The sequence below is a fragment of the Pollachius pollachius genome (assembly GCF_949987615.1).
Source record: "Pollachius pollachius genome assembly, chromosome: 17".
NCBI lineage: Eukaryota > Metazoa > Chordata > Actinopteri > Gadiformes > Gadidae > Pollachius > Pollachius pollachius.
In genome coordinates, this window is record NC_136950.1 from 20,497,725 (window position 1) to 20,641,903 (window position 144,179).

General features: G+C 46.7%; 1 protein-coding gene across 1 annotated transcript; it reads left to right on the forward strand.

Moving 5' to 3' along the window:
• Positions 1 to 39,361: 39,361 nt before the first annotated feature.
• Positions 39,362 to 118,031, forward strand: LOC307088962 (cadherin-12-like; the record flags this gene model as incomplete). Its single annotated transcript, XM_079755042.1, has 11 exons — positions 39,362 to 39,691; positions 56,718 to 57,012; positions 60,747 to 60,866; positions 66,446 to 66,613; positions 69,297 to 69,484; positions 90,114 to 90,367; positions 97,415 to 97,551; positions 104,532 to 104,653; positions 108,554 to 108,674; positions 111,038 to 111,289; positions 117,481 to 118,031. The coding sequence occupies 11 exons, from the start codon at positions 39,362 to 39,364 to the stop codon at positions 118,029 to 118,031; spliced, it is 2,538 nt and encodes an 845-aa protein (XP_079611168.1).
• Between the last annotated feature and the right edge of the window lie 26,148 nt (positions 118,032 to 144,179).

Consider the following 144,179-nt stretch of genomic DNA (forward strand, 5'->3'; position numbering starts at 1 on the left):
GAGGAGGAGAAAAGAGGGGGAGGAGAGGAATGGATGAATTGACACGAGAGGAGAGAAGATAATAAGGAAATGAGGGAGAAGAAGAGGAGCAGAAGAGAGATTGAGCTGGCAAAGAAACGAAAGGAGGAGGACAGAAGATACGAATCAGAGGGGAGATAAGAAATAGAGTAAGGGAAGACGAGGAGAACAGAGGAGAGGAGGAGAAGAGAGAGCCGGAGGGAGGATGAGGAGGGATGAGGGCTAGCATCGCGCTATGCCACGCCAGCCATTATCGTAAGCACTGGCTTGGCGATCAGTCACCCGGATATGACGCCTATTGGCGCTTTTCGTAAATAGTGTCCATCAGGAGCCGGCGGGCTCAGATGGAATCAATACTGGAGATTATTTGGACTCCCCCTCGACGGTCTCTACCTTTCGGCTCTTCAATCTCTACCCCCCCCCCCCCCTCCCATGGACTCATTTTAACACCGTTCCGCTCTAAATGAGATGTGTGAGTATGTGTGTGGCTTTGTGGTTGGTGTGCGTGCGTGTGCACGTGTGCACGTATGTCTGTGTGTGTGTGTCTTTATCCTCCTGAGAAGTAATAAACTAACCGCTGGTCCTTCCGCCGTTTTAGAGGAATCTGACCACTAATCAACCATTCTGTGGACTTCAGTCGGGAGGAGTTGATGTGGACAGCCTGCAGGCCCCTCTCTCTCTCTCTCTCTCTCTCTCTCTCTCTCTCTCTCTCCACCTCCCCTCCTTCCCCCTCCCTCCCTCGCTCTCTCTCTCTCTCGCCCACCTTCCTCTCTCTCTCTCTCTCTCCCTCCCCTCCCTCCCCCCCTCTCTCTCTCTCTCTCTCTCTCCTCCCTCCCCCTCCCTCCCTCTCTCTATCTCTTTCTCTCGCCCACCTTCCTCTCTCTCTCTCTCTCTCTCTCCCCCTCCCCTCCCTCCCCCCCTCTCTCTCTCTCTCTCTCCTCCCTCCCCCTCCCTCCCTCTCTCTCTCTCTCTCGCCACCTTCCTCTCTCTCTCTCTCTCTCTCTCTCCTTGTCTATCCTCCCTCCCCCTCTCTCTCCGTCTCCCTCCTTCTCTTCCTCTCTCTGACAACAATCTCCCTGCTCTTTCTCCGTCTCTTCCCCTCCCTCCCACCTCTCCCTCTGTCACCCCCCTCCCCCCACCTCCTCTCAAACAATTGATCGCACTGCCTCATCAACCTGTGCTTTGTGTCTTCTGATGCCTGCTACCTTTTCCCTTTCCGGCCAAGAGTCTCTCGCTCACCACCACCATCACCCCCACCAGCCCCCACCACCACCACCACCACCCCCCGATCTCAGACGATCACCCGCCACCGGTCCTAAACAACTCAAATTAAAGTCGCTCCATGATGGATGGGCCGGTATCTCGGGGAGATATTGGATCCGCAACCAGCACCCAACGATGGCCGACTCCCCCCGCCTCCTCCTTCCTGCTCGCGACTTAACAATAATTTATGTCGATGTGTCTCTATTTATTTGTCAAGTTTTTCGGGTTGGGGTGGGTTTTGGGGAATGGGGGGGGGAGAGGATAGGGGAGAGGATGGGCGTTGACAGTTGAGCCGCTGAGAAGAAATAGTGTGTAGAGGACACACAATCAACATGCCCCCCCCCCCCCCAACCCTGGGGGCTGGAGATACACAGGGGGATAACCCTGAGACATTTGCATACAATGTGTTTGTGGTCTTCTTGTAATTTATCGTACCCTGAATAAATAATGACCCTCAGATCCGCCCGCCGGAGTTCAACGGGTTCATGCGGTCGTGGTTTCAACGTAACGGGCGGGGGAGAAAAGGGGGAGAGTACCTGCGGCAGACCGGCGGAGAGGTAAGCAGAGGGGGGAGGCAGGGAGACGTATGGAGCAAAAGGGGGAGGCAGGGATACCTATGGAGCATGGGGGAGGCAGGGAGACGTATGGAGCACGGTGGTGTGATGGTGGAGGAGGCACAAGCGCATTGTGTGTGAAATGATGTTATAATGCGCGAAACAGCGTGATGGCGCCTGGGTGCAGGGGGAGGGAGGGAGGGAGAGGGAGGGAGGAAGGGAGGGAGAGGGAGGGAGGAAGGGAGGGAGAGGGAGGGAGGAAGGGAGGGAGACGGGGGAAGTTGAGATGAAGGGGTAGAAGTAGAGGTAAGGACAGCTCTGTGCTCTCTCGCCGCTGAAATAATATCAAATGAAACCAGAGAGTTTGGGCGCAGGGCCGTGTAGGACTGGAGAGTATTGCTAATGCCCAGCGCCCTGAGCGGTGCAGGGGGTACGCTGGCCCCGGCTGTCAAACTCAGTCATAGATATGAGCTTGAACCGCCACAACAGGGCGGCACGACTTGTGCTCGTGGTGCTGCGTTTTGCAACCAAGGAATTAAACCTCATGCGGTTTGAGCATGGAGATGCCCCTTTATTACTCATACTGCTCGACCATACCCAATATAACGCCGGATTCAGTAATCTTGTCACCATTTGCTGTGCAATGAGTTCACATTTGCATGTTTCTTTTATGAATACCGAATTTATGTTAGTGCATGTTTAGTAAGGAGAGCGTTGTTATTAACGAAAAAATCAATTTGAGGGTCTCGTTTCTCACCCCTTTCCGGTTTGAATCCAGAGGAGATGAGCGGGGAGGGTTAGTCCGGGATGTTCGCTGGTTCGATCCCCAGTGTCCCTCGGCCCTGCCTGGGCTCCCATGAGCAAGATGCCCCGAACAACTACCAGCTTCTCAATGACCTACATAAACGTGTTCGCTTCAAGCCGCTCAGGATAGTGAGCTTCTGCTAAGTGGCAAATTAATAAAATAAAACGTTCACTAAAATTGAGTGAACGTCATAGTTGATTCATCCCCGCAGTGTTTCGTTTTCATATGGCCGGCCCAGTGCCCGCAACAGTGTGGTGCATTGAGATCCCGCTTCGGTACCTCAGAATACATTTAGGTCACTCCTTTGATAAATTCACCTTGGCTTTCTTCATTCCCCATGCCGGGCTGGAGTGATTGCGGTCATAAATATGCTGGTGAGCCACGAGCGAAGGAAAAGAAAAGCCCCACACGAGAAGTGTGTTTGACAGTCGGTCTGGACACTCGCGCTCTCTGTGTATCAAGTGACTGTATATCGTCTCTGGAGCCGGCCGGCACTGGAGAGCACTTCATCTTCATTTAAGTTTCAGTGAGAGGTAATCACGAAGGCACACTCGATGTGCCTTTCTGGCTTTTGCAATCGGCACCGGCCGTCTTCCCCTCTGGTTGGTTTTCATATATCCATCGCACAACGTCAAATATGCTTACTCATTACGGACATCGTAATAACAGCAAAACAAACACGCAAGAAAAAGTAATGCACAGTGCATTGGAGATCACTACTCGATGGGGGATCTTACGTTTATACCGCTGCCTGCAAGTACACTGCAGACCTTGGGTTACAAACCTTTTTACCTTCGGGCTGAAAGTCCGACACTAGACTATCCTTATTTCCTAACCTCAGCCCCCCCGTCTGGCTCCTCTTGGCAGCGCCCCCCCTCCTGGCACCGCAGGTGGAGAACTATTAGCCGGCTGGACGGGCCCTGGAGGAGCAGGCAAAGATTGTAATGATTTGTTCTTCCTGTGTGTAGGTGTGTAGGTGTGTAGGTGTGCGCGTGTGTGTGTGTGTGTGTGTGTGTGGGGGGGGGGGTTCTTGCATGTGTGTGTGTGCGTTGTTGCGTGTGTGTGTTGGTTCTTGGGTCTCTGTGTGTGTGCATGTGTGTTCTTGCGTGTGTGTTCTTGTGTGTGTGTGCATGGGTTATGCGTGTGTGTGTGTGTGTGTTCTTGCGCGTGTGTGTGTGTGTTCTTGCGCGTGTGTTCTTGTGTGTGTGTGCATGGGTTCTTGCGTGTGTGTGTGTTCTTGCGTGTGTTCTTGCGCGTGTGTACGTGCACTTGTGTTTGTGTGTGCTGCGGGCCCTGTCATTATTGGGTCTGTGCCAGTCCGCTGCACTGCTGAGAGGAAGGTGTGTGAGCCTGAAATAGATAGCACACTTCTCTTCTTTCTGGGGGAATTGATTGAATCTCTCGGGTGACCCCCAAAGACATTTACATAACCTTATTTTTTTTAAGGATGATAATGGCTTCGAGGGGATCGATATGATTCATACATATATTCATTACGTCGCGTGTTTACGCGCTATTACAAATGTTTTTTAATGGGTCGCACTCGAAGCCATTCGCTTTTTTCAGCGGACGGTTTCCATCAATCCTGGTTGGAGACCAATCAGACGAATACGGAGAGCAGCTCGCTCCTTCATCGGGATCAATCAGCTGTTGAAGCTCGTCGAATATGGATCGCTATGAAATACGATTTTGTAGAGTGTTATAAGAAGGCAACACACACAAAACAACAACTGCACCCACAACATGTCGAGTCAACCCCAAACTTCAACTAAACTTAAAACGGCCAAGAAATATTCCCACCGAAAAACACCTCAGAGGAAGAGAAAAATAAACAACACTGGAGGAGGGAACAATAAAAGGAATTCCTCTTCCAGGGGCCGACCTGGGGCTCGCTTGGGGCCCGGCCGGGGAGCCATAAACCCCCAAATAAAAAACAAGCAGGGCCATGATTAAAGTGAAGCTCCAACTCACACTCGTCGGTGTGTGTGCGAGCGCGGATCCGAAATAAACGAGGGCGCCGCGAATGGCACAGGGGGATCTGGAACCCGCCGTGCGGCTGCCGTCCATATTCATGTGCAGCAGTGGTTTTGGTTTTCCCAGGGTGGCCCCTCACCAAACATCAAGCGGACTCGTACAGGGGCCCCCCGCCGTGCACCATAACACGCGTGTCTTTTGCGGTGGGGAGCACGCGCCAACGGATACGCAGGGTCGGAGCCAGGACTGCCTTGCTCGGAGCCAGGACTGCCTTGAAGTGCAGGAGGGAGATACAGAGGTGAGGAGAATGAAGTGCAGAATGAGGAATTAAAAGATTTATACATGCATAGTAAAAAGTAGGACGGAAAGAAAGGAATGATACATTAGATATAAAGAGAGAAAGCGAGAGAGGATTGAAGAAATGATACATAGATATAAAGTGAAAAAGTAAGACGGAAGGAAAGAAGAGATATATATCGATATAGATATATATAAATTAAGACGGCAGGAATAAAAGACAGGTGTACAGATCAAAACAAAGGATAGAGAGAGCAATAAACCAGGAAACAAACCAGAACAGATAAACCTAAATAGAAAACGGATGACGGGGAAAAAAAAGACAAACAGAATTAATTGTCGATAAACCGAGAGACAGATGATGAAGGTGTGAAGGAGCGAGCACAGCTGCCTCTTCCTCCAGGAGCAGAAGTCCAACAGCAGGGCTCTTCAGGAGGAGGCAGACAACCACCGCTGTGTGCGTGTGAGGATAATTGCACATGTATGTCTGTGTGTGTGCATCAATTCATTCTGGATGGAGAACCAAGGCAGTCTTATTCAGAGAGAGAGAGAGAGAGAGAGACAGAGACACAAAGACAGAGAGAGAGACGGAGACAGAGATAGAGACAGAGAGAGTGAGAGAGTGAGAGAGAGAGAGAGAGAGATAGAGAGAGAGAGAGAGAGAGAGAGAGAGAGAGAGAGAGAGAGAGAGAATGAGAGAGAGCGAGACTAAACGAGTGAGAGAGAGACAGAGACACAAAGACAGAGATAGAGACAGAGAGAGCGAGAGAGAGACCCTGTGCTCCAAGCCGTTACAATGCCTAGGGCAGTTCCAAGGCATGGCCACCTGTGGGGCACCTGAAAGTACATCTGCTTGTTGCTTTACTCAAGGCAACTTTTAAATATCCACTTACTCTTCCGCATATAAGAACTTTATCATCCCGCAGGAACGTCGAAACTGTTCTTGTTTGTCCAAACACTCGAGACGGCAGAGCAACACAGTGAAAAAAACGTTATTTACAAGCGATTAGTAAAACGGAGCACATGAAAAGTATGCGTGATGTCAGCATCACAGGCCCGCCAGTTTAATCATTTTTATTTCACTTCACGCTGAGGTTTAAATCCACCCACCCACCCCATAAAATAATTAAACACACTCTCGCCTTCGCCGACTGTACCCTCTGTGGTTTTGACTCCGTTCAACCGGACTGAGCTATCGCCGCGTCAGCCAGTTACCACGTCGGGAGCCGTCGTTTCCGAGGGTGAAAAGTGGCGTAGATGACTACTGCGCCTGCGTCTTTGAGAAGCAGCTCGTTATAGATTTCCCCCCTGGCTCACCGGCTTCCAACGCAACTTTAATTCATGACTGGGCCGTATTACAGCAGAAGCACTCACAGTATCTAGTGGCTACACCGCACACTAATTGTGACACGCAAAGCGCTGTATTTCCCCGTGATGCGCGACGCACACACATCGTTCTGCTCCCCACAAACATGTCCACAGCCTCGGCGGCTGGTGCTAATGGGAAAAGGTTAAATGGGATAAATTGCAGTGCTAATGGCCACTACATATACGAACGCAGCTGGACGTAAACAAAGTCACTGTGCAATTATTCTCGACCTCCTACATATTACAACCTCCAAGGTGTTGCCTTTCATGAAAAACCGACAAGGCAGACTTGTCGCTATGTACAATGATAGTTTTCTAAGACATATTTTAAAGGACAATCCATCATTCCCTTGATTGGAATAATAGGGGAAAAGCCATTGCAAAGAAAATGAGTGCAATGTATGGCTCCCCTCACCCCCGCAATATATGACAGACGTCTCAACCTAGATTTATTAGCAAACCTTCTTATTTTTCCCTTAGTCTTCTTGGCGAAATCCGAGGCAATGAATTATGCCCTCTGCTATGTGTCACATGGAAACCAGAATTCTATTAATTCCGTGCTGAATCCCATCTTCATTTCATTAGCGGGGAAAATGGCCGACCGTAGATCACATCATTTCTCGCCGATCCACTTGCCTCCACAGACCACTGCAACGCCAAGTAGAAATTATCTCACCTTTCTTATTCATTTCGACAGTTGAGTAAGTGTTCCTAAACCACATATGCTATTTTAAATAGGAAAGCTGCCTGTGAGAAATGTTCCCCCCCAAACCGTCAGTTAGCCTGTGTTCCCGCTGCGGTTGCCATTATGCTACACAAATGTCAGGCGCTCTTTCTTACCCAAGACATATCTCACTCCGCAAGATTGCTTGCTGTGCTGCCATAGCTCTTGAGGCACATTTACGGTATACTAATAATAGTGTCGGGGCTAGGATGTTTGACTCCCAGCCGAGGTCTACTGGGTTCAATCCCCAATGTTGGCAACCTTAGCTGTTGCTTAGCAAAACGCAAAATAACAAAAAAGGACCACTACTTAGAGGATATGCTGTTTACTAAACAGATTTTAAAACTCTCTACTCTGCTATTATGGGTCTTTTAACAGAAAATGTATTGGTTTAATGGAAAATACGAAAAACAAAGCAACATAGCTACTAACAAGAAAATTAGCAACAAAGCAAGAGGCATCCGAACCAGCGACCGCTTCCGAAATTAACTTAAATCCACATTAGTCGCATAATTCAAAGCTGAGTGTGTACATGGTATAGATATTCATGCGGCTGCAGGAATTAGACTCAAAGTATTTACCCCAACGATTGTCTCGTCAGCTCCTTGGTCCCTTATCATGGTGGCGAGAAAATTACATCATAACTTATTAGGAGAAGCAGAACTCCTGACTTAGCAGTTGGCGCTTTCCTCATTGTGGGAGGAGGAGGAGGAGGAGGAGGAGGAGGAGGAGGAGGGCAAGCCGTCGCCTGGGAGCTAAAGTCGAAAATAGCGCTTTAACCGCTAGCGTGTCGCGTTATTATTGGGCCCGGCTTGTTAATTTTTACTATTATGCCGTTGAATCAGAACCACAGGAATCTGGCAAACAGTAATAATTCAGCAGCCCAAATATCGCACCAAGGTAGCAGTGGGTGAAATCATGGTTTATGGTGTATTATACAGAGAAAAGATAATGTTGCGGTATATTTCTGTCGCTCTCTCCATCTAGGCCTGTTTCTCTCTCTCTGTCTGTCTCTCTCTCCATCTAGGCCTGTCTCTCTCTCTCTCTCTCTCTCTCTCTCTCGGTCTGACTAAGTCTCCATCTAGGTATCTTGGTCTCTCTCTCTCTCTCTCCATCTAGGTCAGTCTCTAGCTATGACTGTCTCTCTTTCTCTCTCTCTTGCTAGCTATATCTCTCTCTATCTATGTCTGTCTCTTTCTGCATCTGTGTCTCTCTCGATCTCTCTCTCCATCTTGCTCTCTCTCTCTCAATCTATCCCCCCAATATATCTGTGCATCTGATCTTCAGCATTCTGAGCAATCAATACATAACTGCCATAATCATAATTACTGCTTGCATGGTTTTAAATTGCATGAACGCTGTCATTACGCCCACACTTTACGTGTTTGCCAATACCCAACATAAGTCCCGTTTAACGATGTTTGTCCCAAAAAAAAAACGTTTTCACGCTGATTCCAGCCGAGTTGATACAGAGTTTGGAAATGAATTCAATCCCACTTATCTCCTATTCCCGCCACGGAGGGACAGCGGGATCGCCGGCGAAACACGGGGAACATTGTCATCCCCTTTCTCCGTTTATGATTCACACAGTATTGCTGATTTATAATAAAATTATCCATTCACCCGCCCCCGCTATCCCCGACACCACCCCTCCCATCCCTAAATCACAGCGTCTCAAAAGGACATCTTCGCTCTGTTCAGTGTTTCGACCAAAACAGCTTACCATTTCAAATGGGGTCGGGCCCAAGCCGGCGTGCCTCACGCACACACACAAGCACACGCACACACACACACACACACACACACACACACACGCCGTGAACTCAGTGAAGTGATAAAGCGTTGCGCTTCTCCCATTAAATAGAATAAGAAATCATTTTGACAGACCCCACGATCCTGAAACCCCTGCAAGTCCCGTGGCCCGCGAGCCAGATCACCTCAAGGTCGGCCGCCGCCGCCATACCCTCCTCGGCGGGGGGAGACGGTGATGAATAGGAGGGGGGAGACCGGAGGGAGGAAGGGGGGAGAGGAACAGGGAGGGAGGCAGAGGTGGAGGTGGAGGTGGGAGGGTCAGGCAAGGAGGAGGGGAGGGTCGCAAAGAGGTGGTTTTGGGTGAATCGATTGGCGGATTGACGGAGGTGGAGGTGGGAGGGTGAGGCAGGAGGAGGGGAGGTAAAGGTGGAGGTGGAGGTGGGTTCAGGTGGATTGCTGAGGAGGGGTGACGGTGGTGGAGGCTGGAGGCAAGGAGGAGGGGAGGGCTGGGAAGGTTCGGTTTTGGGCAGATTGAGGTGGAGTAGTGATGGAGGTGGAGGTGGTAGGAGAGACGGAGGAGAGGGAAAGGGAAAGTTTCTATTTGGGTGAATCGATTGGAGTGGTGGTGGAGGGGTGAGGCGAGGAGGAAGGGAGGCTCTTGGAGAGGTGGTTTTGGGTGCATCGGTTGGAGGGGTGATGGAGGCGGAGGTTGGAAGACAAGATGGAGGAGAGGGTCGTGAAGGCATGGGTTTGGGCGGATCGGGGAGGAGAATCGACGGAGGTGGGAGGAGGAGGAGGAGGAGGAGGGATGAAGGGAGGGTCACAGTGGCGCGGTTGAGGTGGAGTGCGGTTGGAGGTGGAGCTGCACTTAGGTGGGGGTTCGTGCATTGTCTTTCAGCTGCTGTAAATAGATGCAGGGGGTGGGGGGGTGCTCCACACAGTTTCACACGGCTGTGAGGGAGATTAAGGAGACGTCAGCAGCAGCAGAAGCAGCAGCAACCGGGTGGCTTTTTAATTCTTCATCGCTTTCCGCTCAGAAGCGAGGCACATGAAACACTGGCTAATCCGTGCAGGGAATCTAATAACTGACATAACCTGTGTTCCATGGAAACAGAGTTAGAAAAACCAACACAAAAATAGCTTGCACGGCAGACTCACGCAAGCACAAACGCACACAAACACACACAAAGAAGAGCAAAGCAGCAATGTGAGGCATTCTGTACGATTCAAAGTTTTTTGTATTGGTTGTCTGGTGTTGTGTGTGTGTGTGTGTGTGTTTTTGTTTAAGTGTGTGTGTGTTCGTTTTTGCAGTCTGTGTGAAGATGTCATAGTCCTGACCTTTGTTTCCTTCGGTCAATAATTGATTCCAAAGAGTAAGCCATCTTGGCTGGAGGTTGTGTGTGGGCACCACCAACCTCGACAGCTCATTCTTCTCCAGTGGATGAGTTTGGAGAAAAAGAGAAAAAACACAACTTCAATCTAGATACTTTGATAAGATTACACTCCCATGGAGGTTTGGAGGAAACGCTGACAGAATGGCCAAGATGTTCATAAAGTAGTGGTAGTGGTAGAAACTACTATACTAAAATATACCATACGCAATATCTGTGTATATAAAATAGATTATGAGATTATACAGCAGACGATTTAATCGTCTCTTTAAAAAGATAAGTCTTTAAAAATTGTGTATTCGGGGAGTCGGCGCAATGATTGACGGCTAACTCAAACGTGTTTGATATTCCACTCAGTCCCCATCAATAATAAACACTGTTTGCCAATGTTTTTATTATTTATATTCGACAAACATGACTTTCATTTCATACCGGCCAAAATGGCGTCCAGAATAGACTCAACCGTAAAGTCTATTACGGTTGAGTACCCTGAGCGCTGCTGTGGTGAGACCGCAGCCCTGGTTTGTTTTGGGGGTATTACCTTCCTGTCTGCAGAAGACAGGACTCCTCATAGCATGACTCACACAGGCCTGCACCGCCCACATTACAGACGGGCCCCCGGGCTCTCACTGTATCTCACATATCTCTCCCTATTAAACCTGTCCTCGCACCATTCAGGGGGTCCCAAAACTTCGGACATCACCGGAGTGTGGAAAAGCCTCGGGATGTGTGTGTGTGTGTGTGTGTGTGTGTGTGTGTGTGTGTGTGTGTGTGTGTGTGTGTGTGTGTGTGTGACGGGGGGTTCACCAGCGATTGGTTACGGCCCAGATACTGGAGAGTTTTCCTAACAGGCGATGGCTCCTTCGACCTCATAGTGAAGTAGATAAACAAGAGAAAAGCTCATCTGGTCTCTTGTTTCTATCACAGCCCTACTGCTATCCCTTAGATTGGTCACAAAAGCTGCAGGACCCGCAAAGCTCTCATCTCCCGCCTGCCAGCAGATAAATCACCAGGGTTTTCTTTTGGAGAACCCTATAAAGCAAAGATTGCATCTTTTTTCTTCCTGTTCTTCAGCCGGTGACACTTAGAGATGGGGCGATACGTGGTTGTTTTCAGAATAATTTATGCAACAAAAAAAAGAGGCAATTGCACCTGATGTGCATCAGATGCATTCTATAGGGGGAAGAAAATATGGATGACTGAAAACGGTCTTCAAAAACAAGATAACGTTTGCCACAGTATGACGTGCCATGCGTTAACAAATCAATCAAGACGAATTCCTCACACTGTCTTTTGCCGTTTGTTGCCGTATGAGTGTTAGAAGCGTGACTACAATATGTCACACGGTAAGATAGCTCCTGGAAAGGCTTGTGTTTGTTGGTGTGGCCGTTTTTGTACTCGCGCATACACAAAGTGTACGGGTTTCCGTGTCGGTGTGTGTGTGCGTATGAACGCGTTAGTGTACATCTGTAAGTGCGTATGAATGCATCAGTAATTCTGCATGTGTGTGTATTTTTGTACGGTTTCACATGTGGATATAAAGCATTTGTTAGCCTCCATGTGCGAAGCCTATATGCAGATCCACGTCTGAAGGCATCTGTGTGCATGCCTGTGAGTGTGTTTGTCTGTGTGTGCATGGGTGGGGGAGCTTGTCATTGTTTGCTGCGGCTTTCAAGTTCAAACACGAGGCGCCTCGCGTGTCTCTCGCTGTAAAACCCCGCCGACGAGTGCCTCAGCGGCGTGACTGTGGGGAGATCATGGCTTCCCTCTAGTCCCCCCCTCGACCCAAAAAAGAAAAGACATGGTCTGATGGGAGCCCGAACCCCTGCTTTGGATGATGTGGGGCTCAGCGGAGGGCTAATGCATTCTGTCATATGCACTGATCACGCTGTGGTCATGATGTATTCATGAAGGCGCTGGCTATGAGCTCCCTGAGTTGGGGGACTTCTGCACGAAGAATTTGCTTCTCAGATGTTTCGGGGAGATCAAAATGGCCTGAGAAATACATATTGATGGTCACAATCAAAACACAAGACTCTTTTTTTCCAGGGCGGATTGTGATGGCGATACCCACAATGCATAGGGATCCCTTCCCACGCTGTGGAGGAATGATCAGTCGCTAGGGTTCATGGGTGATATTACCCATTAAGGGAGGTTAATAAAAACGGAATCGCGTTTTTTCACTGCGTGGCGTCGCAGGGCAACTCTTAAAGAAAGACCTTGACAAAGTGAAAGCTGATTGGTTTAAAAAAAGGGGGAGAGAACAGGATGATTAAGTGGGACACGTCACTCAATAGAGGAGACAGGGATCCAGTGTTATCTTTACGGGAACATGAATTACATAATTAATAACTTCTCTGGGGGGGAGAGTTATCATTTCAAGCTGCAAGCTACCCAGATTATAAAGGCCTTGTCTAAGGACAGCCGCTCATTAGTCCCTCAATCGATTGTCTTTCCAATGAAAGTGTGCCATGGAAAGTTTATCGCAAAGAGCAACGTTTTTATGGTACCCTTTCTTTAACTTCTTTGCATATATTGCGTTGACATAACGGCTATTCAGTTCTATTCTATTTCTCGTTTTAAGAAACACAATGACCACAAAAGACTAGACACACAATGCAACAAAAACACAAGGGGAGCTCAATCATACACTCAGACATACACAGCTCCCTTATTTCTTGTCTGAGACTACTTAATCACTTTGTACATTATCAACACAAACATTAACAGTCAGCCTCACATTTTAATTTTTAGTACGGACAACTTGAGAATCATGGCGCTAATGTGCTAGACATGCACCTACCGTCAGATTAAGATGTCAGTGAAGAGTGTGTGTGTGAGGGAAGTTCTGATTTAAAACACCTTAATGAAAGACCTTTGCTTCCAAGAGGATTCAACGGTGCACACCTGTGTTTGTGTGTGTTTTGGTTTGTGTGTGTCAGTGATTCTGTGTGTGTATTTGTTAACGCGTATGTGTCAGAGTGTATGTGTGTTTGCATACTAGTGTGTGCGTGTGTGTGTGTGTGTGTGTGTATGTGTGTGTGTGTCAGTGTGTGTGTGTATGTCTGTCTGTCTGTGTGTGTGAGTGTGTGTGTGGCAGAGTGTGAGTGTGGGGGTGTTTGTCAGTGATTCTGTATGTGGATGTGTCAGTGTGTACCTGTATGTGTGTGCGTGTCCTCCTGTGTCTGTGTGTGTGCGAGCTTGCGGGCGTCAATTAAAACCGGCCCAATTACAGGTGGCTCTGGGATGAATGTTGGGACGTAGGTGGACAGAAAGCGCCGCGCAGGCAGTTTCTAAGCCGCAAAAAGAAAAGAAATGACAAGAGCGAAGCGTCGAGTTGAGCCATGCGAGATGCGACGCGGCTCAACTGCAGTTTATCGCGATGATTGGAAGCCGCAGCTAATTGTCTCGTCGGTGGCCTGCTGCCAAGCGGCCGGTTGCCAGGTATAGAGACAGCCTCGATCACTGCCGCATGCAGCCTCGCATTTCCTTGAATTCAGGCTAGCGCGATCATTCTGCCCTGAGGATGGCCAACAATAAGGGGCCGCTAGACGAGTTGCTGTATCATGCTGTTGGTTTTTAGAGGGTTTGTGCGTGTGTGTATGTGTGTTTGTTTGTTTGAGAGACAGAGCGACCTAGAGCACTGAACCCACTGGACTTCACTTGCGTGATTATACAATGATTCATTTTTGTCCTTTCGTTCTGCCTCTATTTGAATCACTTGTTTCTTGTGCTGGCTTTATCTCCATCCTTTTTTCTCTCTCTGTCTCGCCCTTATCTGTCTGTAATTAATTCATTTATCTTTATAACTTTCTGTTTTAATTCTCTCTGGCATTCTGCCGACGCTATTGTTTTAGCCGGCAGACGTTGTGAGTTTAGATGGTGGTAAAGAATTTACAGCGGGTTGAAAAAGGTAAAGAGGTTAGAACATGAAAGCATCCGTAGATTTAGGAATCACAAGGAATCGACTATCGGACTCCAGCCGAGGAAACGTCATACTTGTTAGGGCCAATCAACACCCCACCTGGTGGCTCAGATGTATATAAGCCCTTTAAGGAGACATTCAGTCGAAAATAACTCCATTCAGAGGGGTTATGAACCCTGCATCATCCACCTCATTTAGCACTTTGACCTCGTTCCTCCATCCGCAAAATGCACTTTTAGGAAATTCCTCCACTAATCTTCTGCGTTCCTGCTCTAAGAGGGCTCTGGGAGGCTAAGTGCTCTTCACAATAGATAGCGCTATCTTGCTCCAACCCGTGAACCCTTGCTTTGTTCGGAATACATTTCACCGCACTGAGCCTCCTCCCAACAGCCTAAGCCGGCTGCGCGGAGCCGCGTGTAAGAAACACCATGATAACAAAGTTACCATAAGCGCGCGGGAATTGGCGGATTAAACAACGACTCATTTTAATGTACAAGTAAAAAAAGCTCCTTTTTGTATGTATTACCGGCGTCCACATTAACATTCCCCAGCTCAAATACAACGGAATAGCTTTTCAAAGTTTACCCAGCGCAGTCGTAGGGGCTGAATTATGTAGGGCATAAAGGGAGACGCATCGGAGCGAAAGTGAGAGAGGAACCCGCTGAAGAAAGTTATTCATAACCCCTTTTTACAGCCATTGTCAGCTTTGCACTTCCCATCTTTTCAATATTTCAATAAGGCTTGCGAAAAGGATAAAGTACAGATGCAAGGAGGTGTGTGGAAAAACCAGAGATTTGTGCGTTTTAGGGACTCTGCGTGCTGGTTGGGGGTATTGTTGCCAAGGCAGTCATGGATATATTGCACGGCAATCTGAAATTCAGTTAGTAAGCCGCTCTCGCAAACGCTCAAATGTTCCATTTTGAAGTTTATATATTGAAAAGCCGAATGGAGGAGGGAAAAGAAAGGTTGAAATCCTGGATGGTGTGCTTCCACGGAGGGATTAGGGAATAAGTTTGGGCACTTATTTGGTTTATAAAAGGACTGAAAATGAAGAAAAATAATAACATCATTTGAATTCACCTGATGCCAGCGATAGTTTTAATTCAACCTGAATTGACAAACTGATTTTTAGTACCTCTCTGCAGTTGGTATTGACTAGGTATCATCAAATAAGATACAGTTGAACACTAATGTACCTGAAATGTAATCCTATGAGCTCATTTTGAAGGGAAGACAACAAAAAAATTGCATACAAAAAATATGATTTCATCAAAACGTGTCTTTTTATTCCATTCATTCATTAATTTGATTATACTTCAATATCTCATACATATTGTACCACATTGTAATGCCCCCTGCCGTAATCGCCCATTGATCCAGTGAGGCAGAGCTATTAAAGAAAGGCCGAATTCTTAATCCAACATATTGCTTTCTCATTATTCCCCCTCCCTCCGGTCTGCCTGCCTGATAGCCCCTCGATTAGAGCAGTTATGTCACACGAGAGCTTGGAATAGCTGTTTAATATCACCTAGGGCAGGGGTTTACTCCAGTCTCAAGGCTAATATCTCTGAACTGTGTGGTGCTTTATTGCTACTTCGGATGTGCTCTGTTTTTCAAAAAAAAACATTCCTCGGAATTTCTTTATCGAGTTCCCCCGGGAGATATATAACTCGTGGGGTTGATTTACTGATTAAAGTAAGAAGTACGCTAATTCAAACTCCCAACATGCACTTACCTCGTTCAGGCTGTGTGATGCTGTTGTTACGGCAACTACCTTCGAATATCGGTAGTTGCAGTTTAAAAATTATAAACAATAATAAAAAATATTATAAATACCGGACTGAATATGTAGTCATTGGCTTACACAGTTGAAACCAGGAACAACAAGGAATTGAGTCGTATCAACCGCTATGTAAGGGATGGTGAATGTTTGAGAAACGCGTTGAGATTAAAAACCACTCAGGGTGAGATAGCCATCGAGACTGCCAAGGTGTCCCTGCACTGCAGAGTGGAAAAGAGCAAGCGCTTTATAGCTATTTTACCTTTTTCAGATACACGCCTTTGAGCATTAGACCTTGCCACTTAAAATGGCGAAAACTCGTTTCATTAGATTATCTGTGAATTGAGACAGGAGCTGTGTAGCCTCAGAGGGAGAGAGTCTACACATTAAAGAGTGGAGAGTGAGATAGAGAGAGAGAGAGAGAGAGAGAGAGAGAGAGAGAGAGAGAGAGAGAGAGAGAGAGAGAGAGAGAGAGAGAGCAGTGGTCGGCTAAACATATTAGGCGGTGAGGCAGGAAAATCTCTGAGGGACCGGTTATCATCAGACAATAAATAGAGACGACTGCAAAGGCCTCTGTGTTTACTAGACTGTAGAATCTGTATTCAATTTCAGACGAGCACCACGCTTGTGGAAATACCTTGCACACACACACACACCTTACCCCGACAAACAGTCACACACCTTACCCACACACACACACAGACACACACGCGTCAAAGAAAGGCTTTTAATATGCTGAATAAATGCCTGCAAAAAAAAACTAAAACAAAAACTAATTTAATTGAAAGCGCATCCCGCCCGCCCTGTCCTAATGCCCTGCGGCAGCTCTTCCTATTGTCTCCGTAATCACAGACCGGATGACAGCCGGCAAATAAAAATAGTGCCTGGAAAAGATGACAGCCACTGCATAGGATTACAGCTAACCCCCCTCCATGGGTCCTTGTCTCAGGGTAGAGGCGTGGAATGGGGTACTCCAAAAGGTGGGGCAGTACACAAAGCAGGGCATCCGTGCTGCCACGTGGGAGATCTCCTTGAGTGCGTGCGACGACGGCTTGTCTAACCCGTTGTGCACTGATTGCTCAACGCACCACAGGTGTGCAGCCTCGCCCAGCCTCAGAGTCCAATCAGTGGGACTCGGCCAGGTGAGGCTGCGTAGCCCGGCCGTCAGCCACACGCACTCCCACAGCCTCCTTGACTTTATGGTGGTTCTTCCTTCTCCTGCTTCTCGCCCTAGAGACAGTTACCCGGCGATCCCGGCTCACAGGAAGTGGCGTCGCGGTAGGTAGCGCGGGGCAACGGCACAACTCAAAAACCCTCCCCACCAGCCTGGTACCAACCCCCCACCCCCGCCCCCATTGGAAGGGCGAATGGTTATCGCAGGCTAGCAGCGTCGGGGAGCGAGCACTTACCCCCGAGTAATAGGATGCAGCTCCCGAGCGCCGGGTTGATTCGCTGCAAACGTCGATGGATTGGCGTTCCCATGGAGGAAGCGGGAGAGGGGGAGGGAGGGAGATCCGGCGAGCCATATCGCTTACATCACGGGAGGGGGGGGGGGGGGGGGAGGACAGAAGGCATGCGGCAGGTTAGAGAAGTCGTATTGAGCCATACTTTTTCTATTTCTCCCCCCCCCCCCCCCCCCCCGCAATAATAAATTAGTTTGGTAATTATGGCTTTCAATTCACCTGCCCGCCGCACAAAAGAAAGCAATTAGGTACGATGGGGGGGATGGTAGAAGATGGATTTAGGGAGGAGGGTGCTGCCAGGGAGATGAGGGCACCCTGTGACACCCGTGTGCTCCTGTGCCAAAGGAACTCTCTCTCTCTCTCTCTCTCTCTCTCTCTCTCTCTCTCTCTCTCTCTCTGGAAGGACTCCCACTCGAGTGCGCAGACACACTTATAGGAATACTCAAGCAAGCATGCAAGCACACACGTCTTCAAGTGCATCAACAAACACACACACACACGACTTAAGACACAACCACAGGCACACACACAAACATCCCCACGCACATGCAAAGGCAGACATACCTCAAGTGCATCAAGGAACACACACACACACACACACACGCAGCCAGCCGCGGTGTCTGTGTGTTTGTCGGCGGATGATCCCGGCCGCTCACGGCGAGAGCGTTGACACGTGGCGAATATGGGGACGCGCGCATTAGCATAAGCAGCGTGATGATGACGGTCGTACATCAGCCCCGCCCCCGCTCCTCGCCACCACCACACGGCCCCCACTTCCTGTGCCCAGCGCCTTCCACGGCCCCCGTAATGAGGGCGGGCGCGTCGACTGCGTGTGCCTAATAACCTAGAACATCACCACAACAATATTTGCTTTCGTCCCCCACTCCTCCTTGTCCTCACTCTGTCTTTCTCACGCACTCATTCTATCTATCTCTCTCTCTCTCTCTCCCCTTATCCCCCTCTCTCTTGCTTGCTTTCTCCCAGTCGCTCCACTATACACAAGGTCTTCTCTCTATCTCTCTCTTTCTCTCTCTTTTATGCTCTCTCTCTCTCTCTCTCTTATTGTCTCTCGCTTGTGCTCTCTCCACCTCACTGTTTCTTGATCTTTTTCTGTCTCATGCCCTGTCTGCCTCGTTCTCTCTTCAGTAGATCTGTGTGTGTGTGCTTCTCTCTCTCTCTCTCTCTCTCTGTTTTATACTGTACAGTTGAGTGTTAAAATGGACGCCATGTAGAGAGGGGCGGGAGGAGGGTTAATGAGAGACAAAAAGATGAGAGAGAGAGAGAGAGAGAGAGAGAGAGAGAGAGAGAGAGAGAGAGAGAGAGAGAGAGAGAGAGGAGGCTGGATAGAGAGAGGCTGTAATGGGTTAGACTTTCTCCGGTTGATCTGCCCTCTTTCCATGCTACCCCTCCCCCAACACACACACACACACAACTTAAGACACACACAGACGCACACACACACACACAAATAAGCACCCACACGTGTGTGCAGACAAAGTTGCACACAGATACACACACAAAATGAATGTGTAAATGCACACACACAAGCACCAAAATAATAGCACTCACACACAGGTTACACACACACACACACAGGACACGTTCAACATCACACATAAACATGCATGAATACACACATAAATACATGCACACACACACACACACACAGGACACGTTCAACATCAAACATAAATAGACATGCATGAAAACACACATAAATATATAAACACACACACACGCACACACACACACTACAGTCGGCACTCATTCATGCGCCAACCCCCTCCCCCCGTCTCCCCCATTGAGGAGTCGGACTGCGGCCTCGGAGGAACTCTGACTTGACGAAAACCTTCCCTCTGAATCCCTTCACCAGGCTGTTTCCTCACCCAGGGCCTGGAAAACTGGGACAGGAGCTCTGCTGGAGGGGAACGCCGTTTACACATGTTTGCGCTGCGGTGGGGTTCTCATATGGACACGAAAGCCACACGGCAGGGCAAACACGTGTCAACGCCACTCCGAGCTCGACTACGGGAGTACACATGTTTTTTTTCCCCAAGAAGTTGTGTTTTTTTCTTCTACACCTTTGCGACGCACGATGTACTTATGTCAGTGAAGACACATTTGTACAGGATTCCTTTCTGCGTTGGGTTTAATTCACGGTCCACGTTTTTTCTCTCTTGTACGTGTGTGGCCGCGTACAAAGCTGGGAATGCGTCGTTCATCCGCCAATCCGCCCGTCCACGTTCAAGTTCACCACACGCCCACTGGTGAGGTTAGCGATGTAAGCTAGCTATGTAAGCTAAGCTATGGTGTTGCTAGGTTATCGAGATTTTTTAAGGTGCCTTGCTCAGAGGACCTTACTTAACCAGAACCCAAGATAAATGTCTATCACCCGTGTCCAAAAGTTGTATTGACAGATTTACTTGACTGAGGGACCGGTTAAAAGCATTTTTAGTTATTGAATATTTCGTATTTTTTGGCCCAAAAAAATGCCATTTCTTGAATTAACTGTAAATACATTGTCTGGGGCAAGGAATATAAGCAAAATAAATGTTTTAGCCATAATATAACCTGGAATATCATATATTCCTTTATATATTATTTTCACACAGGATGTCTTCCTCTCGTCAGCCCATATTAGGAATACAACTCCCATCCGACCCTCAAGTGACCCTGGCAGGTGAGAAACAATAAATGGAAATTTAATACGTACATTACAAAAAAAGATAAAGTTAGCTTCAAATCAGAGGGAGAGAGTGAGAGCTCTGTCTCTCTTTCTCCCTCTGATGTGATGCTCACTCTATCAAGTAGCCTGGTAACACATAAAATGACACCAGGGAATGGATGGTCAATGCTAACGTGGCGTTCGCTCAACCAGGAGTCACTCCGGTTCCATTATAATTGTAGATAAGAGGTTCTACAGCAGGAAGAGAGATAAAGGCAGAAGAGAAATGAGCTGACCGGATCATTAATCAAACAACAGTGTTAATACACAGAGGGAACCCATTTGTTACTCTTTACTTTTTATGTACTTTGCTTTGTGTTGAGTAAATATTGCAAAACCCCTCCTCCCCATGTCCCCCTCATCAATACCAGAGGAGTCCAATGAGACAGTGTGAACAGAATCCTAATCGGAGACCTATTTTACGATTTCAGTGATTTTTGTAAAGCCGCTTATTTGCATGAGGTGGGAGGTTTGTTCTTTCATGCATTGCGATGACATTGAAGCGCTGTTTAAGATAAGTATTAACCTCAGGCCAAAGCGAAGGGATCTACGTGGAAGCCTAGCATAATCCCCGAGCCCTGTAAACACATACCATTAGTGTCCATTTAGGTATTGATATTGTGTTGGCAGCAGCCATTGTGCTAAGCTTCATAATTCACTGCATTGGCGGTCTGCACCAATGTGCTCTTGAATATACTGCACACACTTTGTTTCTGAACACTTAGACTGGAATAGCGATTTTGTGATAAAAAAACATGGTGGATTATTGTAATGTAGATGGATTATCTTTTAGGTGCGCAATTTTATTATTTATGATGAACGTACTTAAATCTGCATTTGAAATGACCCAATGAAAGTCAAGATCTGACGAGAGGATATGGTACGTTCCCAGCCAGTTGCATGGTTCTTTTTAAGTGGGTAGATCAGTTGGTATAATCCAGGGGGCAGACCTATCCATTATTTATCTGGGTTACACACTTTCACATGTAATGTCACTTTGGGTTAGATTTTGAAATGGCGATTCAACCTCCTATTTTACTGGTGGTAAAACGATCATATTTTCAGCCCAACGATTTGTTGAGGTGAAAATGTAATATTTTGTCGTCAATTATTGGCCCTTTGAAACACCTTGGCTTGTGTACACCATGCTGCTCCTTGTTTATATTGAGTCCTCAAAAAACAGTCATTTCTTTCAAGAAGGATCCTGCTACCGCAGGCATTTTATTGTGGTATTTGGAAACAGCCTAAAAGTTGGCGAGGACACACTAAGGAGTAACTTTGGATATTGCTGACTCCCAGCTGTGGGGTTCTGGGAACAATCCCTGATGACTGCTGTACCTCGCCCTGTAGGCCTACGTTTAATGACATGTCTCAAACATGTCTCTGGATAAAAGTGTCTGCTAAATAAATAAATAGTGAATCATATTGACAAAGAATGAAAATAGACCAAGATGGCTCTTTCTCCCCCCCCAAAAAAAAACATAATTTGATTTGCAATTCCCAGTGTCTGCATTAATTTAAAAAACGGTTATCGGGGCACACATCACGAAAACCAAAGCATTTGAAGTTCCTCGCCACTAAATCTCGCCACGGGTGTCCTCCATCTTGTCTGAGCGGCGCCTTGGGCCACAAATCAAAAACGATGAGCAGGCGAAAAAACAACAAAAAAAACAACATTGATAGCTCTCCGATGCATCCTTATCGGAGCGTCAGTCGTCAGAGCTGCTATTTAGCGTACTCCTGTCAGGGCCGTTCCCTTAGTGAGCATGATTTATCTGCCGCCCTGGTCCACTGCGTGTACGCGGTCATTAAGACAAGATCCAATGCCCTTATTTAATTTCTGGCCCCCTCTGACAGAATGACTGGGCAGGAGAGCGTTCCATTATACAATATCTGGGGTTTCGATCCAGACAGGAAGCAAAGGCTTTCCTTCCTCCTGTGTCCGTGTTAATTGTAAACAAACATCCAGCTGATACCGATCATTGGAGGTGATGCTTATCCTGATTCGGGGTCCAGGATAGTGGTTAGGGGTGTTTCACTCCCAGCTGAAAGGTTCTTGGTTCGAACCTCACTGACCGCCTTCTAACTCGTAGGTATCGCTGAGCAAGATCTCCCCCCTAACCCTTACCAGCTCATTATGAAATGACCTAGTTAGGTGTTCACTTTTACCCATTTAAGATTATAGTGTCTGCTAAATACACTATGAATTTCAACACAGTGATTTGTCGATTCTAATCCTCGGTTCTATTTTATTGAAATGCGCCGCATTGATGGAGGTATTCGATTTTTTGAAATCCTCTTTAATATGGTTTTCCTGACAATGGTATCAGAGACAGAGACTCATAACCATAATCACAGCTTATCCTTGTCAATTGTTTATGCGTGCATTCTTTGTAATTCATTTTGCTCAGAACATTGTTTTATTTACCTGTTGCTGGTTGGAGGCACAGCTCTCACTGCGGTGAGTAAACACTGCCACGTGGAGCTTTAGACGTCTAACAGTGATTGTTATGTTCATGATTATTATGATGACTGTCATAATTAGCATTATTGTAGCATCGTTATCAGAATTGCTATTATTATTATTGATGTTATAATTAATATAAGGGAGCATTAGAGGCAGTATTTGCGGTAGTAGTAGTAGTACCAGTGGTAGTATGGGGGGAGTAACTCACAAGTTGTAGGATTACTAGTAGTAATCCTAGTAGTTAGATTGGTAGTTGAAGTGTCGTAATAGCTGCAGAAGATAGATATTAGATACTTACTCATGATAGTATTACCATTGTACCGCCACAATAGCAGTAACATGAGTTATTATAACAGCTTTGATAGCCTTAGTAGAAGTACTATGAGTCGACTGGGTAGTGAAGTGATGTGGTGAAAATCTTCGACCTCTTTGTTCTCTGGAAATACAACCGATTTTCCGGGTGTGTTTGGATGGAAAGTTCTCTGTGCTAATTGTCGTCTCCTTATCTTCCTTTTGATCTTCCCCCCCATTTGAGTCCGACGGTGAATCCATTTGTGGCGTTAAATAATTAACCAGACCTTTCTCTGAGTTTGAAATGGCCTCATTATTTATTCCAACTGCTTATTGGACTCCTTCAGAAACCCTGTCAAGCATAATTATGGCCAGGGATAATTAAAATATTTGCATAGAGTAATATTTATCTCTGCAGAAAGGCAATGAGAAACGTGTTTTTGCTGATGTGTCGGCAGTTTCAGCATTTGTCAGCAATAACAGCGTGAAATATGATTAAATGATTACAGAATAATACAAAAAAGGGAAATATTTGAGTTAGAACACTAGCTGGATTGTGATGATGAGGGGCTTTCTTATCTTTGACTCTGACTTATTGATGCAGTGAAACATAAAGTCGAACTTCCTTAAAGTACCTCCGCTCGGTTTGAACGGAGGAAAGATATCATTGATAACAACAATTACATTTAATTCATATTTCCGTCAACCGCTGTGTGCGACCATGAATTATTGAAAGATACAAGACCGACACAACAGTAAACACCAATAAATATTTAATCTGCTTTTGAATAACAACAGGCAACAATGAAACACAGAGGAAAGTCAAACCGTGGCCCTAATCTTACCTGAATTAACAAGCACATTTTCTCAACACGTTTTTACAACAATGACTCACTTACTTGGGGGTACGTATGAACGCTCCAGAGGGCTAAGTCCTTAAGCTTGGGTTCGGAAAAATTTCACTCAGATACGGTTAACCTTGTGTGCACATTGAACGGCCTCATTAGCGACTTTGTGTTTTTCAAAAGGCTGCAACATATGACTTAACAATAACCACCTAATGTGTCGCTACTCAAAAACCGCTGCGAGCCACACGCGGTCAAAACACGCGCTCTCGTTTCAACAAAACACGGAGTCCCGCACACAGTGTAATCACGGTAAACGTGAACTTTTCTGGAACACACAGCCACATTTGTCTTTACATCTATTGTTGCGTTTCGCCACAACACAACCCCGCCAGCCCGCCCGCCATTAAGACGTCACTTAATGGGTGTTTCTCCTGCTGACAATCAAGAAACATGTGCAGGGGAATGACATCCTGTAAAAACGCTTCCAGAATACAATATTAAATCCAAAGGTCACAGCAGTCAGAGCACAATGGATCAAGGCAAGGAAGTCATGTTCAGCCGAACAAGATGCAAGATCATATTGCTCCTAGAAGTCAGTTTATCAAAGGCCCTTTAAAGAGAGGAGATGGGAGCCGACTGGAAGGATTCGATGGCATGAATACCATCTAATCCGACTGTAGGACTAATGATGGTAGCAGGTACTATGTGATAGTACAAGGAACTGGACCAGTAATCTGGGGCTAGTTGAGCAGTCTCCACTTTCTCTTGCTGGAAGAGGTACACTTAGAAATAAACATTTTATTCACAAAAAAAGTCCCTGTACTCCCTGGCAAACTTCTTACAATGTTGTTACAGAACTAATGTATTTTTATGGTTGGTGATTCAATTGAACGCATTGTGCAACAATTCCTAGTACATTTGAAGGGATTTTAAATATTTCTTATTTCTGTGATAAGACTGATGGAGATGTTCCCAAACTAGTTCTGAAAGTTATATTCAGTACATACAAGATTATAAAAGAATCAATACTTATAATCAATTCAATCCTTGAACGGAAAGAAATAAGCAGTTTGACCCAGCATATTGTTACTACTTTAGCAGTTAAAGGGCGTTTGTCTGTGAGCTTAGCAAAGAAAATGTAATGTTTATTTTATATAAGTACGGTTATGTATGGGAAATGGCTAAAGTTTTCAAGAAATGAAAGAGGTGCAAGGGTGAATTTTTCAAAATATGCACTTTCCAAGTAGGAATGTGACAATATCTGCAATAACACTGTCTAATCGTGCTCACAGTCACTGTTTCTATGGAAACATTTCAATTTGTTTTATGGAACTTTACCCATGAATACACACTCGTTCCTGATTGTTCAGGCATTGATCCTGTTATTCAACTCCAATGTATCAGCTGTGACCTGCAGTGTAAGTCTTTACAATAGGTCCCACGTAAAGAGTTCACCATCTTTTACATTTTGTTAAATGTGTGCATGTGTGTCGAGGTCAATGTCTGTATTCATACACGTCTGTTCTTCTGTGTGTGTGTGTGTGTGTGTATATATATATTTGTCTGTATGTGTGTGGGTCAATGTCTTTATTCATGCAAGTCTGTTCTTTGAGTGTTTGTGCATGTGTTTGTGTGCCTGTGTCCATTTGTGTGAGTGTGTGCGTGCACCTGCACCCTCACACCTTCGCGCCCGCCACCTGCCCCTCTCGACAGTAGCACCCGGCTGGCCGGCAGACAGGCGGGCAGTGACTTGACTCCCTGCTCCCTCCTCTGATGTATCTCCGCCTTCACAAGCCTTTATTAAATGGCGGGTGGTGCTGAGGGCGGCCCGGCCCTTAGCACCGCGCATCCCTGACCTCGCCAATAAAGACGGAAATTGAGTGGCAAAGGCAGAGCGGGACCGAGGCTGCAGCCACAGTGGGGGAGACTATCTCCCGCCGCCGCCGCCGCCACCACTGAGCATAGGTTTAACTTACAGCGCTGGCTGACAGCTACCGCCCTCCCTGAGTTTAGGAAGTATTTTATTGTTTATAGTACGCAAGGGCGAGGCGAAGATAGGAGTGAACACTACACCAGAGCACCGGGGGAAGGATGGCGAGAGATTGATGGCGAAGGAGAAGAGTGATGATGAAGCCTTTCCTCTTGCCGTCCCTCTCCCCCGCTACAGGAATCTATCGCTGGGGCCCTGTGTAACGGCAGCCTGGCAGGTGTGTGTGTGTGTTTGTTCTCACCTTCCCCCTCCCTCCACCCACCTCCTTACCGTCTGCTCTCTGGCGTGAAAGATAAACCTAAAGTAAACAAGCTCATAGCAGAGAGGAGAGCGAACAGCTTGTGAAGAAACAACGCCTTGCTCAAGAGCGCCGACCGCACAGGTAACCCGTGGCCGATGAACTCCCCCAAAGCGCTGCGTTCTAGCACCATCTACCAACGCAGAGCTACAAGAGTGTGTTGTTATGCTTGCATGCGATGCTGTTTGATGGACTCCATGGAACGGTTCTTGCGATTTATCAACACACAGATAGTGTTTACCTCCCCCCTCCACCCCCTCCCAGCCTTAACTTCGGGGGAAGTTTGACATTCAATTTGGTTGTCGGACACATCGCCTCCCTTAACCCTCTGAGCGAACCCGCACATGCACGCCACGGGGAAGTCTGAAGTTTGATTTACTGTACGGCTGAAAACAGTATCTGCTCCGCTAAAGAGCTCCCCAGCCCATCCGCACGCTCCTGGAAACCATTCCCTTCCTCGCTTTTTTTTCTCTCTTCCTTTGCTAGGTGAGAAATATTCCTCTTCCTTTTGTTATCATGCATCCCAGTGGAACGGTTCGATAACCCCTCGTCCCCCCCCCCCTCTGCCTTTAGGGGCATCTCCTCTTCTGCTCTGCAGCTCCCCCCTCTGAGGCCTCGTCACTACAGCTGGAACCCTTCCATACGCCCGGAGAGCACTTCTTATTACACGAGTCTCTTCAAACCTGACAATCTCTTCAGACTTTTCCCTTTTTTACGCCCCTTTTTCTCTGCACAATTAGTAGCATCCTTTTCACACCAAGTCGGCTGGATAAGCCGTCACAGTCGTTTCTCGATTCAATCCCCTCCGTTAAACTGGGGGAGAGGGGGCAGAGTGGAGCGGAGGAGTAGGAGGAAGAGGGTGGATGGGTAGGGTGCATGCGGGGGCCAAGGTGGGCGTATGTGGGGTGGGGATGGGGGGGGGGGGGGGGGGGGGTAGGGTGTGGGGTTGAGGGAGGAGGAGAAGGCGAATAGAGGAAGGTGCCGTAAGGTACATCTCAATTCTAGTGCATATCCTTCGCCAGAAGCATCATTGTGTTGGCGTGGAGAAAAGAAAAAAAAAGACGGTTAAAATTTGCATTTAGATTACTGTGGTAATAGAAAAACCACAGCAACGAATCCTGGGTCTGAAAGAGGAGAGTAATGTGCATGTGTTTTGAAGGAATTAAAGTTTAAACAATCTTGGAGGATATTTACGGGAAAATAAGGCCAAATGGGATCTTACTTATCGACCTATCAATACTATATTGGAGGATTGTCAACACAGGAAAGCCTGCAAATGATGAATGTATAAATAGTATATTTATAGATTGGACATGCCTACGATGGATGGAGTTCTGGTTGGCGTGCGGAACGCCGTTACCGGTGTGATTAACGCCTGTCTGAAGAGTACAACGTTGACCTGCACAAAAAAAATGCAGAACGTGCTCAATTCTCCAGGCCTTCCACATTAGAGAGGCGTTAAATATGTCTCCGGAACACGTTAAGCACACAAACACCTCTTAGCAACTATTTCTATTTAATTTGCTCTGTCATAAAGATCAATCCAGCGTCCTTCCTCCACTACACCCGACAGAGTTTGAGCAGGGAATCGTTTCCAGGTGGGAAATGTTGAAGTATCGAGCCAGTAGCGTAAAAGGATCATATTCTGAGTCCATACATTGAGAACAAAAGCAGCAGCTGTTCATCCAACTAAAGGCTATTATCCACAACAACACGAGTTGGACCGTGTTCATCTACACGGAAATCGCGCTCGTGAGTCACGTCCCTATTTAACCATCCCAATCGTGTCGGGGAATGAGGTAAAACACGACAGGCTCGGCTGACTACACCAACTCATACTAAGTGTCCAAAAACGTGGCGTTATTGATGCGTACAGAGGGCAAAAGGATCATACCGAGGGGATGATTATCTTCACCTGGCACCAGCTGTGTAGTGTGGTTCAGAGGCCTGCTCCACAACGCTTCTGTTGTTTAATGTGCGGACGAGAGTTGCTTTGTTTGTCCACAGTGTCCAGAGATATCGGGAGGGTATCCATTTTGTTTCCTTTTGTCACCTCTCTTCTCCGATCTCCCCAACGAGGTCCCCCTCACCACCTCAGACTCCTAGTTAAGGGCCATCGTCATCATCCACTCGAACACACGCTGTTGATTTATTTATTAATTTGCTGTTAACCGTTACCCTTTTGTTTAGCAGACGCCGCTATCCAAAGAGACTTAATTCCGAATCATCTCAAGAAGGAGCAGCCATCCTGCTTATGCACACATACTGGCAGATATCGAGGTTTGAAACCCTCATTATTCCGCTTGGAGTCAAACACCCTTTAACCACTAGACTTTCCTTATCCCTCCTACATTTCTTCAGGGGGTGCCACGGAAACGGAAGAAAATATAACGACTTGCGCTGGGCGTGCATTCATTTGAATCAGAGCGGTCTCCTCCAGTTAAACAGCCGGTCCACTTTTCTTGCTCCTAACCCCCCTCGGTCACTTCTCAGGCTCAACAAGGCGACCGCTGCGCGCTAGCTAACATTAGCCGTAGCAGGCTCCCCGGGAGACGGACCTGGGCCAAGCGGAGTCATTCGTTTCTCCCTGGGAAGTGGGCGAGAGACCTGTTGAACGCATAGAGAGAGAGAGAGAGAGAGAGAGAGAGAGAGAGAGAGAGAGAGAGAGATGGGGGGCAAGATAAGGAGAGAGACAGATGGGGGCAAGATAAGGAGAGAGAGAGATGGGGGGGCAAGATAAGGAGAGAGATAGATGGGGGCAAGAAAGGGAGAGAGAGAGAGAGGGTGAAGGCAGTAAAGGGGTAGTTGAGAGAGAGGAAGCAGGAGAGAGGAAGCAAGGGAGAGAGAACAGAGCACGAAAGGCAGAGATTGACGGAGAGAGTGACGAGGGACAGGAAGAGAGGAAGTTGGGAGAGAGAGAGAGCGATGGATAGACAGAGAGAACGAGACCGATGGAGAAAGAGAGACGTGATGTAGATGGCAATCACTGAGCTGTCAGTCGCCATCAGCATTCAGACGACTGAAGGGACAGGAAGATGTTGGCCCTGTCGAAACTTCCACAAATAACAAAACAGCATCGTCACAATATTCAGAAATATCCCTTTTGTGTGTGGGTGAGTGAGGAACTTCTCACAATGAACACTGGTGGATCGTAGTCAATAGGTTCTCGACAAGAACCTTGTCTATTCCAAGCGAGGCTGTACTTCTGTCTCCGTCTGAGATGGCGTTTTATTCCCCTGTTTCTACATGACAAGTGCTCTGTCTGAGTTTCTTTCTCTCGTTTGTTTTAGTTGATGTAGTGGGATCGGAATATTGCAATAAAAAGCTTTTTAACGTTGAGGAAAACCCCCAAATGTCTTATTTGTTGAGCTGTGTAAACATTACAAAGAAAATGAAAAACAAACAAAAAACACATTATTTTGTGTTATTATTCCAGCAACAGATTAAATTGCACATTACAATATGCGAGACGTCGCTCCCAGACCACAGCCCCAGCAGCTGTTGATTCTGACGGAACGACAACCTTTCAAAAACACAATTAAAAAGTAAACCTGGCATAGTTCTCTGCGGCCGCAAAGGACCCGGTCTCTCCGTCTATCCGTCTCTAGCGCTCTCTGTCTGTCTCTCACTCCTTCTCTCATTGTGCGTGTTATATAATTCATCGCCATCTGCCGAGGCGCTGAATGTAAATCAGAATGCACAGTGACTTGCTCACATTTGGCTGTGTCTAATTAGGTGAAATGGAAAGCGCGCGACTGGAACTGTCCGGGGCGATGGCGTCCGTAATAGTTGAGTGTCACCCGGTGCGTTATTAACTTAGCGGATAAGGGCACTTAGAGTCTGTCACAAGCTCCTGAGAATGATTAGCTAGTGACATGTGATTAACTCCATTAGGGTTTTGCTCTTAGCCTCCACTCTCTTGTCTCGTGGTGAACTTGTCCGGGAGGTGCTGGACTCTGATGTGGACGTGCTTCAGGGAATTGCACTGTGGGTTCTAGAGGTGAACTATCCCTAGCCTCTATTTGGTCACAAGGCAGCCATCAAAATTCCTAATCCATTTTTAGACACAGGTCTTAAAGACGTTGTTAGGGATAGAATATAATCAAACTTGCAATGATGGAGGGGGTGGACATTAGGGGATTGAACCCAGACCCTTCACCCTACCAGCAAAAAGACTATCCCAGCCCTCACTGCAGTATCCTGGACCTTTGTGAGCTGTCTTTGAAGCTCCATGCGTAATCCTGCTAGCCCTGTATCAAAGAGGCCCAGAACTTTCTCCTGAGCTCTTACCTTTAAGCCTTGCCCATCTTTCCTTTGCTCTGACTCCGGAAGGGTCTTGAGGTGTTCAGGCATTTTACTCTCAAATTAAAAAAGTACAGTTAAGTTGAATTCCACTGCTGTTCTATTATGTACTCTATGCTTAAGTTCAGAGGCTGTAATATGCAAGTATCTCTCTCCCTCTCAATTGAATACAGAAATCACAACAACCTTCGGACATTTGTGAGAACAGAGGAAGGGGAAGTCCACAGCGGGGTAAATTCAAGAGAGTTATTTTAACGGTAGGGCCAAAGGCCTTGTTTTTGTTTACGGTATCAGCTTGGAGAAGCACGGCCATCTTGGGTTAAATCCTTCCCCCTTGTTGCGCTCCCAATCTCACCTCAGGAGGAAAACAACATTAGTTTAACGAAGGGTTCAACGCTTTACGCGTCTCCTTGCGAAGCCCGCCCCCTCTCACCTGCTCTTAATGTCTGTCTCTCTGGCGTTCTGGTACCTCTCTCCGTCAATAGGAGAGCAGTCTCGATGACGCACACACCGCCAGCCAGGCTTAAGGAGAGGAGAGAGGAGCCGGCTGGTTATATTAGCACACAATGGAGGAACGGCGTGAGTCAGGGCGATCTGTCTGCACCTCGGTAGGAACAAGTGCGAGTTTCCATTCAGCGTTGGCTGTTGTATTGACAAGGCCGGCTGTGTCCGGACAGAATCCCCCCTACCCCTACCCCAAGCCCATCCATTCCCTCCTACCGCCCCCCCCCATCTTTACTTTGCTTTATTTCCACAGTACATCCGCTCGTCTCCGAACTCAGAGAACCACCACCTCGCCGTCTCCCCCGCACTCAAACGAGAGCTAGTCCCGACAGATTGTCAATCTGCAGTGATCCGATCAAACAGTCTTGCCTTTTTCTTTCTTTGTACTTTCTTTGTCTAGTTTTTCCCTGTGTGCTGTACACCAGCGTGAATCAGTCCCCCATCTCGGTGAAATCCATAATTCACGTCCTTGGCAGAAGTTTGTTTTGAGCCTGTCTTTATTGTTTTTTTCTAATCATCCCCCACCCCACCCCCTGACTTTTATCCAAAAATGATATAGCTGTTGCATCACAGATCTTAGCAGCGGTTGTAGACACTTTCCCACTAGGGGAAGGTTCATTCTGGTGCTGGTTGTACTTTGGACCCCGAGGGCTTGTCTGTCAGAGCAACACTTCCATTGGCGGGTGGGAAAAGTTCATCCTATCGCAGAAAGGCAACCTTCATTCAGTGGGACGTGTCTCTCATTCATTCGCTCCCATCATTATTTGATATTCCTAAGGGCGGATGGATAGAGCTAGCACGTGTTTGCTAAGGGTGTACGAAGAGGGTTGGGCTTTCATTAATCTGTTGCCCTTTTCCCTTGAATGTGAGATTGACAGCGCAGTGACTTCAGCTGGTGCAAGGCTGTTCAGACTAAATGCCAGCCAAGAAATACAGAACAGTGCTACTGACAGTGAGTGTGGGACTGCATGTTCCAAAACTAAAAACTGAATAAACATTTGCCCTCGCACAGATTGTTTCCAATTATACCTTTTCCCCGTTATAAGTGACATTGTACATTGGTGTTTTATTAGAAACCATTCCCTTGACTGAATTGGGGCTTGCAACATTGTGCAATCATTGGGTGAATCTAGCACAGGTGGGAGAAAATAAGTTTAATACGTTAGAAAAAAGGGAAAAGATGACAAACCCTTTTTATTTTGATATTCTTTTCGCCGTCCTGTACTCTCAGTGACACCCAAATTTCCTGTCTGGGATTAATAAAGTACATCTTATCTTATCCAAGTATAACATAACCTGAAGTTCAAAGACGGGATTCCCCGAGGTACGTTCAGATATCTTCAACCTCACTCTTCATTTAGTGCTTTCAAGGTCTTCTTCCTGAGCGGGTGCCAGAATCGTACCTGCTAACTCACCTTGCTAGCTCCCTGAGCGACGGAAGATAAGAGCCATCCCTTTCATATACCTAATTATCGGGGACAGGATGGTGTTGTGGTGGGGCTGTTCAACTCCTACACAAAAGGTTCCGAGTTCGATCTCCCCGTGTCTGCGGCCTAACATGTAGGCTCCCTTGAGCAAGATGCTTTAACCCTCGACCTTAACACCATGTATCTGGATTGACGTTTAAAACACTCTGGGTGAAGGCGACTGCAAAACGACTTGATAGTAATTATTTAAATCCAATGTCCCCTATATACACAACCTCGTCCTTTACACCCCATCTAAAAATAACCGCCTCCGTTATGACCCTAGTACAACCGCTCTCTCCCTCGGATGAAACGACCCCCAGAATGACCAGAATTGCCCCTATGTAGCGCTTGGTTGGGTATGAAGGGTAAAGACTGGGCAGCCCCAAAATAAATAACAAAATCATCGCCATTCGCGAACCTCCCTCATAACTCATCACGGCCAGAATGTCGACCGGCTTCTGCCTCCGGACACATGGCGCCTCCCGAAGCTGCCTCGGGGGGAGGGGGGGGGGGGGGGGGGGGGGGGGGGGATGAGGGGTGGATGGTGGGGTAAGGGGGACGGGGACGGTCAAAGCTGTGACTCATTACATCTGAGTAACTGTCTTGTCTTCCTCCGTGAGTGACTGCAGAATGGGATCTGGTCCGCTGCCGTCCGACGCTGGAATATTTGTATCTGTCAAAACGTCATATTTCCCAGAGAGGGTCTGTGTGCGTCGGGGCTGAGTGGCAGGATATTGGAACACATCGAATGTAGGGAGCGAACGAGCGGGGGGAAAAATAAAGCTGTCATTTGTTTTTGTTTTTTTCCCAGCAAATGGGATGAGTCTGAGGATTAAAAGTTTGTCCCGCTCTCTCTCTCTCTCTCTCTCTCTCTCTCTCCCTCTCCCTCTCCCTCTGTCTCTCTCTCTCTCTCTCTCTCTCTCTGTCTCTCTCTCTCTCTCTCTCCCTCTCTCTCTCTCTTTCTCTCTCCGTCAGGTCATACTCATCTCTCTCTCCCCGTCTCTCTCTCCCTCTCTCTCTCTCCCTCTCTCTCTCTCCCTCCCTCTCTCTCTCTCTCTCTCTCTCTCTCTCTCTTCCTCTCTCTCTCTCTCTCTCGTTGCGTCGTACTTGTCTCCCCCTCTCTACTGAGGTAGGGTACTTTGGTGAAGTACTTTGGTTGGCAGAGCAAACATCAGGATAGATAACGCCACGGCGAGGGGTGTCAAGCGTAGACGCAAAGTTGTGCGCTGAAACGTACTTTCTTTTTTGAGTGGGGCTGATAACACACGTGCATTAATGAGTCATCTCCGTGAAAGAACAGAGCCCCCTGAAATAAATGTTTTAGTCTTTGTTCGTTTAGCGCATGCTTTCATCCGAAGCGCTTTACAGTGATTTCAGAAACGTGGCATCACTTCATTAACATTTTTTTAAATGACAACAAATGTTTCATCAATGAGCAGGTGGTGGTTAGGGACTCCAGAAGGCCTGCCGGTACACTGCGGGGTTAAAACCCGAAACCCTTTGTTTGGGAATCAACGCCACTTACCGCTAGACCCGCTGCCCTATTGAGCCCCGTTTTAATGATCTAGAGACCTTGTTTCTGTTCAAGTCAGAAAACTGTGAGCCTAAACGTTTGAGTCGCCGTTGAAAAGAGCAACCAGATGTAGCATCTTCACCTAGCATCCCATCATACACAGCGTTCCATCTCATAAAAACCTTTGGATGAATCATTTTTTGGGTTCCTTGCTATAAAAAGAAGAGATGAGTCAACATTAGGGACCTGGGATTGTGCCTTTGTGACTAAGAAGGCGTAGAATAGCAATTGCTGTGTTGGAGGATTTGGAAATATGGTATGGGGAATATTTAGGAGAGAGAATCTCACAATCCTCAAGTCAATGTTTTAATCATCTTTTGAAGTACTGTGAATTGTTTATTGTCGCATGCAGCATGGTGCCGTCAATCATTCATCTAGTATATCATCTTAACATCTGTCGTTTAGATGTTGGTGCATTGCGTTAATTATGTTTTACTTTCTGAATAACATTCAAACCTCATTCAAATCTTTAACTTCAGTTTAGGTAGTTTGTTTTGTGGGTTGATTTTGTGTAACATTCTTATTTTCTTTTTACTGTTGAGTCTGTACCTCTTTCCTACCATCCTATAATCCCGCATGCCGCCTACTTCACTACCTTTCTACCAACCTGCATACCCATGTGCCCTCCTTTGCCTCCTTTCCTCCCTACTCTCTATAGCAGTACCTAGCCACCCACCTTCCTCCTGAAATACTCCTTCCTAACCAACTACTTGTACCCAGAGTGCATCTCCCCTGCTACAGTATTTACTCACTTACCTGCGACATATTTGAGTAAATACTTAATGTGTTAATACGGGAACAGGAACACTCTCTCTCTCTCTCTCTCTCTCTCTCTCTCTCTCTCTCTCTCTCTCTCTCTCTCTCTGTCTACCTCTCTGTCTACCTCTCTCTCTACTTCTCTCTCTCTGGTGGTTGTGGGTCATGTAAGGTTCTTCAACACCCTGGCAGAGCGCACAGTGCCGCAATACAGCCTTCACAACACATTTCTTTTAACTGAATCACTCGCTTTCCTGTGCCCTTCGGGAGGCCGCGCACACCAACGCACACACGACCAACACGCATATGCACACACACACGCACTCATACACCGTTCCCTCTTCTACTCGCCTCACGCACATATTTATTCTTTGCTGACGGCTATACCTTTCCTTCTTTTATTTGTGTTATCATTTTTTTTTCTTCATCGCCCACCACCTTTAGATGACTGTATCAGCCCAGCGAGGCGTTATTAGACAAGGGGTGGGATGAACCCACAGAACATCTGGTGTCATTATGGGATGTGTCTTCTACCGCAGGACCTCAACCAGCTGTGGAAGGAGAGAGGAAGAGTGAGAAATCATAAAACAGGGAAGGAGAGATGGCCGTGTTCTCTGCGGCAATATGCTAATGGTGCTTTGATGTATGCATGCAGGTACTAAAACAAACCATCTTGGAAAGGCTTTGTATCCATCCGTGTTCTTTTAATCCCATTTCCCTTCTTCACGCATTCCTGTATGCGGTTAGTTAAGCAAATTGAATGCTAGTGAAATGGAGTGTTCACAAAGAGGCCGACATGCAAATTCAAACCTCAACACAAAGATGTTCCTTGCTCTCGGTAAACCGACGATTCATATTCAGATATGCATCTCCATCTCTTTGGAAACAACTTAGTCTTTTTTTAAATTGCATTAAGTTTCGTTTACAGTATTAGCTGCCGAAATCTGGGAAGACCAGCTGATAATAGTGTGAATATAATCTCTTCAGCACTGTGAATACGGTCTGAGCTGTCACGAAGCATAGTTTCTGCACTGTAAAAGTATAATCTGATGTGTGATGGTTTCATGACGTATGTTTATGACGTCATATTTCAATCCTTTCGTGAGTCATGACTTGGACTGCATGCTCTTCTTCAGTCATAAACGAATCACAGTTTGCGCGATCTCAATTTACTACTAAGCAGATGAAGATGGTTCCAGCCAAAGTGACTTACAGTGTCTTTTCTTTTCGTTAGTGCAGCAGACTTTGTGTAGATGTAGTGTCCTCATGTAGCTGCAGGCAGGAGGTTAATTAATTTGCTCAAGGATGCCAAGGGTAAGGCCGTTGACATTGGGGTTCAAACCCAAAACATTTTGACAGGAAGTCAAACCCCATCATCGCAACTCGAACCCTCCTGACAACACTATCGTTGTTATACCGCCCACATGAATGAACTTGCATTGTAAGACAGTGTTGAATTATCATTATTGCTTTCAGCATTCATCTTCAAATTAAGCCTGGCGACGTGAAGTTCATCTTCTTTCAGCACATTGTTGTTGTTTGCCGTCTAATGAAAACAACGGCCTATGTGGAGTTATTATCTTGATCGTTTCGCCGAAATGGGACGATAACAATAAATAAAACCACACAATGAGTTACAGCGGGGGTGGTTTGTTGCGTACTTATGGCGGATGAATTAGGAATCCAGCGGAATCGCTCCCCCAAAAGTCCCCGACCTTCTTAATGCGACTTTGACTTTTCTTCCTCCTCCTTTGTTTTGTTTTCTCGTCTCCCAATGACACGTCAGTCGACAAAGCGGAGACAAAAAAAAAAACTAAACAACAACATTATTCTGCGGTCGTGACCGAAATTAAAACACAACCCTTCACATATCTATCACGGTGCGGGGAGAGAGAAAAAAAAGAAGTCAAAGCGAGCGCATAGCAAATTAGAATTTGATCCAGAGGGATCCTCACCCCTTGACACCACCACCACCACCACCACCACCACCACCAGCACGCTTGGGAGACGGAGATGGGATGGGGGAGAGACCTCCCCCCCCCCCCAGCCTATCCTTTTGTCCATGTTTACTACAGATCCAGCCCCCGGTAGACTAATAGCTTTCCCCGGGTCCGGCGGGTGGTAGAGTGAACCGGGTGGGGGGGTCGGGTCGTCTGGCCCATATGCTCTCTGCTTATTGAAGGTGATGTGTAAGAACATTGTCAGCCCCCGCCGTGTCCCGTTATCAGCGGCAGACACATGGGTCAGGGCCCCTCCGCCTCCGACACATGCTAATGAACTTCATCGCATTAAATTATGCATCGCATCGAGTGTCGCTGCGTGAGTTTGCAGGAATTATGGGAAACGTCGCTTTGCATTATGGCAGACGGGCAAATGAGGAACGACCCCGCGGGAGGTGAACCGTTTGACCCATGTCCCGCTGAACTCCCTGATTGGGATTTTTTTTGTCGGGGGGGGGAGGGTGAACTTTGTCGGAATCCGTTTCCGACTTTTTTTGAGAAGACATTGGTGACAAGAGAGGGTAACGGGATCGGGGCTGGCGGCTTAATTTTGTCCGATTAATCTCCTTCGCCGAAACGGATGTTGTACGTCGACGGAATTAATCACAGACAATGATGTGGAGGGGAGCCGGCGTTATGAAATTACAGTCATGCCATCTTCCATTGTTGGGAGACGTATAAGAGCATTAGGAGGGAGAGAGGGAGATAGAGAGAGGGAGTGATGAAGAGAGACAGGGGCAGAGTGACAGAGAGAGAGAGACAGAGAGAGAGAGAGAGGTGGAGTGTGAGTGAAGAGTAAGAGGTAGAGTAAGAGAGAATTGGCTTTCGAGCGAGAGAGAAATGAAGTGTCTGAAGCGAGAGGGTTAGCCTGAGACCAGGAGAGACTGAAGGAGCGAGCCTGAGAGATTCAACGGCTTCAAAAGTGTTGAAACCATTATCCTAATTCTTAATTTAGAAAAATACGCGTCTCTCGTATTTCGGACACGATTCTTTAGCTTGCGGGAGCCACGGTTGGCTGTTGTGAACGCCAATTGGTTGATGAAGATCAGATACAGGGCGTGAACCACAACAATGCAATGACGGGATGCTCAATTAGCTGCAGTACGTTAACGGAACAAATCTGGTTCGTTCTCTAATGAGTGAATATTTAATTAGGAAAACACGACTGATAGACCTGAAATGATGTCATTTGTCTCCCACATTAAGCTAAATAACGTAGCGATGTTGTATCCATCTAGCTTTGCTTTGGGTGGTTTTTAAGTTGCATAACATATTTTCTTCCTTAGATCTGACCGACTGACACTGACACTCGATAGATCCAACCACGTACAGAACTTTGTCTTGATAAAACCTCTTGCATGTAGCATTAGTTTGTTGTGTTGATTGTCCACCTGTACTGTTATGCAATCGTTAGACACTATTTACACAAACATAATTGTCAATTGAAATAAATAAAGTACTTTGAATTGAATATATATATATATATATATATATAAACACACAGGGTTCCAATGGTTTCACACTGAGACCTGTACTTACACGTTCGCTTGAATAGTGTTTTATCAGATAATCCTGAGAGAGAGAGAGAGAGAGAGAGAGTTTAATGAATCGTTGACCTGACAGGAAACGACATGCATGCTAAACTCCATTTGGAGGCATTCCCTCTGTGTTTGAACTGAACAGAGGCATAATATGTAAAATACAATGGCAGGAACCCAACGCACAGAGGCTGTAAAGAAATATTCAACGGGCTCCTTTTTTATGCCGTGCAAGCAGCCTGTCCTGGATTACAGCTAGCTAATCTCTCCGTGATACTTTTCCCTTCTTCCTCTCTCCCCCAACTCTTTATTGAAACCCACGCTTGTCGACACAACGTGAGGTGGCGAGAGCTGTCTGCGACGGCATCTGCTTTTCCTTTCACACCGTGCTCCTCTCTGGAGTGATGATGATGATGATGATGATGATGAGGAGGCTGGGGTGGGGGAGAGAGGATGTGAAGGAAGGGGGGGGGCGACCACAACATCGTCCCCTTTCTCAGTGCCTCTTCAAGGAATAAGACTGAGTGTGTGTGGATGATGCAGCCTCACCTGGCCGAGTCACACTGATTGGACTCTGAGGCTGGGCGAGGCTGCACACCTGTTGTGCGTTGAGCAATCAGTGTGCACAGGTTGAACCGGCCATCTCCACACAGACACACACACACACACACACACTCACGGATCATTATCTGGAACCGTTCAATAAACCGACTTCCAACCCCACCACGCTGCCTCCTCGTCTGGAGGAGCCCAGTTACAGTTACCGAGGCGGCGTGTGGCGTTGACATGTTAGATCAACTAGTTTGAAGGAATTATTTCTGGCACCCGAATGTAAGGCGTGCGATTATGCCGGCACAAATGCAGCAGGAAAAAAATTATAAGAAGCGAAGAAATAAAATGTCATGCTGCACATTTGACAATAAAACAGTAACCAACCGCATTAACTCTGAGAGATTCGGGACACGTTCAAATCGAAAAGCGTAACGCAATACAGTGTCTATGTTTACTTAGGAATGTTTTAACGTCCTTCCTCCTCCTTCGATCCTTCGCAGGTGATGATTTCGATCCAACGCTGAGCGGGAACCCAGACGGACCCTCCCACCCCCCCTCAGGGCTGCCACAGCTCCTCGCCCTGGGCTCTACCTGACCCCCGACCCCCGACCCTCTCTCTCTCCGTGGGTCCTGCTTCCGGAGGGGACCGGCGGACGCTCAGCGTGGCTTTGGCCCTCCCCCGCGTCCCGACGGACCTCGTCTCGGGGACCCCCTGACCCCCGCCCGGACCGCCAATGCTGACGCGGGACCGCCTGCTGTTGTTCCTGTGGTTCCTCCTCTTCCGGTTCCTCCGGGGGTCGCTGTGCTCCCCCCGCCCTCCGCCCGCCCCCCAGCTGCTGCTGCTGTCCCGGCCGGGCCGGCTCCTCTCGCACCCCAGGGGGGCGCCGACCGGGGGGGAGGGGCTCCCGGGTGGAGGGGGAGGAGCGGGGCCCCAGCCCCCGCCCGCCGCGGGCCCCCGCCACGGGGGGCCCGCGGGGGTCCAGAGGGTGAAGCGGGGCTGGGTGTGGAACCAGTTCTTCGTGCTGGAGGAGTACATGGGGTCCGACCCGCAGTACGTGGGCAAGGTAAGCCGCGGCCCGTCCTCGACCTCTGCTTTGTCGTCCCCTACACACACCCACACCCCCTCTCCACCCCCTAGTCCGTCAACCATCCCCCCCGCCCATCCCCGTCCCACCTGCGGTTCTTTATGGCACACGGCGCGGCCGTAAATCGAATAAGCAAGCAGCTCGGAGGGAAATGGAGCCGCTGGTAAATGGAGGGAGTGATGGGATGAAATAGGAGGAGAGGGAGGGACGGAGGGATGGATGGAGGCGGAGGGAGAGAGTGATGGTGATGTATGGGTGGTGGTGGTGGCGGTGGCATCAGGGGCGGGGCACGTCGGCGGCGGCTCCGCTTCCTCCGTCATCATCGGCCCGCCGATTGTCTTTTCATTTTGGCCGGCGTAGCCCGTGGCAGCGGTCGTGCTTCTTTAATCTCATAATGGTCTTGTTTTTGCGGACGCTGCGATTCTTTTAAACGGCTGTTTGGGGGTTATTAACAGCCACGGCATTGACCGGGTGAAGTGTGTAGTGACTGTGTGTGTGTGTGTGTGTCGGGGTGTGTCGGGGTGTGTGTGTGTGTGTGTGTACGTATAGAATCTAAATCGATATATATTGATAAATATGTGTCGACACTCGGGCGTCTGAACATCCGAGGGCGGACACACATGACATTGCAGTGGCAGGTGGAAATCGGAGATATGACAGGAATGAATTAAAATTACGGCCCTTGTAATCCTGTCAGAACGCCACGGTCGGGGCAGGAGGACAGAGCTGACAGCAATAAAGGAGGGAGAGACTCAATAGAGGTTATTGAATCTGAGATCGAAAGGCCCTCCTTCTGTCCTCCGTGCACTGATATTGCATGCACACACACACACACACGTTTATACACACACACACACACACGTGCAGGCATATTCACACACACAGAAACATGGACACATACATGCACACACACTTGAACACCCACACGCACAAAAATGCACACATACAGTACAAACACAAAAATGCACACAGACACGCACACATACACAATACAAATACACACACGCGTGCCCACACGCACATGCACTCACACACATGCACACCACACATACGCACATGCACTTACACACATACAAACACACACACACAGACATGCACATGCCCACCCACACACACAAAAATGCACACATACACTCACATGCACATGCACACATACACACATACACTCAAAAGTACAAATACACACACAGGCACATGTGCACGCACTGACACACATGAACACGCACACACAGACACGCACACACACGCACACGCATTCCTCATGTATCTAGGCCTTGGCATTATTTGTTGTGACCATGAGGGTTTTTCTCCTCAGCCTCTTTCGCTGCGGTTTCCGGACTAAAAGTCTGTGGGGCTTTGGAGTGTAATTTGGCAACTCTGGGGTTGCACGGGATAATGGTAAGACTGACTTATCTGGCCCAGCCCCGCCTCAATCAGCCCTGACCCGGGCCACTGCTTTAGCAGCCGCCAGGGATCAAATCTTGGGTGGGGGGTGGGGGGTGGGGGGTTGGTGGTGGTGGCAGTGGTGGGTGGGGAGTTGGTGGGTGGGGTGCCCGGGGTAAGTCACTTAATCCTAAACTACAGCAACACTTGAGAATAATTGACTGATGCCACGCCATATGAATAGGCCTTTGGAAGGAAATCAGTGGACCTTTGCTAAGACCATCTTAAAGGGAAGGGGGAGAAAGAGGGAAGATTTGTGGGGTAGAATAAATACATGCTGGTCTGTGTGTGAGATAAATACGAGACTCGTGTTGATAAGAGGCGACGGGTTGGGACGTAGGAACTGAAAGAGTCTGGCGTTTGCGGTGGGGTTGGTTTTACCGTCGCACGTGGTTGCTTTAGTATATATTTACATAACCTTGCAAATAATGACACTGTGTTAGAGGAAAGGAAAGCATAATATAGACAGCAGCTGCTATCTTTATCGGTTCGGGTTGTTGACATACTTTTCGGCAAACCTTAATTTGCTCAATGTCCCCCCGAAAGGCGCACTCATCGATTCAAACAGCAAATTAACCTTGATGAATGAGCGTCTCCTGGTCATGAACGTTCATCGGCAGGCTGGCTGAACATTGAATATCAGTCACGCTGCAGCAGGTGCCAAGGATACGTACTGTGTCATCTGAAATGGCATTAATTACAATCCATTCTCCGGCCCCGAAATCTGGAGAGTCAGGGCAGTACGGCGGCCAAAAGTGCCCGATCTCTGATCTCCGTTGTCCACGGTCTAATCTGCAGGCCTCCCTGAGTGAGATGCCCTCATGCCCCAACTGCCCCTGAATGACCTAAGCTAAGATTCACATTAAGTCCCTTTGGATGAAAGTGTCTGCTGAATGCCTTTGCAGCAGTGGTAGTAAATCCACTTCAATGCACGCTGTATCGCACGGGAATACAAACTAACAAGGCTGTGCCTCTGTGTTAATAGTATTAATATTTCAATTGATGTATTTCAATGTGAACTCATGGTCATATTGTTTCATTTAGTGAATTATGTAACCATTATTATGCTGATGAATGTAATAATATATTAATCTAAAGCATATTACAGTGAATTAGTGAATTATCGATTCCCATAATTCTCTAATTGGTTCAGAGGTTTAGAATGAGAGGTCAGGGCATCTTGCTCGAGGACGCAGGAACACACTGTGGACATTGGGAATCGAACCCTGCACCTTTCAGCTCAGTGTCACCCTTTCACTCTTACCAGTACACTGTCATGCCCCTTTTCTTTATGAGTTCCCTTCAAAGTGCCCTCATTCAGAGTCGGCGTGAAGAAGCCACTGTGTTTGTCAGTTGGCTGCAAGATAATCACAAAGATTTATTATGATTGCAGTACTTTGAGATTCACTGAAGCCACTGCGGAGCCACCCTCACCCACAATGCCCTCTGTGTCGTGCTTGAGTCCTCTGACTCACTGGGTAGTGTGTCTGGGAAGTCAGGACAGAATACAGACATTTTCACACACATACCCACTCTCTCTCTTTCCCTCGTTCTCACTCGCACACTCTCACACACATACACACACGACTGGACTGAATAGATGGAAAATGTCGTCTTATTGGATCTTAACTGGTCCGACTCCACGGGTTGAAAGATCACAGAGCATGTACTGTCCGTCATCTGGAACAGAGAGAGACCGGGCGAGAGAGGGCAGAGAGGGGATGACAGAAAGAGAGAGAGACATAGGGATAGAGTGGGAGAAACCAGAGAGAGAGAGAGAATAGTAAAAGAGAGAGAGAGAGAGAGAGAAAGAGAGAGCGAGAGAGAGAGAGGGAGCGAGAGAATAGAGTAAGAGAGACAGACAGAGCAGAGAGAGAGTGAGTGGGAGAGAGCAGAGAGATAATAGAGTGAGAGCCATAGAGAGAGAGACAGAGCAGGGTGAGGTAGAGAGGGACGTATAGAGTCTGAGAGAGAGGGGGAGGGCAGAGAGAGAGGGGGGGGGAAGCAGCAAGAGTCTGAGAGAGCGAGAGTGAAGAAGCTCCCTCACAACTGTCTTCAGGCAATATATCCGTTTTTTTCTTATTCTTCTTCCAGCAAAGGTCAATGCCCCGCGCTATACTGGCCGGGCTCTGGAGAATCAATGCACGGACATCAACGTACGGCCGTGGTGCAGCCTTCCTCACATACAGTAGGGTAGTCTGGGGGAAGCCGCGCTTGACTCCCAGCTGAAAGGTTGCCGGTTCTGTGCCCTGAGTCGGCCGCCCATCTGCAAGGCATCCGCGGGCGAGATGCCGTAACTCCATACCTGCTCATTAAAATAACAAGATACTGAGTATCACCGTGTATACCGTAAAGGGTCATTAGTGGAGGGATATGTGCAACAAGGGAGATAAGGAGTAAGGAGAAAGTGTGTTAAAGTGAAAGCAGATCTTTTTCTTTTGCCTCTCCGGGGGGGATGACAGTGCACAATTGTCCTGTCGCTGGGTCCAGTGTTGCCAGATTTGGCCAGACTTCCCGCCCAATCTGGCAACACTGTCTGTGCCCATTGTGAAAGTGTAGACACCAGCGTGTTCAACCTCCAGACCCACTATACTTCTAAAAAAGTGTATATATATTTATTTATTTCAGCCAGCGACCACACTGCCTCTTGCTCCTGAGTCAGTGGAAAAAAATAAGGACAAAAGTGCAAAGGCGGCTTCAGTAAGGACCAACCAAATTACACAGTTGGCAAGCCGAGGCGCCCGGGGAGTCACTTTCTATAGACGCTCCTGCCACGGCCGCCGCCATTATGTCCATAAATGACTTCTCATAGCAATCACAATTACATATTTTGTGGATTACAGAGAAACCAATCAATTCATTGAACCAGGAGGGGCAGAGAGAGAGAGACAGAGGAGCAAATCGAGGCCAGAGGAGAGAGGGATGCTTGGAAGTAGACGCAGTCTTCTTCTTTTGGATGCAGAGTCTTTTCAAAAGGATGTTTCGTACTGGAACATCTGATGTCATTCAGAGACACGGCCCAATGCCCCCATTTTGTGTTTCCTTTACACTTTTGTGGTAAAGGTCGGGTCATTTGAATAAAAGTCAATAAAAGTCTTTCCGGTGGAAATGGCTTGTCTTGTTTCCGAGACAACGTGTTTTTTCGCCATCTCGCTCTCGCTGAGAGGAAGTTGATGTCTTTTTTCTTTTATGGACTTGCACTACATTGTTTGCCCTCTGTAGCTGCACTCGATTTACCACTGATGTGGGCCGGTGGAATTGAATCTTTCAATGAAAACCTATGAGCCGCTCGTGAAAAACAACAACTTCTGAGCACCAGTTCTGCTGTTAGCATTCATCACATCGGACATCCGTTCGTCTGGGTATAAAAAGACGAGAGCTAGCCTGCGATAAAGAACTTCTAGTCATTTAATGGTAGTATTTTTTCTTATATTAAGAATCTCCAGTACTGCTACTTCTTTTACTTCTGTTACAACTATTCTATTACTAGTGTTCGTATTTCTTGTAAGAAGTGTTTTTGCTTATGTGAAAATGTGCATTTTTGTTATAGCACATATTTCTGTAAATGCGCTGAGAAAACTTCTGAATCAGTAATTGTACGACTTCAAATCTCGGCAAATATAATTTTCTCAACATGGAAACATTTTTAACACTTTTAAGACGGGTGTCGGATTGTTAACTGACAATAGCAATTTTTCTGCGTGTGTGTTTCCGTGTGTGTGTGTGTGGTGAGGGGCGGGGCGGTGTTATGGGGGCGACAACGTGATAACATCCTCTTCATATTCATCGAGAAAGCACAATTAACAGACAGAAAGTGATTTTGAACATTTAAAAATGTTCTGCTGGAGAAGAAATGTAATCCATGCAGAGAAAACGGACAGTTTCTCATTAGAACATGTTCAGAAATCGAAAAGGGAAAGGGGAGAATGGGGGGGGGGGGCTGCGATAACTTACAAATGTATGACGCCCGTTGATGCTAAATATGATAAACCGCCCGGGGTCCTCAAAGCAGCGTCTGAAATGGGGGCTAACGACGTCGTCCATCTGTCGGGCTCCCACATAATACCTTCCTCGGTATATTCAGCTCCTGGGACTGGGTAACGACAGACCTTCTCCTCTTTATCGCCAGAACCCAGCCTCCAAATGGTTTGATAATGTCCCCAATCAGTATTACTTTCAGGGTCCAGTCAACTTTTTATCTTCCCCCCCCCTCCCCGTTTTCATTTATATAAGGGGACGGTGATGGCCCAGTGGGAACATTCACGGCTTTGCGCAGAGTCGCTGTGTCCAGTGTGTTTAATCAAGCGTGACATGAGAAAAATAAAAAACAATCACGGCTAGCGCGGCGCGAGATCGATAACTCGATCATGTGATGGGTCTGACACGCCGCCCCCCTCCCTGCCTCGCCTGCCCCGAGCGTGACTCCAGATCTAATAATAAAATCACAGTACTTCTTGGTTTTAATTGGTTTGGCTTCTGCTCGTAACTGCTCTGAACTCAAGGGAGTGAATACTGAATATGCTGGTTGAGGTCTAGTCGTCACAGTGTTTGGCCCCCAGCCTGAGGGTTGTGGGTTCAAACCCCGAACCCTGCGACCTGTAGGCTTCCTTGAGGAGGACAGCGTCACGTTGAGGAAACCTCCATTTGGATGAGTGTAAAAATAGTGAATTGTACAAGTATGAAATATGTATCTTAAATAATAAAATGAGAGAGAAACGAGAAGTTAGAAATAAATTAAACTATGATTTACTAGATCAGAAGTGTAAACTGAGGGGTAGTAGGTTTGTGTGTGTGTGTGTGTGTGTGTTTCAGTATGTGTTTGTGTGTGTAGAATCTGATAAAAAGCGAGAGAAAAGCGGAATTCGGCAGGGTGCAGTTCCGTCCCGTTACCGACGGCAACGCAGCTGATTAATACCCCCCCCACACACACATACACACACACACACACACACACACACACCCCACCCCCACGAAGGCTGACCACCAGTCCTGTGTTGCTGCGGCTCTATCTGTTATCTCCCCAGGTCTTCCCTGCCTTCCTCCCCCCCTCCTCTGGTCTCCACTGCTCTGCTTTCTCTGATCTCATACCCCCCCGCCCACCCCCCCCCCCCCCCCCAACACACACACACACACACACACACACAAACACACACACTGACAAAGACATGAGGCATACCAATACATACAAAGAAATAACTTGAAACCCCAGAAAACCAATAATGCACCAGGGTATGCATACGCAGTGTGTAATCACACACGGGCACGCACACACTCACACAGACAATCATACACACACATAGTCAAACATATACAGACACTGAATAATAATCACACACACACACAAAGAAACGCTGTCAAACTAACAAACACACACACACACAGACATTGTCAAACAAACACACACACACACACAAACACATGCACACACACACACACAACCACACACACGAATGTCAAACAGATATGCACCCAAACAATGACTAACAAACTCACACAGACACACACAGACAAACAAAATGACACACACCGACACATACACTGTCAAAACAACCACACACAGACACACACCCTGTCAGAATAACACTCACCCACGCTGCAGAAACCAACATGATTACAGCAGTCTCACTGGTGGCCTCCTGGTTAAGGTTTCGCATCAGTCTGTATTATTTATTTCTCTCGCCCGCTGCCTATTAACCCGGGCGAGGCGTGTCACAGCCCAGAGAGCACCCACCTGGCACCCAACGCAGCGGCCGGCACCTCGGGGCGACGGGGCATCGCGCAGGACCCTATCGATCTGCAGCAATGATTTCCACCCCGCCGGAAAAAACGTTGCGACAGGCGAACGCAACGCTGACGCCGGCGATACCGCGGGGACGAGGGAGGGGAAGGAATGAGGAAAGACGGCAGAAAAAAAGGCAGAATAAGCTTATGGACCGAGAGAAAAAGTTTAAATGTGAAAAATCACTTGATGGCATTCTGCTTCCTGAGGTGACATGGCGTTGGTTGAGGAATCCCGGGACCACGCATCGCCACCGCCCGGAGTACCGGGGGTACCCGGGGTACCTGGGGTGGGGGCCAGGCTGCGGTCGGACGGTCGCCATGGCGGCCCCCGCTGCCACTGGGAAGCGCTGCGCAGCGTGTCGGAGGATGTGTGTGCGTGTGGTTCCTGGTTTGCGGTTCAGCCGGGGGTTCTGCTGCAACAGAGGCAGAGCAGTGAGTGGAAGTGAAAGCCAAACGTAGTGCAGTGGAGAAGGTCGGAAGAGTTCAGTGATTTTGCTGATTTGTGTTGAGGTATCGGTCAGTGTGAGGTGTTTTTTTAACCAGGCTAACAGAGATGATACTACACGGCTAGGAGATGTATGTTTTGTTGTGTATATGTTTCAATTGGGCTAATGTCCGCAGGCATACAATAAGGGGTTAGCTAGGTTAGTAGTGGTCATGGCGTTTGACTGAAACCGTAAAGGCACTGGGTTCAGTCGCAAGAGTCTGCAGGCTAACCTATTAGAGCAACAGGCCTCACCCCTACCTGGAACATGGTGGAAAGCATCTGAACCTTGCTGTACACACTGTTCACTGCTTTGGATGAAATAGTAGTCAATAGCAGTAAGTACACATTAAATCTGGAATTCAACGTTTGGTTTCCCACACAGGAATTACCTAATTACCGTGTAGTCATACTTTAATTTGTTGTATCTTCTTGTTGACACTGTCTCAGTCGGCCTCGCCAATAAAAGCGCGGCGTTATCATTCGTCCTAGGTACAAGGACAAGAAACGGGAACACTGTACACCCTGAGGTCAATAGAGATGCTCCTGTTACAGCCCTGACCAGCGCAGAGTACCGGCGTGTTTCCTCTTTCCAGTGATATTGTATTTACATCACGAAAGACGACCCGACCCCAAGCACTCCGCCTTGTCACTGATAATGTAATCGCCTCGTTTTTTTCCCCTTCCTCTTCTTGCTCTAGTCGAGCGCGGCGCACGTCTACGTTTTCTGAACCGTAGACGAAGAAGAGGAAAGGAGACACGGGAGATGGATGGATTGCGGTTGGGAAGACAGGGAAGCCGACAGGAAGTAGCCGAGTGTGGGTGCGGCAGGAATCGCACAGGGGTTGTCAAGACAGGCACCCGGGGAATGAACGTTTGGGAGTGTGTGCAACAACCCACACCTTCTGTCTCGGCGGTTTGTAAATCCGATCTAGCAAAACACAGAGAAACTCTTTACACGCTCGCTTAGAGGGGAATGGATTTTGTCGCGAGGAAATACGCAAATGCCGTTCGAAATTGCGTGGACAACCATGGCCAGACCCTAGCTCTCTGTAGCGTGCTTGCCTTGTTGTAGAAGCACAGGTTTCATTTTTTTGTGGTACGAGTCCGACCCAAACATTCCCAGTGCTTCTCCACCACTATAACCATGACAACACCAACTATCAACCATTCAGTATTTGACATTCATCCAAAGCGACTTTAGACTAGGGTCCGGGGGATGTCAGTCATATATAGCCTGTTAAGCCTTTTCAGACTATACCTGTGATTAAGGGCTATAAAAATATATATTAAGTTAATTATATTTAACTTTGAATGAAATGTCATTCAGGTGCTTGTAGGGAAGAGGCCTCTTGCTCAAGGGATGATTTCTGACTTTGGGCCCTATCTTGCATCCAGCGCAATTTACTTTCTACACTGACGCGTGTATCGTTGCTAGTTTGCAACTGGTGCAGAGCATTCTTTCCCCTCCACTGCCACACGTCGGCAAATTAGGGAATGATCTTGCGCCCCAAGGGGCGGTTCGGCGAAAGGAGGAGGCGTGTTCTGGCTCAAACGTTCCCTGGTGCTATTTTGCTGTTTCAGAAAACAATTCCGCCACAAACCAGGAAATACCTGGTTTAAAGTCAGTGGTTCGTTGTTCAGATACTATGTTAAGGGCGCATGCATAATGTTGCTTGTGCACCTCGCGCATACACTTTGCTTCTCTCATCTACCTAGCCACACATTCTTGGTAATAAGTTGTACTTTTCAATCAATGCATCTGCAAACACTGTACAGCAAACACATATTTTCTTAACACAGACATCGTGTACAAGCCCATAACTTTTAGGATTGATGAGTAGTTGATTGTGAGAAAACATTGTTTTACCGCGAGTGAGTGTTAAAAATAATGAATGAATGCGGGTGCGCGTGCGTGTATGTGTAAAATAATTAATGAATGTGGCCGCACGTGTGTGCGTCCGTCTGTTTAAACACACGCAAACTAAACACGTAACGCATAATACAGTCCATGGCAATGTATGTTAACAGGGGAAAAAATGCATATTAGGAACACAAGTCGATAACAATAATGCATACAATACTGATGAAGAAACAAGGTTTGTTAATGTATTGCGTATATCATTAAATAGAACCACAGTTACCGCATATCATATGTGTGTTATATCATATGATTTCTTTGCCAAAATTTATTTGAGGACTCAGTATTTCTGAAGTTTTGGAAGAAGACGCTATTCCATGTTTGAATTAGGTCATTTTATTTGGCCATAAACTGAGCCATTTGAAGTTTAAAATTCATGTGGTCATGCATCTGTCTCATCGGAGACTGCAAGCGCACTGTCAAAATATCAACTCGTCAGATTCAAATGCGCTCATGACTCTTAAAGGGGACGGGAGATGGCACTCTCATTTGTTTGTTGCAAGTTACGCCCAAGCCACACCTACGGGTAATTAGGCAACTTCAGACCAACCCTTTTTAGATTTGCGCCGGGTGCAAGAGTCATTTATCCGCCGGTAAAATAGCGACATCGCCATAGAACCGCCCACAAAGCTACTTGCGTTTGGCGCTTCTCACTTGCGTTTCAGACCGTTAAAATAGGGCCCATTGTGTGAGAAAACAAGAGCCTCCTGGATGTTCGGGAACAGCTCCCCCGAGCATACCGCGGGAATGCCCCCAACATTATGCAAGCATCATAATAACTAATCCCAGGATTTGCAAATCCAATTAGGCTGTTTTTCCATAGAGGTTGGTTAACACTCACCCGCTTAATCATGTGAATGAATCCATATGTCCCTCTGCTGCGTATCCAATAAGCCTGACTCAGGTGGAGGTTGAACTACAGGCACCGGGGCACGGAAAAATCCATGTAAAGCACATCGGGATCCCGTTCAGACACGCGCACCGCGTGTCTGAACGGGATCCCGGATGTGCTTTGCATGGATTTTCCGCATTGTAGTCGGCGAGGAGGGAAACAAAGCCGGTGGTTTTGCCGTCCGTGCGCGAGGCAAGGACCTCATCGGTCAGCTTGGGTTTTTTTTCCAAACAGGTGGCTGAAACGGCCTTCAATTACGAGGCCTGCCTATAGCTGTTTGTTCCTAGCCTGCCGTGATGCAGCGGCCTCGGGCTGGCTGCATCACTGACACACTCCCCCCCCCCCCCCCCCACCCCGGTCCAGCTGTTGGAGGTAAGGCGATGAGACAGGACAGAGATCGCACAGTGAATAGAGAGGGGTGGCGGTGGCGGTGTTGGTAGAGGGGAGGTAGAGGGAGGAGAGAGTCCATTTTAATCATTATCCCAGGTTTGATCCCTTGCAACGCCGCATCTGTTGCACGGATTGCCTGCGTTTTTTTACGGTGCAATTAGACAGTGATGGAAGACCCATGGTGGGAATTAACAATGCAAGCCACGTCCCGCGTTCCGGTTACGACGAGTCTTGCGTGTAAAAATAAAAAAAACACACGGCACGACCAGGAGCATATGGCAAAGTGTGAGATTGTTGTTAGCACCTATTAAGTTATTTCTGCACATCACACACCACTGATGAATGTCGATTGACTTAATCAGTTGATGTTACCAGGGTAGTTCTTGTTATCAACTGCTAGGAGGATTCTGACTTTTTTCATGGGGAAAAAGCATGCTATCTTGGTCCTTTCTCCTTTTTAATCGTTGCAATATATTCTGTTTTGAGAAAATTATGAAGCAGATGCTCTATGTGAAGCAACTTCCATCATGAAGGAACATGAAGAGGGCTGGGACTCAAGGATCCGTCAACAGAGAACTGTAGAACTGTAGAACGGCGGACATTGTGGTTGATCATCTTCCAGCAGGGAGTCCATCTTCCCTGGCGACTAGACCATCCTACTCCCACTCACATCGTCTCTCTTGTATTTCTCTCTCTCCCTTCTTACATCTTGCTATTATTCAGAACTCTAAATGTTAGCTTAGCGTAGACACGGTGCATGCATGCCTTTAAGGATCTACATAATGTATCCTCTAATGCCATCATTTGCATTCAGCCCACGCACACTTAGTGTCGCCCGTACTTTGCTGAAAACTATTACTTGGAAACAAACGCCACAAGGCATGTCGGATTTCAACTATTGTTGTATTAATTTATGTTGTTCCTTTCCATGGCTTGAATTACGTTAGTGTTTCGTTTTTTTCTGCTTCTAATTCAGCATTAAAGGGGGGGGCCTCTGTCATCTCTGGCCCCCGGTGTTCATTGTTGTGTGTTATGTCTAAAAAAATAGGTCCATTAATGAATTTCTTTATATAATTGATTAATTTTGTTAAAGTAATGGAATTCTCCAAATTAATACCACTCAGCGTTCACTTCTAATTAATGAGGCCACGGGCCTATTTGCATTTGTGTTTATTTCCCTGCCGTTAATCGTGTGCGGTTGTGAATCAACAGGCAGGTCACTCTCGTGGGTATCGGGCGTTCACTGAACATTACCACTTTTTAAATAGCCTTTTTCTTTTCCTCTGGTGTTTATCTTCCAATCACAGCTCTCTCTTTCTTCCGCGGACACAATGAGTAAGAAAGCGTTTGTTTAGAGGACGTTAACTTGGAATCTATTATGGAGATCGGGAAGGACTCACCCATGGGAAATAACAAATAAACACAAAGCGCATGTTGTGATGAATAGCTTGGGATGAAACGCTGGCAAATGGCCGCCCCTACGTACGCGTTGAAGTGGGAATTATGTAAAATCACGTTTAACCGGTATGAACCGTAAACAAAACAATTAATAGAAAAGCTAATGGTTTTAAAAGATGCTTTAATGATTATTTTTTCCAAACAGGGTCGGACTACATGTTAAAACATATTCCTTCAGGAGCCCTTAAAGGAAGTTCAAACATCCTTTCCCGTCGGCCTGTCCCAGAGAGAGAGAGAGACAGAGAGAGAGAGAGAGAGAGAGTAAAAGAGAGAGTGAGAGAGAGAGAGATTTGAATGCAACGAAGCAGCTAACCGTTTCAATGCTACTGCTCACAGCCCGAAGGCTAAGCATAGCGCGGAAGAATGTGAAGGAGCGAGAAAGAGCGAAGATAAGAGGAAGAGAGCGAGTGCGCACGCTAACACCAAAGGTCAGCGGCTCGCGTGCACGTACTGGGAGAAAGCGCATGAGTCAGCAGAATGCCAGGAGCCAACAGCGGCCTGACGCCGAGTGCTTCTGACAATGCAGCTAGCTGCCGACAGGTAGCTTCCCCAGATTACTACCCCCCCCCCCCCCCCCCCCGCGCACACACACACACACACACACTCTCTTGCCCTCCCTCTCCCCCCACCGCACACCTCTCTCTCTAACTCCACCCCCGGCCTCTTATTCAAATTGGTTGATATTTAAATCAATACGGGCCTTAATTAGTCTCCTCAACTCATTCCTCCACTCTGCAGCGGGTACGAGTGTGTACACACACTTCAGGGTGTCCCGGAGTGCGGAGAGAGGGGACAGTGATGAAGGCCTCTCACCCCCCTACCTGCTCCTGGCTGACCTGTATCTGACTCCACTGTGGGGTGATTCAGATGAGAGCGTCTGCTAAATGATGGAATAGTTTGTACTAGGAGTGGTGGTGTGTGCACTTTTTATGACACATACGTTGGAAGTGCCTGTAGCGCTGTGGCTGCATATAGATATCCCTGCTCAACACAATGAGAGAGAGAGACAGAGAGAGAGTCAACAAATCAGTGAGAGAGAGAGAGAGAGAGAGAGTCAACGAATCAGTGAGAGAGAGAGAGAGAGAACGAATCAGTGAGAGAGAGAGAGAGAGAGGGACAGATATGGGGAAAGAGAGTGAAGGTGAAATAGATACAAGAGAGACAGAGAGAGAGAAAGGGTGCGGAGGGGGGGAAGGAGACAGGGAGAGGGACAGAGAGAGAGGGAGAGTTAGGTTACATCACGAAAGTGAGATTAGAGAGTGAAAGAAAGAGAGAGGAAGAGGGAACCTCGGTTGGTCCAGGGCATAGATGGAGTACACAACCCCCAGCCCCCTGCTTGGCGGGGGGGATGAATGTGTTAATGAGTGTGTTTGTGTAAGTGTGTGTGTGTGTGTGTGCGAAGTTGTGTGACGTTGTGTGTGTGTGTGTGTGTGTGTGTGTGAAGTTGTGTGTTTATGTGAGGTTGTGTGTGTGTGTGAAGTGTGTTTCTGTGAGGTTGTGTGTGTGCATGTCCTTGTGTGTGTGCATGTGGTTGTGTGTTTGTGTGAGGTTGTGTGTCTGTGTGTGTGTGTGGGGGGGGGGTGAGTCAGCACGAGAGGCCTACAGAAGCAGCAGAAGGAACAGTGTGGCGTGTGATGATGCAATGTTGTGCAAACACATGCTAAAGTCTCGATGTGATTTGTTGTGAAAGTAGCTTTGTGCTTGTGTGTATATGTACAGTATATGTCTGTGGGGGTGTATGTGTGTGTGGTGGTGTGTCTGTGTGTGCATGTGTGTTGCTTATTTCTGTCAACCAATCTACCTGCTGGAGGTAAGCAATTTCCGAACTGAGTACACACACAGAGAAACCAACACACAGGAACAGATACGCTGAACATACAGTACACACACACACACGCGCGCGCGCAAAAGGGATTAGCTTGTCACTCAATATGTGCTTCGTGCCATCCATTGGTTTGGTGTGCATCATCAAAGTCTCTACTCTTAATTACACGTGCCAAATTGACATTAACGTACAGTGAGAGAAACATTAGGTTTACCGAGGAAGGAGATAGGGGAATCTAAAGATGTCACATCGTGTTTTTCAATCAGGGTTTAACACTGCAAAGAAAAACATAAGCGAAGCTTTCTGTCCTCGACAAATCCTCGCACGGATTCCATCTGGATTAGTCCCCCACTAAAGTTGAAAAAATTCATATTAATTATGATTTAAAATAAATCATAGGAAAATGTAGAGGCACAACATGCATCCTACTTAGCGGTAATCCTCTTTGTTTTGAAGGCAAACACCAACTTTTTTTTTTTGGTGAAAATCTGCTGTGCCAGGAAATGCAATATAATAATAATAAAAAAAAAAGGTAATCCTGATATGAAAAAGTACTTAGTGGTGGGATGATGGTTAAGTGCAGAGTGGGTAGAGTGGTGGTAGAAAGGTGCCTGAAAGGTCACCACTAGAGATAATACTTTGATTAAAAAAGTCATGCTATTCAATAAATAGACGTATCTACAGTGTGAACCCAATGGACTATATTTGAACTATATTGGACTGAGCTGCTAGTTTCATTGAGGATGTGTGCTTATCGTAGAGCAGGTGTGTGTATTGATTCATATTAGACTGCTATGAATATGAAGAGGATTTTACTTACACTTCCGACTGTGTGTCCATGCTAGATGTTATTGGATGTTCATATTGATCCTTCATTGGAAGACGTTACTTACATTGAATGAATGTGTGAGAGGAAATTACAGTAACAGTAATTAAATAAAGTGTAATAAAATAAATACAACAATTATAGTACCTTTTGACAAGTGGATATCTAACACAAAAAAATGATGTACTGCACCTGTGAGGTGTCTAAAGCTTTCCTTTTTGGTTATTTTTGTAAATATCGCTATTAACTTTTAGTAAGGAAGATAAATAGATACGTAGATACTTTGTTCACTAGCTACCACTCTTATTCAAAATGACTCACAGTTAGTAATTTAATGAGCAGTGAAGAATCTTTCTTAAGATATTCTACAGGTAAACGCGTAGCATAATAGATTTCCAACACAGAGTTATTCCTTTTGCTGTCAAACCCTTTATTCACTGTACTATCCAGCCCTCAATATGCTAAGTGTGAGGAATTTTTATGAAATGGCTAACACCCTCAGGGCTGCCAATGGCTGTTTGTTAAATTCAAAATACCAGGAACAATCAAAATATCCAGCGTAATGCGGACCAAAATGTCCTGCGGTTAGGGAAGTCCAATGTTTTCATAAAAGGTGTTTGAGAGTGTTCCTTTGGACACAGGAGTGCAGTGGGGTCTGACAGTTTCTACTTTGCTGTGGCAAGATGAGGGGGAAAAATCCAGTATAATTTGCGAATTTGAGCTACGGCTGACTGGCGCAGGCTCTATGCTATTCAATAGTTATCATCGCACAGTAATTACGCTGAAATAATACATTATTTATGAGCGATTTGGGGTCATTAATCTGTGAAATGCTGCGAAGAGTGCCACTGCATCTCATCCATTCACTCTTTCTTTCTTTCGTTCTCTTTTTTATTTATTTTTAATGACTAGCTCTGATTTTCCACATCTCTTAATAGTTGGATGTTCTGGTTTGATGTCAAAGCTGTTCATATTGCTCTCTCATCGTGGAGAGACGACAGACCATTATTCTGACAGCCTCTTTCTCCCTCTCTCTCTCCCTCGCCCGAGAGATGAACGCTCACCCAAACCCAGGTCGGCTATTCAGAGTCAATCATTAATATTTCTCTCCCTCTCTCCCACTCCCGTCTGTCTCCCTCCAACTCCCTCTCCCCCTCTATATATCTTTCTCTTTCCCCCTATATCTCATGCCCCCCCTTCCCCCCTCTCTCTCTATATCCCCCTCTCCTCCCTCACTCCTTCTCCCCTCTCTATCTATCTCCCCTTCTCCCCTCTCTCTCTATATCCCCCTCTCCTCCTCCCTCACTCCTTCTCCCCTCTCTATCTATCTCCCCCTCTCCCCTCTCTCTCTATCTCACCCTCTCCCCTCTCTCTCTATCTCACCCTCCTCCCCCCTCTCTCTCTATCTCCCCCTCCCCTCCCCCTCATCACCCCTCTCTCTATATCTCCCTCCCTCCTCCCCCTCTCCTCTTCCCTCCCTCCTTCTCCCCTCTCTCTCTATCTCCCCCTCCCCTCCCCCTCCTCACCCCTCTCTCTCTATCTCCCCCTCCCCTCCCCCCCCCTCCCCTCTCTCTCTATCTCCCCCTCTCCCCTCTCTCTCTATCTCCCCCTCCTCACCCCTCTCTCTCTATCTCCTCCTCCCTCCCTCCTCTCCCCTCTCTCTCTATCTCCCCCTCCCCTCCTCACCCCTCTCTCTCTATCTCCCCCTCCCGCCTCCCCCCCTCTCCCCTCTCTCTATCGCCCCCTCTCCCCTCTCTATCTCCCCCTCCTCACCCCTCTCTCTCTATCTCCTCCTCCCTCCCTCCTCTCCCCTCTCTCTCTATCTCCCCCTCCCCTCCTCACCCCTCTCTCTCTGTCTCCCCCTCTCCCCTCTCTCTATCTCCCCCTCCCTCCTCCCCCTCTCTCCCCCTCCTCACCCCTCTCTCTCTATCTCCCCCTCCCTCCTCCCCCTCTCCCCCCTCCTCCCCCCCCCCCCCCCCCCCCAGCTCCACACAGACCTGGACCGGGGCGAGAGCGAGGTGAAGTACACGCTGTCGGGCGACGGGGCGGGCTCCATCTTCACCATCGACCAGACCACCGGGGACATCCACGCCCTGCGTAGCCTGGACCGCGAGGAGAAGCCCTACTACACGCTGCGGGCGCAGGCCGTGGACATGGACACCAACCGGCCGCTGGAGCCCGAGTCGGAGTTCGTTATCAAGGTGCAGGACATCAACGACAACGAGCCCAAGTTCCTGGAGGGCCCGTACACGGCCACCGTGCCCGAGATGTCCCCAGTGGGTGAGGGCCGCGCGCACGCACGCACACACGCACGCATACATGCATACAAAGCGCACACTCATATACACACACACATACATACATACAAAACACACACTCATATACACAAATACATACATGCATACGAAACAGACACTCATATACACACACACATACATACATACAAAACACACACTCATATACACAAATACATACATACATACAAAACAGACACTCATATACACACACACATACATACATACAAAACACACGCACGTAAACACACACACACACACACGCACGCACGCACAAAGTCATATTAACATATATATGCATACATGCATGCTTATTTCAAACATGGACACACACACACACACACCTAAATACGTATATATAGGCCTAGAAAGGTATTTTTTTTCCAGTGGGAGAGGGCAACGCCCATTTTAATTCTTTATTTGAATCCACCAATCCCATTGGAACAGACAGGATTCCAATACTTTCAGAGATGAGATAGGGCTTTGTTCAACCGCACAGAAAACATCTCGTGCGCCGAACTGCAAAGCTGCTGATATGGAGCAGAACTTTGCTAGTTGTTTTGATCTCCTGCTGGAGAGCCCTGCCAGCCTTAAACCCCTGAAAACAAGATTGCATTGATAGCCTAGGTCACTTAGTTTTGCCAGTATGAGCTGGTACTTCATGATTTTATTGTGAAAGGCAGCGACAATGTAGAGATCATACACACAGCCTATTTCAAGTAACAGCACTTCCCTTCTGTTCCCTTCGGGGTGGGGTTTTTTGAACACACACACACACACACACACACACACATACTCATAATTACATATATATGCAAATAGGCATGCTTATTTCAAACATGGATGCACACACATAAACAACAATATACGTATATAGGCCTGGAAAGGTATTTTTTTTCCTCAAGACTCCCTAAGAGGCTAGGGAGGTAAGAAAGTAAGACACATACACAGAAACAAACAGAAAGACACATACACACCAAAAAAATAAACAAGCTATTGTATTTATCATATATAACATTTTATAAAGGCACTGAAGCAGATTCATCCTCTGTTTAAACAAAAATACATTTGTATACATTTATATATATATATATGCACACACTTACACTTAATTTAATCCAAACGAGAAGAAGGCTCTTAGGCTCCAGATGTTAGCACCAAAATGTACGTCTCTATGTGTATTTCAGTGTGTGTGTTTGTGTGTGGTACGTTTGTGTGGCATGTGTACGTGTCTTTATGTGTTAGTGTGTCTGTGTGTGTGTGGTATGTGCGTCTGCTTGCGCACGAGTGTGTGTGCTTGGTGTGTGTGTGTGTGTGTGTGCGCGCACGTACACACCAAGTGTGTATGTGCGTGTGCGCAAACGTGTGAGCACTCCCAACAGATCAAGAAAGCAAAGTTGCTTGGAGATCACCGCAGGTACACACCGGAGGCCGTAACACCAACCCCCCCCGCCCGACGCACCTCTAGAACCGCCACATTCTGACATTTCGCCGTGCTATTCTCGGCGTGCCCTGGGTGGATTGTCGCAGCCCCCGGCCCCCCTCAACTCCCATGTCTTAATACATTCTCCGTCCCCGTAGAGAGGGGTGTGCGGGTGGCGGGGACATACATCCCGGTGGTCCGCTGGATGTGAGCGTTAGCGAATGCAACCCCCCCCCCCCCCCCCCCTCACACGCTGTGCTCGCACGGACATAGTCTAATCCAGGGTGCTCTCTGCGGCATCAACAGGCAACAGGAAGCAGCATAGGAGGGAGTGGGGCATTGTCACACTGTGAGGTGTCAGAAGGGGTGTCTCAGTCACGCACAAGTTTAGAATCAGACAACAGTAACCGACGGAGCTTGTTTCACTGTAAAATGCATACATATAGAGCAATGGTGAATAATATAATTGTTCTAAAAGAGGAAACAGGTGTTTATTAAAAGTGTTCCCTGCTACACCCTCCCAGACAAGAATGTTGACTCTGAGGAAAGGTTTCGAATAAGACTTCAGTTGTTTTGGCTGAAGCTATTCTCTTTAAGAATATTCTCTTTTACAAAAAATCCTACTTACACTCGTAATAGCCTTGCTGGATAGAGAGGGTTTTTGATCCAGAGAATGTTTCATAAAGTCCATGACTTATACAACCCCTGCAGGCAAAAATTAATCTCTCGAAGTAGGACCAGAAAAATGTCCGGCTTAAGCACTTTGTTGCCTTATATCTTCCATACGATTAATTCACCGGGATGTCGGATGGAACCGTTTTATATCCTCTCTCGTGTTTTTCGTCTGATTCTCCTCAACGTTTTTGACAGTCTTCCTTTTGTCGCCCTAATTGGATGTGTAATTTCATCGTTTTAACACCATCTGCCGAGACCTGTCTAAACACTGGTCCCTTTACAAGGTACTCTGACATTCCCAGGGTAGCCTGTGACCTGCTAATTGCCAAATCCTCATGTCAGTGCCCTTGAACGTGCGCACGATATAGCTACTCGCTGATTAATAATTAATTTACGTTTCCAGTCTAGCGAGCTAACAAGCCCTAGCGTGTATTGTTATGATAAAAAAAACTGTACACAAAGGCCTCGTTTTTGCAGCGGAGCCAAGTCTATTGTGCTTGCCAGTGCAAGGTGAGTGTGTGTAATGATACATAAAAAAGGTACACCACTAGAATTCATATTTTTGCGGGGATAGCTGCACAGGAACAGCGTCCGTAGCTAGCCAGAGACAAGGCTAGCATGCTAAACATGAACACCAGCAGGTGTCCTATCCACAAGCAGAAGCGTAGCTAGCACCAAGAACTCATTTGCAATAGTTACCTGTTAGCAAACCCTCACATTTTAGCCCGCGGCCGAGAGAAAAAAGCCAATATTTTGTGAATGTGCAATGGGCTAATGTGATGTAGTAGGGAGTGCCAGCTATTTAAATGGGGATGAGCAATACTTCCAGCAGGTAATTACGCCGTCCCAGTTACCACCAGTCGCCTGACCGGATGCCATCTTATTTTCCCCGGTTCTGCCACGGCTCTTTGTTTTCTTAATGGTGGCGTTGCTAAATGAATGTGCCTGAAGGGCCATTCATATGTTCACCGCCATCGCTGGTGTGCTGCAATGTTTTTAGAGACAAACATCCACTACTATATATATATATATTTGGACTATATATAGGATGACACTTGCAGAAGGGCACTGGGCTCCATCTTTGTTTTTTACACGAGACTCTCTAAAGAGGCACGGGAAATAGAACACACACACAGACACACTCACACACAAAGATGCATGTGAGGATATACTTTCACAAATACACACACGCAAACACACACACACACACACACGAACACACAAACACACACAAAATGATGCTTAAGAGTGCACACACACAAACACACCACACAAACAACTATCTATAAGAGTGCATATGCACACACCCAAACCACACACACACACACACACACACACACAGATACAGATGACAACACACAATCAATCACACTCACGCAAACACACATATATTCACATTTCAGGACCGACACACATTGCAGTCGCACACACAGACACACACGCCCCTTGCGAAAAAAAAGCGACCGTTTCAAACTCCAGCCCATACTCATGTCGCGGAAGGGAAAGGGAGACTCAGGCGGAATGCACACGTTAAAAGTGCGTGCCGTTTCCCGTTCGCGGGGAAAACCCCCATAAGGTTACACTAATTGATTCCCGCGCCCCCCCCCCCCGCTCTACCACAGGGACGTACGTGAAGCAGGTGACGGCGACGGACGCGGACGACCCCACCTACGGGAACAGCGCCCGTGTGGTCTACAGCATCCTCCACGGGCAGCCCTACTTCTCCGTCGACCCCAAGACAGGTGAGCCCCGTGGCGGGGGAACGAGCGGGGAGGGGGTACGAGAGCGCCAGGGGGTTGGTTCTCATTGGGGTTGGTTTTTGTTGAACGTGTGTTTATAAATATGTGTGTTTAGAGGGAGAGAGAGAGAGAGGGAAGGAGAGAGTGAGAGAGGGGGGGAGAGAGAGAGAGAGGGAAGGAGAGAGAGAGGGAAGGAGAGAGAGAGGGAAGGGGAGAGAGAGAGAGAGAGAGGGAAGGAGAGAGAGAGAGAGAGGGAAGGAGAGAGAGAGGGGGAGAGAGAAAAATACATGGATAGATACAGAAAGAGAGAGATGACAAACAAAAACACAGAAATCGATATGAACCAAAAAATATGCAGAAAAAGCAAAGATCGAAGCACAGCAACAAGAATAATAACAAGAAGATGAATGCATTTACTGAACACATTCATCCCGTCCCAAGCGTTCTGCCAGTCCGTGAGAGTATTTATCCTTCGCACGGGGGGGGGGGCGGTGCGAGTCAGCCCCCCTCACCTGGCAGACTCCTTTTACCAGTCAAACCACACAGGAACCACTCTCTCCCCCCTCTCTCTCCCCTCTCTCTCCCCTCTCCCTCCCCCCCTGTCCCAGCCCTGTTGGATGTGATTGTGTTTGGCATGGTGTCCTGAATGCCAGGTGAATTCATGCAGACTTTATGCAGCGGCACGGAGTGTCGGGCCCGGTCTGCAGCCTCACACAGCCAGAGGCGGAGATGACCTTCAGAGGTCGCCCCTGTGGGCCAGCAGACGTCCATGTGTCTTCCTTAATGACAGAGCATCAGACCGCAAGCCGAGAGCCGGGCCTCATTTAGACCGGGATGGCTTAGCTTTGAAGAGGACAAACACAGAGACACTCAGACACACACAAACCCTCGTGCGAATGCACACACACACACACACACACACACGTACGCACGCACGCACACACACGCACACAGACACAGCCGTGTTAATGTTGCACAAACAATCCCACACACACACACAAACGTGCACAAACGTGCAAATGCACACACACACACACACACGTACGCACGCACTCACGCACGCGCACAGACACAGCCGTGTTAATATTGCACAAACAATCCCCCACACACACACACACACACAGACACACAGATGTGTTCATATTGAACACAAACACACTCACACATTCAGACGCACGTACACACAATTGGGTGTGAATGTTGAAATTACTTACCAAAAGCGATGAAGATAAGCACAAAAACACACACAAGCACAAAAGCACCTGCAGCACATTATATCTAAGGTGAGGATGCATCTTGACAACCACAGGACTTCACACAAACAAATACATTAAAGTCCTGAAACTATTTAATAACCAATGCACAGGAACAGGACACACACACAGGAACACCCCCCTCACACACACACACACACACACACACACACACACTCGCACACACAGATACACACACAAACAAACAACACTCTCAATAAGGACACCCACTCCTAACAACTACAAGCACAACGTTTATGGAGCAAAGCGTTCCTCTGTGAATCAAGTCTAATGAACCTCTTCCATAGGTACTGGACAGCTCTGTGTGGGTGGGCAGGGAAGTGGGAAGCCAACGCAGGGACCATTAGCAGCAGCTGCACAAAGGAAGCAGAGAGCTCAGGGCGCACCACGAATTAACCTGAAACAGAGCATCTATTTACCCCATGGACACCGCGCTGGAGCAGAGTGGGCTCTACCAGAGATTAATAGAAAATTTATAGATAGATGAAGAGAGATGGATGGAAAGGTAGGTAAATAGAGGGATGGATAAAACCTATTAAGGGATAGATAGAAGAATAGAAAGATAGAGTGATGAAAAGATGGATAGAGGGATAGATAAATAGATACATTTATAGATAGATGAGGGATGGAAAGATAGTTAGATAGAGAGAGGGAAAGATAGATCGAGAGATGGATCGAAAGAAAGAGATAAATATATAGATTGATTGATTGATAGAGGGATGGAAAGAAAGAAGATAGAGGAATAGATTGATAGAGAGATGGATTGAGAGAAAGAGCTAGAAGGATAGATAGATGGGGAGATAGATAGATAGATAGTTACTTCATTCATCTGGAGGGGAAATTAAGGTGTAACAGCAGCTCACCGGAAAAACACAATACTAATAATATTAAAAAGCATATGACAATATAGCGACATATAAAAATAAAATTACCTTCATACTATATTAGTTAGCTGACCTGAAGTACAAACCGAAAGCTGTTCTAGTGAACAAACCCAATAAGAGTGTTGATTGAAACACGTACAGTGAGGAGAGCAAGCTGAGACGTTACCACCCCCCGTCCGTCCGTCTCCGGTGGCAGCGAGTGAGGCGCAGGACGAGTCTAAAGTCCAATCACGGCGGAGAGGATCCCCTATAGGGAGGGAAGGCGAAACGGTGAGACAAGATGTACTCTACTGAGGGAAATCCAGGGATCGACATAGGTCCGCAGATTGGAATCAGACTCGCAGCCACTACAAAGAGCTCTGGTTACGTGGAATGGGAAGGAGGAGTGTAGAAATGGGAAGTGGGTCAAAAGATCAAGGGACAGTGATGTATAAATGCATCATTGCACCGCGGCTCGGGACCAACCTGTGTCCGCAAAGGAGAGCATTGGCTACATGGTTAGCACACTAGCCTATCGCTAGCCTTTCCCTAGCCTATTGCTAGCTTATTGCTAGCCTCTTTCTAGCCTGTTGCTAGCCTATTGCAAGCCTATCGCTAGTCTATTGCCTCCCTATTTTGAACCTATCGCTAGCCTATTGCAAGCTGATTGCAAGCCGATTGCTAGCCTATTGCTAGCCTATTCCCAGCCCATCCCTAGCCTATCGCTAGCCTATCCTATTCCCAGCCTATCCCTAGCCTATCGCTAGCCTATCCTATTGCTAGCCTATTTCTAGACTATCACTAGCCTATCTCTAGCCTATCCTATTGATATCCTATTGTTAGCCTTTTATGCTACCAGGCATTAGTCATAACCTGGGCCTTTAACAGGGCTCTTAAGAGGCTCTTGCTACCCCCCTGCGCCGGTTCGAGGCGTGTATAAATAGGTCGGTGCGCATGCCGAAGAGGGGTAGATTCGGACTCCGATTTAGCACTCTGCGGCGCGTCCCCCTCGAGGGCGTCTGAGCGTGTGCAGTGATTGTGTTTCAGAAATGTTTAAAGCATTCCTCGGGGAGGCTGATTCTTAACTGGATTAAAGCTTCGCCGTTGCAGCGGGAGTTGCTGCCTGGTTTCTCACTTATCTTAAAAAAAACAATGTATGTAAAAGATGGAGGGGAACACATGAGGAATACATAAAAATACATGAGGAATACATCAGGATACATGAGGAATACATGAGAATACATGAGGATACATGAGGAATACATCAGGATACATGAGGAATACATCAGGAATACATGAGGATACATGAGGAATACATCAGGAATACATGAGGATACATGAGGAATACATCAGGATACATGAGGAATACATCAGGATACATGAGGATACATGAGGAATACATCAGGATACATGAGGAATACATCAGGATACATGAGGAATACATCAGGATACATGAGGAATACATCAGGAATACATGAGGATACATGAGGAATACATCAGGAATACATGAGGATACATGAGGATATTTCAGGAAAACAGGAGTACAGGAGGGTACATGAGGATACATGAGGAATACATCAGGATACATGAGGAATACATCAGGATACATGAGGAATACATCAGGAATACATGAGGATACATGAAGATACATGAGGATATTTCAGGAAAACAGGAGTACAGGAGGGTACATGAGGATACATGAGGAATACATCAGGAATACATGAGGATACTTCAGGAAAACATGAAGAGTACAGGAGGGTACATGAGGAATACATGAAGATGTTTTGGGGGGGAATTGGGGAGTGAAGGGAAGGGAGGGAGAAAGGTTTTTCATTAGCATTTTGTTGCTTGTGTGACTTGGAGGGTAGTGGTGCTGCAAATGTTAAATCCATACCATTATAAAGGGAGATCAGACACCTACACACACCAACACACATCACACACACACACACACACATACATTAATGCACCCAGACACACACACAAATATATATTAACACACACAAACACATCTACACACACGCAAACACACACACACATACATTAACGCACCCAGGCACACACACACAAATATACATTAACACACACATACATCTACACACACACGCACACACCAACACACATTACCGCACACATTAACACACACACACACACATACATTAACGCACCCAGGCACACACACACAGACACACACACAAATATACATTAACACACACACATACATCTACACACACACACACACCAACACACATTACCACACACATTAACACACACACAAACATACATCTACACACACCAACATACATCTACCCACACACACACACAACCATTAACACACAAAAATATACATCTACACAAACAAACGCACACACATACCACACACCTTTAACAACGCACACACACCGGGGGCGCGGCAACCTCCCGGTGACCTATCCATTAATCTTGGCTGGCGCGGCTCTCTGATGTCAGCCCCTCAGATCCTCCAGTGAATCGTTATGTGGACGCATCAAAGTTCCCCCGCTGAATGTCAAGTGTCTCCTGCCGTCTCCAAATGACCTCCATCCTGAGACCCGGCCGCCCGCCAACTGTGGGCCAGCCTCGGTTCCTTCCTGCTCCTCGCTGCTGCGTTCGGAGTCCTCTGCGTTGTTAAGTTGAGATCCTAGGAGCCGCGGAGAAGATTGGTCACATTCTCACCAATCATTTTCTCAGGGGCCTGTGAAGTTCACCTGGCTTCCCTTCTCCTTGGCTCCGTCTCTCTCTATCACTCTCTCCCCGTCTCTCTCTCCGTCTCTCTCTATCACTCTCTCCCAGTCTCTCTCCCCGTCTCTCTATCACTCTCTCCCCGTCTCTCTCTATCACTCTCTCTCCGTCTCTCTTATCACTCTCTCCCCGTCTCTCTCTATGACTCTCCCCGTCTCTCTCTATCACTCTCTCCCCGTCTCTCTATGACTCTCCCCGTCTCTCTCCGTCTCTCTCTCCGTCTCTCTCTATGACTCTCTCCCCGTCTCTCTCTCCGTCTCTCTATCACTCTCTCCCCGTCTCTCTCTGTCTCTCTCTATGACTCTCTCCGTCTGAGGCGTTTGTTTTTTTGGGCCTATTTTCTGTCCTCAGTCCTCTATATATTTTTCTCACTCGTTATTATCTCCTCTGTCTACCTCTCTGTCTTGTTCTCGGTATAGTCGTCGCTCTCACTCTGTATCTCTCGTTCTATTTATCCCCCCCTGCATACAAATGTATAGCTCTCAGATCGTGTCATATATCTCTTTGTGTTTTTTCATTTAGTCTTTATCCTGCCCCCTCTCTTGAATTATCTCATTAACTCTCAATTTCGGATCTATTTCCGTTTCTCCCCCTTCCCTCTCTCACCCCCTCCCTCCCTTACACTCCATCTCCCCCTCCCTCCTCCACCTCCCCCTCCCACCTCCTCCTCCTCCCCCCTCCCCAGGGGTGATCAAGACGGCCCTGCCCAACATGGACCGGGAGGTGAAGGAGCAGTACCAGGTTCTGATCCAGGCCAAGGACATGGGGGGGCAGCTGGGGGGGCTGGCCGGCACCACCACCGTCAACATCAGCCTCAGCGACGTCAACGACAACCCGCCACGCTTCTCCAAAAGTAGGTGGCTGCCCGGACTCCAACTGACCCCCCTGTGGCAGGGGCACGTTAGTTACAGGCACTCTGTTAGAAGGGGTTATTACAAGCTGTTTGAAATCTGCCTCTTCCTGTGTTTTAGTGACACCACAAGTGGGAATGTCCACCTGGATGTGTGCTGGATAGATCAGTCTACCAGCCCACCCAGTGGACTGGAGCAAACGTTGCTCACATCTAGGTGGACACTCCCTCTTGTGATGTCACTCAAGGCACAGGGAAGGTCAGATTTTCGGGAGTCCTAAAGCAACATCTTTGGATAGAAAGCTAAATGATGAAATACTCAAGCTCTTTGATAGTTCTAGCCTCAAATTGATCGGCACACACATATACACACACACACACGCACACAAACACACACATACACGCACACACACTTACAGTGGTGTCGATCAACACATGCCAAGAGTTCGGTGTCGCATTCAAGAGGCCAGACTATTTAACCATGAGATTCTAAGCGATCAAACCGACAACCTCTTCCAGTTGCCAAGCGACTGGCTTGACCGACCTCCTCTGCCACTGCTTAAGAAAGCCGGGTAAAAACATCATGCACCAGGGGAAAGAACAAGAGCATGTTCCAGGAAATCAAGTCTCACATGGTTGGTTTCCTGTTGTTACATTCGGAAATAAGCCTGCTCAAATTACCACAGAGTAAAGGTTTCTGTGAAAGCATATAGCATATATTTCCACCATGTTTTGTTTCATTGCATCATTACGGTGTTATCGAAAAACACAAGGCAAACTATTATTTCAGAGTACATCCGTTTCAGAAATAGATTAAAACAAACCCTGTTTTTGATTTGTGGCACAAGAAAACCGGCCGCATTGATAGACTTTTCTTTGAGGGAAAAAAATCCCAGTATTTTACTAAGCTGCGGAACCAGTAAAAAAAACATATCGCAAAGTTCATCAGAGAAAGTGAGCCGGTGTAAACCCCTCCGCCGCTGAATTGTCAGTTACTCGGCACGAATCCCTCTCTCTATGCAAAAATCTCTTTCATATTCAAAACAGCTGAGGGCCGCTACCTCAGAAGCAGACAAAAGTAGGGCTCCGCGGGACTCTGGCCCCTGCCCGTGGTCTTTGTCCGGGGGTATTTTAAGGCAACACTAGAGGTGCATATCTTCTTGAGGATATAAATATAAGCGGACGGTCCGGCACTAGTAGCTCCGGGCGAGGGACATTTCCATATTGCTTTCACTGCACACGCCTCGCCTTCTCGCCCCCTGTGTCCTAAATCCTTCCTTCTCCCTCTATCTCCTCCTCCTCTCTCTTCCCGTTTGTCTTTCACCCTCTCTCTATTTCTCTCTCTCTCTCTCTCTCTCTCTCTCATTCCTGCTTCACTCTCTCTCTCGCTTTCCACCCTTTTATTCGCTCTCCTGGTCTGCATCTCTCCTCCTCTCTCCTTCTTCCCCTCCATCGAACTATTTCTCCCCCTCTCTCTTCATCCATCCCTTCCTCTCACTCGATAAATCTCTTTCCGTCCCCTTCTCCCCATCTCATCTTCTCTCTTCTTCCGTCCTCTCCTCTTCATCTCTCTCTCTCGCCTTGTCTCGGTCCCAGCGACTCTCGATAAATTTTGCTCTTTCCCCCTCGTCTTTCCTTGTCCTTATGCTATCTGTCTTTGTTTCTGCAATCTCTCTATCTCTCTCTCTCTCTCTTTCACACCCGCTCTCTCTCATGCTTCTCTCTCTCTCACTCTCTCTCTCTCTCTCTCTCTCTCTCTCTCTCTCTCTCTCTCTCTCTCTCTCTCTCTCATACTTCTCTCTCTTCCTCCTCTCTATTATATCTCCTTATATCTCCTATGTCTCCCTCTTTTCAACTTTCAGTGTCTCATTCTACACGCCAAAATACATCACGATACAAGCACACACATGCCCTGACCCACACACACACACACACACACACACACAAACCTCAACCATCTGGAGGACAAGAGAGAAATATTAGCTTTCCAAGGAACAGATGCCGTCACCCTGACAGGCAGCCATCCAGGCAGCACTGGGAAGGTGAGAGGGAGTTGGAGTTTTTTATCTGACGTCAGGAGTGATGAATGAGACCAACGTGTAGTTTATTCCTGCCTAAACCTACATCCTCCACCCAATGCTTCTCCCCTCCTCTGAATACATTAGAGACCTCCATGCCAGTGTTTGTTGGGACTGAAAGTTGATCAGGGCAGAGCGACCGTTGTACCAGACTTAACCTTGAATTATTCACACGCTACAGACGGAGACAGACGGAGTAATGATACCGCCGGTTGCTTTGCGGTTGACCTCAGACGGTCAGCATTACCAGAATGAGTCTATTTTGACATGCGGGTCAACCAGAGGGACATTCAAGGCCCTTTGCACACGGGCCAACGAGACCCCCATAGGTCGGGATGATTCAGCAATGCATTGAGGTCGCAGAGAACAATGTGGGATCTTAGTTTTGTTGGGAGCAGAAAGGCGATGTGACTAGAGACCCTCTGTCAGAAAGTTATGGGTTCCATCAGCAAGAATCCGCGGAAAATTTTGTCGACAGCCTTGAGCAAGGTGTCTAACCCGTGCCCGCTACCTTAATGACCCGAATTCGCTGGAACAGACACTTTCATTCAAAGTGTCTGCTTTAGGACTAGAACAGTAAGCAATGGTCCTCTCCGTGCGTTTCCCAGGTTTCTTCCACCTCCGGGTGCCGGAGTCTTCGGCGGTAGGCTCGGCGGTCGGACGGATCAAGGCCCACGACTTGGACATCGGGAAGAACGCCGAGGTGGAGTACAACATCGTGCCCGGAGACGGAGGAGCCATGTTCGACATCACCACCAACGAGCACAACCAGGAGGGCATTATCGTGCTCCGGAGGGTACGTCACCGGCGGAGTTTGCGTTGACAGAGGTCGTGCGGACTGAGTTTGCGCTAGCCGAACTCTGCAAATCGAATTTGTGTTCTCTGGTAACTTGCGTTATCCGCTGATTTGTGTTAGCAGTGAAACTGTTTTGCGAGTTTCCTGATAACTGGGGTGGTTTTGTGTGTTTTCACCAGAAAAAGGATTGTAATAGTTTCTTTGAAATCATTTAATTAGTTTACACACTAAGAAAAATTGTGTCTAAACAACAATAGGCCAGGACCTATGAAACGGTATGGAGGTTAATTGCTTCAGTTGTTTGACAGAAAACGATTTTGTCCATGCTTCTTACATAGAATCCATAACATAATAATATTAACAGTATGAATAACATTAATTATACTCACAATTAAACCATGCCATTCCCTCACCCTCCCATCGAGACCATTCAATGACAAAGACAAGTCGTGTTCTCTTTCATAACCGACGCACTGGAGGTTGTTACAGAAACACATTGCTCGAGGGCTCAGGACATCGGGGCGGTGTAGAACAGTTGCCCGTGACCCCTTCCAGCTCTGGGACGTTAGAATGGCTCTACCCGCTGGGCCTGCTCGTCTGTCTGCCCCCCCCCCCCCCCCCCCCCCCCCCCCCCCCCCACACACACACACACACACACACACACACACACACACAAACCCAGTATGGGTGAGTGCTCGGGGACATTTCTATATAAAGTATCCCACGCTATATACAGTACAGTAACCTCCCATGATGCACCAGGGATCACGCTGTGTCATGCCGCCTCCCATTCCACCCCCTGTATGGATTATCAGGCCCGAAGCGCTCTCCACCGTCGAGAGCGTTTCTTTGGTGTTTCAGACGAGGATTTGTGTGTGTCGATTCCACCGATACGGATCTGTGTCGTTCAGCGGTGGAGGAGGATGCCCCGAAACAGAATTATTTTGCGCGGGTCAATGTGCCAGCATCACTTGTATGGCATAACTGCCAGCGATGTAATCTGCCAAGTGCAAACAAGAAGGAAGCACACAAAAACACTGACCTACCATTTACCATGAAGTAAAGGGCTATTGGCAACTGCCAAAGCAGTGTGCTCGCTTCAATCAAGTGTTCCCTGCTCGTATTATCGAATAATATCACGCAGGAAACGATTCAGTAAAGTCATACTTATTTTCTACCGCCAGGCAGGAGGCTTTTAATTTTTAATTTTTTTATGTTAATTCAACAAGATAGTGTGGGAGGGCAGCAGGAGAAAAGAAAGTACAACCTACAGGTCTACCGATCGATAGCTGAATGGTAAATGGACTGCAGTTATTGCTTTACAATACTGCCTAACATTCATCCAGTCATGCACACACTCACACCCCAAAGGCGGAGTCAACCCTGCAGGGCGACAGCCGGCTCGTCAGGAGCAGTCAGGGTGAGGCGTCTCGCTCAGGGACACCTCGACATTCAGCTAGGAGGAGCCGGGGATCGAACTGGCAACCTTCGGGTTACCAGGCAACCTGCTCCACATCCTGAGCCACACGCTGCCCCAGAAGGTGTATCAAAGCAGGATCTTATCGGGGGGGAGAATTGAGAATTGTGAATTGTTTCGTTGCAACGACATCATAGGCCTTTAGATGTTCAGCGAAGCAGCTTTTTGAGGATGAATGCGGTCGGTTCGATTCCCACTTTGATTAAACATCTCGTGGCACTGTGGATCGAAAAGAAACCCCTATTATAAGACCTGCTCATGTACAAAGCGGCTCAAGTCAAGCTGCCTTTTATGAGCAGACACTACTGCTGAGGAGGCTGAGCCGTGATATTGGGAAGAGGTCTTTATGATTTCATCTGAGCCGTAGTTAACAAGCGTTCTGGAGATTCAACACCAGCTAGAGAGAGACGTTAAATTCACAAGCACCTTGACCTTCTCCGTCTTTTTATTGGAGGCAAAATAATGAATTTACCGTGGGGAATGATCAATTTCAGTCTCTCTCCCTAAATCCATCTCCGTCTCCTTCCTGCTGTCATTTATCTTTACCTCCCTACCTGCTCTCTCTCCCCCTGTCCCTCCCTCTCTCCCATCAACAGCTCTCACTCTCCCTGTCTCCCATCCACTCCTTCCCATCGCTTCCTCTCCCTCCCCTCAACTCCCTCCCGCTCTGTCTCCCATCTGCTCTCTCTCCCATCAATTCCCACCCTCTCACTCCTCCTGTCTCTCCCTCTCTCCCATCAACACTCTCCCTGTCTCCCATCCATTCCTTCCCATTGCTTCCTCTCCCAGCCCTCCACTCCCTCCCCTCTGTCTTCAATCTCTCTCTCTCTCTCTCTCTCTCTCTCTCTCTCTCTCTCTCTCTCTCCCTCTCTCTCTCTCCACCTCCCTCTCCCCCCCCAGTCTCTCTCCACTGCACCAAGGAGCTTAACAGTTAACTTGGAGAAAGTGGAGGCAACAGATGATCTTGTTGGTGTCTGTGTGAACTCGGCTGTGTTTTGAGCGGCGCAGTGTAGCCCACCTACCCTTTGAGCGTAATATGCCTCCGCGATGCTGTTTGTTTGTGCCTTCAAAGGCTTCCAATTAGAGGGCTTTTTTCCACAAGACCAATTTAGTTAATTTATCCTTATCTTCCCTATTCATAAGCACCCCAAACACACACGCACACAGTCATTAATTGGCTGATACCCACGCGCAAGCATGCACGCACACACACACAAACACACACACAAACACACACATTCACACACAGCGATACACTCAGTCCCACACTTGCACATAAATCCACATGCCTGTGCATCATCACATACACAATATTGCCACTAAGGCATACACAGACACACACGCACACACACACACACACACACACACACACACACACGCACACATTCAAACACAGAGAATACACTTGAATATAAAAGTATGTGCCTGTGCATACTCTGATGTGGTAAATAGCCACTAAGACACACAGATACACACAAATACATATACTTGCACAAACACAGGTAAAACAAGTTCACATTCACAACCAAACATGTATATGTATAGATGATTGGATGAAAAATCGAACAATCTTTCAATAAATTATACATAAGTGTACCAAACCCATACGCATTTGCTTCGTGAACCCAAAGTGAGTTTCCCACAATGCACTGGAAGTGGTTCAGAGCGATTACCATGGCAGCCTCGTGATTGCAGCTAATGGAAGGACAAGCTGTACCGCTATGCTGTCTAATATGAGGTCTGTATATTCTCCCTGTAAACATACCGGGCCAGCTGAAGCTTAAAGTACCTACCTACCCGTCTGTCCATCTCATCTCTACAAACAAACTCAAGTACCTCACACACACAAACACTCACAAACACACAGGCACACACACACACACACACACACACACACATACATCCACACCTTCCTCCCCCATCTTCCCTTCTTCCCTCCCCCTTTCCCTCCCTCGGTATTCCCATCTCTCCCTCTCCTCTCCCTATCTATACAGCTCCAACTACTCCTCCCTTCCCTCCATCCCCCTCCTCTCCTCCTCTCTCCTCTCCTCCCCATCCCTCTCCTCTCTCCCCATCCCTCTCCTCTCCCCCCCCTCTCCCCCTCCCTCCCCCCTCCCTCCTCTCCCCCCCTCCCTCCCTCTCCTCCACCTGTGCGGTGATGTGTGGGTGCTCATTGCCAAGTGATTCCACCCTCCCCTGGTTGATATTTAAATGCCACTCCCTTTCGGCAACAGGGAGTTAGGTTTTCACGAGGAAAACACAAATAATATGAATATGTTTACTCCCGAAGCTCTCCAGGCGCTGGGGCGCAACAATAACAACTCTGATGTTTATTTTCACCCCTGGTTTTATTTAGGTGTTTTATGATGCAGGGATGTTAATTAAGTCTAGCAGCAATTAAACTTATATCTTTAACCCCAGCCTCCCGGCAACAACCCCCTCCCCTCCCCTCCCCCCCCCCCCCTCACCCCCAAGCCTTACACCTCTGGTCACATGTACGTCTTATTGGTTATTAGCGAGCCAATCAAAGCCTTCCTTGATAAGTCAAGCGAGGTCACGGGAAGACTCATTTGCATAGTCTTTAATCACAGCCACATGTCTCTGAGGGGTCCAGCGAACCACATTAAACTGAAGCAAATTAATCGTCACGGTACCCCTTGCCACGCGCACGCACGCACGTGCACACTCGCGCACACACCGGGCGTTAAGGCTGAGTCAGGGGAACGGAATAAAGAAGGGACGTATTAGGGAACATGAGACAGGACAGGAAACACCTTTTAAGGGCATTGGGGGGTGCGGGGGGAGAGTAGGTCGAGCGACTTTTGTGCGGCAACAACAGGAGGAGGCTAGCATCAAGACGAATGCATATCTGGAAGTCTGACCGAGACATCGGGGGTAGGCACACAGCACACACAGGAGCAAGACCCACAGACACAGATACGCTCACAAATGAAACACACACAGCTCTCTATTCCGTCGTTACTTGCTGAACATGAAGTCTTAGTCCTCGAATGCAACGGAAGTGTTTTTGATGTCAGGCCCTGGAGGCAGCAGAATCTGCAGCTAATGGAAGTTCTGTGCAATCTGTACACCTATTTACTGCTGTCGAAAATGTCCTTATTTTCTTGACATAAGCACAAATACCTCCCTATGGTGTATAATTCACTGTGTCTGTGTTCCTCTCTCCTCGGCTGTATGTCTCAAATGTCATCTTTGTCTACACGTAAACCACTAAATGTATATATATATATATATATATATATATATATACATTTTTTTCGCCTACAATTGAACAGCAAAATGTCTATATATATATTTATTTGTATATATATTTTTTTTGCATACACGTAAACCGCCAAATGTATATATATAGATATACATATTTATTTATAATTGTCTGTGTCTCTGTCAGTCTATATGCCTGACTCTCTGAGCCTGTCTGTCTGCCCACCATCCATCCATCTCAGAGTAAACATGTCACCTGTCTGCCAGGCGAACGCCGTTCACTCTGTCTCTACCTGCCACCAAAGTGTCAGCAATCTACTCCTCTTCAGTTCCGCCCCCTTTCGGGTTTGTTTCTGATGAGAGAGACTAAAGTGCTCTTTTGGGGTAAATGCAAATTCATTGTTTGTTTTTCTGAACTTTGAAGCGGCATGAAGTATTCTAAACTGGTCCATTTTTAGAACATGCCCAAGTGCAGAAGACACTCACCTAGATGTGAGCTATTTTGATCCCCGGAAAAAGATTACACGACGTTGGGGAAATAATTGAATCCCTTCCATGTTTGGCAGCTCCTGAGTACACTGTTCCCCACGTGCAGGGGTATGTCTGTGCGTGCACGTGCATACACACGCATGCTACGTGTGACGCACACCTTTACATCCACCGACAGCATAGGCGACAGTCTGCCAGTCTCTCTCTCATACCACCTGCCTGTCTGTGTGACCGTCGGTCGGTCCATTTGCCGTTTCGCTTGGGCGCATTTTGCTTACACTGTGTCCGCCTGTCCGTCCATCGGCGCGTGTTTGACCACCGGGAGCGCTGGCGGGACGCGCAGTCGTCTAATCCCCGGCCCATCAGCCAATCCATCGCGGCTGTTGCGTTGAACCTAATGGATCTGGAGAGGGATACAGGGCAGGCGTGATTATGATGTAAATCAGGGATATTTATTTGTATACGCGCCACCACATACTCTCACCGGAGAGGGAGGGAGAGAGAGAGACAGACACACTGACGGAAAGATAGAGAGGGATAAAAGGGGAGGGGGAGAAAGAGAGAGAGAGAGAGATGGAGAGAGAGACAGACACACTGACGGAAAGATAGAGAGGGATAAAAGGGGAGGGGGAGAAAGAGAGAGAGAGATGGAGAGAGAGACAGACACACTGACGGAAAGATAGAGAGGGATAAAAGGGGAGGGGGAGAAAGAGAGAGAGAGAGAGATGGAGAGAGAGACAGACACACTGACGGAAAGATAGAGAGGGATAAAAGGGGAGAGGGAGAAAGAGAGAGACAGCGAGAGAGACAGAGAGAGAGATGGAGAGAGAGAGAGAGAGAGAGAGACAGAAGGACAGACAAAGAGACTGATAGAGAGAGAGAAAGAGAGTGAGAGAGACATACCGACGGACAGGTAGAGAGAGATAAAAGGGGAGAGGGAGAAAGAGAGAGAGAGAGAGAGAGAGATGGAGAGAGAGACAGAGACAGAGAATGACAAAGGGAGAGAGACGGTTCTGGCTCGCCCGCCCATTGTTTGGGCTCCAGTGTTTGATTTGCTGCCACGGCAACAACAATAAGCCAGCCAGTGTGATGTATTCCCTTCAGGGGCCCCGGGCCCCGGCATAATGACTGCCGCTGTTGACTTGGGGGACATTTTGGATCTTTTCCCCCTGCAGTGTCATTTGCTAAACGACGCACAGGCCTCTGTCTCTCCTCTCACTGGCGTATGCGCACAAGGACAAAGACCGGCAGGAGTACAGAGAGGAGGAGAGAGAGGAGAGGGAGAGACAACAAGGACAGAGGGAGGAGGGGGAGAGCTAGTGAGACGCGACGCAGAGAGCAGATGTATAGATAGAGAGAGAGAGGGAGGATGTGTGAGAGTGTATTGAAGCTATTATAAGTTATTTACGGCATTCCGAGAATGCTGACCCACCTACGCACGTGTTTTATTTCTGATTGGTGGAATTTCCCCAGAGGAAAAGTGGAGCAAATGTGTTTAAACAATGTATTGTATACCCCGCGCGTTTTTTCTCTCTCACTCTCTCTCTCACTCTCTCACTCTCGCTCTCGTTCTCTCGCTCTCTCACACACGCATCCCTCTTTATCTCTCTCTCTCTTGTGTCTACTTCCTTCATCTCAGTCTAAATTTGCCATCTCGCCCCCACGATGCAGAGATAAAGGAAGCAAGGTAGAAGAAAGAAGGGAAGAAGGAGAGACGAAACAAACCCAAGGTGAAGCGAACAACAGATGGAACGACAGAGACAGAAAGAAAGATTGATAGACAGAAAAGAGGATCAAGACCGTACTGAAGATCGTAGGATCGTACAGAAGAAACGAACGACAGAAGAAACGAGGGCAAGAGAGAGAGAGAGAGAGAGAGAGAGAGAGAGACAGACAGAGAGACAGGCAGACAGACAGAGAGAGAGGCAGAGACAGATAGGCAGACAGAGAGAGACAGAGACGGATAGGCAGACAGACAGACAGACAGACAGACAGACAGAGAGAGAGAGGCAGAGACAGATAGGCAGACAGATTAGACAGACAGACAAACAGAGTTAAAGAGAGAGACAAACAGGCATGCGTACAGACAGACTGACAGACACACAGAGCCACAGGCAGACGGAGACAGATAGGCAGACAGACAGACAGACAGAGAGACAGACTGACAGACACACAGAGCCACAGGCAGACGCAGAGACAGCGGAGACACCACGACAACACCAGCCACCCAGCGAACCCTACCTGGGCGGCGGGCGGCCCCCTCTCGGGGCGAGGCGCTTGGGCCCGGGGAGGTGGGGATAAGAGGATCAGGACGGCTAATGGGCTCACAGAGTGGCTGTAGTGGGAGAGGCAGGGCGGCAACAAGCCACGGGGGGGCCCCGCGGGGGGGGGGGCCCCGCGGATCCCATCTGCAGAACACCAGATTACGGGAGACAATGGGCCAAGGCACGGCCGCGGAACCAGGGGAGGGGGGCGCACAGGGGGGGGGGGGGGGGGGGGGGGGGAAGCGGCCCGCGAGAGGCAGGTAGCGGGCGAGTCAGACACACACACACACACACACACACAGAATCACTCACAGACACACACACACACATAGAATCACACACATACACACACACACATAAACACACACACCCACACACACACACAGACACACACACATACACACACACAGTCACACACACAGTCACACAAAGAATCACACACTAACACACACACACACACACACACACCTGCACACATACATACACAGACGCTTTCACACAACACATAGATGCAGTCCTGGAAGAGTTGAGAACAGGACATGATCACAAAGCGTGCATGGACACACAACACTGACACACAACACACACACGGGGTCCTTTAAGAAAGGTAGAACGGTAAGACCCATCGCAAATGCAGATGCACGCACTCAACACTGACACAAAGCATGTGCCTTTATACTAGCCTATGGAACATATGCACACTGTAATAGCTCGCATCAGATTCACGATGATGGTACTGGCTTACAAGGCAGTCGATGGAACTGCCCCTGCCTACCTCCAAGCATTAGTAAAGCCACACACCCCAGCTCGATCCCTCCGCTCAACTACCTCAGCTGGACGTCTGGTACCGCCATCGCTAAGAGCAAGCAAAGGTCGATCAGCGAAGTCACAACTTTTCTCTGTTTTGGGACCTCAGTGGTGGAACGAGCTCCCTACCGACGTCAGGATCGCAGAGTCGCTCACCAGCTTCCGCAAAAGACTCAAAACTCACCTGTTCAGAGTTCACCTCGACTCTGCATAGAAACCAATGCACAGCCACCATTGAATGTTGTACGTCCTGGCACTTGTACATTGCACTTATTCAAGGTACTTAATTGTGTAGCATCTACAGTAGCTGCTATCGCTGCTTTACACAGGGAATGGGTTAGCCTAGCGATTGTAATACTTGCACTTGGTTCTATGAACGTCTTTACTGTACCGACAGCGATATATTGTTTCACTTCTTATGACAAATGTACTTATTGTAACAAATGCACTTATTGTAAGTCGCTTTGGATAAAAGCGTCTGCTAAATGCCCTAAATGTAAATGTAAATGTAATGTACAACATACCAAATCACAAGCGCATGCTTGCACACCCAACACTTACATAACAGATCATACATATAAACTAACCTATGCTCGAAATTCAAATATATATTATACTCGTCACACCTGCATTGGCCTGCTCATGAGTATGCAAACATATGCATACATACAAACACAACACATACATCCTCAACACTAAGACTACACATTCATCGATGCATTACACAAACACACAACAACTCAGTGATGATTCTCTCTTGAAAACCATGTTTAAACGTATTCTAAAGACAGAGGAATTAGATTTGAATAACCTTCACATACACGAACAAATACTGCAGTGCAAATGTACAAAGTACTACAGTCTGATATGTCCAAACAACACAAAAACTTTTTCACTCACAATGCATACTACTCTGTTATGTTACTCTAATATGACAATATATGTGTTATATATTGTACATTTGCACTCATATTTCAAAGAACTGCAGTTGAATGCATCACCGTCCGAACACTGTTTCACTTTCGATGCCGGAGGTATCTCCTCCGATGAGCGAACCTCACCATCACAGCCCTAAAGCACCTTCACTAACTCCCTTGGGACCAACGCGTTAGGCTGTTCATTTCTATCTTTGCTTACTTCTCCTGGCGTTGCTGTAAAGCACACGAGCGAGCTACCAGGAGAGGCTTGCCAAAATTCCTAATTACTCTTTGCAGCGTAGCGAGCCATTGGTTAGAGGAGGAACAGGTGGTCTGATTGTCATTGGGTTTATTCGAGGGCAATGATTTAAATACTGCACCTCGTGTTCCTTCTAGTGTGTGTGTGTGTGTGTGTGAGATGGGCGGTGTGTGTGTGAGTGTGTCTGTGAGGCTAAGTGTGTTAACCCATTACCAGTGTGGAGGGGGAGAAGGGCCAGGTGTATAAAACACAGTGAAAGGTACTAAACTATTATTTTCATTGCCGTAAGGCAAGGGCGCTTGAACTAGGGGACCCAGGGAGACAATCGCCATCACCCCCTCTCCCATCCTTCTCCCATGTGTTTTTTAGGAAGCAAAACACTGCAACGACCCAAATGCCCCTGGATTGCCATACTTACGGTAACTGACGCATCATTCATTCCCGTCAACTCTAACCATTACGGTAGATTATCATGGCAACGCCGCTATTCTGCATTCATCGTCGCTTCAATGTTTACTCTGTTTGACCAAAGCAACAGCAATACCCTGGAGTGCAACTTTCTTGAACTATGTTGGTATAGCTCGTTTCTAGGTTAGTTCATCATTTGAAACAATATTGACCAGATGCAGAAATTTTTCCTTTGGTACCGGTATTTGCAAAACGGTATCCTTTCTGTCTAGAGTTCTAGGCTACTTTTTACCTGGCCTACCCCTTTCCCAAAAATGAAATGTTTAGATAATATATTGGCTATTTCTTTGATTATTTTTCATATTGTCTTATTCTCTCTCTTTCAAATCCCTACCTTGGTAAGAAGCAGGCTAAAGGTAAACTTCACTATTCAGATGACAAAAGAGTACTATTACATTTAGAAAATACGGAAAGCCAATTGTCCACGCAGGTGAATATTTGCATCAATTGAGTCAGATTCAATGTCTTTCACTTCACTTGCCACCGTAGCTGTAACATAAAGACTAGTGGTGTATGAAGATGAGGGCAGAACATCATATTTTCTACACGCAGTTTAGCATACTTTCTACCACCAATCTTACATCTTTGCAAATTAATTTCTTGCTCTGTTTATTTTCATAAATTATCTGAATCTAATCTAAATTCCCTCTGTTCAGTGTCATGGCATGATGTATATGAATACACACCAAGTTTATATGACTACATATTACTCCTTGATTGAGCCTTACCTTGTTGAAGTGTAGGATTCTTTTTGGGGCGAATCAATTCAGTGAAACAACATAAAACTTGTATGTAGGCTACCTCAATGCTTTAAATAGAGAGCAGAGAGAGGAGAAAGAACCTTTACATTTCGACCCTGCACTTCTGAAATGATTGCTGCCCCCCTGCTGTCATGTGATGAAGGTGACACAGATTAACAACTCAGTTGACACGTAATTGAAATCTTGTGTTTATTAATTGCAGATATAATGAATGGGAAATAGGCTAGCTTAATCGTGCTGACTTTGATTGTGACGTAGGTCGGTGAGTCTCTAAAAAGAATATGGTCGCAGTAATTCACCGGGAATGGAAAATATCTTCCCTCTGCTTTCAACATATGGCACAGAACCACACAGAAGTGTATTCCGAGACTCAATAAATGTTTGATGTTTGCTTGTGTATCTTAAAAAAGACCACACCTAACCATTCATCCCTAGTTGAGCAAGATGTTCCTTGCCTTCGTCGACAAAGAACACATTCAAATGATCGATGTTTCTGCGTTTCGTGACATTTCAAACAGAAAGCTTTTAGCCAAACCAGAATCTCTGATGCCCGCGATCCATCATAGCTTTAACCCCCCCGCCCTCCCCAGCAAGATCGCTGACGCATGACCACGTAGCAGGGAGAGTCAAAGTTATCCCACCTATACACCAGCACACTACCCCCCCACACACACACACATCACACACACACACACGCACACAGACACACACACTTCCCCACTTTTCAAAGTCACGGCTCTTGGCTTCGCTCCCTCGGAGTCGCCCTGTTTTCCTAGTCTCGGCTGCCATCAATTAAGAACCTTAATTCCACTAAAGGCAGACGCAGTCCGATCCCTAATTTCTCTATCAGAAGTGTCATTAGCGCAGCCCGTTTGAACAGTGAATCATTTCGCAGGAACTGTTTAAATTCTTACTGGGCTCTTAGTACTGATGAGCTGAAGCAATGCCGCCGTGCTCCCCATGAGTAATGTGCCAGTGACACCGCAGATGAGGGAAGCCATCTTTTTACGACAGAATGAGGGAATAAAAATAGAAGGGGCGATGATTACATGTTGGATACTGAATTCAATAGCGCTTTCTCCGGGTTTTGATATTTCTGTTACAGTAGTAAAGACTATTTCAAAAGGATGAATGATTAGAATGACTACGTTCCATTCGAAGAAGGAGATTGTTTGTGTGTGTGTGTGTGTGTGTGTGTGTGTGTGTGTGTGTGTGTGTGTAACCCACATATTTACTATCATTTATTATTATTTATAGTGTTAATGCCATTTTGCCAACCTGAGATCCTAAGGTTAAATAATGTAGGATTGACCTACTTACTGTTGGATTCATCGAGATCCAATGGTAAGCAAATTATGAATGAGAGGGAATCAGAGAGAGAGAGAGAGAGACAGAGAGAGAGAGATAGGGGTAGAGTGACAGACAGAGAGAATCACATAGAGAGAGAGAGATAGAGAGAAATAGACTGAGAGAGACCGACCAAAATATTGTGACAGACAGAGAGAGACAGAGAGAGATAGAGTGACAGACAGAGAGAGAGAGAACACTTCAAGTTAAAGTATGGAAAGCATCTGATCAAACAGTCAATGCGCTCTGTGTTGTTGTCGGTGAGAGATTGGGGGGGGGGGGGGGAGTTAGTCAATCTGTGTTTGTGTGTGTGGTTGTGTGTGGTTGTGCGTTTGAGCGTGTTCAATCCGTTTGTCAATCTGTGTGTCTATATGTTTTTGTGCGTGTGCATTTTTGCTTTTGTGACTAATGAAAGTTAGTCTGGCAATGTCTGAGAGAGAGGCCTTGAGATATGTCATCCATCTGAGTGTGTGTATCTTCGCCCGTATGTTTGCACACGAGCATTCATGTGTGTGTGCTTTTGTGTGTGTGTATGCATGCCTGTGTGTATGCGTGCGTGTGTGTGTCTGCGTGTGTGTGAATGAGTGAGTCTTCATTTATGAGTGTACTTATCTCCCAGCGATCTGCTTCTGTGTGTGTGTGTGTGCATGTGCGTGCGCATGTGCGAGTGTTGTGCGCTGCAGGGCGAGGGAAAGCAAGGGAAGAGAGAGAGTAAAGAAAGGAACTAAACAAGCAGAGATGCGGCAGCAGTGAATGACAGACTGGCTGGGGGGGGGGGGGGGGGGGATGAAGAGCCGTCTCTCCCTCTGTGGCCCCCGGGGCTGTGGGCGTAATGGATTGAACCAACACCTGGGGGCCCCGCCCGTAAGCTAACCCTGTTCTGTTTGGAGTGGCACCCTCCCCCCCCCCCCCCCCCCCCCCTCCCGATGATGAGCCCCTCACAGGCGACACCAGCCTCCTCCTCTTCCTCCTCCTCCTCCTCCTCCTCTTCCTCCTCCTCCCCCTCCTCCTCTTCCTCCTCCTCTTCCTCCTCCTCCTTCTCTTCCTCCTCCCCCTCCTCCTCCTTCTCTTCCTCCTCCTCCTCCTCTTCCTCCTCCTCCCCCTCCTCCTCTTCCTACTCCTCTTCCTCCTCCTCTTCCTCCTCCTCCTCCACTTCTTCCTCCAGACATGACACGCTCCACACTTGGACGCACATGTAGATACACGACACGTAAATACACACACACACCCACACAAACAGACACACACACACACCCACATACACACACACACACCCACACCCACACACACACAATCAACAAAAACGTCCTACTTTGAATGGAACGTTGTCATTCTAAAAGATAATCTTTTTAAATAGTCCCACCAACCCAACCACACACACACACACACACTCACACACGCACATACACACACACACACATACACTCACAAACACCCTCCCACACACACATCCACACACACCAACACACACACAAAGTAAACTTCCGTGCTCATCAAACACAACAACCCTCCGCACTGGAACCAGCCAAGGACCGAACAGCAAACACACAAACTAGGCCACCGTCTCTAAAGGCGTCCCCATAAAGTCAAAGTGGTTCCCTCCTCACACCCCAGGGCCCACCCCCCCACCAGAGGGGAGCCAGGCCCCCGGCCCTCAAGGGCGGGGGGGCGCGTTGTGCTGACGGGGAGGTGGCCGTGCGTCCGGGGGGGGTCAACCCCCCCACCCCCCCGCCTCCAATGGCTCCCTCCTCCCTGGATCAGAGAGGATGCTGGGTAACGCTGTGAGACTGCAGAGCTGTTCATGATATGCGTTCGCCTGCTTCGCGCGTGGAGTCTGAATTTACATCCGGCTCGCATGTTTGCAGGTTTTAAAAAAAGAGTGCTGGGAACATCTGTTTTCTGGGTGTCTGACGGCGACGTATCTCTCTTCTTAATTCGTTTGGAGGCGGTGAGTCTGTGGGATTCTACGGACTCTCCCATCGCCGGAGTAAAACGTTCAGAGACCGGCCGCTCTCCAACGGGTGTTGATGTTTGTAGAGGATCGCTTTGAGCCACAGGACTGGAATTAGGTGTGTGTGTTTGTGCGTGTGTGTGTGTGCTTGTGTGTGCATGCATGTGTGTGTGCGTGTGTTTGTGTGACCGTCTGTGTGTTTGTGATTGTGTGCGTGTGTGTGTGTGTGTGCCTGTGTGTGTGTGTGTGTGTGACATCGGCTTTGATTTACTCGCAAGGGATGAATCAAACGCGGGTGGCAGTGGAGGGAGGGAGAGGGGGGGGGCGGAGGGGGTAAATGATTCCTAAGTGGTATTGTGAATATATAAAGCAGTCGTTAATGGCATCGAGGAGCGGCTCCGCATCCCCCAGATTAAAAAGCATTGTTCAAGATGTCTTCGGCTTTGAACTCGTCTTCCTCAGGTTACCAGTGTGATGCATCAGAACGCCGACGATGAACGTGTTCAAATGAACAACTCAGTTCACACCGGTACACTCGCCCCTATAGATATACTTAGGATTTCACCATTTTGCCTTTGTTTTTAATGTGATTCTACTAAGCTGATCCCTATAGTGCTCTTCCTAATACCCATAATGCATTGTAAAATAAGTATGCAACAGCTGCACACTTATTTCTCCATTACGTCCCATGATGCACTGCGTTTTTCACTGGCATCCGATTCAGCCAATCGAGATGGCCCCGGCAGAAACAGCCAATACCCGTCACACCGATTGATTCTCAAGCCCATAATCAGCGCCCGGATGATGAGATCATTATCTCGACGATGGGCAATGAGGGAATGAAGTGAGCCGATTCAAACGTGGCCACGGTCTGGCGTTGAATCGTAACGATGATGATGATGATGACTCTCTACCATTTTGGTCAGCTGACCTGTAAACGCTCGTTCCACCACGGGGGCAATGAAAGCGAGTTCTCTGATCGATCAGAGATTGGGTTCCGCCCAGGGCCTCACAAGGAGAGGCGGGGGTGTGTGGTTTGCTATTGTAGCACTGAACTCCACTTGAACAGCCCCCCCCCCTCCATTAAAAATGAATGTCACCCGTTCCCCTCACCTCCAAAATAAACGGCTCTATCTAACTAACGATTCGCGAGAACCTTCTCACCGCAGCGAGCGATCGGAACCAGGGGAATGCCTCGGAACAGATTAAATCACGGTCGGGCAGACAGGTGGACGGATCGACTGAAACATAGACCGGACGACCTGACACAAGAACAACACAAGCATCTAGCATCTAGCACATTTTCACCAGCACAACATCAAAAGCTTCAATAGCGTAGCTCCATCGCGCCGCAGTCATCACATAAAACACTCACGCGATACAAGCGCTGTTTATGCAACAACAATCGCACAAAAAAACAACACCACTCTACCTGGTAGATTGCGCGTGCCGAACCAGATTAAATTAACTACATTCCCCTCGGAACCCAGCCGGTTTGAACCAATTGGAGTCAGGGGGAGTAAAAAAAAAAAAGAGCTTGCAGTTTCCCCATTCAAACGTCGCTGCCAGTGCAACGAAGGTGCACATTTACATATCAAAGGGCGCGGCGCCTGTCTGGAATTTCAAGTGCGTTGTGTTGTGATGTTGAAGAGCACCGCGGCCGACACCGCCGAGGAAACGGGCCACTTCCTCTCTTTGCAACTTCCGTCGCTACTACAAGGGTACACTTCCTCCACGGCGCACACTCCGTCACCGACGGCGACGGCGACAGCGGCGGCGGAGGAGAGAGGACCCGTGCAGGAGCTGAGCGGAGACATGGGGCCATGACGGGGCCCCCGTCTGTGAATGTGTCGCTCTGACACTTGTCTCTGCGTGTGTCAGGCTTGTATCTGTGTGAGGAAGTTACGTATTGAGATTGGAGTGGTGTTTGTGTGTGTCTGTGTGTGTCTGTTTACGTGTGTGTAAGTGCGTACGCAGCACGTATTGATATTGAATTGGATGCATGTGTTTTTTTTTCGTGTGAGTGGGCGTTTGTGTGCACGTGCGTGTCTGTGTGTGCGTGCGTGCGTGCGTGTTTGCTCGTCCATGTGTGCGCGTTTGCGTGCGTGCGTTTGCGGCGACTTGTGTTGTTGTTACTCTGGGAACATTTCCCTGGCGTCAGCCAGCTCACTCGCTGTGGTATTAACGTGTAAACATATGGATGTTTACCGGGACAAATGTGTCAAGGATCACACACACAGCCATGTGTCATCTAACTAGGTCGTGTCAGGAAACATTAGACCACGCCATCCGTCAGAATCAGAACTCTCTTCCCTCCCATGACTTCTGATATTTCCCCTATGGCGTTTGATTCTGATTTGATCCCGTTCCCCCCCCCCTCCTTCCCCACACCTCCCTCCTTCACCCAGTCAAGCCGTGACACACTTCCTCTCATTAGCTCAGGATTTCTCATTACCCTCCCTGAACCCATTTTCCGTATTATTTCCACCGTTTTCTTGGCGGGGAGACATTAGCGGCTGTGGCCCTGGCCTCAACGCCGCCCGCCTTTGGGTCCGTCACACACGCTCGTCAGCCCCATTAACACACCTTCACTTCTTCCTCTTCTTCTTCTTCGTCTTCTACTTCCATCTCCAACGACCTCCCCCCGCTCTCCCGACAAAGTTAATCTCTGAGATTGGCCTGACGTTTAATCATAGCGGATGTCCCGTTGGTGTGTGTGTGTGTGTGTGTGTGAGTGTGTATGTGTGTGTGTGTGTCTGTGTGTGTGTGTGTGAGTGTGTGTGTGTGTGTGTGTGTATGTGTGTGTGTGTGTGTGTGTGTGTGTGTGTGGGGGGGGGTGCAGATGAGTCCGCACTGCTGCAAGACATTAATTCATACCTTTCAACCTGAATTAAATGGAAACTTTTCCTTTCTCATCCGGTGCCGGCTTTCAGCTGTCGGCTGAGAAGTTCCACTTGGGCATTTGGAGCCAGCGAGAATAAAGAAAAAAAAGCTAAATGCTAAATGACTGCAATGAAAGTGGTGGAAGGAACCGGGTGGTCCACTCACAGTATCCAGATCCCACGTTACTTTACTGGTTTAGTTGGAGAGTTAAAAATAAACAAAATAAATTACTTTTTGCCCAGTTTTTCTATCCATGAATTTTAAGGAGCTTCTAGCAGGTGTTTAGAAAATATCTGAATCCTCAGCAATTTGCTTCACCCTTCTCCCCAGACACCCAAACACACACCCACACACACACACAACTAGATACACCCCCCCACACACGCACATACTCACACACAGACAAACACTTATACACACATACACACTACACAAACACACACCTGCATGTTTCCATCTTTCGATTGCCAATTACCCCAGGATTAGACGGACATGGTGGGGCAAAGAGTTTGGGTCCTTCCTTCCTACTGGGGGGGGCAATCCACCATCTCTCTGGCTAATTGTAGTGACACAGCATGTACAGTTGGTAAGTGGTGTCCCCTTCTCTCCTCTCGTTCCCTGGGGGGGGGGGGGGGGGCGTCAGGGACTAATGAGGCACCGGCACTCTCTCACAGTACATCATCTCCTCATCACCTCGTCACCCTGTCCCCGTCCTCACCCTTCCCTTCCACCTGTACTCTGGGTTTTTCGGCTGAGCTCTGCTGTATCCTCGTAGGCACCGCCGCCCCTGTTGCAATACAGAACTTTTTGTTTCAAATGTGTGCAGGGAGGGATCAGCGGGGATCAGTGATAAAAAAGATTAACGACGGCGCCGAAATGTCCCATCCTGCTCGTTCCAGAAACCAGCGCGCGGTTCGGAACAATAGGGACGCTACAGTACACACTCCCCTCTTTTGTATTCAGCTTGTACTCCTCAGGCAGGAGAGACAGAGTGGGGACCCTGCACTACTTTTTCTCGGCGGGCTTCTCGGCGGTTGTGTTATATAGTTTAGCAGAGTTAGCCGCGTTATCTCATGTTGTGTTGCCGTTGTGTTGCTCTCCTTGTGTGACCCACGCGCACACCTTGAGCGAGACAAAATAGAGGTTCTTATATTGTCTGCGCCGCGTCGGGGATGCAATAAATACAGCAAAAGAGCGGTGAGGGATGATCTTGTACATATATATTTATATATATATGGTGCTTCCGTCATTGTGGCCACACACTGCTTGTGCAGGAGGTTTACGGTCGGTGTGAGGACTTGTGAGCGATTGAACTATAAAGCTCAGCGGGAGAGATGTAACCGACGACAATCTGGGGGGTTGGGGTTATGTCTTTTTTTTTACGCGCTGCAAGTTTGGGGGTCTTTTCACGTAGAGCAATCAAAGAGAAGCCGGAGAGCTTCCCCCCGTCGACGAACACTACTGGTGCTCGCAGACGGTTTCATCCGGCACACTGTAATCAAACCAATCGCCCGGGCTGATGGTCAATGATCGCCTGCCTTCCGATTTGTTCCAGCGTCACACCGTTTCACTCCATGTTTTTTTATTTCTGTATTTATTTATGTTTCCTTCGCCCGCCCACGCCGGAGTGGTTATTCCACGGAAACCATGGCGATGGACGGCTGAGGCCGGTCGACGTCTGTTATCTTCCGCAGAACCTGGCCTAAGGAGAGCTTTACTGGGCCCGGAGGCTCCCATGTATTCATGTTTGAGACGCACAACGTGTCTCAGAGATGTTTCACACTCACACAAACGTTTCACCTTTTCAAACCGTACTCTTTTTCCTTCCTCTCTCTCGAAGCCGATTCCGTTTCCATCGGTCTCATTCACCGTCTTTTTCGTGTTCTTATCTTTCCGTTTAGCTTTCTGCTCTCTTTCTAATCAGCCGCAATTACCAGCTGTTTCCCTGCTCGTCGCCCAGCTGGGGGGTATGTGGGGGTGTGTGTGGGAGGGTGGGTGTGTGGGGTTGGGGTGTCGATGGCGGTAAGGGCGGGAAAGGGCGAGCAAGATAGCACTGGCTCGGTCCGGGGCGGTGCGGTGCGGTGGTTTGCGTGTAAGTCAATTTGAAGTACACGAGAAAGCGAATGTCTCTCATGTGACCAGCGGAGCGCTGGAGGGTGACGGGCTGCGGAGCAAGCCCACCGAGAAAAAAACCGAAGCACGCCGTGCGCTCGGTCACACGCCAGCGAGCAGGAGACGGGCAGACGCACGCACACGCCAGGGTGTCACATTCTGGCGGGTGTTTACACCTCTGCAACTGCTCGGCGTTCTACAGCGCCCTCCCTCCCGCCCTCCCCCTCCTCACCCCTCTTTCTCCCCCCCCCCCCCCCCCCCCCGACTAATTGACCCGGAGGGGGGGTGTCGGCGCCCGGAACACGGCCCGCTCTAAGCGGTGGATTGGAGGGCGTTCTGCTGAACAAGGACGGGAACAGGGAAAAAAGGAAAAGCGGATCGACTTGACTTTCCTTCCTCCCTCCTTGCCCTCCTCCTCCTCCCCCTCCTGTTCCTCCTCCTCACCCTCCTCTTCCTCCTCCTCCCCCTCCTCCTCCCACTCCTCTTCCTCCTCCTCACCCTCCTCCTCCTCCCTCTGCTCCTTCCTCCCGTGAACGCGGCGAGGTGAGCGAGTCGTTAACCTGGCCCGCCCCCACACACCCACACACACAGACAAAGACAAGAACACACACACACACACACACACACACCCGACCGCGACGCCAGTTTCTTTGCGCTTCGTCCTTGTGAGGTCAGCGACGCGTCACACCCGGTCGCCCTTGTTAAAAACAGCGAGGGAAGATTCAATTAGGGCGCGAGCATTCAACGCCGTCTTTGGTATTGTTTTGAGGAACCCCCCCCCCCCCCCACCTTAACTTTATTCCTGACCTTTACGGCGTTCGCGGGCTTCCGGAAGGTGTTGGAGAAAAGTATTAACCCTCCGCCACTCAGGGAGAAGTTTTTAATTAGATGCGATGAGATGCGGAGTGAAATTAAAAAGGAATGATTCATTTTCTTTGTATCTGATTGGGTTTTTGGCATATTGTGTTTTATTCCCCGTCTCGTTTATTTAGATTGTTTGTTGATTCGCGCCTGGGTTTAGTCAATGCAACAAAAAAAGCAATTACAAAAAAAAATTAGAAACCCTTCTGTCTGAATTTTAAAGAGTTGGAGACGAAAGGTGCAATTCTCCCTCGATTCAGAAACGCAATTTAATTCAAAATGCAAATATTACATTCTTTCTCCCCCTCTCTCTCTCTGTCTCTCCCCCCCTCTCTCTCTCTCTCTCTCTCTCTCTCTCTTACCCTCCTCCCCCTTTCCCCCTCTCTCTCTCTTACCCTCCTCCCCCTTTCTCCCTATCTCTCTCTCTCCCCCTCCTCCCCCTGTCTCCCCCTCTCTCTCTCTTACCCTCTCTCTCTCTTACCCTCCTCCCCCTTTCCCCCCTCTCTCTCTCTTACCCTTCTTCCCCTGTCTCCCCCTCTCTCTCTCTTACCCTCCTCCCCCTTCCCCCCCTCTCTCGCTCTTACCCTTCTCCTCCTTCCCCCCTCTCTCTCTCTTACCCTTCTTCCCCTTTCCCCCCTTCTCTCTCTCTTACCCTCCTCCCCCTTTCTCCCTATCTCTCTCTCTCCCCCTCCTCCCCCTGTCTCCCCCTCTCTCTCTCTTACCCTCTCTCGCTCTTACCCTCCTCCTCCTTTCTCCCACTCTCCCTCTCTCTCTCTGTCCCCCCTCTCTCTCCCTTTACCTTCTTCAGCCCCTGGACTACGAGTCTAAGAAGGCATACACCTTCAAGGTGGACGCCACCAACACCCACCTGGACCCGCGTTTCCAGAGCTTCGGGGCGTTCAAGGACACGGCCACGGTGAAGATCAACGTGCTGGACGTGGACGAGCCGCCCGTCTTCAACAAGCCCGCCTACCTCATGGACGTGTACGAGGACACGCCCGCCGGCACCATCATCGGCGCCGTCACCGCACAGGACCTGGACGCCGGCAACAGCCCCGTCAGGTGAGAGAAAAACGAAAGAAAAACGAAAAAAAGAAAGGAAGTGAATGTTGTCAAAACGCCCCCCTGCTGGAAGACGTTGGTAATGCATGTCATGGGGCAGTTTGGTTGTTTTTTAAAGGTGACCCTTACAATTCGCCGTTACAAATCACTTTGAAAATCTGCCTCCTCTGACATCACAGGTGGGCGTGTCCACCTAGATGTGTGCTGGTTGACTGTAGCAAACGTTGCTCTACTATTCGTCATACGTCTAGGTGGACACGCCTACTTGTGATGTCTGAAGAGGCCGATTTTCAAAACGGCCTGTACCGGCTAATCACACTCACACCTGGTGGTATAATATGGGACCTTTAAAAAACATTGTGAATGTTGTTGCCTCCCTGCTGGAGGTTGTTGTTAATGAAAGTCATTGGGGATGTTTGTTTGTTTTTGCTGGTATTTAGTGATGAATTTTGGGGATATTTAGTGGCTTATTTTTTAAGCTGTCAGACAATTTTTAATAATTGTTAAAACATTTATATTTTTGTTATATAAAGATAATAATCACTTCCCGTTTTTTCTCTCCCTTCCTCTCAATCTCGTTTGGAGTATTTAATTGGTGGCAGAGGAACTCAGTGATGGTTTATTTTCGAATTCAAACGTAGACGAGTGCAGTCTAAAATAATTATGAAAGAATCATTCTCTTTGTTTTCATAAGAATAATTACTCTCTCTCTCTCTCTGTTTCTCTTAGCATTTAATTGGTGACAGAGGAACAATGGTTTATTTTCAAATTTGAGAATTCTATTTTCCTTAGACTTAAAATGTTATTCAGTTTGATATAAAACAATATTATTCTCGCTCTCTTACTTTGCTCATCTCTCACACACACACACACACACAGACACACACACACACGCACATACACACACACACACACACACACACACCCAATAGCGCGTGGTGGGTACCTGCTTTAAGAACACCCTAGAACATTGGACAACAATGGTCGCACAGGCAGTTATAGAAAGACAGAAAGAAAGTAGGGAGGCGGATCAGAGAAAGAAGGAGAGACAAGAGTGTCTGGTTAAAAATGAATGAGAGCCAATTTCTAATCTATTTGTCACGATTTTCCCCTCAGAAACACTCAAGGCCCCTTCTGTGTGTGTGTGTGTGTGTGTGTCTGTGTGTGTGTGTTTGTGTGTGTGTGTGTGTGTGTGTGTGTGTGTGTGTCTGTTTGTCGGTGTGTTTCTTTGTTTTGTGTTTGTTGGAGGGGGGCATGATTATGAATATTTAATTCCAGAGGAAACGACAAAATGGACAAGGCAGAGATTTCTTGAAATACAACAAAGAGACGATAAATACAATCTAAAAAAAAACCTCTGATGTTGACTTCTTCCCTTTTGTCTCGTTCTCCTCCATTATTCACCAGCACTAAAGCAGACATTGTTCGGTCGCGTGCCATCACAGGGCAGCGCAGCCATCTTCCTCATCGGAACAATAGGTCCATTGGCCCGTCATGCATAGAGAACTATGCTTTTAGACCTTCACTCAAACAGCCCTGTTTAATAATAGTGTACGTAAAGGGCAGCAACAGCAGCAATCGCGGGCTTGGCACGACCAAGGCACCGTCATGAATACTGCATCGTCGATTGATTTGAAGAAGCTTCTTGCTTTAATTGAATTTTGGCGTTTCGTATCCTTATAAATCCCAAAATAGTTATGGAAGAACAGGACAAGCACTTGAGAGGATCGGGTGAGCTGGGTGGGGGGGGGGAAGAGAAGGTGTTTTAACCTTTTAGTCAACCTGCAACCTTTTTACAGTCTGGAACTGAAAGAAGAACTGTAAAAACACACTCCTGAACTTCTAACATGGAAAGGCCGAGCAGTGCTGAACTTTTCAAAATAAAAGTTCATCTTGCCTGGTAAGGAGACTGAGGGGTAATTCCCCATGGTCTATACTCCCATTACAAGTCAAAGAAAGCAATTACGCGCTAATTAATTTTTATATCTACAGCAGAATGTTCCAAGAGTCCGGCCTCAAACTCTTTACATTCTCTCTGGGCCCTCGTCGATGGTAATGTGCCCGCTCAACCTCAAACGATAGATTGATAAGGGATATATATACTCACGGTGGGATAAGATACGATTATTCTTTTGTGCGCGCGTGTGCGTGCGTGTCAGTGTGTGTGTGTGTGTGTGTGAGAAGTCAAAGCTATCTTAAGCCTCGATCCTGTGCCCTATCCCCAGGTAGGAACGAGTTTCTGGATTAAGGGCCAACTGTTAGCTGTGGGCTGTTGTTAGCGGCAAAGCTGGAGTCAAATGTCGGTTATTTGAACTGTACGATTAGTTCAGTAACGTGTAGTGAAGCTTCAGCAAACTCCCCTTTCCTCTAAGCATACTCCTCACGGCTCTCAAGTCTCACGCATTCGGCGTGAGACACACACAATTCAACCCATGCACACGCTCACACGTCACACTTCGTATTTCTCACGCAGAGAAATTACCAGGATAGCTCCCACCAATTTGCGCCGCTATTTAACAGTGGAAGAGGTAGGAATCAAATGTGTTTCCCGTACGTAGGGTAACCAGACGTCCTCTTTGGCCCAGACATGCCCTCTTTTTGAGACACTTTTAAAAAAATGTGTGGCGGAATTTGAAAATCGTCTGGGATTTTTATTAAAACCTCATACATGTTCACATTGAATTTGCGTTGTGTTTCTCTGGGTCGTTCGTCACAAACTAGTTAGGCTACGCCCTCCCCTACTCAGTTCTGTTCGCTTTGCATTGGTGGAAGTGAGAAGGGGGAGTGGTTAAGTAGAGCCTTCAGATTGGACGGTTTGACTTACTTAGTTACCGTCGTGTTTTGTATTTATTTTTTTACCATTATTGTTTTATAGGGACAAACATTAACAAATTTCTCCTACAGGGGATTGATAAAGTTCTATCTATTGAACAGAAAGAAACACTTGGTCATACTTTACACACTTGACCACAGCATTGGCCTACTGAATGCCACAGATATATTTTAAGCATTGGACTGAATGCCACATAAATATATAATTATGTTATACACGTTTGCAATGTTTAAAAGTTCAGGGAAGAGTATATGCCTCTACTGGTGTTGCTTAAGCCAAAAGCCTTTTGAGGCAGTGTTGTTTCTGAATATTAGTGTTAAGGGCCAATAATGCCTACGATCATACATTAGTCACCATGTCTGTGTTACCCCCCCCCCCCGCCAACAGAATCTCACTCTGAAGTCAGTTCAAAACTTGAGAGCCCTGTACTCCTGAGTTGGTTCATTGATAGGTACTACTTTACTTTTTGTGCTTTGGCAATGTGTATTTTTTTTTTTCAATGCCAACAAAGCCCTTTCAATCTTCAATCATCTAGAAAAAGAGACAGATACATGGGTAGATGGGTACCACTTAATTAATTCCCAAAGGAAAATCCAGTATAACTTGTGTCCGCCTCTCTTTTGATGAAAACCTGCGGAATTACTAGCAAATATTTATAAGAGCTGGCAATAGAATTGCTTATTTTTTCATCAATACACGCACACCGAGACACACACAGAGACAAACACACAGAGACAATCTGCGGTGCTATTGTGAGAGTTAGTTGCAGGCTTTCATTGGCTTTTCGAAGCTCAATCTCGCTCACGGTTTGGGGGTGGCTGGTTGATTTCAGCCTTTTCCACAACTAGGCCACGGCTAAGAGCCATCTCGAGATCGGACCGCAGAACAAATGAAACACGCTGGCCGGCTCGGAGCCTGCCTTCAGGGGTGGGAAAAAAATAGCAGGCTATCGATCCTGGGAAAGGGTGATGGCTGAGTTTAGGCGCCAAATTCATCAAAGTGACTTGCAATAAACTATTTTGACACGATTGTATTCACTTCAAGGCTGCACACACTGTGGCACACACACACAAGCACACACACATGCACACACATACACACAAGCACACACAGGCACACACATAGTAAGTCTTTTCAGTCGATCAAAGTACCAAAATGAATGGCTGGTTTATTACGCTCATTGAGTTATAGACGGAGGGAGAGTCTGCATATTTGGCATACATTGATCTGTAAATGAGTTCATGAATAATACTAATTTTTGCGTGTTATTGCTCAGTATGCTTTGCCAAAATACAAGCATGACTTTGAAAGGAGCAATTACGAAAATTACTTTTTACTTAATCACTCGCTTCAAGTCAACAAAAAGCACACCGTCGGTCAGCATAAGAGAAAAACATCAGTACTAAGGTTAACTGCAATTAAGTAATTTAGGAGAACTTTTATCCAATGCTACACTTAGAGTGGATTCAGATATAGAGCAGGAATAGAGGAGTATTCAGGGTCAGGCGTTTTCAGCTTCAGGATGCAGGGAGGACATTTGGAAACCCAACACCACTACCTTGTGGCTGGGCATTCCAACACGTCCTAGCACTATCCTTCTGCCCTGAGTAGCTCCCAGAGCACAAAGAACCAAATCTTCACAATCCCCTGGAAGACTGAGAGGCCAGGAGGGGCTAGGAGGGGCTAGGAGAGGGTAGGAGAGGGTAGGAGAGGGTAGGAGAGGAGAGGAGAGGGGAGGAGAGGAGAGGCTAGTAGAGGCTAGGGGAGGAAAGGCTAGGAGAAGAGAGTAGAGGAGAGAGGGGAGAGGCTAGGAGAGAAGAGGAGAGAGCGAAGAGGGTAGGAGAGGCTAAGAGAGGGGGGAGAGGAGAGGTTAGGAGAGGGAGGAGAGACTAGGAGAGGAGAGAAGAGGGAAGAGGGTAGGAGAGGCTAAGAGAGGGGGGAGAGGAGAGGTTAGGAGAGGGAGGAGAGGCTAGGAGAGGAGGGAAGAGGGTAGGAGAGGCTAAGAGAGGGGGGAGAGGAGAGGTTAGGAGAGGGAGGAGAGGCTAGGAGAGGAGAGAGGGAAGAGGGTAGGAGAGGCTAAGAGAGGGGGGAGAGGAGAGGTTAGGAGAGGGAGGAGAGGCTAGGAGAGGGGAGAGGAGAGGAGAGGGTAGGAGAGGCTAAGAGAGGGGGGAGAGGAGAGGTTAGGAGAGGGAGGAGAGGCTAGGAGAGGAGGAGAGGGGAGAGGAGAGGAGAGGGTAGGAGAGGGGAGAGCCCCAGCAGTACTTGAGATGAATAGCTTCTCCTCCAAGTTACAGCAGCCGCAGTCTGGGCTGAGTCCCCCGTGTCCGTGGTGCTGGAGATGTCTCCCTCCAGAGCCAGGGTAGCAGGTGGAGGAGGAGGGGTGGAGGGGTCAGAGGAGGACGTGGCCTTGATGCAGAGAGCCTCGCTGAGCTGGCAGCAGATCCATCGTCCGCTCCGGCGGAGAGCGGAGTGCGGAGGTAGATGTGTGGAAGGTTCTGAATTTTAGCGGCGAACAGGGCCGATCGATTAGGAGTAATTAGGCAGGGTAATGCTTCGACCTCTGATGCGCGCAGTCGGGTCGCCATAACAACGCGCCGAGGTCTTTGGGATATGAAAGGGCGCGCGGTTAATATTTAATGCACTGTTATTTCAGTGTTGTCCTGAGCATTTATTTTTAAAGTCGTATTTAGCCATGCAGAATAATTGGGATTGTTTTTAAACAAAAGTTGTTGACAGGAACATTGCTGGTTTTCACAAATATTCTAACAAAAACAACAATGCACTGATGACTTGGAGAAGTGCTAATCGTCACACATTAACCCTAAAACATTAAATGCTAATGTATGTTAATGCATCACATTAACATACATTAGCAGTAGCCAACAATTATGTAACTGTTTGCAATCGAAAAACAGGTTAAAGCCACATTAGAAAGTTTGGAGAAACGTGCATTGAAAGGCTAGTCTGGTTTGCGTTTCCATGTGTGCGTGTCCATTACTGTGTTCATCTGTGCGTGGCTATGTGTGACTAATACAGGGGGGCAAGTAGGGAACGTATTTCTAATGGTAGTCATGGCGACTACAAAAGTACTTTATTAAATCACCTCATTTATATATGATCGTGCGTGCGTGCATGCGTGTGTGCGTGCATGTGTGTGTGCGTGTCTGCGTGCGTGTGTGCGTGCGTACGTGCGTGCGTGGGTTGAAAACCCCTTCCATTATAACCATAAAGTTAATCTCGGAAGTCACACCTCAAGACCCCTCGGACGAAATGGTCTCACTTTTGTTTTACTAATGCACAACACTAATGTTCTCTTCTGCATTTCAAGCCATTATATTCCATATTCTCCCTCCCTATTGCGACACAAACGAAAAGCATGAAACCAGGGAAACCTTCTCCTTACTGTGCACCGCTGCTGGCCTGCTCCCCAGACCTACTTCCTTCCTGTTCAAACATTATACTCCGGAATTGATGCCGTCTCAATAGTGTGCAAAATTAATAGTATTTTACCGAGGGAAAGCGTTGCGTCAGCTGGGCTTCACTGCGCGGGCCTATTAACCCGATTGAAATTAATACGTACGCATCAGCTCCTTTCTCCAAATGACCACTCCGGAATGACTGATGATTGACTGGGCCAGCGTTTTTCTTTAAACCACCCTTGTCGGGCGAGAGCCCGCGGGGAGGAAGGTAGGGATGTGACGACCCCTGTGAGGGTTTGGACAGTGTAGTGGTACCCAGTGTGTCTCCCTGCTGGACCAGGGTACGCTCAGTGTTCAGCAGAACTAACCTGGCGCCCCGACTCCATACGTCTCTGAAACAGGTCATTGATGTCATTCAAAACAGTGAACGCACTTGATGTACGCTTGAGATACATGTGTCGGCCTCGTTTGTAAATTGTCATGTTCCTGAATGTTCTTTGCCACTTTTTTATAGTCAGGGACAATGATGGAAGTTAGTCCATTACAAATCAAGATTTCCAGTCATCCATGACGATGATGTTTCGCTGTGCCTTTTATCTACATTTTTATCTCTTCCCCTTTATCTCATCTGTCCAATAAATAAGCTCAACTAATGTCACTGTCAGTCAGTTTATATGAGAGAAACTAAAAAGCCTCAAAATCGAATTCCCTACAAAGACGTTTTTGCCGTCTTCATGACAGCGACTGAGAGACCTATCCTTCACCGTGGCCCTGTCCTGTTCCCCCTGTCTCCAGGTACTCCATAGACTGGAAGAGTGACCTGGACAGCTACTTCGACATCGACCCCGTGGAGGGAACAATCTCCACCAACGAGCTGCTGGACAGAGAGAACGTGGCCCAGCACAACATCTCCATTGTGGCCACCAAACTCAGTAAGTAGCTGATTAAAACGGTGAGGAAATAACGATGCTGATAGCGATGGTGATTGCCGCATGTGTCATCGCTTCTCCTACTCTGTCACTGTGATCCATTAGACGGATTTAAGGCACTTCTGCTGCTAAAGTCAATACTCAATCCCATTTTGTTTCGCGGAAAGGTTTATAGGTGACCATAAACAAGATGGCTTCCCCCTCCCCCACCCATCTGCACGTTTGCCGTTTTACTTTTCGGTTTTTAACAGCCTTTTGCTTTCCTCCGCTTTCATCTGGATTTGATGGGGTCGACATTGAAAAGAAAAGAAAAAAAAATCTCTCTCTCATTTAACTGGAGTTGAGTCGTGCTAACGACTTACGGAGACGGTTAAACGTGCGTTTCCGGAGCGCCCTCTCAAACTGTCAGAGTGGCGGGAATGAGATGGAGCCGGGTTCCGGGAAAAAAACGACAAACCCAATAAAGAAACGCTGGTGTGCGTCCGTAAGACGCACACCCGTGCGGTGGAGCTAATTATGATTCTGTTGCAGGAAGTGGAGCAAATTTCCGGATAAATAAGAAAATCCATCGTCATCAAGTCATCAAATCTGCTAAGAGCCGTCAAAGTCATTATCTCCAAGGCAGGATGGTGCTCCATCACAATTACCCACGCTGGGTATTCATTAGGGATTCGCCGAGGCCCAAACTTGAGCTTTTATTGCCTTGAAAAACCGTATTAGTCACTTCCCCCCCAAGGTCACCATGGTGACTTGGGAATGATGGTTCTCATTTAGACCAAATGCAAATTAGATGGGGGTTGTGTGTGTAAGTGCTTGTGTGTGTGTGTGTGTGTGTGTGTGTGTGTGTGTGTGTGTGTGTTAGTGTGTGTTAGTGTGTGTGTGTGTGTATGTGTGTTAGTGTGTGTGTGTAAACGCTTGATCCTTGAGCCTGCTCTTGTGTGTGCGCTCGTGCGGCACGCATGAGTGGTCACGTGTTTGCAACTTGGACTTTACTTTTAATGTGTGTGTGTGCGCGCGCAGCTGTGTGCTTTGTGTGTGTGTGTTTGTGTATAAGCATGATCCTTGCATGAGTGTTGACGTGTCCGCTTGCAACTTGGACTCTACTTTTAATGTGTGTGCGCGCGCGCAGCTGTGTGTGTTGTGTGTGTGTGTGTGTGTGTGCCGCTGTGTGTGTGTTGTGTGTGGGGGCGGTGGTGGCAGGGCCGTGAGACGCAGCGGAGTCATCACAGTGTCAGGGTCAGCCGGTGTCAGCCACCTCACGCTCGGCCAGTGTCAAGGCCTCTCTGATCAACCCCCCCCCTTTCCGCCTGATGGAGTCAGCCTCAGCCGGATGGAGTGTCCCCTTCACCTCCGTCAGCCGCCAACACCGAAACCCTGCGCCCCAATACAAACCTAAACCCTACGACCCCAATACGAACCTACAGCCGCTAACCCCAACACGAACCTACAGCCGCTAACCCCAATACGAACCTACAGCCGCTAACCCCAACACGAACCTACAGCCGCTAACCCCAACACGAACCTACAGCCGCTAACCCCAACACGAACCTACAGCCGCTAACCCCAACACGAACCTACAGCCGCTAACCCCAACACGAACCTACAGCCGCTAACCCCAACACGAACCTACAGCCGCTAACCCCAACACGAACCTACAGCCGCTAACCCCAACACGAACCTACAGCCGCTAACCCCGCTACGAACCTACAGCCGCTAACCCAAATACGAACCTACAGCCGCTAACCCCAACACGAACCTACAGCCGCTAACCCCAACACGAACCTACAGCCGCTAACCCCACTACGAACCTACAGCCGCTAACCCCAACACGAACCTACAGCCGCTAACCCCATAATGAACCTACAGCCGCTAACCCCGCTACGAACCTACAGCCGCTAACCCCGCTACGAACCTACAGCCGCTAACCCCAACACGAACCTACAGCCGCTAACCCCATAACGAACCTACAGCCGCTAACCCCATAACGAACCTACAGCCGCTAACCCCACTCAAACCTGAACCCTACGACCCCAATACAAACCTGCAGCCGCTAACCCCACTCAAACCCAAACCCTGAGACCCCAACACGAACCTACACCCTCCATCTCATTCCAAACCTCCATCATTTACTCACCATCCAAACCGCCAGCCTTCGAATCCAAGCCAAACCTCCACCCTTCCACCCCCACTCAAACCTCCCCCCTCCAATTCCATTAAAAGCTCCATCCTCTTCCTCCAATCCAAACCTCCACCCCCCATCTAAACCTCCACCCATCCAGACCTCCACCTCCATCCACCTCTCCCCTCCAACCCCCACTCAAACCTACACCCTTCAGGCCCCATCCAAAACTCCACCCACAAACCCCCATCCAAATCCCCCTCCCATCCAGACCTCTAGCTCCATCCACCTCCTCCCTCCAACCTTTATCCAAACCTCCATAACCAATCGACCCATCCCCACCTCTCCCTCCGTCGACCTCCGTCACCGCCCCGCGCCGCCTTCTACCTCCCAGCGATCGATGCTTCTCGGTGTTTTCCCGCTGTCCCCCTGAGGAGCGGGGACTCTAAACGAACAGGCAGGGCCGATCGGTATAGCTCCCAACACACACAATTAAATCTAGGTAAAAAAAGGAGTGATTATGTATGCAACGTATCGACCGCCTCTACATGAAGATTGGCACTCGTAGTAACTCTCGGATTACAACCCTTAACGCCGGATCCATGTCCGACCTAGAGGGACGACGTTGTGTGTGTGCGCGAGCCCGCGTTGGCGCGCGTGTCTTTCACCGGGCCTCGAAGGACAGGCTCATGCCGCGCGTGAGGCGTTGTGGCGTCTCCGTGCCTGGAGTGGCCTGTTGTTGTCTGTCTCCCACGCTGGGCCCAACTCCCACCAGCCACCAGCACGCATCGAAAGAGGGAAGAGACGGGAGACCCAGGAGGGTCCGTCCTATCGATTTATTACTGCTCTGAGGTTATGAGTTGCGTCCAACCCGCACGTCAAGGTGTGTTTTTCTCGTCGTAGATGATGACACCCGTGTGTGTGTGTGTGTGTGTCTGTGTGTGCCGCTCCCACCCGATCACGGCCACCCAGGTCCCACCTTTGTCCAATTATTGTTATGCTTTACAACCCATCTTGGCACGGCTTTGCCCCTGAAGTGAAGGAGCCTGGAAGGGAGGTGACCCTTCTGGGAGTGTGTTCCTTCGCTGGAGCACTGTCAAGTAACGATGCCTCCTCCTCCTCTTTCTCCTCTTCCTTCTCCCCCTCCTCCTCCTTCTCCTCCTCCTCCTTCTCCTCCTCCTCCTCTTTCTCCTCTTCCTCCTCCCCCTCCCCCTCCTCCTCCTTCTCCTCCTCCTCCTTCTCCTCCTCCTCCTCTTGGGCCGTTGGGTCTGGTCATCGGCAGCCACTGCAGTCATGCAGCAAAATCCCACCGTTGCCTGAGAGAGAGAGAGAGAGAGAGTCAGAGAGATGGAGAAAGAGAGAGAGAGAGAGCGGCATAGGGTAGGGGAGTATGAGATGTGGATTTGTGATTTGTTCCCCTTTAGTCTGCAGGTAAATACAGAGTTGAGAATAAAAAATCAGGACAGCTTAGAAGGAATAAGTAGAAAATAAGTGGATGGTTTGAGTCTTTGTGCCTGTGTGCTTGTGTGTGTGTACAGATGTGTGTTTTTGTGTACGGGCCTTACAGAGTGACTTTATTTGTTCCCGCATTTAAATTTGCCACGATAATGAGATACATTCCCAAGGAATCTCATTCTTGTTTCATTTTTCAAGCGTTTATAGATTTCTGCTTGATTGGTTACTCCCATAAAACGGTTTCCAGTAAAAATGGGTTTTAATTAACAAATGATATCTAGTATAAAAGCTATTCCAGACAATTTTAAAGATGATTTCTCAAGCATACTTTGGTAATACCCAATAACGTTTCAATGAAACCAACAGAGCGGGATAAGTGTGTTGAAACGCTGACGCGAGCATACGATTAAAACAAAACATAATCATTGTACTGCTGCTCCATCTAGTGGCCGGAAAGGTAACTGGTTCCTTTCGCAGCAAGTTATCAAAGTTCTGAAACATAATAAATCATCCCCTGCCGTTCAGTTCCAGCTGTGAAATATCGTCGAGAAGAATAAAAAGCATTGGCTGAAAAAAAAAAAAATACTATTCAGATTTCTCGTATGTCTTCATCTTTGAAAACCCTGTAAATCCACAAGCCTTTATGAAAAAAAATAAAAGATGATATATATTTCTTCTCCTGCCAAGTGAGCCTCACGGTTGATGGTTTACTTAGTTCACAACAGCAAATCCCAAAGCCAGTGTCATTTTACCTTGGTGCCAAGATTGCTTTTCTGCACCAAGGTCAGAGACAGGTTAGTGACTGATCCATGGCCCCACCTCCAAGCCTGGAGGGAGCTCGCTGTAGCCCCCTGCTGCCTCCACCGACAGACCCCCACATGCACACCCACACACACACGCATACACCTTTGGCTGACTCACATACACACATACATACCCCCACATTCAGCCACACACGCACACTCAAACACCTTTTACTGTCTGATGCACACATGCATTCACACACACACACACACACACACACACACACGAATGCACACACACATGCACACTCATACACCTTCGGCTGTCTCACACACACATACATTCACATACACACACGCATGCACACACACGTGCACATTCATACACTTTCTGCTGTCTCACACACATGTGCATTCACACACACACATGCACGCACACATGCACATCAATACACCTGCAGTTTTTTCACACACCTCGGACATACATACACACGCACTCACACATGAACAAACACACATACATACACCTTCTGCGCTCACAAACACACATAGGCACACACATACACATGCATACACACACACACACACATGCACGCACATGCATGCATGCACACACATACGTACAGCGTCTGCTTTGTCACACACCCACAAATACCCACACATACGTTCTGCTAGCTCACACACATGGAATGAATGGAAACGCACACACCTCCAAACACAAATTATATTCACTCTCACACACGCACACACAGATACACACAAACACAGACACACACAAACACAGGTTCTGCTTTTAGAAAGACAGAAACATATACAGTATATATATACAGTATATATATAAAAACATTCAAAGACACAGCCATGGGCAAACACACAAGCATGGATGTACGCACACCCATACACACACACAAACACATGCCCGCACACAGTCACAGTCACACACACACACACACACACACAAACATCCCATTACAAGCACCCCACATACTGCAGATGAAATCCTATTCCCTCCTCAAATCCATAAAGTGAACCGTAGTTCATCCTCTGCACACGCAGACACACACATACACACACACACACACACACACACACACAGCATTCCCCTGTTGTGCTTCAATACGGAGAATAAAACCCTACCTCCTGCCAGTATCTCCCCCCGGGAGACCTGATTAATATGGAACACTTGCTTCGGAAAAGTAAAGACACGAGACCCCCCGCCAGGACTCTCTGTACAGAGCAGCATTTAGAAGGTTTAGGGAGACACGGGGGGGGGGGGCTGACAACATAGGGGTGTCACGGCAACCAGAGGGTCTGTAGTCAAATCAAATGCAGAACATCCGAGGGCTCTAATGGGTATTAACTAGCAATACTAAAATGCTAATGCAGTTGTAGAAAAACATGAATTAAACATAAAGAGTACAATTATAAACAAGTATTTGCATATATTCATGACACGGTATTCATCAGCAGAATTGAGTGTAAATAGATGAATTGGGAAGTCTCAACATTTTTAATTGAACAGCTACCACTGCTTATGTTAATTATAATGACATATAATCGACGGTAACTATAAAGGGTGAGATAACAGTACAGCAGTTGAATGAAGCTCGGAATAACTGTGTGTTTATTGTACAGTAACACGTGGAATATATAAATAAAATCTGCAAAGGAAACATAAAGAATAGAACAAAAACGCCCACATACCTGAGTACAGGTGAAAATACAGGTGTGTGTGAACACCTGACCAATGCACACAGGCTTATAGGGGGAGTCGAGATCTGTTTGGGGGGTTGTGTTCGGCAGTTGGAAAAAAATTGTACTTTCCCTCCGTTGTTCCAAAATGATGACAAAACAGCGGCCTTTACAGTTCTTTACAGTCCTTTACAGTTCTTTACAGTTCTTTACAGTTCTTTACAGTCCTTTACAGTCCTTTACAGTCCTTTACAAACAGTTATGAGTCCTAGGCTGTTTTTGCCGGCGTGTGATGGAGGTGGAAGTGGCAGGCTAAACTCGTTCACCTTGTAGAGGAGAACTTTACAATTTTTCAGCAAACTTTCCTAACCTTGCTATTAAATGGTACCAAGTTCCACGATGTACTCTTCAGTCATTTAGTAGAGGCTTTTACCCAAGGCAACCTACAGTGTTTATTTGATTTGGAAGGCTTTAGCAGCTGGAGTCTATGACATTATAACAACATTGATACCTATTTACACATAAAACATGTTCAGAACACAATAAATACAATGCAATAAAAAACATACAAGATATACGTTCCAAAGACCTAGTGATGATGTGTATAAAAAATTAAACCCCCTAAAACATAAATCAATACACTGCGGTAGACTGCCAACATTGAGGCTCGAAACCCAAACTTTTTTGGCTGCAAACGCCACAATTGTGTTGCGTTCGTATCGTGTTTCATCTTCCTGAGTTGGAGCATGACAAACGTGGCCACCAGATGGCAGTGCTGTGCGGAGGAGAGAGCTTTCATTCTCAATTTAACAGCGTGGACCTCTGGCTGTGAGCATTAGTGATGCTTGGTGTCAAATGATTCCTCACAAATTCACGATGAGGGTTCCTCATCAAGTGCACTGTTCTGTGTGTGTGTGTGTGTGTGTGTGTGTGTGTGTGTGTGTGTGTGTGTGTTTTCCTTCTCCCTTCTCCAGACAGTCCGGTCCTGACCAGTCGAGTGGCCGTCACCGTGCACGTGCTTGACATCAACGAGTTCCCGCCTGAGCTGGCTGTCCCGTACGAGACGTTTGTGTGCGAAAATGCCAAAATAGGACAGGTAGGCTGATGCTCACATGCTCCAACACCTCTGAAGAAACCTCCCTTCAGTGTTTCATGGTTCCATGGACTCAAATGATCATCATTGTTCGAGGCACCGGAATAATTGCAGTGTTATTTTAATGTCACACGGGGGAGTGAATCTCCAACAGTTAAAACTTCGGGGAGGATTTGAAAACCCCGTTCCAAAATTGTAACATTAACAAAGTAAAGAGGAGAGACTTATTTGCAGCAGTTAATGTTTGTATTATCACATTGTATTGTACCTCATCATTGTTATTATTTGTACCTTTTCCTTTATTTCTTGCCTTTTCTCTACTCTTATTTTCTACACTTTTGTACTCATATGGCCAGGATTTACCTTTGTTATTTTCGCTATTGAAAAGCTTGTACATTGACAGCAACCGGTGCAGCAATTTCATGTGAGGCGCGCACACACGCAGAGAACAGGGATTTGATCTCCGGGGAACCCAGACAGATGGGAGAAGGGGGGCATGGCCTTTTCTAAGCACCCCTCCGCGGGTGACTCAGTAAGCTAGCTTTCCGTGTTCGGCTCACATCTGTCACATCACAGCCAAGATGGAGCCTGCCGGCAGGGGGTCCCCTGTTACTTCCCGAAGCACCCCGTCCGTACGCCGAATATATGAATACATCACCCGGCCTCAGCGTCACATCTCCTACTCCAGGCCGTATGGCATCAGGGTCTCGTCATGACGGCTCAGACTCGGACAGCCTTGCCCTCTGACGAAATGGTGTCAGAGAAGATGATCACACAAAGAGTAACTTTTCATGTTTGCATAGTTGAGTGTTCATCTTTGCGCGGAGCACCGGCAGGTTGAAATTGGACACAGTTTTGCCGCAAAATTGTTTGACTGCGTCTCTTTTGGACACTGCCTGTCTTTCACGTGCTGTGTCGTTTCACGGCGTGTTGTCTGAGGCCGTTGTCTTGGATACCATGTTGTCTCACGGCGTGTTGTCTGAGGCTGTTGTCTTGGATACCATTTCGTCTCGCGGCGTGTTGTCTGAGACCGTTGTCTTGGACAGCATGTTGTCTCACGGCGTGTTATCTGAGGCCGTTGTCTTGGATACCATGTTGCCTCAAGGCGTGTTTTCTGAGGCCGTTGTGTCTAATTGTGGTTTGTCCGATGTCGGTTTGTCTGATGCCACGTTGTGACAGCTTTATGTCCGAGGCTGTGTGGTCTGACCACGACGGCTCTCTGTTCGAGACACCGTCTCCTCTGACACCGTTCCGGCCCGAAGATGTTTCGAACGAGGTGCGATGCCATATTTAATTTATCTTTCAGATTTATCTTTTCTACACCTACAGCAGGGCAGGGTTCGATGAAAGAATCACCCATAAGCCCTTGCACCTTATAGTACTTTTGTGCCGTTAGGATAGCATACCATACCACCCCCATGATACTTATAGCTGCGCCGAACCCATCCTGGATGACAGATAGATGGATATTGAAAAGAAACGGCGGGGGATGGGTTCTTCCCTGCCCTGTGTGTGTTTCTGCGAACCACCTTCTGCGTGTAAATCAGGGCATTAGTTGGCATCTGTATGCGGTGAGTGCTGCAGTGGAGGGCAGGGTGAGGGCCTCTCTCGGCAGTCAATCAGACCGCCACGAGCACCCTTCGGCCCCCGCTCAGCTGCCTGTTAAGGGTTCTTCTCGGCTGCTGAGGGCTCCTGGACTGATCGTGGCCGGGTCCGTTATGTGGTCTTCTTATTACCGGGGGGTTCGTCTCCACGTCTTCAAAACAGGCGCAGCTGATGATGGAAAATAGGATGAAGTTATTTATCGTTAGCCTCGAAGCACAATTGCTATGAGTCAGACTTTGGCCAAATTGTGATATCAAACCTTACTCTACGCTCCTAGCGCTGCTGATTGACTGCGCCTTATTGGCTATATCCTAAGCCAATCAGAGTACTTTTTACATTTCAAAATCACTATCTGCCTCAGTCAGCTATTTGACTTGGGCATTTTTTACGCTAAACACAAGATGAACTTTAAAATATGACTCAGGCAATTATGCTGTAAGGCTCACGTTATTTTTTGGAGTCCTGGGATTAGGGAACTGAAGAGTGACCGTGGGCATTGGCATGCTTAGATTCAGTTCTGTCCATTTCCTCTCCTTCCATCCTCCACTCTCTTCTACTCTTTCTTCTCCCCATCCTCCTCCTTCCTCCTCACCTTTCTTATATAATTGACTCTCCACAAAGAATTCCATCTCTTCTTTTTCTCATGTCTCTCTCTCTCTCTCTCTCTCTCACTCCCCCCTGCCATCCCTTGCTAGATTGTTCCTCAAACAGCATGACATCGCCAGGTGCTGTGCACAGCTTGCAGACGAAAAACACTAAGCTACCCCCTCCCCACCATCATCATTCCCCCACACAACACCCCCCCACACACACACAAACGCACACACACACACACACACTCCCCTTCCTTGTAATAGCGAGGCCTGAGTGTCTCCCTTGGTGCTCACCTGCTCTCTCGCTCACACTTCTCACAACCATACTCGCTCGCCCCCCTTCGCTCGTTTATTATTTGAACAGAAGCTCACGCCCGAGCTGCGTCTGCTCGCTCTCCTCCCTCCAGACCGGCCGGATCCATACCCAGGAAGTGAGCGCAGGAAGACACAGACCAACTGACAGTTCTTTGCGTGCGACGGGGGGAACGGGGGAGAGGAACGGTGTGTGAAGGTGCCGGGCCTCAAACGGCGCAGTTTAAATAAAACAGCGGTGGTGTGGCGTGGAGAACGGGCACAAGGTGTGCCGCTACGCCCGTAGCGTAGCGGCCCCTAGCATGTTAGCTTCAGTGGCTTTCAGAAGTGGAGCGCTGCACTGCGCTCACCGCTAGCGCACTGTGAACGAGGAGCTAAACCTGGAATGGGAATAGCCTGTTATGCATTTGCCGCGGTAGATCTGTGTGTGTATATATATCATTTTTTCGCATTTTAGAATGTTAGTTGTGCATTTGGTTTCTTTGAGTCGCTATTTGGTGTTCCCAAGAAACTGTAAAGTTTTTTACGTTTTCACTTGGTTGTGCTCATTAGCGTCTGGAACATTGCCATAGTGTTGTATATTTTAATCACCTACTTGGTCATTTACTGTAATGCTTTTCTCTTTTGGTTTCCAATCGTCCAATGATGACCTTCTTCCGAATGATCGATTTGATTTGGTTGTTAGTTTGTTTTGTGAATACCTTTTCAAGATTGGAGTCCTATCGAATTTCCCTTAGTCCAAATGACACTACATCACCCCCCATTATAACCAAACGCCTACCCATTGAAACGCCCAAGATCGCACCTCCATTTTCTTAATCGAAACGACGATAATGGCGAATGATGGAGCCTTTCTGCCCGTAGCAGTGCTATCCTAATGGTCCTGAATTAGGGAGTCTAGACAGCACCCCATTAGAACCCTACAGTTAACGGCACAAGGCCCAGTCGCTCCCACACTCCTTCCACAGGTGTGTAAAATGATCTGGCAGACCAGAAACAACGTTCCCATATACACCCCCGAGGAAGGGATTTAAAGCCTTTTTGAAGGTTTAACCAGGTTTTCGTCTTCGTTGTTTGGGGGAATAGCAGGGAATGTTCATACAAGTGTTCATGTTATCTTTGAGGTTTGTCTTCAACGGGTTTGTTTTGAAGCTGATGGACTCGCTCTTAAGGGTATTATGATTTGACTAGAAAGCCTTGTGGCAGGAATACTGAGCGTCAACAAAGTGCTCTTCTTGCGTGCGTTTAGATGCCAGTGTAGTATTTAGTGTTATGCAAAACTTGAGAAATACGATCTCAGCATATAGCCGATCAGAATGCCCAAAGGTATAACATGAATGGCTGTTAAATGAATGCGTTGTAACAAAGTTTTTCTTCTTGACTTTGATTTCAGGTGATCCAAATGTTCAGTGCAAAAGATCAAGACCTCCCCAACGCTGGCCAGACGTTTTCCTTCAAATCCCCTAAAGACGATTTGAAGAGCAACAAGAACTTTACCATCAGAGACTTTGGAAGTAAGTGATGAACAGAAGTCTCTCCCCCTGAAACAGACTTTGAAGATAGTTCAAGCAAAAAAGTGTAAAGTGTTTCGATGTTTGGCAGTGATTTCAAAGGGGAAGTTGTCGACATTTCAGTTTTTAAATGAGCTATTCTGTGTGTCTGTGTGTGTATGTGTGTGTGTTTGTGTGTGTGTCTGCATGTGTCTGCATGTGTGTGTGTGTGTGTGTGTGTGTGTGTGTGTGTGTGTGTGTGTGTGTGTGTATGTGTGTGTGTGCATTTGTGCATGAATAAAAATCACCATCATCAACTTCCAGACCAAAACACAGAAGTGCTTACATTTCAGCTAATTAGAGAAATCCACATAAGGTGTTTCAGGAAGACATTTCCCATGATGCACTGGTCTGGCCTCTTTGAAGTCAGTAAATATAAAAATAAACAGAGCAACAGTCCAAAGTAAGTGGGACATGTGCAGAAGGCTAAGCTGGGGTGGGTAGGGGGGAGGGGGGGGGAGAGCGAATGCATTGGGAGCCGAGACCCTGACGAGACCCAACTCCCCTGGACCTCCGAGGCTGCCTCGCGCCTCCCCGCCTCGACCCAGCCCCCCCAGAGGGCGGCTTTGGACACACTCTCACCAGATCTGATACACAGGGACGGGGCGGGCAAGCACCGTAAACACTGGGGAGAGGGAGAGAGAGAGGGAGAGAGAGAGAGGGAGAGAGAGAGAGAGGGAGAGAGAGAGAGGGAGAGAGAGAGCGGGAGGGAGAGAGAGAGAGAGAGAGAGGGAGAGAGAGAGAGAGAGAGAGAGAGAGAGAGGGAGAGAGAGGGAGAGAGAGCGGGAGGGAGAGAGAAAGAGAGAGAGGGAGAGAGAGATGGAGAGAGAGGGAGGATGAGAGAGAGAGATGGAGAGAGAGGGAGGATGAGAGAGAGAGAGAGAGCGGGAGGGAGAGAGAGAGCGGGAGAGAGGGAGGGAGAGAGATGGAGAGAGAGGGAGGATGTGAGCGAGAGAGGGAGAGAGAGAGGGAGGATGAGAGAGAGAGAGGGAGAGAGAGAGAGAGAGAGAGAGAGGGAGGATGTGAGAGAGAGAGAGAGAGCGAGAGAGAGAGAGAGTGAAAACAACAACTCCGCCTCCCACCCACACACTAACATGCGAGGCGCGCTAAAACGCGTGACCTCCTGTCAAGAAAAGTTGGCGCGGGGGTTTTGACGACGGAACAAACCCGACCTGACAGGTGGGAGGGGGTTTGAGGGGGGGGGGGGGGGGGGGAGGGGTCACGTCGGCTTGGCAACAGTCCAGACAAGACTCCGGACAAGTCGGCCATGACAGCTTCGCTCAGCGTCAAACGCGTTGTCGACCTTGATTTGAATTGCCCACCTCAGGAACACACCTTTACCGCGTCTCCTTTCCCTCCTGCGTTTGTTTCTAGCTGGGAGAAATATCATCCCTGTCGTACGTCCGTCCCCCACACCCGCTATTCCCCCTCTCCCCCCGGCTTCCCCCCCCAACACCCCCTTCCCTTTGCCCTCTGCCGCTGGCGTATCTGTAAAGTTGCTTCACCTAAAAGATGAGATATTGAAATCACAAGCGATGGCAACTGTTCAAAGAGTTAACAAGGTGAATTGGAAAAAAGTACGGCTGGCTGCTTTCAGGAGTGATTTGCCACGGCCGTGCTCTTTCAGGTTTCACAAGTATGGAGATGGCGAAGGCTTTGATAGCATTTGCAGTCTTTGATAGTCCTTCATGCATTGCCGTTTCTGATCACATTCAGCGGAGCCACATTCACGGAGGATTGGATATCAAACGCACTGGGTTATCAGACATTAAACAGCTTGAACCCGCTGAATGCCCACCTCCAGGCTGGCGGTTCAGGCGTCGGCCAAGACGGAGCAGAATCCTATTTTCTTATTTTATTTCGTTAGAACACGATGGATTCCGTGGAAGACTGTAGGTTCCTTCTGCCGCTGAAAGCGCTCGGCCCATTAGGCAGGCTTCTTCTTTAAACTAGCGTTCTTTAGGGCGGACTCGACATGTTTATTTTCAGAGGCTGACCTTGTTTCATAGCTTGTGTTAATTTTGTTTAAATCAGTGGCCACTCAAAGCGCTTTACAACATTCTTCCATTCATGCACACTTTCACACACCGACGGCGGTGTCAGCCGGCTCGTCGGAAGCTAGGGTGGGGCGTCTCGCTCAGGGACACCTCGACACTCTAGGAGGGGCCGGGGATCGACCTAGCAACCTTCCGGTTACCGGACAACCCGCCCTACCTCCTGATCTATATGCCAACCGCTCATTAATGATCCAAAATAAACCAACTCTTCCCTTATTTGTGATTTGCCTGATTTTAGAAACGATCCCATTCTCTTCCCTTTCCTCCCAGACAACACGGCGGGAATCGTGACCAAGAGAAGCGGCTTCCGGCGGCGCGCCCAGGAGATCTACTTCCTGCCCGTGGTGATCGAGGACAACGGCTACCCGTCCAAGACCAGCACGGGCACGCTGACCATCCGCGTGTGCGGGTGCGAGTCGGACGGCTCGTTGCTGACCTGCAGCGCGGAGGCCATCTTCCTGCCGGTGGGGCTGAGCACGGGCGCCCTCATCGCCATCCTCCTGTGCATCGTCATCCTGCTGGGTGAGACGCCGCCCTCCTCGATGGGTCCTCACCAGAGGGGCCAATTCGACGGCTTTGTCATTAGATTTAGCGGGGAAAAAAATTGGGGGTTTGTCTATATAGAGAAAGATGGAGAGGAAGGTATTGGAGATAGAGGGGAGGACATGCAGTAAATGACCACGGTCCATCTAACCTGGGTTACTATGTTCAGGACTGAGCCTATGTGGCACGCATATAAACCGGTGCGTCAAAATTTTGTGACCTTTGACCAACTCCGGCAACTGAAAATCGTATCTAGCGACTGACGGCAAGTCTGGTGACTTTTTCGTGTGTCTGCCAACTTCTTTTTTTCCCGTGTTATTCCTAGTCTCTGCGCTTCACATAGCTCTCTCCCTCTCTATCTCTCTCTCTCTCCCCCTCACTCTCTCCATCACTATCTGTGTTTCACTCTCTTTACCTCTTCCTCTTTCTCTCTCTCTCTCTCTCTCTCTCTCCCCCCTCTCTCTCTCTCTCTCTCTCTCTCTCACGCAAACCAACGAGTTCTGCCGACTTTTCAGAGAACCGATTGCGACTTCTTGTGTTTTTTTGGCAACACTGGTCGTCACGCGCCCACCTCCACCCACTGCCACCCCATCTGCTGTCTCTTCTGCTCCGGTTCACCTTGATTCCCTTAATCGTTTCTGTTAATACTTTGGCCTGTACGTAGCAGGAACACAGCAAGGAATAAGAATGACAAAACATTTACGTTATGGGAGGAAACACAAACATATATATATATATATATATATATATATATATATATATATATATATATCGAGAGCCAGAGAGGATGAGTGAATGTAAATATACTGTGTGTTATATATTAAGATACCTTGAGTTTAAGAAAGCACCCGGGAACCAACGTCAAATAGATAGTTTGATTCATGATTTCAAAGTAGAAATATTTAGAAGTAATATGTTTACTAAGTACCCAAACCACTTTGGATGGAAACAGTATATATTATGATGAGCAAATCCAGCTGGCTTTCAGCAGTATCTTGTCAAGAGTTTTTCTATGGACTGGCAAGGGGCGATGTAATAGTCTTATTCAAAGATTTTTTCGTGGACTTATAGATATAAATAAATATTATTTCCTAGATTGAGAATGTTTTCTTCATTTCAAGAATTCAATCAAAATAGTCAGAAGAACTCTGATACATAAGTTGTCTGTGGGTTTAGTGAAACATGTTTTCTAAGGTTACATAAAAAGTTACATAAGAACTATTTAAAATTCAACAACTGGATGCCTGATTCGATCTTTTATTCCATTTCCTGGCTCCAGTTAAAACTATTAGCATATTCTGGTGAACTTTGTAACAGTCAGATCTTTTGAGTCCTCAAGTTGGTACAACCAAAGGGGAGGTCATCGGATTAAATGATCGAGGGGGGGTCGGCGTGGTGGACAGTCCCCTCATGACCTACGACAAGAAACTGAATTAGTCTACAAAGCCATCATGAAATGTAATCATACTTGAGGAGTTTGTGAGACATGACCAAAAAGACACAGGGCTCTATCTTAATGGTCTGAAACGCAAGTGAGAAGCGCCAAGTGCAAGTAGCTTTGTGGGCGGTTCTATGGCGATGTCGCTATTTTACCGGCGCAAAAATGACTCTTGCGCCCGGCGAAAATCTATAAAGCGTTGCCCAGAAGTAGCCTAATTACCTGTAGGTGTGGTTTGGGCGTAACGTGCAATAAACCAATGAGAGTGCCATCTCCCATCCCCTTTGAGAGCCATGAGCGCATTTGAATCTGACGAGTTGATATTTTGACAGCGTGTGTGCAGTCTCCGATGAGACAGATGCACAGGAATTTCAAACTTCAAATGGCTCAGTTTATGGCCAGATAATATGGCCTAATTCACACATGGAATAAGGTTTTCTTCCACAACTTCAGAAATACTGAGTCCTCAAATCGGCAAAGAAAACTTAACACACATATGATTTACGGTAACTGTGGTTCTACTTAATGATAAACGCAATTCATTATAAACATTGTTTCTTATCAGTATTGTATGCATTATCGTTATTGAATTGTGTTCCTAATATGCATGTGTCCCCCTGTTAATATACATTGGCATGGACTGTATTATGCGTTACGTGTTTAGTTTGCGTGCATTGAAACAGATGGACGCAAACACGCGCGCCCGCATTCATTCATTCTTTTTAACACTCACTCGCGGTAAAACAATGTTTTCTCACGATCAAATACTCATCAATCCTAAAAGTTTTGGGCATGTACACGATGTCTGTGTCAAGAAAATATGTGTTTGCTGTACGGTGTTTGCAGATGCATTGATTTAAAAGTACAACTTATTAGCGCTGTATCAGCTGTTCTTTCTCAAATAATTTACCAACAATGTGTGGCTAGGTAGATGAGAGAAGCAAAGTGTATGCGCGAGGCGCACAAGCAACATTATGCATGCGCCCTTAAAATAGCATCTGAACAACGCACCACTGACTTTAAACCAGGTATTTCCTGGTTTGTGGCGCAAGTGATTTCTGAAACTGCAAAGTAGCACCTGGGTACATTTGCGCCAGAACACACCTTCTCCTTTCGCCGAACCGCCCCTTGGGGCCCAAGATCATTCCCTAATTTACCGACGCGTGGCGGTGGAGGAAAAAGAACGCTCTGCGCCAGTTGCAAACTAGCAACGACACATGCGCCAGTGAGAAAGTCAATTGCGGCGGATGCAAGATAGGGCCCACGGTTCTAAAGACACAGGGATAGGGTTTTACGGCATTTTTTTAATCCATTCCATCGTAATAGTACCTTCTTCATACTTAAAAACCAAACATTAAAATCAATTTCGCATGCCTCATACAAAAATGTCTACAGTATCGGCTGGAACATGTCCCTCTGTAGGTGTGGCTGTTTATGACTGGTCCCTACGAGCCCGGGAGGGCTAGATTAGAGGGAGGGACTCACTCTCTCGCCCCTCACTGATGAGCTCTATAAACCATGTCCCTGTTCCCGGGTCCTTCGACACCATCCCCCCCCCGAGGAACTTAAGGCTTTAACATTTCCCTTTCAAGGTCAGAGTCGTAAAAAAAACCCGTAACTCTCGCTGGCGTCCAAACTCATCTGCATAGCGGGCAGGAAGTAAATATGGCTTTAAGGTGTCGTTTTGTAAATGATGTTGGGGGGGGCGCTTGTTTTACCGCGTAGGTCAATGGGTGGCGGTGACCTTTTAGAGTACTTTGGAATAACCTGTGGCCATTGAGGAACTCTGACCACCTGTGCTAGGTTAGCAGTAGTGGTTTATAGGTTTATAGACTGTTTAGTATAGTGGTGGCTATGGTTTGGTTTGATTCTGCAAATGCAAACTCTGAAAAATGTAACACTTGGGAATAACATCTGTTTCCAAGAATCATACAACATAGTGAATGCAAATGTGAAAAATAAAATGCATGGCAATGTTTTTGTGGAGGAAATCAACACGCAATTATATAGATTCAATGCCCCATTCGTTCGGGAAACCCTGTACGTCTATACGCCTCTCATGAGGGAACCCCAACAGCAACTTGAACTGTATTTTATTTCTTCTTTAACCGACCGGCGAAATAACTGTTTTTAAGTGAGGTGACACATGAGATAGAGAAGCTCTGTTATGTGTCAGTACCCATAAATACCACTAGGGGGAGCTAGCACACTACAACCAGAAGTGTCAGTTGGGTGGGAAGGAAGATGTCAACGAATACTAGTAGAGAGGAAAAGATAGAGAGAGAGAGAAAGAGGGGGAGAGGAGACCTACTTAAACCATTTTATTTGCATGTGTGTGCGTACCGTGCGTGTGCCTCATTTAAGTGTATTTATTGACTCATTCCAACTGAGTAATATCTACATTATGCAGCCTATTTCCTTCTATCCCAGATGCCTTTGTATAAAACACATTGTATATTTTAGCTGTAACACTGATATAACTTAAGGGGAACAGACAGTAAGACAGAGAGTGTGTGGGAGAGAGGGAGCGACAGAGAGAGGCGGACTAATGTGGAGTCACAGAGCGCGACAGTGAAATGATCATTTTCCCAGTTGACTCCGGGAATTGGCCGTTTCATTGCCATTCCACTGCAAAGCTAGCGTACAGTATCCAAATCTACGAACACAATTTCCAGAGGGCTCTGTGCGTTCCCTTAGTGTGTGTGAGGCAATGCACGTCTGCTGCTAATTCCCACTTTGTAGGGCAAAGCCACTAGAAATCGAGACAGTCAAACGTAACAGGAATTGGTTTAGCTTAAAGGCCCCATATTACACCACCAGCTGTGAGTATGATGAGCCATCACGAGCCCTTTGGAAAATCTGCCTCTTCCTGTGGTTTAGTGACATCCCAAGCGGGCGTGTCCACCTACATGTGTGCTTGATAGAACAGCCTACCAGCCTACCCAGTGGACTGATAGTAGCAAACGTTGCTGAAGTGGGGGTGGACGCGCCCACTTGTGGTGTCAGAAGAGGCAGATTTTCGAAAAAAGGCTTGTAGCGGCTAATCACACTCACACCTGGTGGTGTAATGTGGGATCTTTAAGGGTTTTTGATGGTGTCACCAAGTCTTATAGGACTGTGGCATGATTAATAATACCGAGTTTCAACGGTGGTGTACCTACACTATCGCTAATCAAATCTCAGGTGATCGATGCACCACTCTCCTCGATCCGCCCGACACTCAGTCCTGCCTTAAAGAACCAGTTTGTCTTGGAAAGAAAGAATGTCAAACTTCAGGTTGTATTTAAGGCGCTTTAATGTTACTTTTTTGATCTCTGTGCTCACAGGGAGTGAGTGAGGAGGTTGTGGGATGCGTTTTGTGTCATTTACATTTAGGGCATTTAGCAGACGCTTTTATCCAAAGTGACTTACAATAAGTGCATTTGTTACATTAAGTACATTTGTCATAAGAAGTGAAATAATATATCGCTGTCGGTACAGTAAAGATGTTCATAGAACCAAGTGCAAGTATTACAATCGCTAGGCTAACCCATTCCCTGTGTAAAGCAGCGATAGCAGCTACTGTAGATGCTACACAATTAAGTACCTTGAATAAGTGCAATGTACAAGTGCCAGGACGTACAACATTCAATGGTGGCTGTGCATTGGTTTCTATGCAGAGTCGAGGTGAACTCTGAACGGGTGAGTTTTGAGTCTTTTGCGGAAGCTGGTGAGCGACTCTGCGATCGTGACATCGGTAGGAAGCTCGTTCCACCACTGAGGTCCCAAAACAGAGAAAAGTTGTGACTACGCTGATCGACCTTTGCTTGCTCTTAGCGATGGCGGTACCAGACGTCCAGACGTGTCATATGTCTTGCATGTTTCAAGCTAGTTTGCTACCCTCTATTATTCTAACATGCGTCATTTTCTGATGCTTATTTGTGTCGTGTTACAATGTGTCATGCTAACATTTTATATTCTAAAATCCCCTCTGCTAACATGTGTCATACTAACATACCATTCTAACATTGCAAATACGAATTGCCCTTGGCTAACGTGTCACACTAACACGTATCATGCTAACATTTGACATGCTAAAATACCCTCTACTAACATGTGTCACACTGATTGCCATCACACTAACACGTATCATGCTAACATTTGACATGCTAAAATACCCTCTACTAACATGTGTCACACTGATTGCCATCACACTAACACGTATCATGCTAACATTTGACATGCTAAAATACCCTCTACTAACATGTGTCACACTGATTGCCATCACACTAACACGTATCATGTTGACATTTGAAAAAAAAAAGCGTATGCTTAGGCCTGGGCAATGAAACAATAAATTATCGTCTCGTGATAGACTTTTGATCAATATCATTCTAAAACATGTTCAATATATATCGATAAGAGACTGGACCACCGAATCTAGCAGCTGAGTTTCTAACACGAACACGGTTTCATACTTATTTAATATTTCAGTGTTTTTCATTGTTGTATCGACATTAGTGAGTATGAGAAGAGGATGAGTATTGATCAACAAAGAACAGTGGAAGGTCATATTAAGTGTTAAACAGAAATGTTAGAATCCAGCATGGTATTTCCTAGTCTTTTTTAGGTCATTAAAATTATCAACACTATCGATATTGATCAATATGATCAAGTTACATCGTGATATGTCTTTCAGCCATATCGCCCAGGCCAAGCTATGCTACCATGCTAACTGGTGTTCCCCCCCCAGTCATCGTGGTCCTGTACGTGGGGTTGCGCCGGCAGAAGGAGAAGGAGACGCTCATGTCGTCCAAGGAGGACATCCGGGACAACGTGATCCACTACGACGACGAGGGCGGCGGCGAGGAAGACACGCACGCCTTCGACATGGGGACGCTGCGCAACCCCAAGGTCGTCAAGGACAACCTGTTCCGCCGCCGTGACATCAAGCCCCTGGAACCCCGCGGCCGGGGCCCGGGGCCGCGTCCGGGGCCCGCCCCCGTGTCCCAGGACAGCGCCGACATCCGCGACTTCATCCACCGGCGGCTAGAGGACCACGACGTGGACAACGCGGCGCCGCCCTACGACTCGCTGGTCACCTACGCGTACGAGGGCGACGGCTCGGTGGCCGAGTCGCTGAGCTCCATCGGCTCTCCGGCGGCCCCCGGGGAAGTGGAGGAGGACTACGACTACCTGGACGACTGGGGGCCCCGCTTTAAGACGCTAGCCGGCATTTTCGGGGAGAAATCGTCGGAGTCTCGGTCTCAGTCGGACACTGCCACGGCGGAGGACTCGCATTGATCGGCGACCGGCCGATCAGAGACTGTGGACCGATAGGAGAATCGAAAGGTTTTCGTTTGTTTTGGTTCGTCAAGCATTTTTTTGGTTTTGTTATCGGTTAGGGTTAGTCTCCTTATTTCTATTTAAGGGGTTAATCTTTTCTATTTAAGTCGTCATCTCGTTTTTTTTCTAGTATATGCTCACTCCGGACATTGTAAAACAAAAAAAAAAGGAACATGAAAACAGCAACACGTTCACCGATTGATTCAGCCATTCGATTACTTTGGATGTTTGACGGTTGCGTAATGCTTCCTATTTCCACCACCGGGGGAACAAAAAAAAACGAAAAGCGCAGGAAATGCGGCCATTTCCTATGACATCCTCTCAAAGTGCCTCGATATAATTGTTCTCTTATTTACTATTCCACACCACACATCCGATAGAGTTTCTCAGAACCACTTTAACGGAAGCTGATTCTGAGTCTCTGATTGGTCACGAGCGAGACAAACGCTATCTCGTCGCGGGGGTAGCAGGGCGATGGGAAACGGCCTATCTTTGGCCAAAGATTTTCTGAATGTTATTTATTGTTCTGATTATTTATTGGCGGATCGGCCAGTTTGATTCCAATGTTTTTGTGTATTTATCTATTTATCTCGACATCATCAAACTGTCTTTTCTTTTTTTTATTATCACGATTGGTTTTGCAGACACTTGAGGATTTTGTAATTAATTGGGGCCCACATCAAAATGGACGATTGTGGTAGTCGGGCCGTGTGAATAGAGTTGTACTAGACTTGTAAAAAGATGATTTAGGGCTTAATAAAGCAGTTCTGTCATGTAATAAACACAGTTTTTTTCTTAAAATAAACAACACTTGGACAAAAGAAGAGTTTAATTCCTCCATCACCAAGCATTCGTATATCATGATTCTACGTTGAAAATGTCCTTGTTGAGATTGATGGGTAAACAAGTTACGTTTAAACGATTACAGTATTTATTTTCTCATTATTTGATTCTTAGAGTGAGTGTATTTAAAAGATAATGATAAGGTTATGGGGTAGGTTGGGAAACGTTTAGCTAAGGGTAAGGAGTAAGCTAAGTATAGGAGTTAGGAATTTGTAATAGAATCTTCCTATGTAAAAAAACTACTGCGTGAAGGATATCAACCTAGTTTCAAATAAATACAGCTTCCTATTATTGAATCATTATGGAACAATGTTGTAACACCGCATACTTATCTTCTTTTTGAAGATTTCCCCAAATTGAACAAGAGAATAGAGAACGGTCTAGATTAGAGATTTCTATAAGAAACTGGGGATGTTACAAAATGGTTCGATAAAGAAATTGTAGAAGGTTATAATCCAATCGTAGTCCTTAGAAACTAGTTTTTGTTTGGCTCTTTCTCCGGCAATGGGTCCTACTATCGCCTGCATCCATCTTCAGTTTTCCTCCCAAGTTTGAATGCTACATTTCTGAAACTCTAGCTCGAAAAGGAAATCTCCCAGTACCATTAGCAGACGTGTGAAAGATAGATAGTCCCACAAAGAAAGAAGAGGAATTGCTCCTGATTTGCACCACTGGCAAAATGTGACAGTGAAAAGTAAGAAATAATAAAAAAAAAAAAATAAGACACTTTTGGCAAGGCTTCTCGAGATTCTGTTTTGAATGGTGATTTTAGGTCTCTCAGGCCGGTGCTACCTTCTGCGTACCGGTGATTACCTGATGCAAGATCTGGACGAGGACGGGGGTAACTGAGAATCAGCAGAGACAACCCTTGCAATGAATCTGCCCATGGATTTGGAGTAGTTCTCTTTTTTCTCTCACTGTCCCTTGATCGGTTTCTCCATCAATTCCTTTATTATTCCCCTTGTACCTTATCCTCCGTCTTTCTCTCTGTCTCTCTACCACCCTCTGTGTCTTTCTGGCACGAATAATGTCTCTCTCCCTCTTTCTCCGTGTCTCTCTATCTCTCTTCTATTCGCTCGCTCCAGCTCTTCCTCTCTTTTTCCCTCAGTCTCTCTCTCTCTCTCTCGGCACTTACTTTGTCTTTCTCCCGCTATGTCCCTCTCTTTTCTCTCCATCCCTCTTTCTTCTCCCCACCCTCTCTCCAGCCCCCCCCCCCCCCCCCCCCCCCAACAAAACAAGAAGCAACAAGCAGTGTTGGTAATAACGCCGTTTAAAAGAACGGCGTCAGGTAACGCCGTAACTTTTTCAGTAACGTGGTAATCTAACAAATTACTATTGCCGTCGTTACAACGCCGTTACCGTTACTGTACGAAAAATGGAGTGCGTTGCTGTGAATTGATTGAATAAACTGCGTAATCCGAACGCACCCTTGGCTCCAATCACAAACCGCTAGTGAGGAGACCGGGTGGGTCCACAACGAGATAAGCGATTATTATTGGCTAAGGCAGAGTCATGTTTCATGGTAGCCAATCGGGGCCAGTGTTTTTACACACGAGACAGGACACGCGCGCCACACACACACACACGCAAACGCACATGCCAAACAGATTCGATGAAGCAGCAGAAATGGCGATGCCGGAGCAATCCGATGAAAAGTTGGCATTTTCTGTGGTATTCGGCAGATGTTCCACAGCCTTTGCAACCAAGCAAATTGAAATTCAGGCCCCACCCACACTAACCCAGGTAAATGTAAAAACGCACATCTGAAAATGATCTCCGTACACACTATCGTTTTCATACCGTTTTCGTAATGTTTTGCATCCACGTTCCACACTGAAATTATTTTGATAAACAGTTGTTGTCATGGTTCCGCCTCTCTGTTTAGATCACAGGCGCGCGATCAGCTGATATTTACAGTTTACTGGTTAATCATTTTCGCCCCGGTCTTGTCCTGAACTGCCGTCTTTCGGGTTTTTTTTACCATCACTGAAGAACATCAAGTTCAGCGCTCGCCTCCGGCGTTGGAGCAACGAATATGTTTGAGCCAATATGTCGAGTTGTTTCTGGAGATAAATTAGTACATTGTACAGGGAGATCATCATTTGCATTTCACCTGCTATTTTTTTGATGAGCGTCTCGGTCTCGAGCGCAAGCTTGCGGCAGTGTCATGGCCACCGAACGTCATCGTTTCTGAAAGCCTCCGTCTACCCTGTTCACACTACAACGCGAACCCAGCGTTTTCACATTTATATTTACGCGTTTGTAGATTTACGCGTTTGTAAGTGTGGACGGGGCCTCAGTTGGAAGCATACCAGGGCCTTGAATGGGCAGTTCAACCATTTAACGCATTAAGCCCAAGTGAAAGCTGCTCAGAAAAATCCAAATTCTTTGACATAAAGCAACTTTCTTTTTTTTTTTACAGTAACGCAAAGTTAATTTCCCTGGTAACTAGTTACTTTTATTATAGAGAATTTCAGTTACTAACTCAGTTACTTTTTGGAACAAGTAGTGAGTAACTATAACTAATTACTTTTTTAAAGGAACACTGGCAACAAGTCTTTGTTTGTGTGTATGGGCGGGTTGGGTGCATGGATGGATAGATGAATGGAAGTCACATGAGGTGCTGATCTGCTGGACTCAGCATCACCGCTGGGTCAGTTCGGGGTCACGGCGCTGACCAGTTATCCACCCCACATCACAGCACATGTGTGTGGAAGACATGACTCAAGCTGTCTGCTGACACAGCACACGTATCCAAACGCCCGACAGAGACATCAGTAGCATAGTGTGTGTGTGTGTGTGTCTGTGTGTGTGTGTGTGTGGGGGGGGGGGGCGAGAGCGAAAAACTATATTTCATTTTGTGAGTGTCTGTGTGAACGGGTATAGGATTGAGAGAAAGAATGTCTGTTTGTCTTCACTTTGTGAAATATAGAAATAATGTGTGTGTGTGTCTGTGAAAGAGAGCAAGTGTATGTGTGTTTGTGAAAGAGAGCAAGTGTGTATGTGTGTGTGTGTGTGTGTGTGTGTGTGTAAGAATGATTTCTGTGTGTGTGTGTTTGTGTCCCTAATAATAGTTAACATATGGCTTCTGCAGTGCACCAGTGTGTTTGTGTGTGTGTGTGTGTGTGTGTAAGCGAAAGTGTGTGTGTTTGTGAGTGTGAGTTTGAGTTTCTGTCTAAAATAACAGTAAACATATGGCCTTTACAATGTGTGTGTAAGCGAGAGAGTTTGTGTGTGTGTTTTTGTTTGTTATTAATGATGATGCTTGTGTGGCTGTGGCCAGCGAGGGCTCCATCTTCCTCATAAGGTATGTGAGCTGGCACATCCACCTAGAATCCACCTGCCCCGAGCCAAGCAAGGAGCCAAAGTGAAAGCAAAAGACAAAGTGAAATTGTAAGTAAACAATGGTATGGCACACTATTATTGCTGGAACAGGCTCAATTATCTGTGATGGGGGGAGACCTTAGGCTCCGGAACCTATGAGGCCGCGGGGCCAATGGCCACCCCACTTTTCGTGAAAAAAAAAAAGTATATATATTTTTTTTAGCCTGTATTGATGAACTATTTTGTTTCTTAGTAATGTGTTGGCCTAATATTGTTACTATACAAATGAACAGAGCTTCGCCTCCCCACAACCTTATATTGATTGAGTCTAAAACGTTCTCAACGATTCAGCCAATGAGAGTACTACAGCAGGTAGCAATCGCGTTGCCATGGCCCAAGGGTAAACAAATGATAAGGCACCGCCACACAAGTTAACTAACAATCGCTTTAGGCTTCCATATCATGCAAGCACTTTATGTTTTCTTGTTATTTTTTTCTACATCACAATTGCATGCTATAATAAACTGTTGTTTTTACCTACCATTATGAGTCTCGTTTGGTCTAGTAGGGAATTCGCACAATGGCGCTGCTGCTGCTTGCTTATGGCTGGTTCAGACTACACGACTTCAGCCCGATTTTGCCCCGATTCGTTCGTCGCAGACAAATTTGAAATAAATAAATAAATAAGTAGGTTAACATATTGACTAGACAGACGGCAAACTAACAAATTAAAATTTTCTATAATCTCCCTGCTTCTGAAATCTCCGCCCAGTGCTCATCCGCTGGTTTTCCATAAGCATTCCACTGTGCGATCATCCCTGCAGCATATGCCCTCACACGTTGTTGAAATCATATGATGGATGCTTTTCTCTTTCTATGTGGCTTTTAGTTAATGATCAGGCTATAATAAGACCACGTTGGCTATGTTCGCTGACAACAGGGGACATTTCATAGTGGTTGGACATTTTAGCAAGCCGCTTTTTGCGAAACACGCAACTGAAAATCGGAATGACATTGCAGCTCATCCGCGCATCTCTACTAACTAGACTCACTGCACTACGCAGAGGACCGCCATCATAATGCCTAGTATAGGAACTCGGAATCCATTGTTATTTACACTTTGTTGCTGCCTTGATGCTGCGTGAAGCACTGCATTAAACACGACCAAAGTTCTACAGTCAAATCCAAAAGCCATCTGTAATGATAATTGTGTTGATGATGAGAATTATGATGACAACGATGACAATGAAGAAGATTATTATGATGATTCAGTGTGTGCTTTGCGGTGACGACACATTATTTGGATCACAACGGTGCCGCAGCGCGCCGCTTCCTATTGGTGCTAGGGGCGGCAATCGATGCGCGGGAAATGCGCACCGCGTCGCTTCGGCGCCGGTGTGTGGCCGGCTTTAGGATGATGAGGTGTCACGCGCTGTTCGAAACATGCACGCGCATTTGGCCCCCCCCCCACCGCTGAAATCATTCTGGCGCCACTTTATACATGAGCAGCACCTGTCTGTCTGTTGTCAACCTGTCTTTCCTTGGGTTCACTCTGCTTTTATGCACCGATCCATTCAAAACCAACGCTTTACTAATATATGTGCTGACAATTTTAAACATGGAAAATCCCAATTCTGTCCTCTTCCAGACGGATGTATGAATTCAGAACATCCTCAAGAGGAAGACAAAAGACATCGCCTGGGAGGTGTTTGTCAAAGAAATTGCAAATGTTTGGTTCTGCAGATGAGCCTTGTTGTTTTTCTCGCGGGTGAAGGTTGTTTCTTAAGTAGGCCTACTTTAACTGTCCTGCTTGAATGTGCAGACAGAGCTCTAATCACAAGTTGTCACAACAAAATATCAGATCCTCACCCCCCCCCCAACATCCTGTACACCTCCCCCACCCCCCCCCCCTTGATCGTTTCCTCTTGAGAAAGGCGAGCGAATACTTCAAACGTTTCCAAGACAACCGATTACTTGTTACTTTTTGGCGCGACCACGGTTTGAAGATTACAAGGGATTCTTTCAAATAAGCATGCAGTATCTTTTCACAGGCTTTGTTTAATTAAGTTTGGCGTCAATGATGACATATCTCTAGACTATAAACAACCGATGTTAGTTGACAGGTTGGAATCGCTGAAATTCGGCAATACCCCTGTGCAAAACTTTCAATGATTTAAACCCACCAAAACACCACCTAATTTTCCCCAATAAGGTGGTGTGAATATATAGAGACAGTCAACACAACTGCCACTATGTCACTTAACAGGTGTGTATACTTTGATTTCTCGCAACCTCACATTGCGTTGATAAAAGTGTTTGCATAAATGTCGCAAATTACCAAGAGACATGACAGCAAGAAAAGCAATCTAATAAAAATATTACAGACAACAGGTAGGATACTTGATTACAGAGTTAGCTTTAACCAGTGATTAGAGATCTGCGCAAGGACATTTTACTGGCTACTAGCAGCAGTGGCTAGAGCTAATGACTGTGAAAGTATGCTTATGTGTGTCGCATCTGTTAGCATGAATATTCTACAGCTCCCCAAATCTCCCATTTAGTTTTCCGCTGGTAGTCCCATGAATGTATGGATGAGGGGAGTGAAGAATGAAATAAAGTCTAATATTGTTATTATTATGTTATGTTATTATTAATATTCCACATGTTTTGAATATTCTATCTCTGTTACCGGGATATCATTTGAGGTTGTATTCTGTCTCCCCTGCAAGGGGAAAGTCAATATTTGATTTCCTTTGTCAATAGTTCTCTCACACACATACATTAGCATTGCTCAAATATAAATGTATAATAATGTAACAACAACAACAACAACAACAACATTTTCTGCTGTTATTACTGTTGTACAATTTCATATGTATGTACAGTGAAAAGGTAAGGCTATAGTCTTAGATAATGAGTTACTCAAAGGGTTCGTCGGACTAGATCACAGAATGCTTTTTTTTTACCCATCGCGGTAAACATCACTGCTAGTGTATGATACTGTACTTAGTTGACCGCCTACACCTCCATGAGTCTAAAGAGTCCAGTGCTGTAGTTGCGTACTGTGTCCCTCTCTCGCTGTGTCTCTGTCTCTCCCACTTGCTTGTATGAATGCAGACACACATCAGGGGGGAGAGAGAGAGACAGACAGAGATGTGTGTGAGTGAGAGAAACCCCCGAGCATGGAATCTATAAAATCATGCTGTGTTCTGTGAAAACTGCGAAAATCCCATTTTCACTTTGTCTCGTTATATAATTAGTCAATTCCCTAATCCTACCCGGCGATATGTTTTGCCAACTCTCCGATCTGTTACTTTATTTTCCCCGATCTAAAAACAAGTCTGACTCTCCCGCTCGAGGGAAACACCGTGCCAGGTAGCATACGTCTGGCTCGGACGTGCTTTTCTTCGCGGGCGTTCTTCCACAAGTTACGTTAGTCGGAGGTGACGTAAAGGTGCGTTGCAAATCGCAACACCGTCACCCATTTCCATCCCCGCCCACCACCACCTCTCCCCTCGTTCCGCGGGCGGAACTGACACCTTGCGTCGCGCTGCGGTGCTTCACAGTTGGCTGGTTAAGAAGCAAAAGGGGGGCATTTCTGGGTTTGTTTTTTTGCTCCGTCGCCGGTCTGTAAATAGACGGACAGGTGTGAGACTGCTCGGGGAAGTGGGGGCGGTGCCCAGTGCGTTCTCTACCCTCGCCGACTTGTGTGAGGAGAGAACTCCTGCATGTGTTTCTTATCGTCTTATTCCCCGGCGAGGCGACGGAAGGCTGCTTAATGTGTGTGTTTCGTACTAAAAAGAGGTGCACTTCTGACTCTGAATGTATAAAATGTATGATCTTAATATTTATGGAGAGGGGAAAGGATAGTGACAATGACAAGGATGTTCAACTCCCAGCTGAAAAGCACCTGGTTCGATCCCCTGTGTCCACAGTCGACCTGGTTGCACCCTTGAGCAAGATGGCTCGCCCTGGCCTACCTGCATACCATGTAACTGTAACATAGAACCCGGGTTGAGGTGTTGTTATCCCCAGGCAGGGGTCACAAGGAATGGCAGCCAAAACAAACCGAAAGGTCCTGTGTTCGATTCCCGATCCCAGCAGCCTACCTATGTGTGTCTAGTAACAGAGCTTCCCTCTCTCACGCTTTGAGCGTGAGACTCACTCAAATTACCCTCTTCAAACACTCTCACGCCACACCTCCTATTCCTCACTCAAATAATTCGCTATTTTTCTACAACTTGTTTTCTACAAACTCCACCGAACCCTGGTTCAACGTGTCCCCAGGTACCTCTGTGCTGACTTTCAAGGGTTTTGACTGGAGCCTTTTTTAATGCGTCAAAGTCGTCCCGGATACACACGTATTACTACATAAAGTCATTGTTTGAATATAATGTCAAATATAAAAGCTGACCTTCCACTGCAAATGTCTAGGTGGTGCAGTTGTAGCCCAGGCTTCATAAGCTGTGAAAAAGTTAAAAGAAGAGAGTAAAAGTCCGCTATTATTTTGTATGAATGTGTGAGAGAGCGATAGCTGGCATTTATGGGGTTAACTGCGTCGGACAGAGCAGAGAGACGTGCGTCATGACGTCACGGTGAAGCGGCATTGCAAGTGCGCATAACTGCTTGATAAGTAGTGGGAAAGGAGAGAACGCACCGTTCGGTTGCACGATTGAAAAATATCTAGAAGTAGTTGGAAAACACCGTGAGCTGACTCAACAGTCCACAGTTGATGTTGCCCGCTCGGCGGTGAGTTTAATGTGTCTTTTGAATGTGGGGAGCGTCGAGTGGAGGTGTGTTTGCGTCAGTGCGAACTTGTCGCTAACTGCTAAATTGAAACCATGTGCGTTAGCTGCTAGTGTAGCGACCAAGGCGAATTAGCATTGAACTCGAGCTAACGCACGAGTTAACTGCTAACACCGTGGGGTAATTCTAAATGTTAAGCTATTGTGTGCATTGTATGGAAGGTGAGAAAAAGGGGGATTCATTATTTAATTCGGACAATTATTATTTAATTCGGACAATTGATGCTAAAAGGCTATTTTGAGTTATTTGAGTTTTTATTTCATTCACTGGTAAAGTGAGACCTATGTGGATAATATATTTTTGTTAATTGATTTAAATTAATATATAGGTCATATTTGTTATTATTTATTTTAACTGAAACAATGGCCTGTTGTAATTTACTGAGATGTATGAATGTGGCCTGTCCTACAGGTCAGGTTTTTGTGAACGATTTGAATTGGTGGTAGTCAACGATAGATAGAAGACCAGCACTGGATAGCCACCAGGCGGCTTCCAGACATCCGCTGGAGATAACCAGATGGCGAGCCGGAACCAAGGAACAGAGTCAACTGACCTACCTCCCAAACCTGCGGTGTGGTAGGAAACACAAAGATCAAAGGGCCCCAACGATATAAACTGAGCTCATATCAAGGAAGAGAAGACCATAAAGACATTTCTTTATATTTCTATTGTATTTTGCGCGCATTTTATTATTTTCCATGTTGTTCCATGTGTTATTATTTTCCATGTTGTTCCATGTGTTATTATTTTCCATGTTGTTCCATGTTTTATTATCTTCCATGTTGAAAATTGTTGTTAACAATACAGTTCTGAAACTACGTTTTGTGTGAGTGTGGTCAGTGTTGATGTTCCATCCTGGGCTCCATGAGCGTTAACCTAGAATCCTGGTAACTGGTCCAACTTCGAATTGAAACCGAAACCCAAAATTACCTGTAACCTCATAAGGCAAAGAGGGGTTACACAGTGGTAAGACCTGCTGATTAAATTGTCTGTGAGCCAGGTTCAAGTCCTACTTATGTTTGTTGTTTTTCAAAGATTAAGACGTTATGTGAATATTATGCCAAATATAAAATCCAACCATCTGTGCCAAGTGTCTTGGCGATTCAGAGGTAAGACCTGTTTGTCAAAGAGCTGGAGACCCAGGTTCAAGTCCTGCTTTCGTTGGTTGTTTCCCAACCGCAGGATCATTGTGTGAATATAATGTCAAGTATTACTTCAGGCCGTTTCCCCAACTCCAGCGCTGTGGCGCAGTGGATCGAGCTCTCAGTTATTGGCTTTGAGGTCCAAGTACCAAAGAGGTTACTCTCTCTGGATGTCCTAGCGTTTTATAAACATAAAAATGTTGTGTAGATTTAATATCAAATCTCTCCTCCAACCACTTCCTTCACAACAACTTGTTGGCTGAGAGGAGAGGGCTTTCGGTTATGATCACCAGGGTCCAGAGTTTTATTAATTTATTTTGGGGGGGGGGGCGGGGGGCACATTACATAGAAATGAGAGGTCTTGAACTGGAGTCCCTAGAGTGGTAGCCAACAAGTCGACACCATCCGATGAACACGTCCTATGATCTGCTCGGAGGTTATACTCGACATCATTATTCACGGGACATAGTTATTCTTCCAAAATCACATCAGCACGTTTGGTTTCCACGGAGACGCCCCTCACCGGGACTAGATCATTTATTTGCGCTGTCCTTTTTACATTTGACAAACATTCTCCTTCTGCCACGTCAGCTGGCAGCGATAGATGCAGACTCCAGGTGAAGAGCAGGTCTAGGCAGCGCAAAGAATACGTTATTGTCTGTAAAAGTTAAAGGTATCTCCATGGGTAAGGAGAGGTCATGATAAAATAGACGAACAAAGGAAAGTCCTCTTAGCAGCTCACTGCCAACTGCTTGAGCACAATGAGTTGTGGCATTCATCTTACGCAGAAAGAAGAAAGTTTGTTTTATTGAATATTGTGGCGACTCTTCCGGGTTCGCTCAGGGGATCTTGGGAATTCGTGTTGCCTGTTCAACAAAGGGCCTTTGTCGTCCTTTGTAATTTTTAGGATAAGTGGGGTTGATGGGTTGGGGTTGTTAATTGGTTGTGTGTAGTGTGTGTTGTTGAGTGTTAACATGTTGTGTTCATCATTGCCGCCACCGTCACCGAGAATGACGTGTTTGTTTGTTGGATGCGCCATTTTCCATGTATAACGTTGGTCTTGAATAAAGTTAGTCTGCAGTCAAGCAGTGTGTGGGGCGCAGAACTGCGTTTACTAAAGCTTCACTCTGTGTACTTCTTGGCTGATGCTACAATATGTTAGGTAGAAAAAGAATATTTATGTTTCATTAAACATGTTATGTAGAAGAATGTTTGTTTCATTGTACAGGTTATGAAGAATGTATATGTATGTGCAATTTCTTCACAGTGAAGTGAATTCTCTGCATTTGGCGCATTGTGAACACGGGAAGAAAATACTGCTCACAGAATCGTCCCTTCTCCCCAGGGTTCGGACCCAGGACCATCTTGCTGGGAGGCAGCAGTGCTAGCCACTGTTAGCACAGTCTCACAGCAATCAACCCAAACAAGGTGCAGGTATGTTGCTCCAAGTCACTTCAAGAAAAGAAACGCAAACATGCCAGAAAAAACCCAAACCATGTTATAATGTCAATAAAGATTGAAGAGTGATGACTATAGATTGTGAATAAATCTTTAAAGGAAACACAAAATGAGTCTTTTAAGATAAAGAGTTCTCCACTGCTCCACAAATCCATGGACACAGCAGGTTTACGCCATAAGATAAAACATACTTTATTAGTCCCAGATAGAGACTCACAGTCAGTCTCTGGCCCCTGGAAGAGGTCTGACAACATAAAAACAGCAACATTAGTATCTCCCAGCCAAAGCAACCGGTGACAAGCAAACGCAGCGTTGGCTGCTCTTCTCACTCCCCTGCCGTCTGTGTTCCTGGTTCTTTCCACAAGGAGCAATTAGGTTTGTTTATCTGCGGGGCCCCTTCCACTGTCCCCGTAGCGATCGTCCTCCGAGGAACATCGCTCCGTCATTTTTCATAATTTCAATAAACAGCACAGGACGGAATAAGGGCCTCAAGTTGTTGTTGATTTTCTGTTGTTTGGATTTTTTATTTATTTTTTTAGAGATTATATGTTGTTGTTTTTCTTTTACGACTAACTGCAACATAATTGGTTTATTCTCCGCTGTGCGAAGGGGAGAACATGGGCGTAGAAGTATACTCAGGTGGCCACTTCACGGTGCCTAAGACGTTTGGATGCATTTCCCATTGTAAATTAGATTTTTTTTTATTGATGAAACCTGAATCAATTAAAAAACTAATTATTTCAATGTATTTTTTTATGTTTTCTGTTTTATTCACCCTTCTCTGAGTGAAACACAAATTTACACATTTATTCTCTGAAAAGGTGATTAAATTGTACTTTCCTGCTGTTCATTTTTGATGGAAAACCGAAAAACAAATTAAACTAGTTGTATGCCAGCCTTACAGCTGTGGTCTGAAACAGAAGAGAAAACGTGTGACGGTAGGCGACATTTGCCAAAGCTCGAAATTATGGCCTGACAGTTGAGGGATGACAGCTACAGAATCAGAATCCAAACATAAATAACGGATACAAACCTGGCGGTTTAGATATCAAACGAATGTTCATGTGCACAGTGCAGCAGCGTTTGTGTAAACAGCCTACAACAGAAAAGGTTTCAGGTTTTTCCTCATTACCTTGAGTACTTTTCTAAAAGAGAGGTTCACATTTGAAGCATCTCGGCTAAGTTCAATGTTTTCCTCCAAACTTTTGTCAGCTATTCTCGTCAAGAGCCAAGAACAATAACTGGCTTACCATCTACAGTAAAATGAATGTTCATTAAACTTGAGGTAGGGTATGAAAACGATCCAAACCCTTGTTTACTTGCACGTGACAGACACTTAGAAACCAAATATAGGAAGACTCTGAATCCCCGGTGAAAGACACTTACCCTCCTACGTCAAATCAGGTGAAGCTGTTGGGGCAGACGCAAAATAAGGTTTTCCAATTTCTGTTTATTTGTTGTTGATATAAAGTGAGCTAAATACATTCTCGCTGTGTGCTTCGCTCTGTTAAAATTATACCATCCATTTTATTTTATTGGTCGCGCTACAAATATGAAGTGGAATTCTGTGTGCTTTGAGCTTTGTTTTTCTACTTGATAAATAAGGTATTATTCCTGCCATTGCAACTCAAAAATAATTATTGTAGGTGCCAGGATACTATGAATGATGTAATTCCTGCTAGACTAGTTAGTAGACTCGTTACCTCCAATGATCACGGTCTACAATGTAAACTGATGTTGGCCAAAATCATATGTTCTTATGTTTATAATAATAAACATGATGAATATAATCCAAACGTTCCCAAATATTTCACTTACTAAAGCCTGTGTCATGGCGACCTACTTAAGAAAGAAATGTAAAAAAAAATGCAGACCTAAAATTAGGCACAGATAAGTCCTGAAAGCTCTCTCTCTCTCTCTCTCTCTCTCTCTCTCTCTCTCTCTCTCTCTCTCTCTCTCTCTCTCTCTCACTGGACATGAATATGGAAATTCTGCATTAATATGCATCACCTCTGTGGTGTTAAATAAGTGTGGTGTAAATCCATGTCCATATCTTGAAGATCACGTATCTGCCTGAATGGTACTAAAAAGTCTTCAATATGGGCTGAATAGTATCCTCTGATAAACCATGCTGATCAATTTGATCTGCTGAGAATAGCATGGTAACTAAGAGCCCCTCTGTGTCTTCCATATTGTCCTCAAAGCAGGTTGTCCCACCTGATTTTCACAGGCCCTGTCTCAGTAATGTCCTTCCATCCACAAGAACATTTGCAGCTTCTCATATATTTAGTGCTGCTGTATATTCAGTGACTCAGTGCTGTTTCTTTGGTCTGAGATAATCTCTCTCTCGCTCTCTCGCTCTCTCTCCCTCTCTCTCTCTCTCTCTCTCTCTCGTCTCCCCCCCTCTCTCTTTATTTATTTCTTTCCCCTCTCTCTCTCTCTCTCTCTCTCTCTCTCTCTCTCTCTCTCTCTCTCTCTCTCTCTCTCTCTCTCTCTCTCTCTCTCAATTCAATTCAATTCAAAATAGCTTTATTGGCATGACTATTGGTAAACCAAACAGTGTTGCCAAAGCATTACAGTATTACAAATATTACATATAATAACAATAGAGAACGTCAGAACAATATGTACATATATCAACCTGTAACAATATAACATATAGAAAAAAAAATGCCATTAAATTAATGAAATGAAAAGCTACATAAAACGCATTATAGGTAACTAATAATCAGTAATCAATCAAACAGTGAGGCCTGGTGTAGAATGTCATCCTCTCATTTTGTGGCAAGCTGAAATAAACTGTCCTGCGAGGACGGAGCTCTCTTTTCTCTCTCCCATTAATATTTGTAGTTGGTCTACATGGGAGTTTATAAAATGTGGGTTAGGGTTAGGGTAAAGTATATTTCGCGGACGTTTTTGAATTTGGGGCAGTGTAGGAGGAAGTGCTGCTCTTGGGGCAGCCATGACTTCTTATGTCGGTCTGTTTCTATGGCCAGGCTGTGAGCGCTCAGTCTGTACTTTGTTAACAACACTCTGTGTCTAACATCAGTGACTGTGGTCAGGTAGGGGGCCACAGTGTACTGTCTATTTAGAGCCAGATAACACTGCATTTTGCTCTGTGTGTGTGTTTTAGTGTTCCAATGGGTGCGGTAGGTTTGTTTCTGATGTGTTATAATTTGGCTGAGCCTAATTGATATGTTCTCCGACTGGTCCTGGGGCAGAGCAGACGGGGAACCTGTCTGTGGACAGAGCCTCAGGACCAGCTGAGTAAGGGGACTCCTGTTCATCTCTTGGCTTTGCAGGGCTTTGTGCTGGAAGGAGTGGGGGTCACTTTGTTTTAGATGTAGCCAATATTTAGTGGATCGTTTTTGGATTTTTAATAGAAGTGGATACTGACCTAATTCAGCTCTCTCTCTCTCTCTCTCTCTCTCTCTCTCTCTCTCTCTCTCTCTCTCTCTCTCTCTCTCTCTCTAGTCCCCCCCTCTCTCTTTATTTATTTATTTCCCCACTCTCCCAATATCTCTCTCTCTTTCTCGCTCTCTCTCGCTCTTTCTTTCTCTCTCTCTCTCTCTCTCTCTCTCTCTCTCTCTCGGCCTTAGCGGTGGTAATAGCGACAGGGGCGCTAAGCGATGTCAAGCTGTGCTCTGGCATCGACGGTCTTCGTGACAGCGGGGCCGTCGTAGAACTCGCTCAGACAACTTGATTATAGTAATCGTCAATCTTTTTCTTTAAATCGATTTTCTTTTTGCTGTGATGAAGGCATTCTGCCATTATCATTTTTCTCTTGATTTTGCAAATAAATAAATAAGTGGGATGGGATTTTTGTATTGTTTTTCGATGAATCAGACTGCAAGGCTGGACATGAATATGGAAATTCCTAATTAATATGCATCAGCTCTGTGGTGTAATTTCCCCCGCAACATTGAATAATAATGAGAGGTTAAACATCTAAAATGCGTTATTCTTACATTAATTAATAACTATTTAGAGATGATCAAATAGGTCTCTTATTTTGACACATTCTGTCATCTTGCTACAGCCAGCCGCAGAGACAGCCCAGGAAGGGAGACATTGAGGGGAGATGCAGAGAGAGACAGGTAGAGAGGCTAAGGGGACCGTAAGGGAGAGAGAGGTGGAAAGACAGGGAAAGAGAGAGAGAGAGAGAGACATAGGGGGAGAGAGAGAGAGAGAGAGAGAGACATAGGGGGAGAGAGAGGCAGAGCGAAAACAATAACACATTTGATCAAATCATTTATTTTATCAGTTTACCGTCCATACAAATATTACAGTTACAGCTCTGGGCGCCCATTGGTGCTTTTGTTGATTTACTATTAAAATTGTTGTTTGTATCCAGCCATGGAGTTTGGTTTTGTTTCTTTGGTTTATTGATTTGTTTTTCGAAGATTTCTCTCTCTCCCTCTCCCTCTCCCTCTCTCTCTCTCTCTCTCGCTCTCTCTCTCTCTCTCTCTCTCTCTCTCTCTCTCTCTCTCTCTCTCTCTCTCTCTCTCTCTCTCTCTCTCTCTCTTTCTCTCTCTCAGTGAGACGGTCATCCATCTAAAACATGAGTGATCTCCATTCCCACGAGGGCAGGGTAAACATCATGTTTCCCCTTTCCCCTCCTGATATGTCTTTGTTTTCAGCTATTATGTCACGTTTTTAATATTTTTTACTGAACAATATATTCCGTCCGTGATTCCTGGTCAACTTTGATCCGTATTTTCCTCTGTCCTTCCTTCCCATTTCCCTCTCTGTCTTTCTGTTCTCCGGAAATCTCAATAATAAAACATGAGGTGTTTTGAAGTTGCCGGTTCAATCACCTCCGGCAGAACAACAACAGCCAAGGTCAGGAGGTGATGCTCAGAGGCCCCGTGACATAGTCAGGTCTTATCAGCCGTCTGCTGCACCTTGAGAGCTGAATCCTGTGTGTGTGTCTGTGTGTGTGTGTGTGTGTGTGTATCCGTGTCTTTGTGTGTGATTGCATGTTTGTGTATGTATGTGTGTGTGTGTGTGTGTGTGTGTGTGTCTGTGTTTGTGTGACTTTTCGTGTGCGTGTGGTGCGTCTGTGCGTGTATGTGTATTTGCCTATGCATGTGCATTTGTGTGCAAGTGTGTGTACGTGGTGGTGTTTGGGTGTTTGTTTGGGTGAATTTAAGGTATAAAAGCCATTCATTGTGAAGTGTTTTTAAAGGGTCTCAGAGATTTCAATGTCGCTTCTGCAGTGTTGTCTACTCTGCCCACATAGGACTCGGTGTAAACCCTGTAGTGTGGTTGGAGGTTTTCAAGTTGTCGAATACAAGACAACTTCTGAAGTCGGCATATTTCTTTTCAATGCTTCTAGCCAAATTTACTAATGTTGATTCGGCAGGCTTGCATATTTGGTTAAAGAATAGCGAAAGGTGAATTAAATATGAAATGAAATGTATTAGTTGATTGTATTACTTTTTGACACTGAGGAAAATTATTTATCTCAGGTCTAACAGGGCTTACGATTAGCATCATTTTTTCGTGGTAATTCATGTGTATTGAATCCCATCTGAGTCAATATTCAATGAAAATTACATTAAAAATATGAATATGTTTATGAAATAAACAAATGAGAAAATAAATAAATATAAATATATACATTTGTCAATAAACTAATACCACATTTATTTTTTTAATGCAACATTTAATTCATAATGCCACATTTCCATCTGTTATATCAAATAAGTGGGGCATGGTTTTCTCAGAGCAAACGATCAGCGATTTCTAGGGGCTGATAGACCAGACAAAATATATATAAATATATGGTACTAAAAAGTCTTCAATATGGGCTGAATAGTATCCCCTGATAAACCATGTTGATCAATTTGATCTGCTGAGAATAACATGGTAACTAAGGACCCCTCTGTGTCTTCAATATTGTCCGCACAGCAGGTTGTCCCCCTTATATTCACAGGCCCTGTCTCAGTATTGTCCTTCCATCCACAAGAACATTTGCAGCTTCTCATATATTTAGTGCTGCTGTATATTCAGTGACTCATTGCTGTTGCTTTGGTCTGAGATAAACACACCCCACTCATTTGTATATAGAAGATGTGGCATTATGAAATAGATGTTATTAAATAAATAAAGGTGGCATTTTTAAATAAATGTGGCATTAAATAAATAAAAGTTCCCTGAAATTAAAATGTATTAAAATAAATGTATTTATCTACATCTACATATGTAGATGTAGATAAATAGAAAAAAAGTTGAAAAATATGTAATCTACATATTTATATTTATTTATAGCCTAATATATATATTTCCTAGCCATATTTATTCATTCAATGTAATATTGTCTCAAGCAGCATTCCACACACGTGAGTCTGGGATGCTTAAAATAATGCTGTTCAAATAGTTGGCTGAACATAAAACAGCAAAAAGAAAAACACTAATGACTTTGCCAAAAGCGTTTCGGCTGCCGAAAAAGGAGACTAGCCGAGAGAAAATGAGAAAAGTCATTACCCATCTCCCTTCTTTGTTCACTGATTAGAAGCGTGTTGCTCGACTGTTTCTGGGGGGCAGGAAACAGCGGGACGCGTCTGGTTAGCGGAACAATTGGGCACTTTAGTCAAGTAGAGTAGAGTAGTCTGTGAGAGTTGTATGGCTGCTACAACTGAAAAATATCAATCTATATATGTATACATATCTTTAGCCTATGTATATATATGTGTGTGTGTGTGTGTGTGTGTGTGTGTGTGTGTGTATGTGTGTGTGTATAGATATATATGTATATATTATATATATATTTATATATATGTTTGTATATAAAGTGTGGTTTCTTTTATACACTACATATTCATATGTGATGATGAATATTTTGGAAAACGGTTTCCCAAAAGCTTTTCTTACTCTTTCCCAGCATTATGTAACTCACATAATGTTCATCTTGTGTCTTAAATTTAAAGAGTCACTTTATTTTTCTCTATCTGGTCCTCTCCTCCAAACTGTTCAACAATTATCCGTAAATTATGTAAATTACCTTAAAGATAATTGAAAAAAATGCTCTGAATCCCGCTCAGAATAAACTAAAACAGGTTAAACGACCCCTGCTTTCTGCAAAGCAAATGAATCCATGCTCTGACCAGCCTCTCGTTATCTTTCTGCATATGCACTTGTTTAGTATACACCGCGCCCCCACCCCCCGCCACAAGGGGCAACGTTGGGTGTGGACAGGGGCGAGGAGATTAGTTTTCCCTGGCATATCTAGCACGTTCCTTGTCTACATACTAGAGTGTGTATGTGTGTGTGGATTATGCACACAACGCCGGCAAAAACAGGAAAAAACCATCGCCAGTCAGACGAGGTAACCCCTGAGAATGCGGCTGTGGCGTGGAGATATGGAGATCAGGGAGGCCATCCATGACCAGGAGCGTCTCCTACCCCCTGCCCACCCTCTGTCTCCTCCACCACCTCCTCCTCCACCGTCTCCTTCTCCTCCTCCTCCTCCTCCAACACAATCCCTCTTTCACACCCCTGTATCTCTCGCCACCTCAGGACATAACCGCCGCCACAATGCAGACTTTGAAGAATTCCACAATCGGAAAGATGTGGCCAGAATGGCGTTGTTGCCATTAATATCGGGATTTATTCGCTCTCGAGAAACAATAATAAGATAAAGGGCGTCATTGGGGTCGCGTTGGAAGGCGATGGCTCAAGTCCAAGTGTTTATCGCCGACTGCGTTGACAGAACCGTCCTCTGAACGCAGGAGAGAGAATGTTAGGTAGCGATGCTATAAAAGGTTTAAAAAAAGACTGTGGTCAAGTTCGCCGTAGGCTTTATGTAATCCTCTTACCCAAGAAAATACTCTTCAGTAGTAGTATCACGTGAATGAGTGAATCAATACACACACAGAGAACAAGTGTTCAGGCAAAGTCAGAAACGTGATTGACTTGACTTAAAAACCTGAGTAAACAGAATAGATAAGGATGACCGTTACCATGTTGGACAAACCACAAAACGTTCATGAACGTATGGGGCTACATGTTCAGCCTGCTATTAATACCAGCATTGACTGAACATGAATAGTATTAGTAAACAGTATTGGTGAAGGCCTTTCTCCCGTTTCAAGCTGATAGAAGGCGATAAGAATCGTATTTCTGCTGCAACATTCATCCTAGTTCTTCATGGCATCTCACTATTGTATTGGTGTCATGCAACAACATGACAACCGAAATATGACCACAGCGTTGTCAGAGACGGCTGAGAAAAGTTGGCACGACAGTTTCCAGAAAGGGCGATTCAATCAATAGAGATTAAGTCAACTGAAACTACCTGTCAACACTCCTCCAATAAGAAAAAGACAACATGACACCAGTCGACCAATACGATACATTTACTGCCAACATTCAACCAATAAGCTATCACCCTCTGTCATAGTCAACGAATCAGCCAAAAAGGCATCCATAAATCTGACATTGATTAACACCGACATCCAATAATCATCTCAGACTACTGACAAGCCCTCCAATGAACCCAAACTCTTCCAGCAGCGGTGGAAAAAAAAAATGAAACCACTGGCAACTGTCCAACCAATGAACTGCAAACAGCCAACCAATGAGCTGCAAACAGCCAAACAATGAACTGACAGTGCTGACAACCGTCCAAGAACAAAAAGTCTGTTACGCAACAGCCTCACAGAGACGACAAACTTTCAACGGTAGTCACACTTCTTTCTTCCTGTTCTTTTGCCCTGCCGTGTTTGAAGGATGGTTTCTCGTGGTTCTGCTCCCCTATGATGCCTCCTGAATCTGTGTCAGCGCACGTCAAAGCGCGTCAAGCAGACGACGCCCTATTTCAGTGACAAGGCAGGCAGGGGAGTACGGTTCTCCTCAGACACAATGACACTACGCCGAGCACTTCGTAACGCATTCTTTATTTCTTTCTGTTTCAGCGGTCGCCGGTGACTGCTTGATACACCCATGGCATCGCCAACGGTGCAACCCTTCAGCGAATTTTCCAAGAGAAGATCAAGAATGGTATCCCTCTCTCTCTCTCTCTCTCTCTCTCTCTCTCTCTCTCTCTCTCTCTCTCTCTCTCTCTCTATCTCTCTCTCGCTTCTCATCCTTGAAAGCGAGGCTGTTCCTTGTTTTTGTACTCTGTCTTGCTGGTATAACCATATAACCATTTGGTGGGCGAGAGGGAAAGAGAGAGAGCGAGAGAGAGCATGTCAAACGGACAGTGCTGGGGAGAGAGAACAAAGTTCTGTGAGAACTTACAAAGTAAGCAGAATAAAGAGAAGAGGGATGGGGGCTCGCCGATAAACCTGCATCGGGGGGTGTTTTCATCTCCAGAACACCTTCACCCCGATTCACCCCGTATTAGTCTTGTTTGGAAAGCGATTTATTCCGTGAAGTCTACCCCAATCCCTTCTCCCTCCCCCCGCTGGTTACTGTACCAACGCAGAAAATAGATGTGGATGGGGAGGTGGGGGCAGGGGGGGAGGCAGATTATTGTTGACCGCACTGCAAGCCAAGGGCAAGTTGTTTATGTTTTCTGCCACTGAGGCATGTTCTCCCAGAGTCGGTACACGTCGACAAATAAACAAACCGGGCACAGAGGAAAACGGGGTGTAAGGGAAGTGGTCAGTGTGGGTTGTGCAGGAATTGCATACCATCGAGGGATACTGGTTTGATTGGGAGCTGGCCCTATTCTACTTAGCCACTAAGGGGTTTACTGTGAATTCAGAAACGTGTCACTGAGGAGGGGGGAGGGATTGTTTAAGGACACCAGTTATGTTCCGGACACTATGGATTGATCCCAGCACCGTTTGCCTTGGAGTTGGAACGTCCCAGCATCAACAATATCGTTTTATCTCCCTGTATTCAAAACTTATCCCAAGACACCCAGTGTAATTTATGCAAAGATGTAAAGAAGGCGGAACGATGAGGATAACGGGAGAGATCAACATCATTAGCTTGTGAGCGATGAAGTCCTCTCTCTGTTTAGCTTAGTTTGACACATTTTATTGAATTCAAAGTCTCCTAAGAAAACAAACGCAGAGAGCAACGTATCGAGGTTACGGCTGAGGCAATGTTTAACCGTTTTTGTCGTGGGATGATGAATTGGTTCCTCTCAAACGAGAAAGTTTGTCAGTTTTGTTTGATTGGGTGATTTGTTTTTATTTTGTTTGTTGTTGTTTTCTACATTATGTATAGAAGAATGGGTTATGTGTTCATATAAAGAAAGGGACACATAAAACAAGTAAAAACAGACTAATTGGTTCCCGGACAAATAATTGTATTATCATTAAATATCATTATAATACATAATTTATACAATTATACATGGTTAATTATGATTATTTTCACCGCTACGAAAAGTTTATGTGGATGTAGTAAAATGTAGAACAATTTTGAAATTGTAGTAGAATCTAACATCCACATTTATCCAAAGGATTAAGAGAATTGGGTTTAAGGGCATCTTGCGGAAGGATAACTACAGGTAGACTGAAGCCATTGGGTTTCGGACCCAGAATCTTTCAGCTGTCAGTCAACTTAACCAGTAGCTAGACTACCCTGCCTCTTGCGTCTTTAAAAAAGACGCAAGAGGAAAAGATGAGGATACAAAAAAGATGAGGATACAATGCTGTACTGTACAATAATGCCATACAATAATGTACTGTAGCATTGTATACGTTGTAGTCTTAACAGTGGGAAAATACAGATAAGGCAATGAGGTTCATCCGAGACCTTTAAAGCGAGTGAAAGCACGAATGGCGACACACATTCTTTCATGATTTACATCACGTCCCAAACATCTATATCGCAGAGTCAGCACTGAAAGACACGTTTCGTCAAACCCAAAACCCGGGGGGCGGCGAGGGAACGATGTGTGTGTTGGAATGATTTATTGAACAGTTGGGTGATTGTTTAAAGTGATTGATTGATCGGACTCTGGTTGGTAGCCTGAGACCGGGCCCCAGGTGTTGGACACAAAAAGCCTGCCACCATGACAACCGTCCACACATTAGCATTCAGGCTAACAAGACAACACAACATCCCTGTTTCCCTGTTGGTCCGTTTCTACATCCCAGACGATGCCCTTCTAGAGAGTCCCACTCACTTACTCCCTCTTCTGTGAAACTCAAGCAGGACACAGAAAAACAAACAATAACAATAACGTTGTAATCTAAATCCTGTTGTTCTCCTCATTGGTTACCGCGAGTAACCATTGTAAACAATGAATAATTAACACGAGGCAACAATTCGGTGTTTCCAATTGCAGTGATGCAGCTAACGACATGGCGGTAATGGGGTGTGTGTGTGTGTGTGTGTGTGTGTGTGTGTGTGTTTATTTGTGTGTATGTGTGTGCGGTTGCGTGTTGGGTTGTGTGTGTGTGTGTGTGTTTGTGTGTGTGTGTGTCTGTGTATACGGGTGTGCGTTTATTCGTGTGTGTGTGTATGTGTGTGTGTGTGCACCCGTGTGTTATTTGTGTGTGTGTGCGTTTATTTGTGTGTGTGTGCTCTCCCACAGGTGTTGTAATAGATGGGACTGGCTACTCTTAGCCCAGCCAGGAAATTGCCCGGCCCCGGGCACAGTAGCCTAACGAGTTTTGATTCGTCCAACAGAGACGCATACATCACCTGTGCGTGCTAAATATGTCGTTGAAGCATGTCTCCGTGGCGACGGTAATGGCGATGTGCTCGGCATGTTGTTGTTGTTGTTGTTGTGCATTGTTGCCGTCATTAAGCGAACATTGATTAGACTGGTTTATTTCGGGATCTCTTTGGCTGCTTATTCGTTCAGGGGTTTGGTAACTTGTAAAAACGCACATGTTAGAATGTGTGTGTGTGTGTGTGGGATTGAGTCACAAGTAGTGCCCTGAAACTTTTTGATGTTTTAGTTTTATTAGTATTGTTCACCCAATCAATTTTAGGGTCAAAACCATAAAGGAAATAACCTTCATTTCTGCTTTGTTTTATGCTACCAATATACGTCCATTGGGCACCTATTGCTCTCAGGAAGGAGGGAACTCTCTTCTGTGCTCCTTCTCAAGGTTTCCTCCCATATTATACTGCTGTGTTCGGCCTATAGAGGGCTTAGGGTTAGGGCCCGTCGTATACTGTGGGGCCAGGGCCAGCCTCTTAGACTGTTACTAAGGGCTGTACAAATAAAATGAACTTGAAAAGGGGGTCGGACTTTAGAATAACTGCAACTTTGAAGCATTACTAAAGCAGTAGTATTTAGTGAATTCCTTCATTTATAAGGCGTTGTTCACACATGATGACTCAATAGTAACTATTTACATTATTCCTACAACTAATGCTGTGATTCATGATTAGGTGAGGAAGGTAGAAAGCACTAGTTAAGTATTTTGTTAGAGGAAATCTGAAGTTAGGACTATCAATGCCTTTACTAAGCATTTATAAACTTCATGTTAAGGCTGGATTGATTCTGTGAGCTCATCTAAAGTGATGGCTATCTGCTGCATTATAGATTGTTTATAAAGCACGATGCACAGATTGTATATAGTACGTAGATCATCAACCTACGCTTTATAAATGATTAATCAATTTTCTCTTTCTCTTTTTAATAATTTAAACCGCAACATGAATTGTTGACTAAAGAGCGTTGATTTTGGAAAAATGCCATTGAGTTCAATACTAATTCACTATGTGCTATTAATGCTTCAAAGTTGCAATTGGCATTCACTGTTTGAATCCGCCGTCTGCCTCCGTCGTGGGGTGATCAGAGAAGCCATCTCCCCACAATTATAGCACATCTGAGTTCTGAATGTCATGGAGCGGCAGGTTCGCCTGTCACTTCTAACTCTGTTCCAAAGGTGAGCCACAGTCTGAAACCCGTAGTCAGAGAGACACTGACGTATCCGCGGTTTCGACTGGAAGAGATTTGTTTCCGATAATAACCACTCCCGTTTCTACCTCCTGTCATGAATAAAAAGTAGAACTCAAAGATGCTGTAAGTAACATTTGAAAGTTGTGACGGAGAACGCAGAAGAGACAAGAGCGTGGTCTTGAAAATAAACGTCCCTCCCTCTTGCTCCTTCCTCTGTTCCTGAGCTGAGTAGTGTTGCGTTCAGCTGCGATGGAGACATGATGACACAGTGTGTGGGCACGCAATTGATAGCCAAGATTGATTCCCCAAACCAATCAGGGTAGAGATTCCCCGATTCCCCTAACGGGGAAGGAGACGTCTCAAATCTAAATTGTCTCACAGTCAACCAATCAACCAGAACAGATATTCTCACAGAACATCTCACTCACTGGTATCTGACGGATGACTATGGGATTAATATTCCAAACATAGATCTCAAACCTTACCTACAGCCTTCAGCATTCATTGCAGGAAGAGGGTGTTTGAGCTGGGAGTCAAAAGACCCTCAAAACACACTATGGTGCCTGTTTAAAAGCCAACTGAAACCACGTTATTTGTGTGTGTGGACAATTTGTATCACTTCTCAGGGGCACATCAATGGTCAAATAAAGGCATATAAAATGTGTTTTTATTGCTTCCTTTTACTTTAAAAGGCTTCGATATGCATATTTACAGCCGTAACAAAGAGATTTTATATATTACTCATTTCATGGTTTATTTTCGATTATGTTGCCATCGTTTCTATGAATTTCATGTGATTGTGTAAAGAAATGAAACAACAATAAAGAGGAAAAGCCAGTCATTTCAAAAAGGCTTCATCTGGGACAGATTGTCACAGAAAATTATGATTTTTTCGTTTTGCAGTAAAAACAAGTTCAATCACAATACGATCATCTTGAAATTATAACGGCCATCTGAAAACGGGGTAGTTTCACCAGGCAATAACAATCCCTACGTCGTTTATTTGACAGCTTCTAGTTAAATTCTGTTATATTCTCATCTGCTCTATGCTGGAAATCATCAAAACATCCTTTATTGATTGCCTCTAAAGTCTACCAACGAGTGGCTCGGATGATTTTTACTCTTCATTACTCTTCTCAGTTTCATTTGATTTTCTCATCGGCTCGTCTGCACGCCGAAGGGGAAACAAGAGATTCAACAGAAGGACGGTAAAATAAGAAACCCATAAATAACTAAATTGAATATCAGCCTCTGTGTGAAAACACAAGCCCATGTTTTGGGCAGGTCAACATTAGCATAACGCCCATGCTGTGAGGGGCAATATTGGCTTCAATATATCATGATACCCCCCCCCCCTCCGACCCCACCATCTTTATGCATGAACCCTGTGCCCAGGCTAGTTTGCACAGAGTTAATGAGATCTCCGTTTGGGATTCACCGTGGCCTCACCTACCGTCTCCTCCGGCGGCTATCGGGTGTCTCGGATAAGCTGCCTTGAATAATGGCCGACTCTATCCTTGAGCACCTCCCCTAGCGCAGTCACGCCTCTGAAGCCATACATTGCTCATTACGCAGTGCTTATGATTTTAATTAGTGTCGCTGTGTCACACACACACACACACACACACACACACACACAGAGCAATCTGTTTAGTCGTCACCGTTGATTAAACCCATATATAACACAACGGAAAACGGTACACCGATGTT